The 144179-nt window shown below is 40.3% G+C and overlaps 1 protein-coding gene across 4 annotated transcripts; it reads left to right on the forward strand.

The window, feature by feature from the left end:
* The first annotated feature begins 18412 nt into the window (after positions 1-18412).
* Positions 18413-110795, forward strand: RAB28 (RAB28, member RAS oncogene family). 4 transcript variants are annotated; one of them, XM_048848853.2, is made up of 8 exons: positions 18413-18805; positions 27305-27401; positions 33310-33398; positions 43168-43297; positions 98304-98407; positions 101395-101472; positions 108275-108383; positions 109737-109765. In XM_048848853.2, exons 1-7 carry the CDS (start codon positions 18731-18733, stop codon positions 108368-108370), a joined length of 669 nt encoding a protein of 222 aa, XP_048704810.1. In that variant the 5' UTR covers positions 18413-18730; the 3' UTR covers positions 108371-108383; positions 109737-109765. The 4 variants fall into 4 exon arrangements, with proteins under 4 accessions (XP_048704810.1, XP_048704809.1, XP_048704813.1 ...); XM_048848852.2 differs by having other exon boundaries at positions 18414-18805; positions 108275-108375; positions 109737-110795; XM_048848856.2 differs by lacking the exon at positions 108275-108383 and having other exon boundaries at positions 18416-18805; positions 109489-109765.
* The last annotated feature ends 33384 nt before the right edge of the window (positions 110796-144179 follow it).

A 144179-nucleotide genomic window follows, 5' to 3' on the forward strand; every position in this document is an offset into this window, starting at 1 on the left:
CTTGTACTGAACTTCACGAAACAAGTAATAAAATTCAAATGTGGTGTTTAAGAAATTGTAAAGATTTTTTCTATGTCTTTTAAGGGGATTTGGCCCTCAGTTAATATACTTATTGCTCCCCTATTCTGCTCATGAAGATAGGTGACTTACAGATATGAAGAAAGTAAGAGTAAAGACTCCTCCTTCAAACAATTATGGAAGAGTAGGGTGAGGATTCAGCCACAGAATTTTCTTACACTTCCTCTGTTGGTGGGAGGAGACTGTGGGGCAGATGACTTTGGAAGACACATACCCTCTCTAGCCCTGGAGGTCTGCACAGAAACAAGAGTTGTCCTGTAGGGAACACTGCTTCTCTGTTAGCCCACCCTTCTTCTGCAGAAGCCATTCTGCGAATGACTAGGTGTCTCCTGCACCTGCTCAGAGGGAAGCAATGGACCACAGAACTGGACTACCTCCAAGCTACATTTCCATGTAGGTAGCAAGGATAGTGTCATGGAAAGTACCTCTGCCCCTGTGCTGCCTGCTCCCAGTCCTGTTCCTCAATGTTGAACTGAAACAACTTCCGGTACCTTGTCAAGTTGGCACTGTTTTTCTGAGCTTACCATCTTGTGCTCTAGAATTTAAGCTGCTATTTAAAAACTGAAAATCTCTAGCCCTCTGTGTTCCAGAGAAAAAATTCAAATGTGTAACTGATGTGAGTCTGCAGATAGCCCAAAACAATCGCTGTGAGAGAGGTATTAAGTCATTCATTTCAAGGGGTGTTTATTTTGAAGTATAATGATGAAAACTTAAATGTCAACTTTAATGGTCTCGTTGCAACATATGGTATGATGACATTCATCCTGGCTTAGAAGGCCTATTCAATGTCCGCTATACAACTTACAGGAAGCTCTGATATAGACACGGCCAAGTTAAGTCTTTAGCATTAGGGAACCTGTCAAATGGGCCAGCAACACAGTGAAATGGAATTAGACTTTTGGTTGCGGGGAAAAATTAAAGACCATAGTATAATAACAGTAAGAGCCTCCAGGTCATTGTGAAGGATTCACTAATGTATTCCTAAGTAGTCTGAAGCATGGAGACACAACACATCCAGGTAGAACAGGCATATTTATATGCTGTAACCATCATTCATGACTCATGAGCCAATCATATGTAATATCTAGTCTCCTTTGTGTAATGAATTTTAAAATGGTTCATACTAATCTATTGCCATTAAGTCTGTGCTGAATTTGGAGATGCAATATTTAGCACTGAGGAACTTGAGAAAACACATAGTGTCCTTGCATAGACGGCTGCTGCGGTTCATATGAGATGTAGTGAGTTGTGCCTTCAGAAAAGGAAAGAGCTCGGAAAGCTCTGCATACAAAGACCTTTCAAACAGTGTGAGCATTTTTCTGGAGAATTGCATTGAAACACTGTCCCTGTGGTACAGGTGATTCTAACACAGGTTTGAGAGTTCTGTGGTTTTGGACCTCATTGTGTTGGTTTGGTAGGTTACAACAAGGTTTTGTAAAACACTTTATGACATGGTTGGACCCATTCTCCACTGATTTCTGAAGCTTTCTGAGCAGCACCTTTTTCACAAGAGCTATGGTTAAATTGAGTTATTCAGGAAGAAGCTAACATGGTTTGAAAACTCTTTGTTGGCAGGGACAAGGCCATGTTCACAGTTTAAAAAAATTCCCAACCTGGCTACTACCAGCGGGACTCCCTTGCCCATATCAAAGTGGGAGTGCGAGTATTGTCTGGTTAAATGGCATTTTGCCCTAACTGGAGCAACTTGGACAACACAGGTTAAAATGCCAGCAGCCAACATTGCTCCCACCAGTCAAGTTGCACTAATGAGACATGTTAAGAAAAACAGTCCTGTCTACACTAGAAAAGCATTTTGGGATGTATAAGTAGGGGCATAGCGAGCAGATCGAGGGACGTGATCGTTCTCCTCTATTCGACATTGGTGAGGCCTCATCTGGAGTACTGTGTCCAGTTTTGGGCCCCACACTACAAGAAGGATGTGGATAAATTGGAGAGAGTCCAGCGAAGGGCAACAAAAATGATTAGGGGTCTGGAACACATGACTTATGAGGAGAGGCTGAGGGAACTGGGATTGTTTAGCCTGCAGAAGAGAAGAATGAGGGGGGATTTGATAGCTGCTTTCAACTACCTGAAAGGGGGTTCCAAAGAGGATGGCTCTAGACTGTTCTCAGTGGTAGCAGATGACAGAACGAGGAGTAATGGTCTCAAGTTGCAGTGGGGGAGGTTTAGAATGGATATTAGGAAAAACTTTTTCACTAGGAGGGTGGTGAAACACTGGAATGCGTTACCTAGGGAGGTGGTAGAATCTCCTTCCTTAGAGGTTTTTAAGGTCAGGCTTGACAAAGCCCTGGCTGGGATGATTTAACTGGGAATTGGTCCTGCTTCGAGCAGGGGGTTGGACTAGATGACCTCCTGAGGTCCCTTCCAACCCTGATATTCTATGATTCTATGAAAGGCCTGAGTATCGAAACATGCTATCCCTGACTCCCATCTTGCTCTTCTCTCAAACTGGTGCTCAAAATGAGTGTTCACTAGTTGGATCAGGACAGGTTGAACTTGACACATATAACAAAGCTAAACTCCTGTCTACTCTAGAATGACAACCATTTTCAACACCCACCTTGGGTGAAGTGAGGGAGCAGCAGTGTTTAATATCAAGTATCAAACACTGCAGCTTCTTTCCTGTAGAGCCTCAATGTATTGGGAACTGCAGAAAGTCTACTAAACCATTACTTTATCTTTAAATAATTTCACTTTCTCTCAAATGCAAGGCCTAGTGGTGTGTAAAGAATGGCGAACCAATGTTTATTTTACATTTCCTGTTGGGTTTTGTGGGGGTGGTTGGGGTGGGGCTGTTACAACCTCAAGGTTACTTAAACAATGTTTTGTTTTTAATTAAAATAAGTATAGACTGTAATTCATTGTATTCTTTTTGGAGTAGTATAAGACTTTGTAATTAGAGTAAGTGATGACAAATTTCTGGTAGGGATTCCAAAACATAGGAGATTGTTAGTGAAAACAAGAGGAAAGTGTTGCAAATAGTGTTAATTAAAAAAGTCCATGTGTAGTCCCTTCGAGGGCATGTGAATAAATAATATCTAATAGAGTTTCTATAGGCGTCTCCATTTATACTGAAAATGAGGAAGTCCTTATAATACATAACTATTAGGAAGCCTTTATGAAAGGTATTTCTCACATTTCATCCTGGAAACCATTAAATAATCTGTTTTTATTATACAGAGCCAAACAGTTGGTTTAATGTTTTGTTTTAGAAAAGACCACAAAATCATAGGGATATTAGCCATCTCATAATTTTTAGGGGTGTCTTAAAACCATGTACTTTTATTCCTGGCTTGAGAGTTTCCTAAAGTTACAATCTTTGATCCTTGTTCTCCAGAAAACATTACCCAGGATGCACATAAAACAGGCATTAAAGGGGTTTCCTACCCTATGTTTCTTCATTAACCATCTACCTTACCACCCACCAATGCTGTGGATTTAAGAGAGTCTACATAATTGAGTCCATAAATTAACAAAAACCCAGACAGCTGCCGAAATGAAGCAATAGATGGGACATTGGCCCTAATGTTCTCGTATTAGCACATTAAACAAGCAAAAGGGGAGCTCTTAATTACGCCTTACTTTATGGGAACATGATAAATTCCTTTTGCTGACCTTACTGCAAAGTCAATGGATTTTTGTGTGCCAGTGTTGAATTAATAGAGATAACAAAAGTGCTTGGGTTGAAGGATTATTTTGAGTATCTGAGAAACATTGTAAGTAGGTAGTAATGAACCTCAAACACAACCCAAACTGCTGTTCACCATTCTAAACTACCAGTTATTTAACATTTCAAACTGACAGCTTGTAAATGTACATTTTATTAAATGCACAGCAATAAAAATTTGTAGGTTTCTGTCACTTTGAATTTTAGTGGCTCAAAATGAGGCCTCTAGCCTTTTAAATTGTAGTTTATATAAGCACAGCTCTGAACCATTCACCATTCTTAAACTGGTGCTTTTTAGAGCTTCATTATTTACATTTCTCACATAATATCCACCCAGGTTTGCATGTCTCATGTCACTGATGGGCTGACTGGCTTGTGTTTTCAGTTGCTTTTATATTGTAGACTATACATAATTTTTCTTACAACGTTTTAGGAAGTCAAAAAATAAAATAAAGCAAGCAGTGATGTCACACAGTCCAGCCTACGCTGCCCTGGAGCCAAATGTGGCTCTGTTGATCTCAGTGGAACTCCTTTCTTTGAGTAAGGTGAACAGGATTTGGCCCAAGGACCAATTGACTGAGCTGGATATTGATGTTGAAAGTTGCAGGCTGAGTGAAAATGTTGGCACATGGCAGTTAATACCACAATACAGCAGGAAATGTTTTGGAAAAGTTCTTGTGGAACGAAATGACAACAGGTCTCTGCTCACATCTGAATGTGAGCAATCGGGCTTGATGCAATGGCAGTTTTGCCTGAGTGAGGATTGCAGGAAATGGCCCAAAGGGTGCATACACATTTTTTGCCAGATGTTTTAAATCGGAGTTTAGTTCCCACTTTGGAACATAAGAAGTGACCAGATTTTCAAAACTGCACAGTATCCAGTACATCCTACGATTGTCAATGGGAGCTGCCGGGCATTGAAGATAAATGAAAATATAGCCGCTTCCCTTAGGTGCCTACATGGGAGCTGTGCTCTTTTGAAAATCTGTCCCTTAGATACTAAATTCAGATATGACTATAGTGACTCCCTGTTCTTTTAGCCTATAAACCATTGAATACATATAATTTCTCTACCACATAATAAATACCATGTTCATAAAAATGCAAAGGGGCTGATCTTTTGGACATGAGAATTTTTGCAAAAATGCTGTTAACTGTATCGTGTTTATATGCATATACATACACGCACTATTATTTTAACTTACTGAAAAAAACCCCAGTCCTTTAGCTGTGATGTAAAACCTAGGTCATGCCCATGCATGGACACTAATAAGCCTATGGAAGTTTTTGCCAGAGCACTGGTGTTACCCTGGTGTTCTGGATCAATTCCAATTTGGGTAGCTACATTTCTGTCTTAGTTCTCCTTGTAGTTCTAATTGGCAGTTGAATCCTTTGCCACTTTCTGTCCTCAACTATTATGTAGCATTTCCATAGTTTTTTTCTATTGAAAAGTTGCTACATTTCAGAGGTGGGTGAAATAGAAGCACTCCAACTTCTGGAAGCGTGATGATGTCAACAGGCTTCAGAGTACTGGCCGAAATCCCATCATGTACTTGGCTTATGCTTGGCAGATTTTTTTTTTAAATAATGTTGATGGATAATATCAATCTTTATTTTAAAGCATTTACAAATATTTTTATTGCTCTTAAATTTTCAAAGTTGTGGGAAATTATGGGGGAACCAGACAATTATTTAATGACTGTAGATGTTGAGATTCTAAAAGTTAGAGCTTTATAAAGTGTTAAAGTACAAATTGTTAGCATCTCATGTCAAAATATACAAAGTAAGTGTCCTTAAATCAACAAATCATACCTGTTTTTACTCCTCATTTGCTACTCCACTTGTAACAAGCCTATTTCAAAATTCTAAATAAGTGGATTTGGACTCTAATAAATTCTCAAGCAGCGTTTTTCTTACTTTGCCTACCTGTAAACTTTGATTATAGTTGGAAATACTTTTTTGTTGGTTTGCATGCATATAGTGAAGCTGGTTTTTACTGACATTTAGTGATAAAAATCGAACGCTTCCAAGTCTAACTATGCTGTACATGTGTGTATTTAAAGGGACGCTGTCAAATTGAAAATTATATTTACATTTTGCAAAAATGTGTACTCTTGGTGATTACAAGTAATCAGAGGCTCCAGAGTCAGAATAGCTAGTTCTGTGCTTGCATCTCAGTTCCCATGCTCAACCCGATAGAGGTGTATTCCACCAGTTTAATGGCAGATGAAAGTACTTTAGTGTTGACACTGGTCAATGAGTTACACATGCTATTTATTTTTAATATATTACTGGACCTAATCTGAACTCCTCCAATAGTTTTTATTAAGCCCGTATCTAGGTCAATGGGACTTTTGCCTGAATTTGGACTGAGTAAAAACTTCAGGGATTTGGCCCATTATTCAACATCCAGAGAGTGTGATGAGTGCTTTGATTTATTAGATATTGTATTAACATAAATGATCTATTTCGTCACAACATTTTTTTTATGTAACCTCAAAATTGCAATTGTCAACTCCATTTTCACTGGTAAAATCAAGGGTGTTAGTAACAATGGCCTGATTCTCCCTTTACTTTCCCTGGTGTAATTTCACTGATTTCAGTGGAGGTCATCCTCCTTTATGGAAGTATATGATGATCAAAGTTATAGAGATGCATTTTAAAGTAACAGAGGCTGTTTTAAAATTTTAGGATGTGTTGTTCCTAACAGTATCTTCTTTCTTCTCTCTCTTTATTCTGTACATCCATCAGGCTGCTAACTCTCCTTGATAGCTTAGATGCACATTAGGTCTGCATACATAGCCCGTTGAAGACAACCCAATCTCTATCAAAAATGCCTGAAATTTTGGCAGTTCTAAATTACCCCCAAATAGATCCAAAACTTCCCTGGGAAAATTAGGGTTCTTTATACACAAAATAGCACCCAAATAAAACGCTTAGTAGGAGTTATGCTATTAAATCTTTTTAATTCAATTGTGTTTTGACAATGAAAGTTCATAACACTTTGACTCAGACATCTAATTTTGCAAATCATATTTGCTTAGGAAGTAACGACACATAATCCCTATTTTAGTTTCTTTTATATAGCAGGGACAAAGAATTGGAAATGTGCCTGAAATTCTAGCCCTCTTCCATCCAACCCAAGAAACGATACCCATTGCACGGTGAGCTTTAACAATATTAGTAAGAATTGTTCTGAAAATGCTATCAAATGCAATGCGCTTGTTAGAAACACTGGGCAATGACAAAATAACCATCCAACGTAACGTTTCAAAGTGGAATATGGCAAGTTACACACCTGCATCTAGTTATTGAATGTCTCTCCTATCACTGATCATCTCCTGACAATGCACACTGCCTTCTCTGGTACTTCTGTCATCTCTGTCTATGCGCTGGCATTTTAAGGTGAAGCGGCCCAGCTGATATGGAGTTTCTTGGGATGGTGGAAGAAACACTGGGCCTGATCCTCCATCCCCCTACACCAGCTCACAGTGCGTAGTAAAGGGTTCTAAATTAGAATGGATTTCACATCCATTTCAAATTTACCTTGCAGTAGGGTAAATGACCACACAAGAGAATCAGATCCATGGTGTCCATATTCAATGCAGTTTTTCCTCTTAGTGATTGACAGGAAATGCTGCATCCAATGGAGTTGTTTCAACTTGTTGTGCATCAGTTAGACAAACAGATGGAGCAATGAAGCCTCAGCAGTGCTTGGGAGGAGAGGGGCATTACCGTCTCACCTTTGGGGACCTGAGGATAGAGATTTAAGGAGCTGTGACCCTGGTAGCAGATATTTTCCATAAGCTATGGGGTTCAACCCCAGCATACAACACTACATGGATTTGCTTCAGGAAAGCAGCTGCTTGGCCAAAGGTTCATTTATCCAGTGGATCATGACTCAGAACATAGGCTATTTAAACAAAAGTGAGGTGCCTGGGGAGCTAATTAGTAAGGAATGGCCCTTCAGTATTGACTTTAACAACACTCGGCAAATACATGATTTTACTGGGCTCAAGTCAGGACTGAACTCAACAGCATGGTAGCATACTCTGCAGCAGAGATGGATTAGCTATATATTGGGAGAGTGCAAGGTAGTGGTTGACACTATAGCTGGTGGTGAGCGCTCCCACATGGGAGATGCAGGGTCTAGTTCCCCTACTACTATGTCTCTTTAATTCTATATCCACAGTGAAACAGTTTCAACAGAAGAGATTAATGGATCCCACATCAGAATACCCCAGCAATCAATGGCTAGAGCACTTTCCTGAGACCACTGTTCAAATCCTTTTGCCCCATCAGGCAGAGGGGGGAACTGAATCTGGGTCTCCCACATGCCAGGTGAATACTCTGCCCACTGGGCTAAAAATTATAAGGTGGGTAGTGGCACCGCCTCCATCCGGATTTTGAATGGGAATCCGTCTGGTAGGCAGCTTGAGCACACCTACCAGCTCAGCCCCCATGGGTGAAATAGGTGCTACTTTATCCCTTCACAATTTGTGGATCGCACCGGGGCTTAGGTGGTAGACAGGTCCTGGGATGCCTAGAGTGAGGCAGCAGCATGCATGTTCAGAGGCAGAAACTTAGGGGCTGAGGGAACTTTTACAGTGGAAATTTAGGTACCAAGTGAGGTCAGGCAACCTACAGGGTTAGGTGGCAGTTGAGCAGCGGTGTTGTGGATCATAATGGCTCCTAATATTGGGACTTAGGTGCCTAAGTACCTTTGTGAATCTGGGCCTTTCTCTTTGTAAAAGAGGGATAACAGTACTATGATTTCTTTCACAGGGTGCTAGGTGAGTCAGTTAGCTCATACTTGTGCAGTGCTTTGGATATGGAAATTATGAAGAATTACCGTTGCTGCTGTGACAAATATAGCAATTTCCTGCCATAGCCTTAGGAGAGTTATTAAATTAAGTATCTTTGGGGTCCATTGTATTAAATTAATGGTTTATGTATCTTGGCATGGGGTTAGACTAGATGACCTCTGTGGTCCCTTCTAACCCTATGAGTCTATGTATTTTTGTGGGTCAGGATTGCATGTAACCCCTCGGGGTCTGTGTGCGACAAATGAGAGACTTAGGAGTTCAAAGTGCTATCTTGAACAATGTGCCAGGCAAAAGTATACTTTTGGAACAAGAAGTTTTAAGTGGTTTTTCTGAGGGAAATCTACTGGGAGGTGAATGCAAATCTAGCCTTTTGAAGCTATGCCCTGAGGGGTGGGTCATTGTCTGCTGATCAGCTGTTACATGAGGCCGAGATCAAAGGACCAAATCATATAAAGGAAAGACTGAACGATCTATCCTTGTTCTGGTTCTGAATCCGAGACAATTATGAACTTGTAACCATTGGGAAAACCTAGTTGTGGATTTTGAAGCAGTGACATCTACCAGAGACCAAGATTGGAGTTTGGGTGACCTCTGCTAAGCTTTTTAGCATGTGAGAAGGTTCTTTTATTGTTTCTAATGTATTCTCTGTAATACTTTCACCTTAATAATAAATGTGCTCGCTTATAAAGAGCTGTGTGGTAACACAACCGTGGGCAATTACTCCGTTCATAACTTCTGAAGAGAAATCAAAGTATAGATGCTGTCCTTTTAGGTGATCTGGCATGCTGGGGATATCACAGTGTAGGCAGGCAACTATGCAGCCTGGGGGTGAAAAACAGTCATGAGGGAGAGAGATGTGGGTCTCTGTCCAAAAGAGGTAATGGCTGGGAGCCAGAGGCCTAAAAGTGGGTGCCCTTCGTAGACCACAGAAGGGGAACACAGATGCAGTTGCCCTGAACTGTGACAGCTGCAAAAGGTGATCATAGAAAACATGACTAACCTATGACCCATTATCATGACAGCTGAGTAAATAATATGTAATGAATAATTCATTCAACTGCTTATGCTGCTTTTCCTTTTAGTGAAATGTTCACAAACGGATCACTATTTTTTCAGATTGATTTATTATTGGTAGAAGACATTGGGCTTGTTTATCTATCTACACTACTGTAGAGCAGGTGTCCAGTGTGGGTTGTTGATGGTATCTCAGATTAGAATGACTATTTCAGTCCTAACTCTTGGCCCTGTGTTATCTAGTTAGCAACCTGCTGTGTTTTGCTGGGTGCATGGAAGATTTCAGTGTCTTGTACAGAAAAAAGCCACCTTCTATCTTAACCGTTATGAAAATGGTCTTTACATCTGTAACAAGTAGTTCTTCTCTATCATTTCTACTCATTTGTCAATCTGGTCAATTTTATTGGTTACAGTATTCAATTTAACATCAAAGGAATCAAATTACCCCCAAAAAATGTGCACAGACGTAAAACTGATTTAGTAGAGACATTAGAGATGGCAACTGATGAAGTGGAAACAGATTTTTATATATGCAAGCCTTTAATGTAATGAGAGTTAAGGGAGAAAAGGGATTAGACCATCACAAAACCATAAGTGGATCTGTGGACTAAGAGAGCTTTTCTAACAGAACTGTATTCCTATTTTTCTGTTTGGGCTTTGATTTTTTTCCCCAAAGGTGAGAATACCATTGGTGAAACAGGTGTAGTGAATGTTCTGGCTGCCAGAGGAAGAATGGATATGGTTCCCAATGGCGCTTGTCAACACTGCATTGAATGCCCACTTGTGGCCTCAGTGTCTTCCATGGGCTTTAAATCAGTGTGTAGCTGCAGAGTGAAAGAGATCATTAGGGAGCAGCAGGATTCTGGTTGAAATGGTGAGTGTACTAGCTCTGCAGAAGAAACTAGGGAAAATAGCTCAGGACTGAAATACTGATCCCCTGAATCAGTCCCTCTTTGTTTACTTCGAATGATGAGCCAATCATGACTATTTAGCACTTTCTCTAATAGTAGTTGACTTATCCCACACATGGAGGGTGTATCACTCTGCTTTGATGACCATCTTGTTGCTGTGAGGTTTGGGGAAGGGCATCTAAAATGACTCATTCTTGTTACAACCACTCCACATAAAGGATGTGCTCATACCTGTTTATATCTGTATTTGCACACTGAAAATGCTTCCTTTGTAGACTGCATATTCACACACAAACCTTGATTTGCTTGTGACCACCTAGTTGTGTGTTTTCACATGCAAAGTGCATGCATTTACTCCTGAAGAAATGCACATCTAAATAGATAGCAAGGATTGAAAATGAGACCTAAATTGAGCAAGCCACAATCATTTAGTGTAGCTTATTTAGCACATGGGAGACTAGATATTTTAGAGGATTGGTATTAGCTCTTCCTCCCCCGGACCCGCAGTTAAAATCCAGACAAGTCAATAGTCACTGGCGGTCATTACCATTTAAAGTAGGGATCTCAAACTCGAATCACCAGGAGGGCCACATGAGGACTAGTACATTGGTCAGAGGGCTGCATCACATGGTTTTCCACTCTGTTGTTCACTTTCTTAGAGCAAGAGTATTCATACCTTAAATATACTCAAACTAAAAGAACTCATAAAGAAAACAAATGAACTACAAAGGAAAATTGTACATGTCAGATCTATCTATTGTGGTATTAAGAGTTATGTCATTTTTTGGTGTGTATTTTCAATACTGGCATTGACCCTTTCCCCCGGTCTGTTCCTCCATCCAGGTCTACATATTCACCTGCTCCCACTCATTGTCTCCTACTGTCACACACACACACTGTCCCAAGAATATTCATCATAGCTTTCTCTGAATTTCTTTTATTGTATTACAATACTCTTCCCCCCACCCCCATGGCTTTTCCTTTTTTTGCATCTTTCCCTCTTCCTCTGCTTCTTTGGTTGCCTCCCCCACCCAGCTTCTACCCTTCCTCTCTCTCACTCCTCTCCTTGTTTCCCCTTTCTGTTACCCTTCTCTCAGGCATGGCAGAATACCTTCTCCCCTTCCAACTGGTCCGTTCCATTCCATTCCGAACCTCCCCCCCCTTGCTGCTCCACTGCTTTTTCCCTACTCCTGATTTAAGCAAAGCACCTAAATGAAAATAACCAGCTGTTAGCAGGTTAGTGGGAGCACTTCAGTGTTGGTTAATTTAACTCCACCTATTCCATAGTGGAGGAACAGACCAGAGAGCAGGGAGTGAAATTACCCAGCTGCGGAGGGCTTCCACCAATTTCACAGCTGCTTATCTTAAATTAGCTGCTCTGGTGTGCACATGAGCAGACAAAAGGAGGCGCAGTGTGCAGAGAAGACAGTCATACCATGTACCATCAAAGTCTTCCATATAATGTTTCTTTATTATGCTTGTGGTAGTAAACATTATGGTTAAGACTGAGAAGTATTTCCATTCCAGCCCCCTGTATTTGTTCAGATGCTTTCTGAAATCTCTTTTCTAGGGGCTCAAACCTTCTGTTCTCCAAAGGTGAACTTTTTGAGAAACACTGAGCAACAAAAGCGAAGCTGGTTTTCAGTTAATTAGAAGACGGGGAAAGAGACACCTGTCTAGTTTAATCGCTGTGCACATGTGTGTTGAACACAACATAACTGTCCATGTGACGTTCACACTTGGTAGGACAGTAGTCCTCAAGGAGGAAAAAACATTAAACTAATCATTTTGTGGAAAAGCATTTCAAAAGTAATAAAGGTTTGGAAAACTGTGTTGGGCATGAACAGTATAAGCAGCTTTGCTACATTAGGCCCATACTATTCTTTAATAACAGTTCTGGTATAAGAAAAAATCACTTACCATATGGATATGTAAACTTATTCTGGGAAGTATATTTTTCTTCTTCTGATCACTAATCCAGAACCAGTGTTCAGAAAAGTTTACTGGTCCCAAGAACATTTGCATTGGTCTGCCAGAGTGTTTCTCTGTCCTGTGAGTCATGAAACACTTGCCTTATAGTGTGAGTGTCAACTACCTTAGTACATTCATTTTTCAATGTTATTTAGCATTAATCATACAAAACTTCAATAAAGTCACAAAGCATAATAGAAAGTTCATGTTTGTCTCAGTTCTTTTTCTTTCCTTCTTTGAGTCCTATTCAGATACTGACCTCTCAGAAGTTGGATAGGTTAATCAGAGTCACCACAGCCCAATTAAGTTAAAGGTGACCTACACAGGAAAATAGTAGGGGTATGCCATGTTTTACTTCTTTCTAATGTATGAGAAATAAATTCAGATTTTTCTCTGCTTGTCTTTTTACACTGGAAATTCAGGTCTTGTCTATCCTTGGATTATTGGAGAACTAGTTACTATTAGCTCTGATTCTGCAAACACTGGAGTACATTAATAACTTTATCAACATGAGTAGTCCCCTTGAACTCACTGGGGTTATATTGTGTGTGTATATGGAGGATTGAAGCTTTTATGACCCCACAGTTACCAAGGAAGTGAAGCCTGATTGAAAGAAGAAATGATTTTTATTCAGACTTTTTAAATTTTGGTTATAAAAAAGACACTGTCAACCTGTCATCTCATCAGTTAAAAAATACAATAGTTTAGTTTCAGTTACTACACCTGCTCTTGAGTCCCTCTGCCAATTTTTGTTTTACAACTATATTGTCCTATTTTTGAAAAAAAAAAACGTTTCTCATCTTTGTTGCTGTGCGAAACACCCAAACAAACAAGGGAAACCAGCTATGGCACAAAGAAAAGGAGTACTTGTGGCACCTTAGAGATAAAAGAAGGATTCTAGGTGGACTCCTCCTGAAGGTCGAGACAGCAGACTGGACTTCTACATAGAGTGCTTCCGCCGACGTGCACGGGCTGAAATTGTGGAAAAGCAGCATCACTTGCCCCACAACCTCAGCCGTGCAGAACACAATGCCATCCACAGCCTCAGAAACAACTCTGATATCATAATCAAAAAGGCTGACAAAGGAGGTGCTGTTGTCATCATGAATAGGTCGGAATATGAACAAGAGGCTGCTCGGCAGCTCTCCAACACCACTTTCTACAAGCCATTACCTTCTGATCCCACTGAGAGTTACCAAAAGAAACTACAGCATTTGCTCAAGAAACTCCCTGAAAAAGCACAAGATCAAATCCGCACAGACACACCCCTGGAACCCCGACCTGGGATATTCTATCTACTACCCAAGATCCATAAACCTGGAAATCCTGGGCGCCCCAGCATCTCAGGCATTGGCACCCTGACAGCAGGATTGTCTGGCTATGTAGACTCCCTCCTCAGGCCCTATGCTACCAGCATTCCCAGCTACCTTCGAGACACCACTGACTTCCTGAGGAAACTACAATCCACCGCAAAAAGAAAAGGAGTACTTGTGGCACCTTAGAGACTAACCAATTTATTTGAGCATAAGCTTTCGTGAGCTACAGCTCACTTCATCGGATGCATACTGTGGAAACTGCAGAAGACATAGATGATTGAAAGACATAGATGTCTTCTGCAGTTTCCACAGTATGCATCCGATGAAGTGAGCTGTAGCTCACGAAAGCTTATGCTCATATAAATTGGTTAGTCTCTAAGGTGCCACAAGTACTCCTTTTCTTTTTGAGAATACAGACTAACACGGCTGTTACTCTGAAACCTACAATCCATCGGTGATCTTCCTGATAACACCATCCTAGACACTATGGATGTAGAAGCCCTCTACACCAACATTCCACACAAAGATGGACTATAAGCCGTCAAGAACACTATCCCCGATAATGTCACGGCTAACCTGGTGGCTGAACTTTGTGACTTTGTCCTTACCCATAACTATTTTACATTTGGGGACAATGTATACCTTCAAATCAGCGGCACTGCTATGGATACCCGCATGGCCCCACAGTATGCCAACATTTTTATGGCTGACTTAGAACAATGCTTCCTCAGCTCTCGTCGCCTAACGCCCCTACTCTACTTGCGCTATATTGATGACATCTTTATCATCTGGACCCATGGAAAAGAAGCCCTTGAGGAATTCCACCATGATTTCAACAATTTCCATCCCACCATCAACCTCAGCCTGGTCCAGTCCACACAAGAGATCCACTTCCTGGACACTACAGTGCTAATAAACGATGGTCACGTAAACACCACCCTATACCGGAAACCTACTGACCGCTATTCCTACCTACATGCCTCCAGCTTTCACCCTGACCACACCACACGATCCATTGTCTACAGCCAAGCTCTGCAATACAACCACATTTGCTCCAACCCCTTAGACAAACACCTACAAGATCTCTATCAATCATTCTTACAACTACAATACCCACCTGCGGAAGTGAAGAAACAGATTGATAGAGCAAGAAGAGTTCCCAGAAGTCATTTACTACAGGACAGGCCTAACAAAGAAAATAACAGAACGCCACTAGCGATCACCTTCAGCCCCCAACTAAAACCCCTCCAACGCATTATCAAGGATCTACAACTTATCCTGAAGGATGACCCAACATTCTCACAAATCTTGGGAGACGGGCCAGTCCTTGCCTACAGACAGCCCCCCAACCTGAAGCGAATACTCACCAGCAACCACATACCACACAACAGAACCACTAACCCGGGAACCTATCCTTGCAACAGAGCCCATTGCCAACTGTGTCCACATATCTATTCAGGGGACACCATCATAGGGCCTAATCACATCAGCCACACTATCAGAGGCTCATTCACCTGCACATCTACCAATGTGATATATGCCATCATGTGCCAGCAATGCCCCTCTACCATGTACATTGGCCAAACTGAACAGTCTCTACGTAAAAGAATAAATGGACACAAATCAGATGTCAAGAATTATAACATTCATAAACCAGTCGGAGAACACTTCAATCTCTCTGGTCACACGATTACAGACATGAAAGTTGCGATATTACAACAGAAAAACTTCAAAACCAGACTCCAGCGAGAGACTGCTGAATTGGAATTAATTTGCAAATTGGATATAATTAACTTAGGTTACTTTTTATAATAACTCAACCATTCCCAGTCTCTATTCAAGCCTATTTCCCCTTGTTTATTCTTTCACCCCCTCCCCTGCACTGTTCCTCAGACGTTCTTGTTAAACCCTGGATTTGTGCTGGAAATGGCCCACCTTGATTATCATACACATTGTAAGGAGAGTGATCATTTTAGATAAGCTATTACCAGCAGGAGAGTAGAGTGGGGGGAGAGAAAACATTTTGTAGTGATAAACACCCATTTTTTCATGGTTTGTGTGTATAAAAACATCTTCTGTATTTTCCATAGTATGCATCTGATGAAGGGAGCTGTAGCTCACGAAAGCTTATGCTCAAATAAATTGGTTAGTCTCTAAGGTGTCACAAGTACTAGTTTTCAAGATAGTGGCTGTAGAAATCAGTCTAGAATTGAAGTTGAGAGAAAGAAGCAAGAATGTAATTGGAATTATGAGATGTTAAGGTCTGGTACGTTGTAAATTGCCAAAGTTGAAAAGACTGACATATCATTACTTCATATGGCATTATAAGGATAAACACATGGAAGATTATGAATCACTTTGTGATCTGTTGATGAAGAGCACTATATAAGACCTCAGTATTAACATCAGGAAACTGAGATTCCCAGTCTTCCTGTGGGGGTTAGCATTAGTTTATCTCCCGGATAGTTTTCAGGGTATTGTACTATGAAGTGACCATGTAGACTAGGCAAAAATACAGGCCAGGCCATGGACACTTGCCAGCTAGTCAGCATCCCAAGTATTCTTGCCACTGAATCTTCGTTACTAGTAATAACATACAAGAACCCAGATTAGCTCTCAGAACCCAGGCTGAGTCTGCAGGAGCTGCAGTAAGAAAAAAACCCTCATGTAAACTGAGCAAATTTTTACTGGAAATCATTGTGAGATGGAAAATGGGACCCTTAGATGCCATTTTAACCATCAGTTTTCAGAAAGGAATGCTTTAAAGAAGTGCACAAATATGCTTCTTACAATGCACACAACGGGAATGCCTCCTTTTTGAACTCCAAATATGCAAGCTATATGCCAGCTATGCAAACTCACAGAGGTCTAGAGACAGGAAATATCCTTTATTCAGTTTGTACATTGCCTAAAATAGTGGCTCTCTGGGCACTACCACAGTCTATAGAAAAAGATTCCAGGACTGTAACTCTGAAGCCTAGAATGTCTGTTGAGTCAGTGTGAAGCAATATCACCATGTTAAATAATCACTAGGATTCACAGTCTGTTAGCATCCAATTTTTCAGTTCTCAGCTGGTTTTTGCTTTTTTACACTTTGACTTACACTTCTATGACAGCACAGGTGTTTTCACCTAGCTCCATAATGAAAAGAATCAAGATGGATGTTTTGAGTATTTTCCTCATCCATGTTGTGTATGTATCATCATCAAAGATTCTCTAGTGAGAACTTAGTGAGCAATGCACACAGCTGCCAGAAAATGGGGGGAATGAGACAAAGGACCTTTGGCACCTTTCCCTTTTTAAAAACAGAGCCAGCCACCTCCCCCACTTCTGAGAACCTACTCAGCAATTGGCTATTATTATTATTATTATTATTGGTAATGGGCTATTACCAGCAGGAGAGTGAGTTTGTGTGTGTGTGGGGGGGAGGGTGGGAAAACCTGGATTTGTGCTGGAAATGGCCCAACTTGATGATCACTTTAGATAAGCTATTACCAGCAGGACAGTGGGGTGGGAGGAGGTATTGTTTCATGATCTCTGTGTGTATATAGTGTCTGCTGCAGTTTCCACGGTATGCATCGATGAAGTGAGCTGTAGCTCACGAAAGCTCATGCTCAAATAAATTGGTTAGTCTCTAAGGTGCCACAAGTCCTCCTTTTCTTTCTACTCAGGAAGTGTACCGTGGGGGGGGGGCTGACCACAGCTGGTGGAGTACTTGTAGAGCCCCTTCCCTGCTGGCATGACAGAGGGGTGGCTGGGCCAAACCTGAGGGAGAAGCATTGGGACCTGGCACACAGGGTCCCATGCCATTCAAATCTGGTTCTGGTTCTTCCCCCCCTTGGGCTCCTTCCTGCGGCCCTGCACACAAGAAGGGGTCCGATCCGGCTCAGGCTGTCAGCTGCGTTGTAGGGGAGCAGTGCCACCAACACGTTAGTCCTTGATGGCTACAGCCAGAAACACACCGCCTGAGCCCAGCCCCTGGAAGGGCTTCTTCCTTTGGGGGGGAGGGGGCTGCCTGCCTTCCCTGGGAGCGCTTCAGTGCCTGGGCCCGCGCCCCGAATCACTGGGGCAGGAAGGGGAGAAGCGATCTTACAGCCCCCGCTCCCCAGCCTGGGCAGCAGCACAGAACGGGGAGGGTGGCGCTGGCTTGATCTCCCCTGGGGGCGGCTCCAGCCCCGCTCTCATTTGCACCCCGCCCGACGGCAGCAGCCTGGGGACACGGTTCCCCTCCCCAGGCCAAGGCAGCTCCTTCCCCCGCTTCCTAGGGCCGAGCGACGCGGGGGGCGGTGAGGGGGGGGCCTCCACGCGGCCTGGGCAAAAGAACCCTCTGCTCGCCCCCTTCGCCCAGCGCTCGGAGACCGGAGTAAATGCCACGCCCCTGAGCGAGGGGGTGGGGCGAAAATTCCCATGCCCCGCCCCCCGCCGCCCCACCTCCTGAGCAGAGGGCAAATAATCCCCGTGCCTTGCCTGGGGGGCAAAGCAGAGGGCGGGAAATCCCCTAAGTCCCGCCCCCTTGGGGGAGGGAGAGGGAGGGGCCAGTTGTGGCGCTCCCCGCCCCGTGACCTTTCACTCCACGGCCCTTAGTTACCACGCCGGGCGTCACGAGGGGATTAAACCATTGAAGCGCTCAGAATTCCGGGCCAAGCCACTATCGCGCAGGGAGGGGGGAGAGGCTGTGAGGGTGCAGGGACGCGGGGGGCCCAGCGAGCTGATTCCCACGCCGGGGAGCGGCCGCTGGGGCCGCCGCCCCGTCTCTCTCGCCCTCCTCCGGTTCGGCCGCGCGGTGGTCTCGCCCAGGCTCGGCCTTAGTGATAGCGGCCGCATCCAGGGAAGATGGCGGCTTCGGCTTCTGTGCCGGTAGCGGCTTCGTGAGTGCGGCACCCGCTCCCCGCCCCGCCCCGCCCCGCCCCGCCGGGCGCAGGGACCATGTCGGACTCGGAGGAGGAGAGTCCGGACCGGCAGCTCAAGCTAGTGGTGTTGGGGGACGGCACCTCCGGCAAGGTCAGTGCCGGGGCCCGTCTGCCCCCGCTCCCCGCTGCCGGGGCTGCACCCCAGCCCTCCCCGGGATGTTCTCTGTCCCCTCCAGCCGCGGAGCGTCCCGGGGAGCAGGCCCCGGCCTCGCACCGGACCTGCCTTCTTCGCCCCCCAGCCGGCCCCACCCCGCGGCTAGCAGCGCGTGCGGCTCGCGTAGCTCAAAGAGCCAAGCCCCTGCCCCCGTCACGAGCGTCTCGTGTCTGTCGCGCCTGTCGTTGTCGCCATATCTGGCCAGTGACTGACAGGCGACCGGCCGCTGTCCCTAGCCCCGTCCCCGGGAGTCCAACTAGCTCGGGCGCGAGGCCCACAGCGCGGCGGTGGGGGTGGAACAATCGCGCCACGAGCGGCCTCTCCGGCCGGGTCTCCAGAGACCTCTTGGGGCAGCGAATGGCAGCGATGAGGGTTCCCCGCTGTCAGCGCAGCCCCCCGAGACAGGCCGTGGGAGGGGAGGCTACGGTGGCCAGCCCCATCTGTCTTGTGGGGCGCAAAGAGCAGTGGCGCTGAGCAGCCCCCTAGACCCTTCCGCCCCCTGGCAACCGGCACTCAAACTCTGGGCAAGGCTCCTGCGTCCTGCCACGCTCTGGTGCGGCAACCTAGGAATTCTAGACTGGCTGAACTTCAAGTATAAAAGTCCTTAATAAAGGTAAAAGTTGTTAATACAAGCACTACAGTCGCCTTTGTGGTGTTTATTTTGACATTAAAACCGATTTATCCTATATTGTTCCCGTATTTTCGGTATGTTGCACACTTTGTATTGGCAAGGCATAGTTGCATCACAGAGGTTGTGGGGGGGGGGGAAGCTGCAGCTTTTGGCATCTGGACAGGCACTGGGAAGGGATTTGGGGTTCTGGCAAGGCAGAGGGAGGGAATCTGGGGTTCGGGGACAAACATACTAGCTGGATGTTGCTGCTGAAATAATCAACAGTGCACTAGTTACTGTTCAAGTTGTGTTCTTAAGGTTTCAAAAACTACTAGACTACTCACACGAATAAGACAACTTTATATCTGTCAGAGCTATTATTTCAGGATATGGGAAGTCACCAGTGTGGTGTTTTAATTTTGGTTCACGTTTTCAAGGTTTTCTTTCTGTGAAGGTTAGGAACGTAATTAACAAATAACATGCTTACAGAATTGTGGACTACATGAGGTCCCTGACCAGCCTAGAGTCAAATAAGGCAAAGCACAAGTCACTATGCACCAAAGAAGACAATAAGACCTGATCTTTACTTGCAACAAAAAGTGATCATAGTGTATGTATTATTACACATATCTTGAATGTCTTTATAAGACATACCTGATAATCTCCCTCATGAATGTGAATTTCAGAAGTACAATTTCTCCTTTGTTACTGACTTCCCAGTAGGAAATTAAAAGTTCAGACACGGAAAAACTGGTTTACTTATGATTCAGGTGAAAAACCAAGACTTCGTATAATTTGCAGGTGTTGGAAAATCTGCTTGCCATTGATAAGTAGGAAAATTCTCTGTGGTGAAAAAGGCAAGTGGCTAAATGTAGACTTTACTCTTTTCTTTAAATGAAAGAGTATCTAGCTCTAATGGTTGTAAAGAAAACCTTTTATGCCATAAAAATAGTGTTATGTTTGAATCAGTGGACAAATAATTCCAAGTGACAATTTAAGGAGCGTATTATAAATGCTCAAGATTGCTCTAGTCTTTTGCTCTTAGCTTTCCCAGTATACAAATCAAACTAAGAAGTCGTTTTCACTACTGCTGTTTAGCACCTTATGGCAAGACCTCTTTCCATAACTGGAATTACAAGCATTGGTGCTTTTTTTTTTTTTTTTTTTTTTCCTGGTTGCATCCTGAATCCTCTGCTGCAGGAAGAGGAACTTGCAACTTTGGGCCTTGCAGAAAAATCTTGCAAAAGTAAAAGAGGTCTGATAGCCTGAATGAGGGGGATAAAAATACAGCCTTGGGGCCAGTTCAGGTGAATTTGGAGACCTCTTAAGACCAAACCATTTGAGTTCCTCTCTTGTATTGTCACTTGTTCCCCCTCGTTCTTAAAACGGTGTGGGTATAAGCATAAGTTTCTTTATCCCCCACCCAGCCTCCCTCTTGTATATGTTTCTCATCCAGCCTCCTTTGTGCACGTTCTCAGCCCCCATTCACTGTGCACATTCCTCTCTCTGCAGGAACTATGATCTTCAGTCAATGGAGAGGAATGGGAATAGTGGCAGAAGATATATTCCCTCATTCCCTCCTGAGATCCAGAACTTCATGTTTTCCTTTTCTTCCTCCGGGCCAGCATTGGCAACACTGGTCTCCTGCCTCTCAAGGAACAATGATTCAGCCAGCTTACAAGAAGGCAGCAAACTTGCATGTCTTCTGGTGTCATGCCTGGGAGATAGGGGGAAGGATTCAAATTCTGTGGAACTGCTGGCAGTAGTTTAAAAACAAAACTGCTCAGACAGCTCAGTGGCAGTTGCAGTCCAGGACAGTGTTTCCATTTCTCCTCCTCAGTCGTGCCCCGTTCATGAGGCAGGGAGCAATGCTTCACTCCCATTCACTTTTTGAGAAAATTTCATGACAGGTGTGTGGGGAAAAACACTCATGGAAACGACACTACGTGTATTTTTTTTGCTACAAAAATATACACAAGAGTATAGTGGGGGTTCTGAAAAATGAGACTTGGAGGGGAAGGTTGGAGAGAGAGAGCCCACCTAGCACTCAGTGCACAGCAGTGGCATTGCGACCTGTCAGATGATGTCACAGTGCTACTCAGGTTTGGCCCGTCAAACTCTCCATAGATTGAGATGGAGGGATAGATGGGCTAAACCTGAGTGGCGACATGGCAGGGTGGTAAGGGAAATGGGAACGATTCAGGGTAGCTGGGGAGTCTAAATCAGGTTGACTTGATGGGAAGGAGTGGAAGTGCTGCTCCTGGAGGAGAGACGTAAGGGTAACAGCATGATAGAAAGGGAGGAGTGACTGATAGAAGTACAAAGACACAGGCCAGAAGAAAAACAGTATAATAAAATGGAGAAAATAAACAAAAGATTAAAATTTTAAAAAATGCTAAGAAAATATTAAAAAGAAAAAAAATTGGGAAAACAATGCATGACCTGAGGGAAAAATGGTGATAAAAAGGGGTTGGAATGAGTTAGACAAAAATAAGGAAAACAGATTAAACCAGGTGAGGAAAAGAAATCTGAAACAGAAAAGGAGGATTGAGTTAAGCAAAAATACACAGCAGTATAAAAGAAATGACTTCCTTTTATAGGAAGGAAGAGGAGGGAAAGAGAAAAGGGAACAAAATTCAGGAACGAGAGCTTTTGTCAAAACCCTCCCCTCCAGAAACGAAACCAAACTTTTTTTAAAATTAGTGACATTAATATCGGTTGAAAAAATGGTGTCAGTCTCTGGATTCTGCTTCTACATCTTTCCACATGCTCATTGGTTTGCATGTTGAGAAACATGGCAGTAGTGAAACTAACAAAAATCACATTAGTTTTGCTCTGCTGCTGCTCGGGAAAGCTGTGTCTCTCTGTGGAACTAGGTTCCGGAGCTATTCATGGGTAAGGTGTTCTTGGAAAAATAAAGGTCATGGGAGTGGGTAGAGCAGCAGAAATGCACCATCCCCTTACCTACTGGGAGGTTAGAGGAAGAATAGAATAGCTGGGACCACCCCAAAAGTTAGGAGGCTTTCGGGCTGGAGATAAGGGGCAGTGCACATTCCTTCTCTCCCTTCCAGATGGGTGTGGGTCTTCAATTTATCAGATATCTACTCTCGAGGTTGATACAAAAGATGGAACTTAACTGTGTCCTGCCCCTGGTAGGAATCCTAAAACCCTCTTCCCGTACATCAGCTTTGAGGTGGGTTTCTCAACTGTGCATTGCTCCTGGATCTTTCTGATGTGTCTATTCTCCCCCCCTCCTCTTTTTTTTTTAAATTTTGAATTGACCTGGGGGTAGTGAGACTCTATTTTCACATTCTATAACCTCATTGATCAACATAATTTCAGACTTCATTATTGCTGATCTCTGAGGAAGTACTGTAAATATTGGTCTACTTATCATATAACTATTTTCAGCCATTAATGAACTGGAATTTCCTTCTCTAACTAAAAAGTATTTAGCATTTATAGCCTCACTACCCACCTAATACTTTGTACTTTTGTACTACCTTTCATTTGAAGATCTCAAAGTACTTTATAAACATTAATTAAATTTCACTCCACCACTATCATGTAGATTACTATCGTAGTCTCCATTTTGCAGATGGAGAAACTATTCAAAGAGCCATATTCAGACTTGCAAACCTAGATAGTGAAAATAAATAGGTTGTCTGTAAACATTTATCAGCCATTTTTTCTTTTATAGGACAGTTTTTCATTGTTGGGTCGCAGTGGAGTGGGAAGGCCAAAAAAACAAAATTATAAAATTATTTGCTTTGTAAACTAGGAATAAGCAAAAATTTAGATCACTGTGTTTTTATAAACTAGACCTAGACTTTCTTCAATGAAAAGTTATCCATATTTGAGTTACTCCATAACCCGTACAAAAATTAAAGCATTTTGTGCCCTACAGTGCTCTGTCATTTTGTGCATCTAACTAAGATTCTTACAGACTGGTGCTGGTACAGAATGTGGTCCAGTGGGCATTGCTACTATAAATAGAGACATGATAAACTGGAAGGGGTGAGGTGAGAGGGGATACAGATTAATTTTTGGGTAGTGATAGTGAATTCTCAATGGGTTTGGTAAAGTGGAAACCTTTGATGGAAGATCTTTATTGTTGGATCCAGAGGTAACAGCCAAAGTCCCATTAGCACTTCTGAAAAATTTACCTCCTAGGGAGGAAAAGGCAAGTAGGGCAGCCTTTGGGAAGTTCCTACTCCTGCTCTACAAATAACCACAACATGGCTGGTAGAAAAGCATAACTGACGCTGTCCAGTGGGAGCTGCGATCGGCCGAACCTGTGGACGCGGCAGGTAAACAAACCGGCCTGGCCCGCCAGGGGCTTTCCCTGAACAAGCGGCGTCCCAAGTTGGGGAAACACTGGCCTATACCATGACTTGCCATCTAACATTTGACAGATGGTAACTGTTTTTCAGACAGTCTGATTTGTTTGTTTGTTTGTCTGTAAATGAATGTTTGCAGTGGTGGTGTAGCCTTGTTTGTCCCAGGATATGAGAGAGACAAAGTAATTTCTTTTATTAGACCAAGTTCTGTTGTGAAAGAGACAAGCTTTTGAGCTGCACAGCTCTTTTTCACGACAATTTATGGACCATTTCCAGCACAGGTGATACAACTAGTTGGTGATTGATCTAAAAATATAAGCAAGCAGTCTTCTCCTGTCCTTCACCCCTTACATTAAACTGTATCCTTGTTTTGTAGGGAACTCCCCCCAAATCACTCATTCTTAAAACTGCTGCTTTGGCTTTTAAGCTCTTTGTTGTTCTTCTACTCTTATGATTTAATTATATGAATTGCTAATTCAACACTCCAAGAACTTTAGCTGAAAGGGGAGGGACTGGGCTGCTTAATAAATATCAGGCATATGCATTAAGACCCAGATTCAGTCAGCCATCCCGGTTCAGCAAAGTACTTATGCATATGCTTATATTTAGGCAAGTGCTTAAATGCTTTGCTGAATTGGGTCCTAAATAGAGAGTCTGTCAACACAACGGGCACTCTAGTTGGCAGTCATAGTAGAGAGGTCATGGAATGAGACCCAGTCTGTTACAAAATTGTTCTTCAGATTAATGAAACTTTTTGGGTGGGGAAAACCTTGTTAAAAACAGTCACAGAAAATGTTCTTTTGAGCTAGAATGGCTTTCATCAACCATTGGAATGGAAAATAATTTACCTTGACCACACAGGCCACGGCTGCTGCCAAATTGTTACCTAAAACCTTTCTCAAGAACCCCTCTAGAGAATAATTTTAGGATCGCAGGGAGCTTTTGCATTGTGGATGGACCTGAATGGGCATGGAGACAACTTTTCCATGTGTAGAGGACTTGAACTGCTGCTGTCAGTGTTCTTGTGGATAAATACTTGTTCTGTGAATGAATAGAGAACTCCAGTCTTCACGGCTGGCAATCCTACACCTTTCGTGAGCACTAACATTCATTAAAAAATTAAAAAAGGAGTTAGTCAATGACTTTCTGCTATAAATTCCTTTGCATTCAGGAGAGTGGAGGAAAACTATTTAAGAGAACTTTGCCATGCTGTTGATTACTGGTTGCTCTTATTGGTTGGCTGTTAATTGAATGTGTTGTTTATTTTTATTAACACCCCTAGAAACCTTTTGGGAATATCAAGTGTCACAGAGTGATAAAGTTAATATTTACTGTACCCTTAAAACAGGGGAGGGTTTGCTTATTTATCATGGATCTAAATTAGGATTTTATATATTCCAAAACCCTATGATATAGTCAGATTATATTTTGTTCTTCATCCCAGGTGCTAGTTATTATTCACTAATGAAAGGGGAAATTACAAGGGAAAAGTTCCTATTTTGTAATTAAACATTCAGTTTACAGGAAAAGAGGGCCTATATAGCATACTTTTGCACTTTATTTATACTTGCCTACATCTGAGGTGGTGATAGATTTTTTTTTTTTTAAATACTGTTTGTGAAATGATCAAATGCTCAGTGTTAGATTACAAAATCAATGTGAATGAGTTAGTGGTATTCCAGTCAAAATTTTTACTGAATTTTATTTTGAATATGTACTTTAAAATAATTGTCAGATAGTTTTGCGGCGACAGATGGATTCTCATCCTCTGTGATCCTCAACATTTTCACTTTCAAGTGTGGTACAAATGGCATGAATATGCTTATTTAATTATAGTTTGCTTGTTTTCTAATTCTAATTTTCTAATTCTCTATGAGCCTGAGTCCACTAGAGTAAATTAAAAGATTCTCATTAATTTAATTGGGTTTTGGATCAGGTCTAAAAATATCTTCTGAGTTCAAGACACCTATTAATCTCTGACAGTGGTGGGAATATGAATGATACAATCAAGCAACTATTAAGTTTTGTATTACTTCCTTCACAAATAACTTTCTGGATCCCTATTTCCCTATTCATGCTTGATTCCTTAATTGTGGAGTCCTTTGGTGGTGGTAATGTATAAATAACTTCTCATGAAAAAAAGGTACAAGCTGTTGTAGAACAAGAGCGAGCGTTACAGTGCCCCTCTTCCCCCCTCCTCCTTTTTTTAAATACATTAGTAGTGTAACATGTCTGGTTTTCAGTAACAGGACTATTTGTATTATTGTAATATATTGTATGTTAACTGGATATCCTCTACTACCCATTTTTAATAACACTTGATGTCGTTTAGTGGTTTATTTAAAGATTGGCTAGATTCCTATTTAGTCACTTTGGATGTCAGTCTCTGGCAGTGTAGGGGCTTTGTGAAGCTGTTTCCTGATATTTTTTTCCCTTACAAATAGAGGCAGAAATATGGCTAATTTCTGCAGTTTGTAGATGTTATGTTAACAAGAGACTGATAAATGCCTGGCAATGATTTGATATAGGATACATTCTTTAAGCAACATCACACTACGTTTTAAGGCATCACATTATTTTTTTTTCAACAGTTCTAGGAATGCATATAACTGGTGTTTTCTATTCTTTTGTATCCTTATTACATTATATCATGTATTGCCTTTGATGAATGGATTAGAACTGGTCATGAAGAAACAGAAAATACATACGTTGTTACTTTCTGCATATTAAAGTCATTAGAAGCATGCCCTTTTTGAGGTTCCTAGTAAAAGTTAAGAAATCTGTTATTTCAAAAGGCAGCTCTATGTATCCGTGTACATTCACGATGACATAACTTTGTGAAATTTAACACTAGGAAAACAATTTCCAACGTACTGTTTGACACAATATATGCAAAACTTCATGTGTGTAGTCTCAATAGGCATATAAATGTTTGCAGGATCAGGCACTAGGTTAGTCCCCAGGTAGGCCCTTATCTTGCAACATTTGTGCAGGAAGTGGATCCCTGCAACCATACAGACCTGCAGTGTGGATCTGTGTGTGAGCAGTTGCCCTGTGTTGAAGGTTTGTGATTAGTGCTGTGTACATGGTCCTGTGTTGTAGAAATCAGGACTTTCTTTTTAACAATTGTTAGCCCTATGGGGTAGAGACCATATCACCGTATGTTTGTATGGAGCAGAGTGCGCTATTTGGCACTCAATTAAAAATGTAACACAATTCTGCATTTTTAATATCAGAATATTTTTAAAATGCACAGGAAGCATGCTGAATGTTTTACTCTTTGTTTTTTTGCTGACATAACTTGCCATTTTCATCTACTTTTATTATTTTTTAAACTTGACAGAAAGCTTGTCTGTTATCGTAGAATATTGTTAGCTGGCGTTGGTTAAAAAGTTGCTTACCTTTGTTTTATAAGATTTAGGACTGGTTTAAATTGGGTTTGCAGCCTTTAAAATATCAAATAATTTGATATGGTTCTGTTTTTAGACATCTTTAGCCACACGTTTTGCCCAAGAAGCTTTTGGGAAACAGTACAGACAGACTGTAGGACTGGACTTCTTTTTGAAAAGAATAACATTACCAGGTAAGAGAATATAGAGTCTTAGATTGAAAGTGGTGGTAATAGTAAAACTCCAGCGACAAGGTCTTGAGAATGAAATACATAACATAAGCTAGTGCTTTTCATGCAGATGTTTTTAAATAGAACAATTAATTTGGCTATTGAGGGTAGTTTCTCTCGGATTTCTTATTATGTAGACACCAAGTGAAAAAGGATTGTGTACTGGCAGTTTATGTCTTTAAAGATTGTTATTTTCCTAGAACCATTATTAGCCACATTTTAAAAAATATTACTTTTTGGTATCCCTATTAAAATTAACCTCTTCAAGTGGATAGTAGTATAATACACAACATAAACCAAATATAATTATGTATTAACTGAAAATATCTTTGCATTTTGAAATAAATCTAGTTTTTTAGATAAAATACACTGAACTTGTATTTCGGTTGTGGGGGAGAAGTATAATGTACCTATGGAATCGCTGTGCTCTAATATGTGAATGCTGTTTTATGCAAGGCAGCATGAAATTGCTGGCATTTAATAGACCACTAAAATTTAACGTCCCTCGGCACTCATAAAAATACAGTTTGAGCATTCAAGATGTTTCAGTTCACGACGGCAAAGAAACTATTTAGATGCCAGTTGCACACACTGCATGGAAAATGCAAAAAATAATAAAAAAAGAATGGTTAGTGCTTAAAGTTTGTTTCTGAACAATTGGGGGTATAAAAAGAACCATTCATTCATTGTGGCTGTTCAATTTGTAAGCATGAAAGTATTCCATTAAAAGCAATTTACCCTGGTGAGCTTAATAAATGAAAGCTGGAAAAAGCACTTTTAAGTATTAAGTTGCAGTCAGGTATGATAAAGTTGATGCAAGTTCTGTCTTTATTTTGGTAAGATACAAGTAGCAAACTAGAAAAGAAATTTGCAATCTTCCATGAAAACATGCAGTGTTCTGAACTTCATTTTGTTAAAACTATATTGCCAATAATTTTTAAATGTTATGTTAATTTTCCCCCCAAGTGATATAGAATGCAGGAGTACGTAAAAGGATTCTGTTCTTCAAGATTATTTTATTAGTTATTCCACTGTACTCTTTTGTGTATGACTTGACGCAAATTCCAACTCTGTGTGCTTATTTCTGTATAAAATGGATAGAGTATTTTTTTATTGTCCTGCCTGCTCTTCTAGAAATACAACTATGCAGAATACTTACAGCAGCACTTGTAAATGGAATGTGTACACAAATCATACAGCATGTATGCTGAGAACTTGTACTTTTGCAAGTTTTTTTCCAATGGTTAAACATACAGAAGCTATTAGTACATTGTTGAGTTTCTAAATATTCCTTTTGGGTGGAAAATTTGGAGAAGTATAATACTTTTGTCCCCATTCATAATAGTTTTGTTCCAAATTATTATGTTTCAAAATAAGAGTGTAGGTGTAAATCACACCCAAACATATAGAATAGTGACTGCTCATGTATATTTTCTTATTTCTGTATTTGTAAAATAAATACATTTTATATCGGGAAAGATGCATTTTTCCCTTGGTTTCTCACTGTGTCCCTCTGTCTCATTTTTATGGAAAAGTCAGATTTTGGGGGGGAAAGGTTTTAAAGTTCAAAAAGTAACTATGGAATGCACTTCCTCAGTAAATGGATTCTTTTAATTTATTGATTGCAACTATTAGTTTTGCTTATTCAAAGTTATTAATATTTCTCTAAAGATGAATTCATAGAACTAGACAAAAGTATGCAAATATCAGTAGAAAAACATACACTAGTTTGCATCCTTTAGTAGGACAGCTGGTAGATAACTGACTTCGGAACAGCACTAATTTATGTGTTGATTTTAAATGTAAGCAGATTTTTCAAAATTGAAATGATAGTTTTAAAACCAAACAGAAATATGTATTATTCCATCCCCATAAAAACTATTTAAAAACAAATAGGAACTTAATATTAGTAGATAAAAATGAAATGTTGGTTTGGAATGTTGTGTTTATCCAGTATAGTCTTATACTTTTCAATTTTTTTAGTAACTGATATAATTTTACAGTAAGAAGTGGAATAACATTTTACCAGTTGATGATTCAAATAAAATAACAACTTAATACATGTTGCAAGTATTTTTGAGTAGTGTAATTGTGAACAATTTGATTTTTAGTGTTCTCCATGAAATTTTTTCCAGGTAATTATTTTCCAAATACCGATCCATTTCAGTGTATTTCATGATCCAATATTCTGTAAAGTCTGGATGCAATCACTCTACAGATTTTATGGCTTTAAATAGTCTATCTGTTAGCCAGAGGTTCTGCTGATAGAGCTTCTTAAGAGCCATAGTCAAAATACTTGCAGGGAGGTTGTGGGTACAGTTCACTAAACAGGGTTCTACTGTGAAAAGGATTTTTTAAGTCTTCAGTACAAGAAGTAGGCAGACTTGTGTTTTTAGTTTCATCTGGACTGTGCAGCGCTTTAAGTAAGGTTAACCAATGCACCAAGCATACTTTTACAAAGGTCACTGTTGAATCCTTTTAGTGGCTTCAGTTCAGACCAAAAGCAACCTGTATACCTATATGTTCTCATTTACTCATTTTTTGCATCCCAATGCATGCCATTTTCTACTAAGTGTGTGTAAAACAAATTAATAAACAAACAAACAAAAAACTCCACTTGAATTTTCTTGTTTGTCATCAATAGACTCTATGCAATTTTTCTGGAATTCTTTAGCTTTAATTGTTTACTGGTACATTCATTTTGGTGCTTGGAGAAAGCATACTATAGCTGTAAAAAAGCAAACTGTTGACATTTTTCTTCATGTATAGTTAACTTTTTTGTTATTGCCACTCATGAGTTAATATACACTTCCTTTAAATTGGTCAGTAGATAAATACATTTTATGCCAAAAGTAAAATTTAATGTTACCATATCTGATATTTGAATTTTAAATAGTCATATTGTTCAGATTTTTTCTACTGTCATAGCTATCCTAAAAAGTTGACCACAAAATAGATACTACACAACATGGAATAATCTTGCAAAAAACATATGAAGCAGTATAGGGTTAATACTAATTTATTACTCTAGATAATCAATATGAATTTCAGTAATTGCTCTAGTTTAATTTAAGCCAGGAGTCACCTTAACATGAATGAAACAATGAAGCTTTATTTAGACAAACAAGATTTTATTTTCTATAATATTAATAGAAGGGGAAAACTTCAAAGTTTTTAAGACTATAAGAGACCTCGATCATCTAGTCTGACCTCCTGTGTAACACAGGCCAGAGAAGATCACCCAGTTACCCCTGTATTGAGCCCAATAACTTGTGTTTGTCTCCAACATTGGATAGTAATCAATTTGGAAACATTTTAGCACACACAATTATGATTCTAAAATTTCCTTGTTTCAAAAGTTACACTATTTCTAATATATTTTTCCATATATCTAACATGAATTAAATGGTAAATTGGCAATAGAACGAATACAGTGAAGTTAAAAGAAAAGGAGTACTTGTGGCACCTTAGAGACTAAGCTTTCGTGAGCTACAGCTCACTTCATCAGATGCATACTGTGGAAAGTGTAGAAGATCTTTTTATACACACAAAGGATGAAAAAATACCTCCCACTTTGTGTGTATAAAAAGATCTTCTACACTTTCCACAGTATGCATCCGATGAAGTGAGCTGTAGCTCACGAAAGCTTATGCTCAGATAAATTGGTTAGTCTCTAAGGTGCCACAAGTACTCCTTTTCTTTTTGCGAATACAGACTAACATGGCTGTTACTCTGAAACCTGTTACAATGAAGTTAGATATAGGACACTACAGAATGAGTTGTTTGGTGGGCTTTTGGGTGTATTTAATTTGGTTACCCACTGAAGAAGCATAGTTGCTTCCTAGTGCTGATTCACCAGTTTGTTCATAACCACATATGTGTTATGAAAGACTTATTCCTGTGTTATCTGTAGTCACTATAGATTTATGTTCTAAGTTTTAAAAGCATCATTTAATGATTTGTCAATGCCTTATGAAAACAGATATGTTTCTTATTACAGGTGAAAGGTTACTTTTGAATATTGAACATAAATACACTGTTTCCATAAATATTCTTTGTTTTTAAGAAGGGGATTTCATAAATTTAAAAACAGATTAATAAGTAAAGCTTATTTTTAGTATTCTGAATCAATTGAATCTTTTAGTAAGTACATGAAATATTCACATCTGAGACATATGTACCAATTTTAAAAGATTTGGCTAAAAAGTCTGAACACTTAACCAAAGTAAAACAAAATGTGTTATAAAAATGTAATTGTTACATTTTGTAGCCCAAGCACAGTATATCCATGTATCTGTTTGTAACTTACTGTCTACGGTCACAAAGCAGTAGAATAAATTTTCATCAATAAGTGGGATATTTACTTGTGTAACTCATTTAATGCTAATAAAAGTTCTTCATGTAAATGCTCTGTTTCTTTATGGGTAAATAGATAACATTTTGCTCAAGAACATAAAGTTTGTATTATAATAATAAATATCCAATTTAAGGCTAAAACTCTCTCTGTAACCCATAGTATTTTGCTTTTTCTTCCCCATTACATACCACACTATTGGTATGAGTTAAGAAATGTTAGACTTAAATTTTATGACTTATGTGGAATGTGTCACTTTATTGCATTTTTGTCTAGAAATAAAAATTAATTGGAAGTTATAGTTTTTTATACTTACAAAGTATTATTAATGTATGCATTGTAGTTAGATTGGTGAAAATTTGTATTGAACTTTACTGTACTAGAGTCTGATGCTTCCTGACAATCAGTTTTGTACTGTAGAAGGTATCTGATCATAAAAGATGACAGTCAAGTTACAGGTTGGCATAGATCTGTGTGTATGTATGTAATTTGTGTGCTAGTTTGGATTGTTTGCTCATAAAATACATCTGTTTCATTACATCTAAAGATGGCTCAGTGGACCATTGAGTTCTTTGGATGCAATAGACTTTAACAACTATGTGAATTTGACAGGTTTGCATGGACTGAAGATGATTTTTTTTTTTTTTTTTTTTTTTACCTCTTAGCATATCATTCATTTTGGTATTTCTGTTTCTTGGGTTTTTTTAGGGGTTGTGTATAGAACAAACAAAAACCATTATCTACAGTATAGAATAATGGTCTTCAAAACTGAATTTAAAGCTACTTTGAGTTGTGTACCAAAAAGGGATGGTCTAGTCATTGGTTTAAAAAAAAATAACTTAGAGGCTGAGAATTTTTAAGCCAAATCAGGTTTATGGCTGAGTGCCTCTTTGGAGGGGGGAGGGCAGAGGAGGAAGGATTTTGTATCCTGAAAATAGGGTTGTGTTAGCATTTCCATTATAGTCACCTAGCTGTACAGTAATATTGAGAACAGCTCTACCAAAATAGAGTTACTCTGTGCATGCATCCTAGTTTTAAATGTTTAAGACAGTTGAACAGGCGCACGGGAGATAAAATATGTGGTTAGGTTGATATTACTAGAAATAAAGGACAATGCAACTATTGTGGTATAAAGATTTGTTTTATTAAGCTTCTTTTCAGATTGCTTCTCTGAAATACATTATTAAACTTTGACTTAGGAAAACTGTACCTTATACCATTCTAGTTCTTTTCCTCCATAGAACATTTACTTTGAGATGTGGTTCATATCTAGCTATATTTTTACTGGATCTTAATGAGTATAATTTAATAGGAATTAACTTTTTTCCCCAGTTGATTTGTTCATCTCCATATTTTGACCAAACATTTATTAGGTGTACAAGAAAATATTTGTAAAAAGTACAGATATGCTGGAATTGTATCAACTGCTTTAATGTTACATTTGGAATTTAGTTGCATCTAACTTCATCAAATCAGTGTCTTCAAAGAAATCAGCTTCTGCATATTTTTCTTTTTCAGGAAACTTGAATGTTACTCTTCAAGTGTGGGATATAGGGGGACAAACAATAGGAGGCAAGATGTTGGATAAATATATCTATGGAGCCCAGGTACAGTAAAAACAAAACAAAAGTTATCAACTTTGTTTTCATAATCATACTCTTTCAGGAAACATTTTTAGTCACAAAATTAAGCATCTGCTTAATTTAAAATTTATTTTAGCATTGATTTATGTGCAAGTTTTATTTTTGGATATAGTGACGTTTGCGCTGGCTTTAAAAAAAGCAGCAAAGGTGCTAGTTTGCAGATCCCTAACAACTCTCGAAAAACAGATGTATGTTTCCATGCATTGTGGCTTGGGTTGAGAAAAGCAATCACAGTAAACAGTAAAGGCTGTTTGGATATCCACATGGTATGGTAGATATACTGGCTGCTTTGAGAGCAGATGCCCCCTGAGGGGAAAAAGTAGAAGGAGGAAATTAAGAGCAATCCTACACCATTAAGCTCATACAAGCAAGTGGGGTTATAAGAGGGCAAACAAAAGGAGGCAACCAGGTAGCTAAATATTTTTTGCAGAACATGCATATAGTGAAAATTAATTTTTGCCCCAAAAGCTTATGAAACAACTTTAAGTGAATGCTAGGACTAAACAAAATATTGCAACAACATGTAGATTTATGAGATGCAGTTTTTAATGATGTGCACATAATAGGGCTGTCCAGCGATTAAAAAAATAATGGCGATTAATCACACTGTTAAACAATAATAGAATACCATTTTTTAAAATAGTTTTGGATATTTTTTACATTTTCAAATATATTGGTTTCAATTACAACAGAATACAAAGTGTACAGTGCTCGCTTTGTTTATTTTTGATTAAAAGTATTTGCACTGTAAAAAACAAAAGAAATAATATTTTTCAATTCACCTAATAAAGGTACTCTAGTGCAATCTCTTTATCTTAAAAGTTGAACTTACAAATGTAGAATTATGTACAGAAAATAACTGCATTCAAAAATAAAACAATGTAAAACTTTAACACCTACAAGTCCACTCAGTCCTCCTTCTTGTTCAGCCAATCGCTCAGACAAAAAAGTTTATTTACATTTGCTGGAGATAATGCTGCCCGCTTCATGTTTACAATATCATCTGAAAGTGAGAACAAGCATTTGCATGGCACTGTTGTAGCCAGCGTTTCAAGATATTTATGTGCCAGATGCACTAAAGATTCATATGTCTCTTCATGCTTCAACCACCATTCCAGAGGACATGTGTCCATGCTGATAATGAGTTCTGCTCGATAACCATCCAAAGCAGTATGGACTGATGCATGTTCATTTTCATCATCTGAGTCAGATGCCACCGGCAGAAAGATTGATTTTTCTTTTTTGGTGGTTCAGGTTCTTCAGTTTTCACTTTGGAATGTTGCTCTCTTTAAGACTTCTGAAAGCATGCTTTACACTTCGTCCCTCTCAGCTTTTGGAAGGCACTTCAGATTCTTAATTCTTGGGTTGAGTGATGTAGCTATCTTTAGAAATCTCACATTGGTACCTTCTTTGTGTGTTGTCAAACCTGCAGTGAAAGTGTTCTTAAAATGAACAACATGTGCTGGGTCATCATCCGAGACTGCAATAACATGAAATATATGGCAGAATGCAGGTAAAACAGAGTAGGAGACATACAATTCTCCCCCAAGGAGTTCAGTCACAAATTTAATTAATGCATTATTTTTTTAATGGACATCATCAGCGTGGAAGCATGTCCTCTGGAATGGTGGCTGAAGTATGAAGGGGCATACGACTGTTTAGCATAACAGGCACGTAAATACCTTGCAATGCCAGCTACAAAAGTGCCATGCGAACGCATGTTCTCACTTTCAGGTGACATTGTGAATAAGAAGCTGCCAGCATTATCTCCCATAAATGTAAACAAACTTGTTTGTCTTAGCAGTTGGCTGAACAAGAAGTAGGTCTGAGTGGACTTGTAGGTTCTAAAGTTTTACATTGTTTTGTTTTTGAGTGCAGTTATGTAACAAAAAAAATCTACGTTTGTAAGTTGCACTTACCCGATAAAGAGATTGATGCACTACAGTATTGTATGAGGTGAATTAAAAAATACTATTTCTTCTGTTTGCCATTTTTACAGTGCAAATATTTGTAATAAAAATAATAATATAAAGTGAGCACTGTGAACTTTGTATACTGCGTTGTAATTGAAATCAATATATTTAAACATGTAGAAAAACATTGAAAAATATTGAATTTCAATTGGTATTCTATTGTTTAACAGGGCGATGAAAACTGTGATTAATCATGATTAATTTTTTTGAGTTAATCATATGAGATAATGGTAATTAATCGATAGCCCTAGCACATAATTTTATTTTTGGCTTAGTAACATCAAACTAAGTACTACATTCTTTTATTTTTGGCAATAGTTGCAACAGGAACAATAGACAATGTATATGATAAAATGTATTGTTTTCTTGTATTTTTTCTTTTTACTTCTATTTTCTGGTCTCTACTTCTCACAATAAAGGGAAGAATATGGCTCTAGACTTGGACAAGAGTGGAGGCTTGGCATCACACTAATAAATATAGAACAAGGGCTGCTAATTAAAATGACTAAGATTTGCAAATTGATAGGGTAAAAAAATCTGACCTCCTTGTTGACTTAAAATTTAGTCAATTTCTAAAAAAGGCTAAGTAGTTTTAAGTATTACGCCTGAACCTGAGTCACCCTGGTAACGTCTGTGGTTTTACGGCCACACTTAACTTAATTTTTTTTTAAAAAGATTTTCTCTGTCCTGTGAAAGACCTATCAAGCAACAGGTGAAAGTGACTGCAGTGAAACAAGGAAACTAACTATTCACAGTGTTCCCAATAAACACACATACTTTTTCTTTTATTACTTTCACTGATGATTTAGGAGTTTCTTGTAGCAATAGTAGACCCAAAAAATTTAGACCAAAGTGTGATTTTTATAAAGCTGATTGTGTTCTTTTAAATCATAGTAATCTGTAATTTAGCAGCATTGGGTGATCTGGTAACATTTCCATTAAAATAACTAAGAACTGCAAAAGCTACTTTTATTTGATTGATAAACTACACTAGTTGCAACTTTCTAATAAATTAATGTCAGTTTCCGTCTCCGTCTCCAGGGCTGGTCTGAACACTTTCTTAGCATTAGCTTTCCAGCAGCCTCCATGAAGAACAGATGAAACAGCATGGATAGTTCTGGAAGAAGCTGTAGTCTGTTCTCTTCCAGGCTGAAAGTTGCTTCAATGTAGGGAATCTGAAGGTTTAGTGGAAACGAAAAAGGGGAGATCGAAATAGGGCACCATGTGGAATTTGAAGGGAAGAATCCTAGTCTACGTATATAACAAAATTCTTGGGAGCAGGCAATATAGTGAAGTATAAAGAAAGGGAGTAGATAGGCAGAACATATAGCTGCATCCACCTGCATTCCATAACACAGCAGGCAGTTGAAATTGCTGGTGTTACTCGCCTTGTCACCAACGACTATAAGAAGTCACCTTAATTCAGACCCAAAACTAATTGCTCTTTAGAGATAAAATCAGGTTGTTTAGAGGGATGAAATCGGAGAATCCATTTGCACTCTGACTTGATTTGTTTTTGCCTAAAGAGGTTTTTGTACTTTGATAACCTGCTACGAGATATGCTAAAGTCTAACTTTAAAAAGTGCAAATAGAAATACTGCATCCTGATCAGTTGCTCTGTTTGTTGAACCCGTGTGTATATCTTGGAATTAAGTAATGTGAAAATATAATGCATACTGAATATTAAGGTAAGGTTTCAGCCCTGGATCTTTTATTTCATAGATAAAATGATTCCATGATTGAATAATGTATTTGATCATTATAATAAGCCAAAGCTAGATATTTAATTAAGACAAAATATATGATGATATTCTTGAAGCAAAAAATTCATAAGGAATTATTACCTACTTACTTAGTGTCTTGAAATATGCCACTGCTCCAGTCTCCATTTACAAATTAACAAAAGTATTTAAATGCCTAAGAATGCAGATAGGTGTCTAATAGGATTTACAGAAGCATGTAAGCAGGTTAGACACCTAATTCCCATTGAAAGTCAATGGGATTTTGTCTCCAAAGTACCAAAATTATTTTTGAATAAGTGACTTAAGTGCCTAAATCATCAATGTGGTTTTCAAAATGTTACCATTAGTTCTTTTAATCTTTCCTCAAAAGTCAGTCCCTTCACATCCAATCACTTTTACGTGTGAGTTCATAAATCCCAGATCATTAGGCATCAGATTTATAAAGGTATTTAGGCACGTAAAGATGCAGATAGGTGCCTTATAAATCTCACTAGGTGCCTATATGCATCTTTACATGCCTAAATACCTTTTTTAAATCTGACCCTTAATGCCTTGTTAGCTGTGAAATGAATGTATGACCGAAGCAACCATATACTGTCTGCATAAATATCTATTCAGAATATTTCATTAAGGTTCTATTAAGTGTGCAAAAGGCAATAATTTCAGTTCTTAATGCAGATAACGTCATGTGTCATTTCCATAGAACTAATTATTAAGTACTGGTAGTTTTCTTGTTGCTTTGCCTGCAAAAAAGAAGACTTGCCTCCTGCCCCAAGGAACTTAACCATGTAAAGCTTTGATTCTGCAACTTCTTGTGTGTGAATGGACTGCTATGCCTGTGCAAGTCACATGGACTCCACGTGGATGCAGAGGTCTACTACCCATATGCATCATTTTCCTGGGTTGGGGCATATGGTAGATACAGATTCTGCACAAGTCATTGTAAACAATATATCCTGTACCTATATCCTCTTAGTCCATGATCTGGTCAGACGACATAATCAGACTGTTGGGTGTGCTTAGTATTTGGATGAGGGGTATTCAAAGAAACTCTAGGTGCTGCAGAAATTGGCATTAGTGGCTTCCTTCTTTCTCATTCAGAATAGAATCAACTCTCCAGGATGGAGCTTTGGGTTATGGTACTGTTAGAGATGCCATCTTGTGGCTGAGGCATAGAACAGAGCTCTGGGCTTCCTATGTCACATTTTGCAATCGGAGTGGTATTAACCTTGGTGTCTCAGTCTATTTCCAATGTATCTACCTAATTTTCCATATACTTTCAGCTGAAGAAGTTAGTAATTTACTTCCCCTCCTAAAACTGTTGTTGTTTTAGTGTTGCTAGCCCAGAATGATGTGGTTGCTGTATTCCACCCCAGAGCTGGCTAAATTTCGTGGTGGCTGAAATGATTCTAGCAGACAGTAAAGAGCTTTGGGATCTTTCTGAATGAAAGGTGCTAAGTAAATATTATTTAAACAGCCAGAGTAAGGCACCCTTTAAAAGCTAACTTAGATTTTTGTTTAATGTATTATTGTGATAATTATCAGTATAAGGAACTTTTATGTACCTATGTTAACAATGGGAAAACTTATTAAGAGATTTACAAAAGAAGATGCAAGTAGATTGGCTCCTTTTTGTACTTTTGTGAGCTATGTAGTTTGCATCTAGTCCCTAGTGAGAATGTGGCCACATCACAGATTTGCCAGTCTTGGCAACCTTTAGGTTCGTCTCTTCAGAGAAGCTGATGATTAATAGGCATAGACAGTGAACTACCTTACCTTTTAAGCATGGGTGCTCTCTGCATGTTTGTAGGGGGAAGATGCCACATGCTCCTCCTCATTTTCTATTTTCTACCAACCTCACTCCTATTCTCCTACCTAAAAAACCCCTACCCTTGTGCTCCATCTGTTCTGTGGCTAGAAGATTTCAGTGTCTATTACTTTTAATCTGAGGCTTTTCATGAGCATTCAATTTAATTTAATGATCTCAAATTAAAATTTAATCAGCTCTTTCGTAATCATATCTATCATTTGGATAGGGCTATAACTTGATAAGCATTGATAATAAAATTTAAACTATAAAATTATTGGATTAGCATTTTCTTTAATCTTTTTAATATACTACTGTTGTAAATATTTGAAACTTCTTAAATGTTTTTTCTAGTGTCAAATTATGTATAATTCCATTTAATACTGTTATGAAGCATTTAGAATTGCATTTTTATGCTGTAAATATGTTTTAGACCAACTCCCAACTCTGAGCTGTATAGCTGCAGACCCTATCCATATCTCTAGTGTAAAGTATCCTTCAGAGTTGGCATATGCTACTTCATAAATTAGCTTGTTAACAGAATAAGAGTAGTGCGGACCATACCTTCTCTAGAGACCAGCAAATCATTTCTGCAGTACACTCAGCTTCCAGTGGACTATTTTTGCAAATATGCTACAATTCAGAAACAAAAAACACTCACATGTACAGTAAGGTAGGCGTAATGTCTCCATTGCCAGAATGTTGTTATGCAAGCAGAGAATATGTGCTGGAGACTAGAGAATTAACATACTGTTCACGTCGTGGTATCCTGTCAGTTCTCAAACATTTTTCTTTCTCATGGTGGGGCAGTGTGCTACATCTGTGTTACCAGGCTAATTTTAATTGTTTTTCTTTCTCATTTTTTATCCTTTAAAAATGCCTCCTTTCTAAGTGTATTTCATGTGCATGTTGGGGAAATAGCAGTGATTGAATTTTATATCTGTTCTCTCTGTACTTAAAGTATTGTAAGTTTGGGGAGGATACACTGTATTTTTCCAGAGAAAATGAAGGTTGAATCTCTGCTTTCAGTAGAAAACCAAACTAAATCTTAGATATGAAGTTGTGACCAGCACCTCCATAATTGTAAAGTTCAGAATAAGTCAGTGGTAGAGTATTATACATTATCTTTTTGTTGGGGCAAAAAATAAGATTACAGATTAGTATTTAGTGTAAAGGCCATAAAATCAGTCTGTCCTTGTCTTCTATTGCATCCCTGCCAGCCCATGTCTCAAATAATAGAGTTACACTGATATAAAACCTGGGTAACACACTGATATCCGGTATTTGAAGACAGCATTGGGCCTGTTTCCACAATTTGTGGATATCCTGGGTTGCAGTCAAAGTAAGCCCCAAGAGATGAAAGGAGAGAGTAGTGAACACTGTCAATCCTATATCATTTCCATGAGTTCAGACATCAGCATTTGCTTCTGTTGTTTAATTATAAGAGGGTGCGGTTCCGGATATACTGAGAGTGATCTCCCAGTTCATGCATAAGGGGTAACCTGGAAAAAAGTCTAGACATTGGAGTGGGAGAAAGAGAAACAGCAGGGAGAAGTCGGTATTGTTAGAGGTGTGTGTGTGTGTGTGCGTGCACACGGGCCCGCAGGCAGGCCATGACAGAATTGTGCAGGACCTTAGGAGCAAGTACCAAGAGTTTAAACTTGTTGTGTGGGACAATCAGTGAGAGGATTCAAAGACAGGGAATGATTGAGGAAAGTACATAATTTTTTAAGGCAGTGTTGGAGATGGCCTGGAAGGTAATAGTAAGGACACTGTGGAGCTACAGCTGCTAGAACTCACTTCAAGAGTATCTTCCATGAAACCTCTGTTGTGGGATTCCTTTTCTCCTAAGGGGGAGCAGGGGCTATGCTTGGCTTTAAGTCCTGCAGCAGCACAGTGGTGCTCTGAAGAGATACTGGAGACAGCCAGCCCATCATGTTAGGTATAAATATTTTAAATACGTTACTCTGCATTAATTTTGTTTAACATGCTGCTATCGCCCAAGTGTCTTCTGAACTCTGGAGCTATCTGAGATAAGGACTGTCATGCTTTGCTACTAAATGGGGAAGGTGGCAGTACTGGAGCTGGAAGGAGCATGCCACATGCTCCTCCTCATTTTCTATTTTCTACCAACCTCACTCCTATTCTCCTACCTAAAAAACCCCTACCCTTGTGCTCCCCTTTTTCCATTCCCATTAGACATGGCACAACACTGTGTCTTGCTCACAACAAAGCTTCCACTAGTAAAACAAAAATTTGGATACAGTGCAGTTTTTTGGCATCCCAACTGTCAGGTAGCTATGATAAATTGTGTTAAGCTTTCTGCCCTCACTGGGGTGTTGCTTTATTGCCCAAATCAAGATGAATGAAGGTGGGGCTTTGCCAAGGGGGTCTATCTTTTCATTTCAAGACCTTACCATCCTCCTTTATTTTCTGCCACTCTGTTTTTATAACAGCCACAAATTGCTCAAAAATCCATTTGTGTAGAATAGCCACTTGGTTAGTAGGCAGTATGTATCTATTACATTCTCCTTGGTATTTGATGGCACATCTCCAGTTCACAATGATCTTTATTTTGAGTTTCCATGTGAACACTTTCAGTCCTCACAGTCAACTGTTACCTTGATTGACCTGTTCATGAGCATGCTTGCTTGAGGGCATGGCTTGTCCCAATCCCAGTCTCTTTGTACCCCTTCCCCCCAATTCCTACTGTATAACTGATGTTCAAAGTTAGGAAAGTAACTTTGCTATATAACTGCTACTTCCCTCCTGCATATTTCCAGGTCGAAATATTTCGGAAGGATGGGTAGAGTAGGAGTAAGGAGATCAGTAACTGGGAGAGATGGAGTCAAGGGGCAGGCGATGGAAGAGTTGGAAGGGAACGGTTGGTGCAAGACATTAGATTCAGTGAGTGAGATAAAAGAGGAAAGAGTGTTTCGTGGGGAAGAGGGTGAAAGGGAGATCATGCTAGTTCTTGTCCATCTCCTTGAAGAAGCTGATAATACTGTACGGAGAGGGAGGAATCAAAGGTGTCGTAGGTTATAAGCAGGGCTTCTGAAGGAATAGTAAAGCCGTTTTGCAAGGAAGTTGGTGGTACATAAGGAGAAAAGGATGGATTTGTAGTGGAGGAACGCTATGTGGTCTTTGTGATTTTTCTTTAGAGGTATATAGAACGATGGGAACAGGATCAGCAGAAGCAGATTCTGGATGTGAGCCTGGGCTATGGGATATTGAATTGGAGGGAACAGTGGGAGAGAAGGACAAAGGGGTGAATAATTGAGAAGAGAATGAAGGTGAGAGCTGACCATTGAATCCATGGAGGAAAAAAGATGAGAAGAGGTAGGCTAAAGCCTGCAGGGAAGTCAGGGATGTCAATGGACTTTCGCCACAAAATAATGGATTTTATGGGACACCTGATTAATATCTGTCTTTTGAATATTTCTCACTTAGGACATGACCTAAAGTCCATTTAAGTCAATGCTAGTCTCTCCATTGACCTATGCTGAGCTTTTGATCAGGCCCTTAGAGTTTTGTTAAAAGCCTGCCAATACTTGTCTTCTACAACAGTAAAGGACTGGAGCTGGCTTTTTGCCCCAGCTGGGAGAATAGAAGCAGCAGGCAGGCAATAAGAAATATGTGATTCACAATTAAAAAAAAAAAATCAAATCTGGAAACCTATGGTGAAAACTAGATAATTAGCAGCCCTTTTACAACTTAGTTTTTACAATCCTAGAATATCAGGGTTGGAAGGGACTTCAGGAGGCCATCTAGTCTAACCCACTGCTCCAAGCAGGACCAATCCCTAACTAAATCAATATTAACTTTCATTTTGAAAAGCTTTTGAGGTTTTTAAAAGAAATGTAAATGTTGGACAGTGACATTCTACTCTGAGTAATATACTGGTTGCTGTTTTTCTTTGCTAAATTTCCATTGTGTTTCTCTAGCTGTGATACAATTAATATATGAGTAATAAAGTCTGTGTACTGCTATGTGTCTTATCTCATAAAATATTTATTTAGTGGAGTTGCTTGAATCCTAACTGTTCAGTTTGGATTACAATAATAATAATAATAAAACAAAATTTACAATTAGTGGCATCTCAGCTTTTGAAGAATTTTAAAAAATAAACTTAATGTGAATTTAATAGTAACTTATTGCAATGAATAACTTTTGTCAATGTATAATGTTCCAAATATATCTTTTCTCCTCAGGGTATCCTTTTGGTATATGACATCACCAATTACCAGAGCTTTGAAAATTTAGAAGACTGGTATAATATGGTAAAGAAAGCAAATGAAGAATCAGAAATTCAGCCACTTGTGGCGTTGGTAGGCAATAAAAGTAAGTTATTAATGCATAAATACTAGTTAATTGAAGTACTTTGGCTGTTTGTTTAATATTGAGAAATACTATAAGACCGATCTTTAGTTACAAAGGAACAACATAATGGGTTTTATGTTTTAGGTCTTTCTAAATTCTATATTGTAACAGTGACTGTTTTTCTTTGCTAGGTGGAAATCAGTTAATAAAATAATCTGCTTCCATAATTTAAAAGCATGGAATTAAGCTTTAAGCATAAAAAGAGATTTTTTCCTGGAGCATTTTTATTTTCTTGCATACCGTCTATAATTTAGAGGTGGATTATTCTCCATAGTTCTGTTGGTATTTGTCATTCATTGTAAACCCTTTTTTGATCATCAGAACATAGTTTGATCCTTTTCTTACTCTTAATCATCAAAAACCCTTCTTAAGAAATTATTTCCCAATCATAAAAATACCAGCTGGATCCTAATTTTCTCCTGGTTTTAATCAGTCCTTCAGAAACTCCCTGATTAGAAATCACAGGGCTTCATCCCACTTCTCTTAATCTTTTTACCATTAACTTCAGTAGGAGCAGGATATGCCCAGTTTAAAAAAATAAAAAAAGCCATGCAATGAAAAAGTTCTAATAATCTTTAGTAACGGACATATATTTGTTTAAATAACACAAAGGGTAAAACACATTTTTGTGTCTTTCTCAAATAATTCATGTTCATGTCAAGACCAAACCTGATACATTTCATCCAGAAAGATAACTTTTTGAAACTGTTACAAGCAAATGAAAGTAAAGTTGAGATACGTTAATTCCTAGCCGTTAACTCTAGAGTTGCAACCGCAATGCTGAAACTATTTCTGATGTTCATTATGAAAGACTGCTTTTGTTTTTCTGGGAAGAACACAGAGCAACACTTAGTTACAATATATAAATAGCACTTCTGAAAGTATAACATAGACTCTGTTGTACCATAGCACACCAGAGCCAATAATACAGATTCTGTTGAAATCCAAATGAAAAATATTTTTCATTGATTTATATTCTACCTAGAAATTGGACTTCCCACCTGGAGTTGTGCAAAGCTTGTAAAGTATTTACAAGAGGATACACATAAGTAATGCTGTTTTGCTGGAATGACACCATCATAGACAGAAAATCAGACATTGATTTTCAATTTCGGTTAGAGGAGAGAACTGTATCTCTGTTATATAACTTGAGTCAAATTCTTTTCTTAATTATGTACATGAAACCTCATTAAACTAATGGAACTCACTGAATACAACTGAAAGTAGGATTTGGTTTTATGGGTCTGTATGAATTTTTGAATAGCAGACTGACATTGACCAAGAAAAGGGCCTGTAGCTCATAAATATATGAGCTGAAGGAGTGGGGTACCTCTTATCTGTTTTGGAGAGCCTCTAATTTATGTCTGTTCTGTGGCCAGCTGGATATGAACATAAAGCAAAATATAACTTTCTTGTGATCCTAAAGAATGTATAGTGCTGTTATGGAAATCTCTAGAAGTATGGCATCTCTCCAGAGGAAGGGAGCAAGGAATGCTACGTAGATTAGTAATTATTTTATATCCAAGTGCCTTATTGCTATTTAACCATAACCAGAATGAAGCATTTAGAAATTAATTACCTTTCCAAACTTTACAACAGGAAGATGAAATCAAAGAAGGATTCTATCTCAATATGTCCTGAGTACTTTATTGTATTCATGCTCCTGTTGTGATACAAGCAGGCAGATAATAAGATCAGTACTCACAGGAGAAGTATGGTTTTGATGCCTATGTATCACAGGGGTTAAAGTTAACACAACTGACAACTGCGTCTAAATAAATGCATTCCATTTAGAATGGCTCAGCTTCTGCAGTCAGTAGATGATGATAGGATAACGTGTTGGGAGCTGCGACCTATTTGGAACATACAGAGTCACAGATTTAAAGGCCCGAAGGGAGCATTATGATCATCTAGTCTAACCTCCTGCATAACACAGGGTAAATAATCTCATCCAATAATTTCTGTCTCAAAACCATAATTTATGTTTGAGCTACAGCATATCTTTTTAGAAAACTGCAAAAAGTGCTGAGTACCAAGCAGTTCCCATTCAAGTCAGTACTTTTGAAAATCAGGCCACTATTTAGGTGACTAAATATTGACTTAAGAGCCTAACTTTCAAAAATGCGTGGTTAAAGTCTTGGCATATGTTTAAAGGTGCTGGTGTCCCTTTTCAGTATCTTAATGTTACTTTGCTTTAAACTCCCATTTATCATACTATTCCACATATTGATACCACCTGTGAAGGAATAGGAACTTTTCTTGATGTCAGTTAGTCCTCTTGTGAAAGCGTTTAACTGAAGTGGGGAAATAATTCTCATTTAGATAATATTTTAAGAAGGGGGAAGAGATGATATCTTAAGTCTACATTTTCCTCCTTCACTTTGAACTACGTACACACATGCATTAAGGTAGTTGAAAATACCTTTTCCAAATAAATGCTGTTTTCAAATGGTGCAAGTTATCATCAAATATTGTAGAATGTTAATGTAGTTGTGTACTGCATCTTCTTATGATACTTGCTAGGCATAGAAGAAGACAGTTAGCATATTTGTTAGTAAAGAGTTTTTTTTTTTTTTTTTTTTTAAATTCTGCTTTCGCTGTACTACTAAATGGTTTGGAAGTGAACATGTTGGTAAAAGTCATCTTTTGGAATGACAAGGTGAGTGAGGTAATATCTTCTATTTGACCAACTTCTGTTGCTGAGAGAGACAAGCTTTTGAGTCACACAGAGCTCTTCTTCAGGTCTGGGAAAGGTACTCAGAACCTTACAGCTAAATGCAAGATGGAACAGATTGTTTAGCAAAAGTAGGTAGCACATATTCTAAGGGACCATTCAAGGTAGAGTGACCCATTAACATCTCTGCAGTTTTAGGACAAAACGGGGGGTTAGTGGATTACAGATTGTTGTAATAAACCATAAATCCAGCGTGTCTGTTCAGTCCATGATTTTTGGTATCTAGCAGAATTATGAATGTAAGTTCCATGCCTGTCTTTTGAAAGTGTTGTACACATTTCCTTTGAGGATGAGGACTGATGGTCAGATATAGAGTGATCGCTTTGTGAAGTGTTCACCCCAAAGGTGATGTAAGGTTAGGGTGACCATATTTCCCAAAGGGAAAAAGGGACACCACATGGGGCTAGCCTGAGCCTTTATCCCCCCATGCAGGGCTGGCCCAAGCTGCTCACCCACCCCTGCTCCTCCCTGCATGAGGCTCTCCCCATGCAAGGCTGGCTCCCCCACTCTCCACATGCAAGGCTGGGGCTGGCATCACTGTTCACCCAAACCCCGCCTGCCCCCTGCCAAAGCCCTGCCCCCTCTGTGTGAGGGTGCCATTGCCACTCCCCCCCCATATTCCTCCGCACCCCAGTTTTTTGACTTGATCAGTTGGCAAGTGTAAATTGGACAAACGCCCATTTTTAGCAAAAAAGTCGGGATGGTCAGGACAGGGCTTAAAAAAAGGGACTGTCTTGGCCAAAATAGGATGTATGGTCATCCTATTTAGGGTGTTTTTGTCTCTCACCATTTTCCTGTGTGAGTTCATTCAAGAGTGTGGTGATAATTGCTATTGGGGCATTTAGTGCACTATGCTCTCATATGAACTCTCACAGGAAAATGATAAAAGACAAAAGCACCCTTACAATATGTGCTAATTACTTATGCTAAACAAATCTATTCTATCTTGCATTTAGCTGTGAGGTTCTGAGTACCGTTCCCAGACCTGAAGGAGAGCTCTCTGTGACTCAAAAGCTTGTTTTTCTCTCTACAACAGAAGTTGGTCCAATAGAAGATATTCCCTCACTCATCTTGTCTCTCTAATATCCTGGAACAGACATGGCTACAACTATATCTTTTGGAATGGGCAGAAAAGGCAGATTAAACTTTTGTATCAATTGGCTTTCATCCCCAGTTCCTTATAACAAGGTCTATTAGTACTTTGTTATCCTTACTTCCAATGACTTTTATTACTTGTCTCAGATAGTTTTCACTCTCTTCTCTGTAGCAGCCAGTTGTAGTCTTGTTCTGTGTAAGTGGAGATCTCATCCAAAGTCATAATCATGACCACGGTGTATCAAGCTTGTGGGGTCCTTCATTGAGACAAGACATCAGAAACTAAACCGTAATGATTGCTAATTCCATGAATGATCAGAGTATCCATGGATATATAGCATCACCAGGGATCCTAGTTTTCCGTGATTAAAATCCCCCAAATTCTCTGATTAAAAAAACCCATAAAAATCTTATTTTTTTCCGCAATTAAAATGAGACGCTGAACTTTAGTTTCCCTAGCCACAGGTATCGGCTGAACACAGTGTTTTATTGATACACTGGAACCCCATTTATCCAACCTAATTGGAACCGGGGCCACATTGGTTAATCGAAAATTCAGATAATCCGGAGAGCTTCAGCCCCGTGCGGCGGGGCTCTTACTTTCAGCCGTGTGTGGTGGAGCTCGGGCTTCAGCTGACAGCCCACGCCCCGATTCGGGCTGTCAGCCCTAGCTTGGTTAATACGAAGAGCTGGGTGATGGAAACTCAGATAAACGGGGTTCTACTGTATATGTTTTTATTTTTTCACAAAATGTAAAAACTAAAGATTCTCTGTAAAAACGCAAATTCTGCATTTTTCCATGGCAAACGGATTTATTGGATTCCTAAGTATCACTTGTCACAAAATACAAATAAGGTGATTTTAATTTCAACTAATTTAAAATGTTTTTTACTTCTCTAAAGACCAAATTTTCAAGTGTGGATGTTTGAATTTTACCAACAAAACCTGCTTTTTTGTGTAAAATCCAGGTATGTTAACAGCATGATACTTAGAATCTTGATCTAGCAAAGCACTTAAACAAGTAGTCAGTGGAATTACTCCTGTTCATTAAATTAGGCACATATTTTCTGTTCGTTTCTTCTAGCCTTTTATGGCTTCTTCCAGCTACCTGTCTTAGAGCGGTGTTTTTTCTCATCTGCTTTTCAGTTAGCTTTTGGAGATTATTCCAATAATGTTTATTTCTGCATTTCTCCCTTGCAGTAGTGTAATTACGAAGACTTCCAGTGTTGCAAGTAGAAATCCTTTCTTGCCAGTACGCTGCATTAATGGGAGGGACACAAAGGTGGGGGGGCACGTGACTTCCCCACATGACCCTGCACGTGACTCCTCCTCGCCAGGGGCCCCCTTGCTCTCCCTGTCCCCTCCCCATGATCCACATCCATCCTACGTTATCTGTGGGGGGGGCTATCCCCGGAACTATCCCATGGCTATCCCAGGAACCACAGCGGCGAAAGGGGCAAAACGTGCAACTCCTCCGGCAGGGCTGCTGTACAGACCCCATGCAGGAGGACTCAGAAGATGCAGCTGCTTGGAAGGGCTGGGGGCGGGCTCCTCCTGTGTCTTTCCGGTATGCCATACCAGCTATAAATATCTTACTGGTATGGCGTACCGTACCATACCACCGTACTTGCATCACTGAAGGCTGCCATTAGACACTATTTCCACAGTGGTTATTCTGCATGTTTAATTGCAGTCCCATTAATTAGAAGTTTTCTTTGTGACTTCTAATGATGTTGTATTCAGCATTTGATCATTTGGACAGACAGCCTTAATTTGGCCTGCTTCGTACTTCTTAAGCACTTATGAACTGCATGCATCTGCAGTGTTGTGTTTCTGTAGTGACACATTTGATGATTTGGGTATGTTGACAAAGTTACAATATGCATCTCTCTCTCTCTCTCTCTCTCCCATTTTTTAAAAGAAAACTTAATTATTCGGCTGTTCTGCAGGGTAGAAAATGGGAAGAAACCCAGGGTTCCATCCACTGAATACTGATAAGGAAATCCATACTGAGGATTTACCTGGAGCTGTAAAGCGTTGCTTGTATCTGGCTTTCTTTTCAGAAGTAGTTATGAATGTGTATGTGGTGTGTTTGGTGTTTTTTTTATACAACAGTTGCAACAAGATTGTTTACTGAAGTTTTTCTTCCAAACACCTCTGGCATGTTTTGCAGATTGGCTTCACAAATGACATGCACTCCATTCAGCAGCATGTGTGTTAGGCTTTTTCTCCTGTGGCACTTATATATGCACATTTGTCTCTTGTGGACACGAACACCTTTGTGTAAGGAATATCTGACTCATTAGTATTTTCAGCATTTCTTAGGAAGCAGTTTTATCATATGTGGCTTCCATCATTACACATCCTCAATATTAACATCTTTGAAATCATAATATTAAGTAGTAGTTACTTTAACACAGAAAACTGCCAAAAACTGCTTAGGTAACTTTACTGTTTGTTTTACATCAGTAGCCTGCTAGTCAAAGACTTTAGGTAGACCTTCAGAACCCAGCCACTGAGATGTTGGTGTGAACGCCCTTTCCAGGTAGAAGTTTGTTTTGCCTCCAGGTGGGGATGCAGAATTGTGTTATTCAGAGCACTAAACACCATATTAATTATTGTTTTTATCAAATTTAAAAGAGCTACTTTTCCAGTTTGGCATAATCACAATACGATAACTTTCACAGTCTTGTGGTTTTTTCCCATGGAGCAGGTTGCAGAAGTATCTAACTTTCTCTTTTCAGTACAGTACAATATTATTAGTTGACAATCACATGAGCTTTTCTTTTATAACTATCTGGACTATCTCTGCTTTATACTGCAGGGTTCAAAATTAGGTAAAAAAGATTTCATTAAAAATTTGCTTTAGCCCCTTGATATGATATGTTCCCTGTATAGTTAGTTTCTTTAAAGTCTTTCAGGCTTGTCTTCAGAAGCAGATCCTCTAGGCAAGCAGGGTAACCTGACCTTGCTTAACTTCCAGAGGATTAAACCATCCAGAAGTAGGAGAAGCTGAAGAAACCCCAAAATTTAGGAGACAGTCCCTGCCTTCCTTGTCCCTCTCCCTCTGCTCACACCAACCTTACTTTGAGAGAACTATACTATTTGTTAATTTAGTACTGGCTTTCTTAGGTGTGTTGGGATGAGTTGAGGTCCCTTAAGTTTTTCGTGTTTTTTTCCTCCTCTTGCTTCTGGAGTATTTATCTCTTCTCTGTGCAGCAGGAAAGAAGGAATTTGCCCTGCAGATTAGATCATTAGGAGCAGGAGACAGAAAAAAACACAAAAACTTAGGGGAACCATCCTTCTATGAGAAAACAGTACTGTTCTCTTCAGGATATATGGTTTCTTTTCTCCTAGTCTTCTGTTATGGTGGGGTTTTCTTCCTTTCTCCTCTCTTCTTCCTTTACTTTCCCACATCATATCTCAGTGGTCTTGTTAGGCTCAGTTTGAAGGCATGTCTATCTACACTACAAACTTAAGTCAACCTATGTTAGGTTGACTTACAGCTACCTCAGTAATACTGCAGTAGTTCATGTCCACACTACCCTCCGTCTAGCGGTGGTGAGTGTCCCCACCAGGAGTGCTTCCACTGACTTGAGAGGCAGTGTGAGGAGACTGGAGACCGGCTGCTCCCCGGCTCACTGCTTGAAACACAGCAGCTGCCTGGGCTCCCAGTGCATAGTTCCATGCCTGGAGCCTGGGTGCAGGCAGGTTCCCAGCAAGGAGTGGGGAGCTGGGCACCTCAATGCAGCCAGGTATGGGAGCTCGGGAAGTAGCGTGGCTAGGAATGGGGAACCTGGACCCTGGGGGTAGCCTGGCTCCGAGTGGGGAGCCAGGGTAGTAGCCTGGGTCTGAGCGGGGAGCCCAGTGGGCAACTGGGCTCTAGCTGGAGCCCCCCACTCATCCCAGGGTGACAGCCCAATCTGTGAGCAGCTTTCTTGTCAATTTCACAGCTCCCGCATGAAGCCCTGAAATAGATAAGAATGACTGCCAAGAGCTGATGTAAGTAACCCACAGAGTCTAAAATGGACTCTGTGTCGCCCTAGCTATACCGACATAAGCCCTACGCCTCTCGTGGAGGTGGAGTTGTTATTATGTCGATGTAGTAAGGCACTTATATTGGTGGAAGCAAGGCTGTAGTGTGTACCCTGACATAATTAGGTTGATGTAAACTGCGCAAGTATAGATTGTAACCAAGGTCCAGCCAAATCTGCCTCCTTCATTTGCAGCCTATCATCAATTAAATCAGTTGCTTAATCACATCAGCACTTCTCAAGCTTTTATTTTTATTTATTCAGTAAGCAACTGATTAACATTTCACATTTATTTTCTGACAGCAAAATTAAATACTGAAACATTTGTTGTAAAATCTGTGATGACTGTGATAATACAGCTTTTCTAAAACAGGAATGTTAATAATAGAAGTAAAGAACTTGTTTGCTAAAGTCAATTACAATACTAAAGTTACATTGTATTAAATATTAATCAAGGCAGCATGGAATGATGAAATAAGCTCCAGTTCTCAGCAAGTAGTTCAAAACAAAAACCTGTGTGTGTTGACTTTATCCCTTTAGGATACGGTGTTCTACAAGTTTATTAAGTATTATCACAAGCTAAGACAAGTAAATTTTGTGCAGTAAGATCTTTGCTTTTTTTTAACTTTGTGTGTTCACTTTCTAACAATTCAGTAATTCACTGTAAGCTTTCTAGCCATTAGTGTGAGTTAGCATGGTTCTACTATATTTTATTTGATTTGTGGTTTTTTTTTTTACCATGACTAGTTCTTTTATATTTTCCGTATCTGATGTATTAACAGACTCCTCAAGTGTCAAACCAACATTCTCTGTGGATATATTGTAAACAAAAATTAACCCAGGTTGCATGAGAGCTACTCTCTTTTTGATTTATAGCTGCCTAGATAGTCTCAGGGCGGTGGTTATCTGTAAATTATATTGGGGGTAGAAATTATCAGGCACCAGTGTATGGTGGATGGATGAATGATTTCTACTCTTAGAGATATTAACCAGATCCTCTCCCCAATAAAGACTAATAACTCAGATTTTTAAACAGTCTTCATGACAGATGAGGGCATAGAGGAGAGTGCATCAACACTAATTAAGAATGTTGACTCTATGTTCGCCTTAGCAATGATTAATTGATCTTGGAGTGCTATCTCTGAGCAGGAAATGATGTGCTGTTATATTGTGAAGTTTAAAGGTTATATTTTAGTGTACCCTTTAACTTGCATTCACACAAAATACAATCTTATTACCTATCTTATCTGACCACAAAAAAGAAACATTTTCCAGTCTACGTATGAATGTTTGGCTTTAGAGTGCACTCATGTGAATCCTTTCTATATCAGGGCTTTCCTGGTCTGCTTTGAGTCCAGTTATTGCCTCCGTTACCCTTTCTTCCCCAGCTAATCAAACTTCAAAATATGAGTATTTTCTCAATAACCTTCCCTTTCTGAGAGGCTGGCTTGTTTAATATAAAGTTCAAAAGAACACAGTTCTTCCACCAACTCCTGCTCCCTGCAGGGTTGTGCTCTGCAGATCCTCTGCCTGGGAACTAAGGAGAGTGTCTGTGTAGAGCAGTTCACACAATCCTCCTGCTCATTTGAGTTTCTCCGGAATGAACTCTGCCTAGTCATATACCCCACAGCAGGCCTGTTCCTAGGCTGGTCTACAGTGACCAGATCTGCACTGACAAAGTTTTGTCAGCTTAGCTCTGTGGGTCTGGGGTGCCAAAAAATCACATACCCCAGACAGCCAGAACTATGCCAGCAAACCCTTCCAGTGTAGATGCAGCTATGGCAACAGAAGAGTGCTTCTGTTGGCGTAACTAATGTTTTTCGGGGAGGTAGTATAACTATACTGATAATAGGAGTGCTTGTGGCACCTTAGAGACTAACATTTATTTGGGCATAAGCTTTTGTGGGCTACAGCCCACTTCATCGGTTGAATAGAATGGAACATATAGTAAGAAGATCATAATATACACACGCACAGAACATGAAAAGGTGGAGTAAGAGGCTAATTAATTAAGATGAGCTGTTATCAGCAGGAGAAAAAAACCTTTTGTAGTGATAATCAAGATGGCCCGTTTAGACAGTTGATAAGAAGGTGTGAGGATACTTAACATGGGAAATAGATTCAATATCTGTAATGACTCAGCCACTCCCAGTCTCTGTACAAACCCAAGTTAATGGTATCTAGTTTGCATATTAATTCAAGCTCAGCAGTTTCTCACTGGAGTCTGTTTCTGAAGCTTTTCCGTTGCAAAATTCCCACCTTTAAGTCTGTTACTGAGTGGCCAGAGAGGTTGAAGTGTTCTCCTATCGGTTTTTGAATGTTACGATTCCTCATGTCAGATTTGTGTCCATTTATTGTTTTGCATAGAGACTGTCTGGTTTGGCCAATGTACATGGCAGAGGGGCATTGCTGGCACATGATGGCATATATCACATTGGTAGATGTGCGGGTTAATGAGCCCCTGATGGCGTGGCTAATGTGATTCGGTCCTATGATGGTGTCACTTGAATAAATATGTGGACAGAGTTGGCATCAGGCTTTGTTGCAAGGCAGGTTCCTGGGATAGTGTTTTTGTTGTGTGGTGTGTGGTTGCTGGAGAGTATTTGCTTCAGGTTGGGGTGCTGTCTGTAAGCGAGGACTGGTCTGTCTCCCAAGATCTGTGAGAGTGAGGGATCATTTTTCAGGATAGGTTGTAGATCTTTGACGCACTGGAGAGGTTTTAGTTGGGGTCTGAAGGTGACAGCTAGTGGCGTTCTGTTATTTTCTTTGTTGGGCCTGTCCTGTAGTAGGTGACTTCTGGGTACTCTTCTGGCTCTGTCAGTCTGTTTTTTCACTTCAGCAGGTGGGTATTGTAGTTTTAAGACTGCTTGATAGAGATCTTGTAGGTGTTTGTCTTTGTCTGAGGGATTGGAGCAAATGCGGTTGTATCTTAGAGCTTGGCTGTAGACAATGGATCGTGTGGTGTGTCCTGGATGAAAGCTGGAGGCATGTAGGTAAGTATAGCGGTCAGTAGGTTTCTAGTATAGGGTGGTGTTTTATGTGACCATTGCTTATTAGCACAGTAGTGTGCAGGAAATGGACCGCTTGTGTGGATTGGTCTAGGCTGAGGTTGATGGTGCTGAGGTTGTTGAATGATTTCAACAATTTCCATCCCACCATCAACCTCAGCCTAGACCAGTCCACACAAGCGGTCCATTAACTTGGGTTTGAATAGAGACTGGGAGTGGCTGGTTCATTACAGATATTGAATCTATTTTCCCATGTTAAGTATCCTCACACCTTCTTGTCAACTGTCTAAATGGGCCATCTTGATTATCACTACGAAAGTTTTCTTTTCTCCTGCTGATAATAGCTCATCTTAACTAATTAGCCTCTCACAGTTTGTGTGGCAACTTTCAACTTATCTGTATGTATATATTTTTCTTATTATTATATGTTCCATTCTATGCATCCAATGAAGTGGGCTGTAGCCCATGAAGGCTTATGCTCAAATAAATTTGTTAGTCTCTATTATTATTATTATTATCATCTAAGGTGCCACAAGTACTCCTGTCCTTTTTGCGGATACAGACTAACATGGCTGTTACTCTGAAACCTGTATACTGATAATAAAACTCCTTCTTGTTGGCATATGTTGCGTTTGCTCTGCTCGTATAACTATACCGGTATAGATATATCAGCAAACCATAGATAGTATAGATAAGCCCCTATTCATATGCTTCCATCATATGACCCCTGGACTGAGAGAGAAACTAGTCAAAGGTGAGGCTGAACCCATGACTCCCTTAAAGGTCCAGCTTACTCTGTGATATAGCCCATCTGACAAGTTGTTTGTGTAGATATAGAATGTTTTGTGTTAAATAATCATCCCTACACAGATTATTAAGAAAACCCCACATTCCCTGCATGTTTTGTTTTGGTGGTGAGTTTGGCCTTTAACATCTAAAGAATCATTCAAGACAATGAAAGAAAAAAATGTCCAATGTCCAAATGTCCAAAGCAACCTTTTATGCAAAGTTCTAAAATATTTGCAGCTCAATTCATGAATACATTCTTTATTAGGTTAAGGACATGGGAAAATTAAAACCATATTTTAAAAACAAACTTCTTTACTTATGTTACCAAAAATGCATCAGAAGGGACGCCTCAGTGGCATGGTCCTGACCCTAAGTTCTAGTTGGTGCAGCAAAGAGGGATAGATGTTGTGGCACTGCTGGCTGACTGCAGTGCCAAAGAGGTCATGGGACTACCTCAGTTAAATTGCCATTGCTGGCAGGACAGCTTTGGGAGTGCTATTTGCAATATGTTAGAGGTAATAGTTACCCCGGCTTGGATCAAGTGCAGTCTGAACTACAAGTTCATTCCTTCATTAGCTAGCCAAGCATGCAGCAGGTTGTGTAAGATAGAAGAAGTTGGGAGTATTGATGTATAGTTCTGTAATGTTTATGTAGATATACTCCATGAGCTGGGAAGTGGGAATATGACCGGGAGAGGACCCCCAGGGTGTATCAAAGAACCTGGATGTGGGTACCAAGAGGGTAGTTGGGTCCTGGACTTAATATCTACATGTTCATCTATGTGGACAAATGTACATGGTGGATCTGATCTCACGGGGGAGCCCAGGTTCTACTCATAGTCCCCATCCAGAGTCCTTCTTGACATTAGCTGGGAAGCCAGAATGGAGACTGTATCTGCTAGACCATCCAGTATGCTAAATAGGGATTTCACTTTCCTTTTAGTTTCTTCCAAGGTTGAAGATGATTCTAGGGCAGCTAGCTATGATGGGGCACGATGGCAGATCACAGCGTTTTGGCAATTCTTTGTCTGTGGAGGCCCCATGATTTGGCAGCAGCCATAGCAAGGAACAGAGCACATAGGGATGCATCCTGTCAGTACTGTAGCAAAAACGGCTGCGTCAGCTCATTGCTGTCTTTATGGGCATTGGCTGTGAAGTCCAAAGCCATTTCTGACAGGAGTAGGTAGGATAGGTCTATAGTAAGCCTGCTCTTTGGCTGGCTGGGGACTGCACTTCAAGCTTCAGCCACTGAGCTGAAGCTGACATATATATTTATAGCTATATAAATTAGTTGGACTCCAGAGATATAGGTATAATTCCATTCAGGACTGTGGACTTGCACTCACGCCAGGCTGAATCTGATTTATGGAATGTAATATTGCGTAGGCTACAAGTGGAAATTAGTGTCTTCTAAACCTATACCTATGTTGCCATCGGGGGGCCGGGGGCACCAGACCATTTTGGGAGCAAGAGAGAAGCAAGACAAGAGTAACAAAACTTTTGTAAGTCACCACTGAGATGCATTAACAGAGTTAAGTGAGGAAGCTTGCACACTGCCTGTCTGCACTAAACTCTAGCTAGTACATTGTTTTTCTCTTTCACTCAGAATTGAAGAGGAAAAGAGTAGGCAGTTAAGAGTGGAATTAAATGAGCCCCACTGGCAAATGACTACCATGTTACACTTTCTTTTGTTTATGAGGACAAAAACAACAGACTTGATTTATTTCCCCCCAGTTAAAAATCTTTAGGTGCTATTTTATTTGTGCACATATGTCCTGCCTCCAAAGAACAACAGAAATTAGACAGCCAGGTTCAAAGTCTAACAGAATACTGTTACTGTACCTGGGAGCTCAGAAAGCGCTGCAGTGAGTGCTACAAAAATACCAATAAATAAAAAATTACCATACAGTAAATAGTTATGCTTAAATTTAGAGAACATGCCATTAAAAATGACAAGTGGTAATAAATGATTTAAATACAAAGGTTAGAACAATACGCATATCCTCTTTTTATAATAATACACACATAAAATGTTGAGAAATCATGTACTGTTGCCACGGGTTCTGGCTGTCATTTCTTTAGCAATGTGGACACATGTCTAATAAAAAAAAAGATGCTGCATAAGCCATAGTTCAGGCTGAATGTGCTTCTGTTTTTGGTTTAGGTAGAAATGTTGTTTCTGGCTGCGTCCTTCATACTTAGGTCTTCTTACAACAAATGGAAAGCCCTTAATTGTACCTCAGGGAATAGTTAATGTACAGTGGACATATGGTGGACAAAAGCTGAGTCTAGTAAATGAAATAAAATTATAAACAGAAAATGTGTGAATGTCTGCACAGTCTGACAGCTATGGAAGATATTGTGCTGTCTGAGTAGCTTATTTAGAATTAATTTGCAATGCGTTTCTACTCGTAGGTTAGTGTAATCATGCCGTTTAAACTACATCAACATAACTTGTAGAAATTAATTTTGTATGTTTTATTTGATTAAAAGAAAACCGCTAAGCTTTTCAAAGGCACAGAGTATGCACATTCATTCTTTCTAAAGTTTGTCTTCTCTATCATGTGACATAAATACAGTGTGATTTCACCAATGGAAATTAGACTTCTTGCATTTATGAAAAAGTTACAGCATTTGATTGGGGGCATCAGCATTAACCCTGAACAGCTCTTGGTCTTTATGGATTCAAGCATTATATGTGGTTGCACTGCTCCAGCAAAAGGTTAAGTATTAATGGAAAATGTTCACAGCTCTTTTACTCAAAGAAAACATGTTACTTGTAAGTTTTCTTTTGATTTTACTTTTACAGTTACATTGAATGTCTTCATTCATTTAGCCATCCATAAAGCAAATATTGTTGCACATGCAGTGGATAATAAGTCTTTTTAGGACTACTTGTGTGGTATGTCACAGATCATTAACTGCAAGTAACCACCTGACTTGAGGGAAGTCTGGAAGCATCATTACAGTGAAATAAGCTTTTATTTCTGTATCACTGCAGCACATTGATTTGTAGGAATGTCTCCATTAGCTACTGTGGAAATATATTCTCATATATTATCAGTGAGGAAAGCTGATGATAGAGGATAACCAATGTTCAAGTGTGAAAAGGACATTAATATCAGACTTTTGGACAAAGTAGGAAAAAAGTGCTCTTATAGCACTCTTTTTTTAATTCAAGAACTAGATATCATTCAGTAAATAATTGTTTTTGTAATTATTTCTTAACCAGTGGTTAAAATCAAGACTGTAATAAAGAAGGAATGGTACAATGTTTATGCATACACTCTAACTTCATCTGATTTGTGTACACTAAATGATGGTTTACTATGCGGTGGTCAGATCGGGGGAGGATGGGGGGAAGATGGAGGAGGGAGAATTACCATCCTGTTCAGCAAGGAAAATGTAAACATCTCCCTGTTAGATTTGACTCGACTGAAAAAATTAAGAATTTTATTTGAGATGTTCTTTAAATTAATTTCATCCTAGCTTAAAAGCAATTGAATGTAATTGATAGAAGTTTGGAATTCTGAAACATGACTTTGGCTACTAAAATAGTTTAGTACTTCTGATCAGTGGAGATTTTGTGGCAGTTAAAACTAAGGTAGCAGGTTTTTGCGTGTTTTCTTGATGTACTTCACTACTGTTTTTCAAAGTAAAATATAATTTGCTGTCAGATTCTTGAGGCACACAAGACAGCAGAAGGGCAGCTAATCTTAAAAAAAATATTGGAATTTGTTTCTGTCAGCTGGAAAACATGAACTAAGATGTTCAGATTCAGGAAGGGGGGGGGAGAAAAGGTGGAAGGGGAATTAAAAAAGTTAAAAGGGTTGGTAATTAGAGTTTCCCTTGGACAGCCTCAATCTTGTGTGTTAGTTTTTTTGTTTTTGTTTTTTAAATTCAGAATTATATGAGACTGGTTACTTTTTTAAGAGAGAGTTACCATTGCAGCCTCTGTATCACCTAGTATGTATATCACTACTGAGGTATATTGTGATTTATTAGAAGAACTTTTATTTGCCCCAGTGTGATATTTGTCCCCAGTGTACACTACACATTTTTAAATAGTCTTATGATTTGAGGGAAAATCAACCCTTACAATAAACATTTTTCAGGATATGATTTGAACTCTTCAACATTTTGCTTGATTTTCCATTTTATTTATTTATTTATTTACTTATATATTCGTGTATATATATCATGATATATATATATATCAACAATTCATGTAACTATATATACATCTATATATACACACACACACATACATATACATATATGTGTGTGTATATATATATAGATGTGTATATATATAGTTACATGAATTGTTAAGGGGCAAATTACAGCTAAAATTTTATCATTTTCACTGTGCATGCACTGGTTTATTTTGTGCTTTCTGTTGCTAATAGCCAAATTGTGAAGGCAAATAGTAAATATATTTTTCTTTTCTCTTTTTTTCTCTTTCTTTTCTTTTCGAAAGTGATAGGCAGTTCTGTACAAAATGGACGAACATTATGGTCTCAATCTTGCAATTTGGATCTGCACGGAGTCCCATTGAAACCTGAGCAGATCCAATTGGGGAACAGGACCTAGAGTTGTAGAGTGAAGCTCTCAATTCAGGAAGTGCACCATCTTATCTTTGTTCCTTGTGCGTATGTCTTACGATCCGATCTTTGATCCCTCTCATTTCAATGTGCAGATTAGATGGTGTGTAGCTGGGGCTCTAATTGCAGGAAAGTGGGGAGGTTGTGGTGGTGGTGAGTACTGGTATAGTTCCAGGCTCCCCTCACAAACATAGCTCCATCCACCTGGTACACTAAGATGAGCTGTCTCTCTCAATAGATTGTACATAACTTCAAAATATGATCATGTGTGGTCTTCTAAACTTTGCTTGGCTCCTCCTCGGTGGATCTTGAATGTCCCCCTGGGCTTTATGAGCTTGGATCCCTTTGGGTGGGACTTTCATGCCTTACTGAGTTCTCCATGTGCTGTGGGGTGGGATTCCTCCTAGGTGAGGCTCGGATGCTAACAGAGAACTCCCCCTTCCTTCTGCCTTGTTTACTTCACAGGTCAGATTGAGGGAAAAAAAATTAAGTGGTGGTGTTTTTCCATGCACTATTCATTTGTTAAACAAACAAACAGAGATACTACAGTACTCTATAGATTTTGCTGATCTCTATAATATGATCATCCCTCTCCTTTTTTAACACCTCACTGAGATGACTGGGGCTGTTCATACCTCTCTGCTATTGTTCCAGGATTACAGGCAGATAATCTTGTACTAGTTATGGTTGCTTGATATTTTTCAAGGATATTTTCCAGTCATAAGGGCTAGAAACCGGTTTTTTTTAAATGAAGGAGCTGAGATTCTGTAGCTCATGATGCTAATCTCAAAAATAACTATCATTTCACCGAACCTCCACAAGACGGGCCAGTTTGATCTCTGGTGTGTAGTGAATGAGGCAAAGGTCTGACTCTAATTTAAAATAACCTACTAAAGCAGAAAAGAGGAACCCTTCACATTGTGAAATTCCTGTTTCTGGAAGTATTACAATATATATTATTTTACCAATTTGTTAATATATCCCCATTCATTTGGAAATATTACTTTAACATATTTTTGTCTTTTACTGCTTAATAAGTATACTTTGTCTCATTTATGGTAAAATTCCCATAGGATGTAAGTGATACAGAAGCTTTGTGCTGGCCCTCTGCACAAGAGAGAATTTCGCCCTTGCTACATACTATTCTGTCCATGAGCAGTTACCACCCTGCCTCATTCATTGTTTAGGGTCTCTGTGATACAGTAAACAGTCATATCTCATTCACTGCACACTTGTTGAGCCACCAATCTGAAGGACAAATTTTGATCTTGGTTATACAGGTGTTAAGTCTCTGGTTTTATTCCAAATTAAATTGAATTATGTCAGATTTACACTGATGTAATTGTGAACAGAATTTGGCCCAGAATGATCCTTTGGATTCTTGCCTCATGCATCTCAGAACCCTACCTCATTTGCTGGGCATCATGCAGTCTGTGCACTGAATGAGGCATAGCAAATTCAGTAATAGTGTGTGATATCAATAAATAGTCTTTTGTATTCTGTATATACAGAAGGGAGCAGAATTATTGTTAACATTGCTGCTTTTTGAGTTTTGGGTGCTTAACTCTTCAACCTAAACATTTGTATTTGTATTACATTAGCACTTGGAAGCACCAACCACGATCGCTGCCCTCTTCTGCTGGGTGCTATATAAACATGTAGTAACAGTCCTTCCCAGTTTGAAAGAGTTTATAATCTAAATAGACCAGACAGCTGAAGGTGAGAGGAGACAGAGTTGCAGTGAGATGAAATGATTTGTGGAAGACTTTCTTGTGGGAAAAATAGTATGTGACCGTGTAAATAAAGATTGTATCATAATACATATGCAGAAAGAGGCTGAATTAAGATTTCATGGGCAACCTTAATTCGGACAGTCTTAACTGTCACATTTCTTAACTTTTGAGTGCTTGATTTTGCACCCTTAACTTTCTTTTAGTATATCTATATTTTTTATGTAATAGATATAATTTCCCCATAGGTCAGATTGTTAGGGACCTTAGTTTTTTTTCCTTCCATGCAGCATGGAGTGTGAATTGCCTGCTAGGATTGGTTGAGGATATCCCACCTGATCATTGCATGGTCCTTGGACATTCGTGGCACCTCAGTCTCCCCTGTTCTCTGGCTGTGAACAGTTTAATCCCCTGAGGACTGAAATGCTTTAGTCTATCTCAAGTCATTGGGCTCAATGTAGGGGTACCTGGGTGAAATTTAATGACCTGTGATATACAGGAGGTCAGACTAGATGATGTAATGGTCCCTTCTGGCTTTAAACTGTATGAAATACATTTTAAGTCTGTTATATAGACATAGTGTAAAAAGTAAAACTCTTGTATATATTCTTTATCAAAAGAAAAGAGCAGAGACCATCAGTTATTAAACATCTATTTTTAAGAACTTGCAGAAGAGTGCTCTTTGAAATGTCCCCACTACTTCATCCTCACTAACTACTTGATTCTGACCAACAGGGAGGAATTGGAGTCAAAGGAATGTGGAGTGCAATTTGGGTGAAAGTGATCATGAAATGTTAGATTTTATGATTCTAAGGAAAGAAAGGAGACGAGAGCATCAGAATAAGGACAATGGACTTCAAAAAAAGCAGACTTTAACAAACTCAGAGAACTGGCAGGTAATGTCTCATGGGAAGAAAATCTAAGTGATAAAAGGAGATCAGCTGGCAGTTTCTCAAAGAGATGGTATTAAAGGCATAACAACAACTATCCCAGTGAGAAGGAGAGATAGGAAGAATAGTAAGAGGCCAGTATGGCTCCATGAGGAGCTCTTTAATGACCTGAAAATCAAAAACGAATCCTACAAAAAGTGGAAACCCAAACGAATTGCTAAGGAGGAGTACAAAAGAATAGCATAGAAAATTAGGGTTGGAAGAGACCTTAGGAGGTCATCTAGTCGAATCCCCTGCTCAAAGCAGGACCAACACCAACTAAATCATCCCAGCCAGGGATGAGCATGTAGGCACAAAATCAGAAAGACAAAGACACTAAATGAGTTATACCTAGGAGGGGGCATAAAAGGCATTAGAAGAGGTTCTTTAAAATACATCAAGAGAGAGATGAAGAAAAATGTAGACCTTCTGCTTATCAGGGAAAGAGAACTAATAACTGATGTCTTCAAGAAGGCTGAGGTGTTTAATGCCTATTTTGCTTCAGTCTTCACTGAAAAGCTTAATGGTTACCAGATACTCAACATCATTATTAAAAACAAAGGGGAAGGAACACAAGCCAAAATAGGGCATGAACAAGTTAAAGGATATATAGATAAGTTAGATGTATTCAGGTTATCAGGACCCGTTGAAATTCATCCTGAGGTACTTGAACTAGCTGAAGCAATCTTGGAACTATTTGCAATTATCTTGGAGTACTCCTGGAGGATGGGTGAGGTCCCAGAGGATTGGAGAAGGGCAAACATAGTTACTATCTTTTAAAATTGCAACAAAGAGGACCTGGGAATTATAGATCAATCAACGTAAATTAGATACCTGGAAAGATAGTGGAACAGATTATTGAGCAGTTTGTAAGCATCTGAAGCATAATAGGGTTATAAAGAACATAAGCACTGACTCTGTGGGTGCTCCGGGGATGGAGCACCCACAGGAAAAAAAAAAGTGAGTGCTCAGCACCCACCGGCAGCCCTGTGGGTCAGTTCCTTCCCCTCCCTCCCAGCATCTCCTGCCTGCCACAATCAGCTGTTCAGCAGCATGCAGAGGGGGTGGAACAGGGTGGGAAGAGGTGAGGGTGGGGCTTTGGGGGAAGGGTTGGAGTGGGGGTGGAGTCTGTGGCAGAGTTGGGGTTGAGCACCCCTTGGGAATGAGGAAGGAATAGCCAGCATGGATTAGTCAAGAGAAAATCATGCCAAACCAACATAATGTCTTTCTTTAACAGTATTACTAGCCTAATGTGGACAGAGGGAAGCAGTAGATATGATACATCTTGATTTTAATAAGGCTTTTGACACAATTCCCCATGACATTCTCATAAGCAAACTAGGGACATGTGGTCTAGATGAAATTACTCTAAGGTGGGTACACAGCTGGCTGAAAGACCACAGTGGATCACAAATTGAATAGCGGCAGTATGGTGCAGTTGTGAAAAAAAGTAATGTCATGCTGGGGTGTATTAACAGGAGTGTTGTCTTGCTGTACTTGGCACCGGTGAGGTCACAGCTGGAGTACTGTGTTCAGTTCTGGCCATCACACTTCAGGAAAGATGTGGATAAACTGGAGAGAGTCCAGAAGAGAGCAACAAAAATGATGAAAGGTTTAGAAAACCTGACTTTTGAGGAAAGATTAAAAAACTGAGCATGTTTAGACTGGAGGAAAGAAGACTGGAGGGGCACCTGATAAGTCTTCAAATATGTGAAGAACTGTTAAAAAGAGGATTGTGATCAGTTCTCTATGTCCCCTGAAGGTATGACAAGAAGTCTAATCACAGCAAAGGAGATTTAGGTTAGGTATTAGGAAAAAACTTTCTAACTATAAGGTAGTTAAGCTCTGGAATAGACTTCCAAGAGAGCTTGTTCCGTCCTCACTGGAGGTTTTTAAGAACAGGTTGGACAAAAACCTTGCAGCAATGGTCTGGGTTTACTTGGTCCTGTCTTAGCATAGGGAGCTGAACTTTGACTTTTTGAGGTCCCTTCCTGCCCTACATTTCTATGATTCTGTGATTCTTCCCTCTCTAATGCTACAATGTATGGGAGTTAGTCAAACTCTAAAGTACAGCTGGTTAGAAAATGTCTACCCCCCAACCCTTTCCACCCCACAGAAAATATTGACTTTTTGATAGAAAATCAAAAGCCAACTTATTTGGGTCATGAACTGAAGTACTTAGGATTCGGATATGCCACCACAATGTCTCATGGGAATTGTAATTCAAGTGCCTTGTACTCTCAGTCTTCTCCATAGGCTGGTCTCCCTGGTCAGACTACATCCCCCAAGATGTACCACAGTCTCCCCTCTTAGTTGGGGAGATGGTGCAACCTGAGAATTGCTGTCTGTGGTTCATTATGGGAGATGGAGTCCAGTGAGGGAGCCCAACCCATAGCTGAGAATGGGGATATGAGGCACTGTGATAGCATTTCCAAACCAAACGTTGGTTTTTGACCAAAAAATTTTCAGGCATTGTTTTTTGATGAAAAAAACAAATTTCTGTGGAAAGTAGCCTCTTCTTCCCCCTCCTAATTGTTTTAAGTAGAACTTCAGAGTTACAAACTGACTTCATTTGGAATTGGAAGTACTCAATCAGACAGTATCAGAGACCGAAAAAAAAGGCAAATACAGTACAGTACTGTATTAAACGTAAACTACTAAAAAAAAAAAAAAAGGGAAAGTTTAAAAAAAAATTTGACAAGGTAAGGAAACTGCTTCCATGCTTGTTTCATTTAAATTCAGATGGTTAAAAGCAGCGTTTTTCTTCTGCATAGTAAAGTTTCAAGGCTCTGTTAAGTCAATGGTCAGTTGTAAACTTTTGAAAGAATAATCATAACGTTTTGTTCAGAATTACGAATAACCTCAATTCTCGAGGTGTTCGTAACTCTGAGGTTCTACTGTAGTTGAAATTCATTTTCAGTTTCAGAGAGTTTTTTGACAGAAAGATTCTGATCCGCCCAACGCTAGAGTGTGTGACAGATATTGTAACCACATACAGTATCTTTGGGGAGCACATTGCAGTTTATATTTAAAGCTTGAAAACCTCAAAAAATTATATTGAAATGGACCAGATAATATGAGCTGTAGAATATTCATAGCCCTTTGTACCAATACAGGAGATGTGTGCTTGTGTGTGACAGTGTTAAATCATCTGTTGGACTGAATCAACATTAGAATGAGTAGGCAGTGTCCATGGTAGAGACATTTGACTTAAATCCATTGTTCCATTTAAAACATAGTACCATGGTTGCAGATATCAGAATCAAAATACCCTATACTTGCAGATAAAGATGGGGGTTAGGGAGAAGGAATCAGCACATCCATAGCTGCTGTATAATTCTGTGTTGTTAATAAAGGTACTGTCTCCAAGTTCTTAAGTATTGTCAATAATTTTACCATAGTACCATTTAGTAAATGTTCATGGTGCTGCAAAGAGATTTCTAGAAGCCCTACTTCTGGAGATGCAGGAGGGCATTCATTTAATATATCATTGCACACATGCAGCCCCATGCTGTCTAAGGGTATCTGGATTTTACTAGAACTTGTTCATTCTATCCCTAACTTTATTAGTTGTAACTTTTCTAAAGAAAAGAGAAAAATTTGAAATAACTCATTGCAATAATAAACCTTAACTTTTATGAGAGCCTATAACTTGAACTCCACCACATTCACCATTTTGAATAATTGTTCCTGATGGATGTCCATTGTGATGAACTGTGAGGAGAAAATTGAAGTTTGTTTTGTAAAGGAAATTAAATAAAGGAATAGTCTTTGTAAAGAGAACTTTGAATTGCCAGATAGTACTCCAATTACCAAATCATTAATTTTCTTATGTTGTCTTTCTGGTAAAAATCTATAAACTATAGCTTTAGAGAAGACTTCCAGTTTGAGAGCAGAGTCAGGCAAAACTGTTTTCAGAGGACTGAGTAGTTATTGGGGTAGTTGCATATTTCAAGTGGTTGATCACTAGGGCAATAATGTAGGTTTCTGAGCACAGCCATACTTTTTCCAGCTGCTTTATAGTGATATCTTGAAGCTTAAAATGTAATCTATATGGGTAAGCCACAAAAGCCACTCTATATTAAAGCAGACTCTGACAGTAAATCAGTTGAACAGCTGGCAACACTACTAACTCATAAACTTATTTATTAAAAAAAACTAAACAGGAGAATTATATTAAAAAGAGAGGAATATGTTCTACCAGACCAGTGGATATATCTTAAAACCTGGAAAGTGCTCTAGATTAAGGGCCCAATTTATGAACATCTGTTCTGGCATGTGATTCTCATGTTCTTTACAATAAAAGTGTGAAACATGTTTTCTCCCCATACTAATCATGCTTTTATGCAGTTCATAAAACTCCCTATTCAGCCCTATGCAACTGGGCCTCTTTGCTTTACACACTTGCTAGAGTAATTACTCTACTGAAGAGTAAGTACTATAGCAACTTCATAATCCCATGGTATACAGTTATCCTCACATGTTCCAAGAAGTCATATTGGCATACAAAGCAATAAATGAACATTAAATTTTCCTTCATGTGTTTAAATTTAAACGAAAGCACTGAAGTAATAATGGAAACAGGTCACTGGATAGCAAGGGGAACAGATAAATGTCTTTAAATAATCACAAAGTCCCTTAAAACAGAAAATATTTAGAAATAAGTTATATTTTCTTGGAATCATGGCATACTCTACCTTGGACAATTACTATTAACTCATTTTATATCTTATTCCTGTTGGTGAATTTTCACATCATGCTTGTTCAGGTTAATTTTTTTAACTTTTTATATTTTAATGATGTCCACACACCACCACCTTTTTTTTTTTTTTTTTAAACTGTTGGCACTCCGGTTGCATTCTGGTTTGGAGCAAACCCTTTGTCTTGGTGCATAAATGGAATGGAGCCTTTCAGGGCAGCCCAGTCATGTTCTACAACTCTGGAGGCCTACTTGTAATCTCATGCAGAGTGTCTTTTAGAAGCCATATGGTGTTAAGTGCCCACTTAATATTTCACTGTATCCAGAGGATGAGTAAGAGGCTATATCTTCTCTGAACGTTGGGGGATACCTGTGAGGTATTCAACATGCAAAGGTTTCAGAGTAACAGCCGTGTTAGTCTGTCTTTGCAAAAAGAAAAGGAGTACTTGTGGCACCTTAGAGACTAACCAATTTATTTGAGCATGAGCTTTCGTGAGCTACAGCTCACTTCATCGGATGCATACCGTGGAAACTGCAGAAGACATTATATACACACAGAGACCATGAAACAATACCTCCTCCCACCCCACTGTCCTGCTGGTAATAGCTTATCTAAAGTGATCATCAAGTTGTGCTGGAAATGTCCCAACTTGATGATCACTTTAGATAAGCTATTACCAGCAGGACAGTGGGGTGGGAGGAGGTATTGTTTCATGGTCTCTGTGTGTATATAATGTCTTCTGCAGTTTCCACGGTATGCATCCGATGAAGTGAGCTGTAGCTCACGAAAGCTCATGCTCAAATAAATTGGTTAGTCTCTAAGGTGCCCCAAGTACTCCTCTTCAACATGCAAAGGGCCTCCCTCACTCTGGAGAAATAATTAACACCTAGGAAGATGATTCCTAGCATGAAATCATGGCCCCCTTTAAGTCATATTGTCCCATTGACTTTAGTGGAGACACAATTTCACATGCAGATTTTTTTTTTAACAATTTATTTATTGAGAATGTTTGAACAGGTTTACAAATCCATGCCATGTGAATATCGGAGACAATACAATAATATTACAACATTGAGCTTTAGTTTAGAGAAACCATATATCAAATCTCTCTGTTTGACAGGGTGTTACTAGGTTACAGAGGGAACATCTTTACACTACCCATGACATGTCATTTTTAATGATTATGTTACATTGAGTGAAATCTGTGATTACACACACAAACCAGGCATATCTATCAAATGTGAATATTCAAAAACAATGGGACTAGTGAAGCGTTTGGGTTTTTTTTGGTTGGGTTTTTTTTGCAGGTGAATGTACTTTGAATAAATGGTGTAACTACATATCTAAGTATTTTCTTGTCTTCTGTCTATTTTTCTAGGTATGTAACTGGTGTATTAATTTTTCTATAACCACCCTTTTTTTTTAAACCATTCCTCTAGAATTTCACCCGTAGATTTTTAAGGCCAAAATAAACCACTGTGATCATTTAGTCTGACCTGTGCAATGCAGGTCATAGCAGTTCACTTTGTAATTCCTACTTCAAGGCCAGTAATTTAGGTTGAATTTAAAGCATTTCTTTTTTGAAAGACCTGCCAGTCTTGACCAAAGATTTCAAGTGATGAAGCATCCATCACATCCCTTACTCTCATTGTTATTTATTGTTTGTATTGTGTTAGCACTTAGGAGACCAAATTATAGGCCAGGAAGCCGTTGTGCTACGCACTGTGAACACATTAGTAAAAGACAAGTCCCTGTCCGGAAGAGTTTACAATCTAACTGTAACACATCACTTGGTAAATTATTCCAGTGGTTAGTTAATCTTACTGTTAAAAATATTTGCCTTATTTCCAGTTTGAATTTTGTTGTGTTTCAGCTTCTGGCCATTGGTTCTTATTATGGCTTTGCTAGATTAAAGAGTACTGTGCTATTAGATATCAGATGCAGAAAGGACAGCTCCCAGCTGACAATCTTCAGAGAGGAGATGTATTCTCTCTCTCTCTCTCTCTACCAAGCTATAGGAGAAGAAATGGGCGTGGGGAAGGATAGAATCCCACACTCTTCAAAAAATCCAATGATATCTTGGCTGTACACCGGCTTTTAAAGTTTTTTTTACCCCAGGTTTCTTTTGGCAATGCCATGTGGCTTCCTGTACTATAGGATCACCGTGCCTTCTTTGGGGTATCATAAGAAAAGTTAAGAATTCATGAATTCCTCTTTAGGGAGTATCTTGCATGAATGAATTCCCAGTCCACCTCCTCCTCACCTGCCACCCTTTTAAAAGTATCCTGTATAATAGCCACTCCTTCTGTATGGTCCCATTTACATTGAGCCCAACTGTCTTCAAGATGACTTAGCCAGCTGTTTAAGGTAGCTTACACAGTGTTAAGGAGCTTCCATGTCACTGACTGCCAGGTGTGGATAGGTTAGTTCTACCTTGAATGATACCTCTATAATTAACTTGTGTGCAAGACTACATAACAAATGTTAATTTATTTTATATGAAATAATGTTTTTACATAGTCACTCTAATTATCTGGTGGAATTTCACCTCCTACAGTGCGAAGTATTAGACTTATTTCAGACAGTAGTTGGCACAGTGTGAATTGTTCAAAGTATCATTTTAGCTGTCATTGGTGAACTACTGTGCAAATAGTTCTCAAAACACAGTATTTTATTCTCAGGAGCGTTGGAAGTGTGTTAAAGTCATATTTGCCTTTTTCAGTGTGACGTTTTTCTGTGATTAAATTGTTTTGTTAGGTCTGGTATACTGAGATGCTAAGATGTAATTTGTGTCCCTCTATATATAACTGGTTGCCCTTTGGTCTGAGTTTCCCTTGTAACAAAGCCGTGAATCACAGAAAGAGCTACTTTGATAGAAGATCAAAATACAGTTAACTAGCTGGAGGTTTATAGTGGAAAATATGTCAGTCTTATTATAGCAATAATATTTTAGGCGGTTTATTACTTTAACATAAAGTTTGTTTTAGTACTGAACATGACATCCCATAAACCATTGTATTCCACCCCAGTGGGGATTGGTATTTTCATATTTAAGAACATTTGTGAGTATCCAAGCTGATGGAGACCCTGGTTAGGGCCTCTTGGATCCCGGGTCCCAGTTAGGCAAGTAATCCTGCTTTCCCTCCTCATTCTGGGTCCCCTCTGTCCTAGTCCTTAGCCCCAACTTGCCCCTTCCCTTTCTCCATGTATGTGTGCATGTAATTACCCTATCCCCAAGAACTTTCCATCTGCCTCCTTGCACTAACCACTGACCTCCTCCAGCATGGAGCCCTCTTCTCTTACTACTTTTATTCTTCTCCTCTCTCCCACCCAGCCCCTTGTTGGACGTAGTATACAGGGAGTGCTTTTAATGCTGTTGACTTTGCTTTCCCTTCTCAGATCTTCAGGGAACACTGCTTTAGCAGACCAGTGTAGACTCCAGTATTTTGTTCTTATTTTTTTTTAAATATCCTAGTTGTGTTTTGAAAAGTGTGGGTTACTCTACAGGCACATATTTTATTATTTTTTTGAACAGTACAAATCTTATGAGGATTTTCAGCAGTTTCTTTGGCTGAATTAACTTGATAGATGAGCCATTATGGTTCTTTGGTTTAAATAATATGTGCACTAGGAAGGATTTCCTTTGGAGCTGTTATTCTGCTGGGTAAATAATCCTTGTGAATTAATGTAGAACCCCCTTCATAATCCTATCAAATTCAGCCTAATAAATGCTCTATTATGTTTTTTTAAATGCTTTAGTAGCAAAGACTCTTTAAGTACTCTGATGATATGTAGCACTACCATTGTGTGCTTTCATACTCAATTTATACCTATAAAAATAGGTGTAAAAATGTGAATTCTAATTCCACCTTCCTTTTTAGTTTAATTTCTCCTATCTTTAGCGCTATGTTTTGGCATTAATAAGTATTTAGGGTCCGATTTCAAAGCCACCTAGAAATGCAGATAGGCACCTAGTGAGCTTTTTCAGAAGCACCTAATCAGTAGAGCCCTACGTGGATACAACATTTGTATTTGTATCCAATCTCCAAACATGGTCCGTGGATTTAAGGCGGATATCTGCAGATTTGTAGGACTCTACTAATCAGGTCAGGTGCCTAACTGCTAGGGAGTTAAAAGCACTTAAGCAGGTAAAATGCTTTTTAAATCCCACTAAGCACCTATGTGCATCTTTAGGCATCTAAATACATTTGAAATCTGGTCATTGATGTGTTTGTTTTTTATATTAAGATTTTTTAAAATAATATTGGAATCTATGAAACAGGAATTCATTCTGATGGGATCTGACTGGAGAGCACTATGTCGGTAGATCAGATTATCACATTTGTCAAGATTTGGCCAAATCATAATGAATTTCACTTCCTTTTGAGAAAACATCTGAGATAAGTCACACAGGGTTAACTTTCCATTAACTAAAATTAAAATAGAATTGCACGGTGAAAACTTTGTTTTGTGGAGCTATTTTGTGTAATTACTCTACCTCGTTTCTTGTTCTGGACTTCTTTCCCTGGCATAAGCACAGCTGCATCACCCATTGCCATGGCCCTTTTAACCTCCCCTTTTAATTAAAAAAAAAAAACTTAAATCAAATGCTGTTTAAAGCTTTAGTTTTGGGAAAACAGAAGTTCAGATCTAGCCCAGGCGTGGGTGAACAGCTGTTAAAAGCCACAAGCAAAACAATACTTGTAAACGGGGAGAAAGTTTTAAAACTGTTTTAAAAGTGAAGTTGCCAGTTGGGCTGCATGTTTCAATAGCTCTTCACTTTCAGTCAACTGCTTTTAACTGTTGTTTTCTATTAAAAAAAGCTGTGTTTTATTGAAGTAGCAGCACAAGCTATTAGGCTGGTGGTAATAGGAGGCACCTTGCCATTTCTCTTTAACTTTTTATGAAATTTCTCTGAGTCTAGGGAAATTGCTTGTTAGAAATATACAAGACGTTGAGAGGATGTAGGTCCCCCAGTGCCTTTCCCTGGGATAGGCCCATACCCATCTGATCCTTGGGTGATCCTGATCATTTTTCTGGAGGAAGGTGATGCTCCCGAGGTCACAGAGGAAGCCTTAGGGAAGAAGGTAGCTTCCTCACACCTAATTTTTGACACATTTTACTTGTGTGCATGATTGAAACATCTAACACCACTTATTTCCCAAGATACTGCTGGTTTCTAACTAACTGTTTTTCTTGAATCCTGGTAAACCAGATTTGGCCAATAACTCTGAATGGGACTAGAAAGAGAATTTGAGATGCTAAATACTCCATATAGAGTGGAGCACTTCAGAATGATCCTTGTTCTGTCCAAATCCTGCCCATCTCTATGCTGACATAGGGCTAACTTGTGGTACAGCTTGCAGGCTGCCCTGGAGAGGAAGGAGGCTATAAAGCACTGTTTCTTCCCTGGAGAAGGTACATGTACTTTGGGTACCTATGCATGAGGGAGAGCAGCCTCTGTGCCCCACTGTACTTCTCCCAACATAAGTGGGGTGGGAAGGAGTGGGAAATGGATGGAGCCTCGGCCATGTCTCCCCATATCTATGCTGATGCACTGGGGAATGTACGCTGAGCCAGTTATAGATACTTTATTGTAGATTATACTTCCTCACTCCCCATTCCTCCAGAACAAGTGGGGAACCAGGAGACAAATTGTGTTTCTTGATTTGTTCCTGTTGGAGCACAACAATGCACCTGGCAAAGCTACAGTTTAGTCTTTCATTTTCTTGCATGGATGCAAGCACTTGAGCTAACTGTTTTCTTTTAATCCTTCATAGACAGGAGCGCAGTACAGATTGGATTTCTTGTGTTGACATTGAAAGAATCTGGCTTGGTATTTACCACCCAGTTATGCCGTTGAGTTCCCTGCACTTGTGTCTATGCCTTTATCAAATCTGGCTCCAGAGTCTCTGTTTGCCTCAGCATCACTGTTGTATGTGCAGTCTAACGTGGTACAGTCTGTTAGGAAATTTCACTGCATTTCTAATTTGCAGAACACTTTTCTCTGTTATACCACAGCCAGGTGGGCAAGATAAATTAAGGGGTAAGGTGAATTGTTCACAAGCAATAGAGTTTCTCATAGTCCTCTCTTCCCTGGTCTGTTTAAATAGCTTTCATGAAGATGTTAGGATTCCATTTAATCAGAAAGCCAGAATAAAAGCCTCTCAACCACTTCTAGTAAATAAATCTCATCCCTATCCCGACTCAGTCCATCAGAACCCGCTAACAAGCTCCACGCTGCACTCTCACATCTCTGAGGAGAAGAGTCAACTGTAATAGACACAAATACAGTTAAGTAATTTATTTTTGTTGTAATGACTTCATCTTGACATTTTTTAACTTGACTGTCCATGATGGGATTAGAATTTTGTGTATAATTTACATAATTAAACAAAGTCGGGAATTGAAAAAGTTAAGGTACTGATTAGCGTTAACTTGTCTACATTGCACATACTTTATATTCTTAAGTATATCTTTGAGAAACTAAATAGTAGTTGAAAATAAGTGCAATATGTATGAAGTAATTTTACTATTGAACTTTAACAGTTTGCCTTTCCTGACTTTGCCATGTTAGCTTTTTCATAGATTCTAATCTGATCATCTAGTCTGACAACCTGCATAACAGTGGCCAGGGACCTCACCCAGTAGTTTCTGTATCAAGTCCATAACTTCTGTTTGAGCATTAGCTTATCTTTTAGAAAGACATCCAGTCTTGTAAGCTGTCCCTATGGTTAATTCTCTTCAATATTACAGTTTTTCTTAACCTATTTCTAGTCTGAATATGTGTAGCTTTATCTTTCGACCATTTGATCTCATTATGCCCTTTTCCATTAGATTAAAGAGCTGTCTACCATCAGAAATCTCTTCCATATATTTATTTGTAGACTATGATCAAGTCACCTCTTAACTTTCTCTTGGATAAACTAAATAGATTGAAAATTAAATGTATTGAATTACCACTGTGTTTAGCATTTAACTTCCTTGTTTATATTATAATAAAGAAAACAATAAATGAAAAGAGGTACGAAAAACTTTCCCATTCAGGCTAGTATTTAAATTCTTCCAAATAGCTTTGAAGTGGACATCTCACAGAGGGGAACTAGGTAGAGGAAAAGCACGTTCCTCTGTTGTTGTTGTTAGGTTGGAGACATTTTTCGGCTAAGTTGAATTAGCAAAGGTACACACCGGGAAAGAAGAACAGAAGGGAAAAGTGTCCAGATTCTCACCTGGTATAAAATGACATGGCCTAAGTGAAGTCAGTAGAGCTATGCTGATTTACACTAGCTGAGGATCTGCCCCAAAAATCTTAATTAGTATCATTTCGATCTTGGATAAAGTTTTCAAAAGCACCTTAAGAAACTTTTGAAAATTTCACTTCTTACCGAGATTATATGAAAGAGGTTTGTTTAAAAAAAAAAAAGTTAGTTAACACATTTTAACAAGTATGTTTTAAGTCCCTAATGAAACAGAAAAAGTTTTATTTTAACATATGTTCCTTGTTGAGACGAACCTTTACGGTGGGATTTTTCAAAAGTGTCTCAGTGTTGGCCCAATTCTGCTCCCATTGAAATCAATGGGAGTTTTAGCATTAACTTAGTTGGGTCTAGATTTAGGTGGATGCTGAGAACTTCTGTAAATTCCACCTGCATAATCCTCCTGCAAATTGTCTCTGAGCAGCCTTTACGCCTATTCGGCTAGATTGCATCATAGTGCATGCATTGTAGGGCCACAGAGGAGCCATTAGGGGTCTACTGAAATCTTAAGAGAGGTCTCCTGAGCATATTTAGAAAGGGCTTGTCAGTCCCCTGTAAGTTTGATTTTTAATTCACTCCCCTTTCTCTTTTCAAGCATAGCAAAGGAACTGTTTCTTCTCATTAAAGATTACTTAACTGCAAAGTTTAGAATGTGTTTGTTCAGCTATTTTGAATTATGGCTGACAAAAGACACTGGAAAAACACACTTTCAGGATTTACATTCTCCTGTAGCACAAAAATGGCTGAAGGGATTTTTCTCAAACATAAAAAAAATCATGTTGGTGTTGAGATCAAGCATGTGAAAAGGAGGGAGTTGTTTGATTTAATTGGGGATCGGTCCTGCTTTGAGCAGGGGGTTGGACTAGATAACCTCCTGAGGTCCCTTCCAACCCTGATATTCTATGATTCAGAAGTCCAAACTTAGCCTTAACCTTAGTAGTTTTACATTTTCAAAGTTTTACAAACTAATCCTCACAACTACGAAATATACAGACTTGGTAAATGTTGATATATGTTGATGAAATCAGCGAAAAAATATTATCCATCCATGCTGGAAGAAAGACAGAAGGCCCTGGATGTGGTTTAATGAGGCCATAACTTTATTCACTTATAATATTTGGGAGTACCCAGTAACAAATTGTACAGTGCAGGAAGGACAGAGGGAAGTTTGTTCTACATCTGGATCAGAGGGGGAGCCCAAAGTCCCCTTCTTCAGCTCTGTTAAAGGAGGGTCAGGAAAAGAAGGGGGTTTGCTCCCCGCTGACAAAACATAGGAGCCTCTAATCTCCATTACTCAGCTCCCATAAGGATGCTTTTCTTCAAATCCTTTCCCAATCCATTCAATCTGATAATTGTATCCCTTCCATACTGAGTACTTGCACTGGACATCTGCCACAGGTTTTACATATTAAATTGTGACATTATAACCTGATCCTCCTGTTTTACCCCACCAGCTCCCAGACCAGCTTTGGGGGAAGCAAAAAAATCCATCCCACCTCAGCCAATCTAGCGGTGAGGGAAATATTTCTTCCCAGCCCCCCTCCCCCCCAAGGAAAAGGGGCAACTAGCATAAAGCTGAATGGAGTTTAAATATTCCCCCCCCCCCCGACCCACACTCTTCCGGACAGTAGGAAGGGCAATGCAGATGCCTTATCCTGACCTGGTCACAATTGCTTCCTGTCCATCCCTCTAAGTTTCACCCTTTCTCCTACCTGCTGTAAGGGAGCCTTTAAAGGGGGCAATGTCCCTCTTCTTCCAGCTAGCTGAACAAATAGCTACTCACATAGAGGTGGCCGGGGCACATTTCCATCTACAATAATGGAAATTTACAGATAGTCAAAGTAAGAAAAATGCAGCTTGAGAACTTCTTAGTTGAATTTAAGGATATTTATTTTGTATATTTTGACGTGATCCTGACATTTTGTGCATTAATGGTTAAAAAGCTTTAACTTTTTGAATCTCAGTGCCCATTGTCATTAAATAATGGTTTGATTTCCCCCATGATTTCATGCAACTTTGAAAATTTAAATAGATAAAAATAGAAAAAAATGCTTAAAATAAACATCTATTATCTGTCAAAATTAAAAAAGAAAAATAATAAATTGAATTATTCTTCAAGTGCTTGTTAATGTCCATTCCAATCAGGTGTGTGCACGTGCATGGTAGTGGGAAGATTTTTCCCATAGCAGCCTCTGTCGGATCAGCCTGGGCTCCCCCTGGAGTTGCACCGTCATGGCGCTCAATATAGAGCCCTGCCAACCCACCACTGCCTCAGTTCCTTCTTACCGCCAGTGATGGTTAGCTGGAACGTCCCATAGCCCTTGCTTAGCAAGTGCCTTTATCTCCATTTTGTATATAGTTTTTTCTTCAGTTAGTATTGTGTAGTAGTTATAATTAGCTAGAGATAGTTGCGGGTTCTCTCCTCCCCCCCCCCACTCCCTGGAACCAGGGTATTCTGCGGTCCCTGGGGTTTAAAACCTGTGATGTCTGCGTTAAGCGCATGCCAAAGAGTGACCCTCACGCTTCTTGTTTAAGGTGCCTAGGGGAAGGTCGGCAAAAGGACCCTGAGTTCCGTCCCAGAACTATTAAAGAAAGGGAACAGCGGCTTAAGGTTCTCCTAATGGAGGCAGCTCTTCGTCCCCACTCAGACCCCAGGTCGGGGGACCCCAAACCCAGCATGTCCTCATTGATGCGGAGTGCCCCGGCACCGTCATCCCAGGAACCGATGCCGAAATCGCCAGTGCCTCAGAAGAAGAAGCAACTGGAGAGAGACCGTTCTGCCCCCTCCCCCCACCCCGCTAAATCTAAGGAGCCAATGGCTGTGAGACCCCAGTCGGGCCACGGCACCAGGTCCCCGGGCAGGGCTGTGTCGACTCCTGCCCAGGCGAGGCAGTTGAGCGTGGGCCCACCGTGCTCACTGGACCCTACTGGCTAGTGTGGAAGTATAACATTGTATAAGTATAACATTGTATAAGGGGACATGCTGGATACATTGTATATGAGAGGGCATGCCAAAACATGTTACAAAGTATCGGAGGGAGCACACGGAGGGACAGTTAGCTTTTGAATGGAGGAGCAATTAAGATAGAGCCAGCATGTCTAAGAAGCAGGCATCAGAATGGAAGGTGTGAAGGGCAATTAGTTAAGTTAACTGGAAGCTGTTAAAGGAGATTGTTAAGGGTGGCAGGTAATTGAAGATATGTGACTGGTCTCAGGGATCTCGAAGGGTGGTGATTAAAATCTTTTTCTTCTTTTGTCTAACTTCTCTGTAACTTGTTCTCCAGCAAGCTGTATAAATTAAGAGACACAAGCCCCACTCGGGGGGCTCACTTCTAAATGTATTAGCAGAGCAGCTTTGCTAATAAAACAGAGTGGTCTGATAAATTGTGAGTCTGAGTCAAACTTTGGGTATGTCTACACTACGGAATAAGGTCGAATTTATAGAAGTCGGTTTTTTAGAAATCGGTTTTATAAATTCGAGTGTGTGTGTCCCCACAGTAAATGCTCTAAGTGCATTAAGTGCATTAACTCGGCGGAGCGCTTCCACAGTACCGAGGCAAGCGTCGACTTCCGGAGCGTTGCACTGTGGGTAGCTATCCCACAGTTCCCGCAGTCTCCGCTGCCCATTGGAATTCTGGGTTGAGATCCCAATGCCTGATGGGGCTAAAACATTGTCGCGGGTGGTTCTGGGTACATATCGTCAGCCTCCCGTTCCCTCCCTCCCCCCGTGAAAGCAAGGGCAGACAATCATTTCGCGCCTTTTTTCCTGAGTTACCTGTGCAGACGCCATACCACAGCAAGCATGGAGCCCGCTCAGGTAACCGTCACCCTATGTCTCCTGGGTGCTGGCAGACGCGGTACGGCTTTGCTGCACAGTAGCAGCAACCCCTTGCCTTCTGGCAGCAGACGGTGCAATACGATTGGTAGTCGTCCTCATCGTGTCCGAGGTGCTCCTGGCCGCGTCGGCTGGGAGCGCCTGGGCAGACATGGGCGCAGGGACTAAATTTGGAGTGACTTGACCAGGTCATTCTCTTTAGTCCTGCAGTCAGTCCTATTGAACCGTCTTATGGTGAGCAGGCAGGCGATACGGACTGCTAGCAGTCGTACTGTACCATCTTCTGCCAGGCAGGCAAGAGATGAGGATTGCTAGCAGTCGTATTGCACCATCTTCTGCCAGGCAGGCAAGAGATGGGGATGGCTAGCAGGCGTACTGTACCATCTTCTGCCAAGCAGCCATGAGATGTGGATGGCATGCAGTCCTTCTGCACCGTCTGCTGCCAGCCAAAGATGTAAAAGATAGATGGAGTGGGTCAAAACAAGAAATAGACCAGATTTGTTTTGTACTCATTTGCCTCCTCCCCTGTCTAGGGGACTCATTCCTCTAGGTCACACTGCAGTCACTCACAGAGAAGGTGCAGCGAGGTAAATCTAGCCATGTATCAATCAGAGGCCAGGCTAACCTCCTTGTTCCAATAACAACGATAACTTAGGTGCACCATTTCTTATTGGAACCCTCCGTGCAGTCCTGCCTGAAATACTCCTTGATGTACAGGCACCCCCTTTGTTGATTTTAGCTCCCTGAAGCCAACCCTGTAAGCCGTGTCGTCAGTCGCCCCTCCCTCCGTCAGAGCAACGGCAGACAATCGTTCCGCGCCTTTTTTCTGTGCGGACGCCATACCACGGCAAGCATGGAGCCCGCTCAGCTCACTTTGGCAATTAGGAGCACATTAACCACCACACGCATTATTCAGCAGTATATGCAGCACCAGAACATGGCAACGCGATACCGGGCGAGGAGGCGACGTCAGCGCGGTCCCGTGAGTGATCAGGACATGGACACAGATTTCTCTGAAAGCATGGGCCCTGACAATGCATGCATCATGGTGCTAATGGGGCAGGTTCATGCTGTGGAACGCCGATTCTGGGCTCGGGAAACAAGCACAGACTGGTGGGACCGCATAGTGTTGCAGGTCTGGGACGATTCCCAGTGGCTACGAAACTTTCGCATGCGTAAGGGCACTTTCATGGAACTTTGTGACTTGCTTTCCCCTGTCCTGAAGCGCATGAATACCAAGATGAGAGCAGCCCTCACAGTTGAGAAGCGAGTGGCGATAGCCCTGTGGAAGCTTGCAACGCCAGACAGCTACCGGTCAGTTGGGAATCAATTTGGAGTGGGCAAATCTACCGTGGGGGCTGCTGTGATGCAAGTAGCCCACGCAATCAAAGATCTGCTGATATCAAGGGTAGTGACCCTGGGAAATGTGCAGGTCATAGTGGATGGCTTTGCTGCAATGGGATTCCCTAACTGTGGTGGGGCTATAGATGGAACCCATATCCCTATCTTGGCACCGGAGCACCAAGCCGCCGAGTACATAAACCGCAAGGGGTACTTTTCAATAGTGCTGCAAGCTCTGGTGGATCACAAGGGACGTTTCACCAACATCAACGTGGGATGGCCGGGAAAGGTGCATGATGCTCGCATCTTCAGGAACTCTGGTCTGTTTCAAAAGCTGCAGGAAGGGACTTTATTCCCAGACCAGAAAATAACTGTTGGGGATGTTGAAATGCCTATATGTATCCTTGGGGACCCAGCCTACCCCTTAATGCCATGGCTCATGAAGCCGTACACAGGCAGCCTGGACAGTGGTCAGGAGCTGTTCAACTACAGGCTGAGCAAGTGCAGAATGGTGGTAGAATGTGCATTTGGACGTTTAAAGGCGCGCTGGCGCAGTTTATTGACTCGCTTAGACCTCAGCGAAACCAATATTCCCACTGTTATTACTGCTTGCTGTGTGCTCCACAATATCTGTGAGAGTAAGGGGGAGACGTTTATGGCGGGGTGGGAGGTTGAGGCAAATCGCCTGGCTGCTGGTTACGCGCAGCCAGACACCAGGGTGGTTAGAAGAGCACAGGAGGGCGCGGTACGCATCAGAGAAGCTTTGAAAAACAGTTTCATGACTGGCCAGGCTACGGTGTAAAAGTTCTGTTTGTTTCTCCTTGATGAACCCCCCCGCCCCTTGGTTCACTCTACTTCCCTGTAAGCTAACCACCCTCCCCTCCTCCCTTTAATCATTGCTTGCAGAGCCAATAAAGTCATTGCTGCTTCACAGTCATGCATTCGTTATTCATTCATCACACAAATAGGGGGATGACTACCAAGGTATCCCAGGAGGGGTGGTGGAGGAGGGAAGGAAAATGCCACACAGCACTTTAAGCACAGCACTTTAAAAGTTTACAACTTTAAAATTTATTGAATGACAGCCTTCTTTTTTTTGGGCAATCCTCTGTGGGGGAGTGGCTGGTTGGCCGGAGGCCTCCCCACCGTGTTCTTGGGCGTCTGGGTGTGGAGGCTATGGAACTTGGGGAGGAGGGCGGTTGGTTACAGAGGGGCTGCAGTGGCAGTCTGTGCTCCAGCTGCCTTTGCTGCAGCTCAACCATACACTGGAGCATACTGGTTTGGTCCTGCAGCAGCCTCAGCATTGAATCCTGCCTCCTCTCATCACGCTGCCGCCACCTTTGAGCTTCAGCCCTGTCTTCAGCCCGCCACTTACTCTCTTCAGCCCGCCACTTACTCTCTTCAGCCCTCCACCTCTCCTCCCGGTCATTTTGTGCTTTCCTGCACTCTGACATTATTTGCCTCCACGCATTCGTCTGTGCTCTGTCAGTGTGGGAGGACAGCATGAGCTCGGAGAACATTTCATCGCGAGTGCGTTTTTTTTTCTTTCTAAGCTTCACTAGCCTCTGGGAAGGAGAAGATCCTGTGATCATTGAAACACATGCAGCTGGTGGAGAAAAAAAAAGGGACAGCGGTATTTAAAAAGACACATTTTATAAAACAGTGGCTACACTCTTTCAGGGTAAACCTTGAAAGTTAACATTACATACATAGCACATGTGCTTTCGTTACAAGGTCGCATTTTGCCTCCTCCCACCGCGTGAACGGATTTTGGTTGAATGCCAGCAAACATACACTGCAATGCTTTGTTCTACAGTGATTCCCCAGTACGTGTTGCTGGCCTGGAGTGGTAAAGTGTCCTACCATGAAGGACGAAATAAGGCTGCCCTCCCCAGAAACCTTTTGCAAAGGCAGAACCGCAAATGCCAGGGCAAAGTAATCCTTTCACATGCTTGCTTTTAAACCATGTATAGCATTTTAAAAGGTACACTCACCAGAGGTCCCTTCTCCGCCTGCTGAGTCCAGGAGGCAGCCTTGGGTGGGTTCGGGGGGTACTGGCTCCAGGTCTAGGGTGAGAAACAGTTCCTGGCTGTCGGGAAAACCGGTTTCTCCGCTTGCTTGCTGTGAGCTATCTACAACCTCCTCCTCATCATCTTCTTCGTCCCCAAAACCTACTTCTGTATTGCCTCCATCTCCATTGAAGGAGTCAAACAACACGGCTGGGGTAGTGGTGGCTGAACCCCCTAAAATGGCATGCAGCTCATCATAGAAGCGGCATGTTTGGGGCTCTGACCCAGAGCGGCCGTTCGCCTCTCTGGTTTTCTGGTAGGCTTGCCTCAGCTCCTTCAGTTTCACGCGGCACTGCTTCGGGTCCCTGTTATGGCCTCTGTCCTTCATGCCCTGGGAGATTTTCAGAAAGGTTTTGGCATTTCGAAAACTGGAACGGAGTTCTGATAGCACGGATTCCTCTCCCCAAACAGCGATCAGATCCCGTACCTCCCGTTCAGTCCATGCTGGAGCTCTTTTGCGATTCTGGGACTCCATCATGGTCACCTCTGCTGATGAGCTCTGCATGGTCACCTGCAGCTTGCCACGCTGGCCAAACAGGAAATGAGATTCAAAAGTTCGCGGTTCTTTTCCTGTCTACCTGGCCAGTGCATCTGAGTTGAGAGCGCTGTCCAGAGCGGTCAGAATGGAGCACTCTGGGATAGCTCCCGGAGGCCAATACCATCGAATTGTGTCCACAGTACCCCAAATTCGAGCCGGCAACGTCGATTTAAGCGCTAATCCACTTGTCAGGGGTGGAGTAAGGAAATCGATTTTAAGAGCCCTTTAAGTCGAAATAAAGGGCTTCATTGTGTGGACGGGTGCAGGTTTAAATCGATTTAACGCTGCTAAATTCGATCTAAAGTCCTAGTGTAGACCAGGGCTTAGACACTAGCAACTGCTGCTCCCCTTGACACAGGAGGCCTTTGAGGCAGCTCGAGACTTGCTGTGCTTCACAGCTCCATTCTTGCCCCCCTAGGACAGAGGCGGCTCTGGCCCTGTCTGCACCACCACGGCCCCAGGTGCAATCAAGAGGGAAGCCAGCGATGATGTCCCGGCGCTCTCCTTCTCCACGGCACCCTCCGGCTCTGACCTCTTTGGAAAGAGAACCCAGTCGGTGCCCCAAAGCACGACTCCTCTGTGGTCTTCCTTTTTGGAGACCTCGGAGTCGGAATCAGACTCCAACCGCTCCAATAAGAGCAGGAGAAGGAGGTCCAGGTCACGGCAGGAGAGACGGGCTTACCTGGCGCTGTGGCTGCCGCAGTAGCAGAACCCTCCTGAGTGGCCCTTCTGGACTCCCTGGTCCTTTCACCAGAGCCCGGGAAGGAGCCAAGGGTCCCGCTCACTGTTGACTTCAGTGGTTTCGGCCACTTTTATTCCACTGGCTGCACGACCAGCCACTAAACTATTGCCACTGACGTCGACACTATCGACTGCGGCACCATCACCGGTATCGACTTCGGCGGCAGCACTGTTGCTGGCATCGGCTTTGACAGCAGCTCCTGCACCACCAGTGGCACCGACGGTGGCACTGACAGTGGCTCCGACACCGACAGCACCGCAGCGGCGATGCTGACGCCGGTACCGAGTTCAGTGCTGACAGCCCCGCACTAGCCATGGCACCGTCCGTGTTGGCACCTGCACAGGATCCCTGAGAGTCACGGGAGCCCTTGGGAGCCAATGGCAGGGAGCAGCCACTGTTCTTTGGGACTTCCTCCTCGTTGTCGCCGGACAAGGCGCTGGCTGGCACCACCATAGCCCCGGCGTTTAAAGACAGTCGGGTGTTGCAGTAGTTGTTGTGCCAAGTTTCCCAGGGTCTGGGCATCAAGGCAGAGGAGGTAGCAGAGGACTCTGATCTCAGAGTGGATATCCTCACACCCTTTGGACCTTCCCGTATTGCCCTACCACTCATAAAACTATTGCAGACACCACCAAAGCCCTGTGGCAGACCTCAGCCTCATTGCCACACACTGCCAAGTGCAATGATGGGCAATATTTTGTACTCTCTAATTGTTATGAACATCTTTATTCCCACCCGCAACCTGATTCCCTTGTTGTCGACGCTGCTAATCAGCGTGAGTGGCAAGGTTTCCAAGGCCCCTCCCCCAGAAACAGGGAGGCTAAAAAACTCAACCTTTTTGGGAGGAAGGTCTTTTCCACGGGTGCAGCTTCGAATTTCCAACCAATCGGCCATTTTTGCAGCAATGGCAAAATTTGTGTAGCTGCTCCCTCTAGACTCCCGTGCCGAGTTTTCAGGCTGGTTGAGGAGGGCAAGCTAATCTCCCGAGCTTCCCTGCAGGCTGCGCTGGACAGTGCTGCTACAGCCACGAGAGTCATGGCTACAGGGGTGGCCATGAGAAGGGGCTCCAGGTCTCTGGTTTCCCGTACAAGGTCCAGCAGATAATACAGGACCTCCCCTTTGAGGGTGTGACTGTTTTCGGAGAAGACAGATAAAAGGCTACATAGCCTGAAGTACTCTAGAGCCACCCTCAAATCCTTTGGCCTACATACTCCCGCCATGCAATGGAAACATTTCAGGCCTCAACCTCCTCCACGGTTCTACAAACAGAACCGACAGGATGGCTCCCGGTGGAGGAATAGGAACGACAGAAAAAGGCTGCACCTGTCCTCAGGCCAGGGCTTCAGCCAACCCAAGCCACCTTCCAGCCCCAAACTGGCCTTTTGAAGGTGTGGTCGAGGATGACGCACCAGAAGAAGAACTGGATCTACCCTGCCTTATCTTTTTCTCCTGACTGTCCCTTTTCTACCGTGCATGGTCCCATTTCACTTTGGACCGCTGGGTGCTCCGCATGGTAGAAAGGGGATACTCCATCCAATTCTGTGCCCTCCTTCCCTTCCGCCCCGCTTCCCCATCCCTCTTCGGGGACCCCTTTCACGAGCAACTCCTTATACAGAAGGTGCACTTGCTCCTTTCGCGAGGGGCAGTGGAAGAGGCTTCTCAGGAGCAGAAGGGCTAGGGTTTCTATTCTCAGTATTTCCTAATACCAAAATCCAAAGGCGGGCTCAGGCCCATACTAGACCTGTGAGAACTCAACACATTCATGAAGAAGCTCAAGTTCCACACGGTCTCTTTGGCCTCCATCATCCCGTCATTGGATCCAGGAGACTGGTATGCCACCCTCAATTTTAAGGACGCATACTTTCACATAGCAATAACTCTATCCCACAGAAAATACCTCAGGTTTGTAGTGAACAACCACTACCAGTTCAGTCCTCCTGTTCGGCCTGTCAGCAGCGCCTCGTGTTTTTATCAAGTGCATGGCAGTCATGCGCACTCCGTCAGGGCTCAGGCCTCTTCAGCCGCTTTCCTGGCACATATTCCCACCCAGGAAATCTGCAGAGCAGCAACGTGGTGCTCCATACACACTTTCACCACGCACTATGCAATCGCCCAGCAGGCCAGAGACGATGCGGCCTTCGGAAGAACAGTGCTCCAATCAGTGGACGCCTCCTGAACTTGGGCTTGTGAGTCATCTGATTGGAATGGACGTGAACAAGCACTCGAAGAAAAAACAGTTACTCATCTTCTGTAACTGTTATTCTGCGAGATGTGGTGTCCATGTCCATTCCAATATACACCCCCGCATCCCTCTGTTGGAGTAGCCGGCAAGAAGGAACTGAGGAGGTGGCGGGTTGGCAGGGCTTTATATTGAGTACCATGAAGAGGTGACTCCCGGTGGCATTCAGACCAACCTGACAGAGGTTGCTATGGGAAAAATCTTCTGGCTACCATGCACATGCGTGCGCGCACACCTGATTGGAATGGACATGAACAACACCTCTCAAAGAACAACAGTTACAAGAAGGTGAGTAACTTTTTCTGCCAGGCCTATATATCTATATCTAGATAACACTTTGAAGATCTTTGATTTGTATCCTTCCACACTTCATATATCACTTGCCTTCTAAGGTTGGGAGAGAGTCCTAGTGTAACTCTCATGTAGCAACTTTCCAGATGGTCAAGATTTTTTTGGACTATTGATAAATTTGTCAATAATGTAAAAGTATTTCTATTCATGTGAGCTTTATTCAGGCATTTTAACTTAGGCTGAAGACTAGAAGCAGTTAATCTGCTGAGAACAAACAAGTACACAAAAGGTACCAGGTTTAGATTTAATACAACTCTTAAAATTGCCAATTTACTGAATTTTCAAATTACAGAGTTAGCATCCTGAAGGAGAATTGACCAAAGGAATTAAAATATCCAGAAGAAACAAACTGCACATCACTTGAAGGCAAGAAAAACTCAGCATATACATAGTAGTCCAAATTCAGCCCTTCATAGTGGTTTCACACACATAATTGAGGGCAGAATTTGGCCATGTGTGTATCTACCAGATGAGTGTTAGAAACATGTAGACTGTACATTTAGTATATTCACGGTAGTCTAGCTGAATGTGCTTGTATTCCAGTACATTCTTTCTCTACAGTCCATCAAAATTTGTTGTAATTTTTACTGAGAAGTCCTGGTTTTGTATTTTTTTAAAAAAAAACTATCATTTCATAACAACTCGAATTGGTGATAATTAGTTACAGAAGCTTTAAGATATCAGAAAAACTAGGTTAAAGTAGGATTTGATGTACAAGGAACAATTAAACAGCTATAGCTCAGTTACTCTCTGAGTAATTATTCTCAGATACATGCCAATCTTGCCTCTAAACTAAAAAACTTTGGAAGAGGAATTGATGTTTCCAGTTACTTAATATTGGAGGCAAATTATAATAAGAAAAATAAAACCTTGCCCTCATCTTTGAGCATACATGGCTTCTTTTTATACCCTAGATGATAATTTTGTGTTCATTTATAGTTTTGTTTGTTGTTGTTGTGGGAGAGCTCCTAGAGAGGTGCATTGGAGAAGTAAAAGTGTCTCCAACTCTTCGTTACAGCTGTTGGAAGCGACAATGGAATGAACCATGAAAGGCTATGGAGCCAAGTTGGCTCTCTCAGGAGCAAATAATTCAGAGAATTGGCAAAAAATGACACTCCAGAAAATAGCCATTTTTTTTTTACTTGGCTCTTTGGACTCAGATCAACAGAAGGATACCTGTAGAAGCACTCTCTGAGTTGTAGACGGACGCAACAGCTGCCACTAAGAAGACTGGACTCAGAGTCTGTGAGGGAACTGCTTCTCTGCACTTCTATTCCTGACCTGCTATGTTACTTTGGGAAAGTCATGTCAGTTCTCCGCACCTCAGTTTCCCCATCTCCATAATATGGCTAATTATACTTACCTTTCTTTGTAGATTGGTTTGAATCCATGGAATATGTTACTCTGAGATTTGCTCTTAATACATTCATTTCAAGTGGGCATATATTAATAAATAAATAAATTGATATGTAAAGATAAAATTTCTCTACCACATTAAGTCCTATTTTACGTTACTTTTGTGCACAGATGCCCACAAGACACTTGGTATGATGTTTGTATTTCATTATAGCAACAGTTACAGCAGCTGCAGCCCTTTCAAAGGAGACGCTTTTCTATTTGGGGTATGCCTATATTTACAGGCCAGTATCTAAACCTTAGTCCAGAAATAATTAAATCTTTTAAGTTGGTAAAGATAAATAATTCTTCATGTTAATTTAATAGTGAGATAATTCCAAGAGTCTGAATAAAGTCACTCTGGAACTCTGAGGCTGAAATCCTGTGTTGAAGTTAGTGGGAGTTTTACCATTGACTGCGGGGATTTTGGAGAAGCAGGATTTCACCTCTAGACACTTATGAGTTGAAATTAGTGCTTTTGTTATTGTAAAGACAATTTCCTTTAAGTTTTCTGTAAAATCCTGAGATCCTGTGAAGTTATTAAATTCTAATGATCTTTATATAGCTAATATACAGACAGTTATTTCTAGATTAACTAAAAATTCATGAATTTTACTAAGAAATATTCATTAGTAGGACATGCTGCTTACTAGCATTTAACTTGTAATGAATATACCTATTCGTTGGGCAAGTAAATTCAATTATATTGTTTTAGATGCATCCAAATTGGGGAAAATGTAGAGTGATATGTTGAAAGAGAAGCTGATCCATCCGTGGCTCATAGATATATTGGACTAGCACCATCTTCTGATTGTTTAGTACATTACATCTTTCATGCCTTTGACTAAAGCAGAAAGAACTCTACAGGAAAATATTCATTCAGTTTGGGTTTCATTAACCTTAGTACCTTAATGTACTTTTCTTCTTGTGAGCTACACTGTTTATAAAATAGCTAAATAGTGAACATACATTATTAGCTTTTGCATTGGTTTTATTGTAACTGTAAATTCTGTATTTCATTATATTGTTTAATTTATGCAGTATAGAGTAGCCTCTAATGTCAGTTCTTACAAAGGAACATTGCTTTTTGCACCAAATAATGTCTTTATTAATTGTTTATCAGTATGTCATTAGTAGATTAACCAAACCAAATTAATTTAAACTCATCCATTGTGTCTGTGATATTTGAAATATATTTTCATTGTAGATTAAAGAGACAATTCTGATATCTTTTCTGCCGGCCAGCTGTGTTTCAAGGCACATGGTGATAGTATAAAATAGGGAGCAAGACCAGTAAAGTTGTGGGAACAGCTACTAAGTCTCTTCATTCTAGAGGAAAATACTTTTTCTTGAATTTATATTTACTGGAATAGAGCATTTATTGACCAAATAGGTTAATTTTAATTAAATTGAAAGAATGAAGTGCAATCATCATGGAATTAAACATCAATTAAAAAGGTTTTGAAACCAGCATTTCTGTAAAGTTAAATCCCTCCCCCCCCCACATCCCTCAAAGAGTGAGTAAGAAAATGTGGATATGAAATAGTGTAATAAGTGTTTTGGAGACTGAAACAAATGCTCTTGTATAGTTCATTTACTTAAAAAAATGTTTTTTGTGTGACTGTTGTGCTTGTAAAAGGTTGACAGTCCTCAAATTGAACTCTTCTATTTATTCACTGAAAAGTCACTTGGAGAGGAAATATTGTGCAAATAAAAAGTCAGAGAGCCACAAAATAATCACCACCATTGCCCTTACACTGTAATGTGATGCTTGTTACTTGTGTGCAGTGATTGCCATTTGTCTGATATAGTTAGTACACTATGGTATCTGAGATGTTGCTACATTTCCCAATATTTGGTCTAGTGTGTCTATGATAGATTAGATTGTATCTAAATGGAGGATTGGAGCCCAAATTTTATAGGATGTGTTGATGGGTATGTTGGATTTGCTGTTTTGTTTTGTTTTTTGTTTCATTTAAATATGGCATAGAAAATTGTTTTACTGACCTTGACATTTATACTGTGGTAATCACTGTGGCATCTTGAGTGATTGATATGATACAAATCCAGCAAAAAAAAAAGGTTAATCTTGGGTTTTCTCCCTTCATCACCAGCACAGGTCATGTTTTCTTTCTTTCTTCCCTCCCCGCATATAGTAGGTACTCCATTAGAGGTCCTATGACAATAAAAGGAATTAGACATAACCTGCAAGTAAAAAAACTTAGTTATACATATACTGATGCTTGAGACAGAAGTAGCAGTTTTAACTTAAGCAACTTACTTCCATTGGTCAAGTGTCTTCATCACAAAATAACAATAATCAATATTTACTGATTGGCACCATGGTTGGGAATCTGAACCAAGGTGCCAAGGAGTCTGTGGCAGGAAGGATAGTATGATGGACGGAGCAACAGACTTGGACTCAGGAGAACAGAATTCAGTTCTTGCCTCAATGAGAGACTTTCTGTGTGACCGTGAACAAGTTACTTCATTGAACCTATACCTCATTTTCTAATCTGTGAAATGAGGCTATCACTTCCTTACCTTACAGGGATATTGTGAGGAAAAAATCTGTTAATAATTGTGAAGCACTCAGATGCTCTGGTGATGAGGGCAATGTAAGTACCTGGATATCTAGGTAGATTGTAATGGAGATTGAACAATCCTCTCCACCACGCAGTGGTAGTCTCTACTTGAGATTAAGCTAAAGCGTACAAAGGCGACACTGCTGAATGAGATTGTTCACACAACAGTTTTATATGCTTTAACTTCATATCTTTAATTAATTTGTCTGAACTTTCTTGAGTGTCCCTGCATTAATAAGCTCTTAGTCACTCTAGGAATTGAGGGGCTCAATGGCTGGAGATGGGACAAACCAAAATCAGCAGAAATCTTTGTTTCAGCTCTTGCCTCCTTCTCCCTCACTCCCTCAGAAAAGTGAGGGATAGACCATTGTTCCTGTGATGTGTTTTAAATTAAAATATATTGCAATTTAACTCAATTGATCTGTCTAATTAATACTGTCTTCTGTTTTGAACATCATCCTTGTTTCTTAAAGTATTTGTGGTAGGATTAAGAACTAAAGATGTGTCTGACATGAAGGCAAAGCAAAACACAAAAGGGATCAAGTTCAAATTATCTGTATTGACTTAGTCTGTTCAGTCAATGACTCTATGGTGCCTGTAAAGTTTTCTGCCAAGAATGTATCAAAAGTGAAATAAGAGGAAAATGTCCAGTTGAAAAAAATATCTTTCATCTACACTATGTAATGTTCTTTCAGTGCTTCTAAGTAAATTGTTGTATAAACTTGTATCTTGTTTTTAGTTTTGAAAACAAATTTAAGCATATTCTTTCACCCCTTTTAGAATAACTTTCGTTTGCATTTTATCCCCTTAAAAATGCTAAGATTTGCAAGCAATATCAACCTATTTCCTTAAAATAAATATTTCCCGAGGTACCAAACATTTGACACACTTGTTGGCATGCCCATACTAAAGCCCGCTCGCAGATATGCTCCAGAGATTAACACAGTTGGCTTGTTGCTTCTCATTGGAATCTGCTTACTATTTGAATGAAGCCAATTTTAAATTCTGGAAGCACTGTATTTTTCAGTATTGTCTTGTTGCTAACGGTTTGCAAGAACTAATATATTTGTTGAAGCCTTAACGACAACATAAGACAGGCATTTTTTAATATATAATCTGTTTAAATATGACTTGAAAGTCCTTATTAAATCTGATTATTTTTCTTTCAGAAGATTAATCTCTAGATTAAAACCATTACAATGAACATAAAAAATACAATAAAGGAAAACTTGCCCCATTATGTTTAGCTTTTGCTAGTTCATGTTGTAGAAACACCCATTGCATGATGACCTAATACGTACGTGTACGTATGTTGCCGAGCTGATTTACTGTGTGCTTTGTTCTAGAAAGCTCCACCACAGATCCGACACCTTTGTGCACATTACTCGTTTTAGCAGCAAGAGTAATCTTCATAGTTTTTATATGCATATGCTGGTGCCATGGTCAGGAAGTGTATGTACAGAAGGAAGTCTGTGCACAAAACCATGCAGATCTCACCTCTGCTCTCTTAATACCCTTTTGAAGCTCCTGTTGTAAAGCTTTTCTGGTTTTAGAGGGGCCAGGACTGTGATGAAAAATTTCCACCTTACATTCCCTCTAGTAGACATGAATTTTCTTGTGCCTATATCTAGCATTCTGCCCGAATTTGGTCCTCTGTTTAAAAAGAGTTAAGATTATAAAATGAGCTGTTTTTCTTGAATTGTTCTGAAATGCATATTTTCGATACCTGTGGTTTCCTACCGAGGATGAAGCTTTAAAAATATATTGTGTAGGTTACTGAGTTTTTGAGCTATCAATTTCCGGTTTTCTGTAAAAGTAATTTCTAGATATTTTCATGGTTTTGTGGGAGAAAGAGGAAAAGTAATAGCTTTCTAAAATGCTAAAATATGGCACTAACTATTATTACTCTGCCTTAACAATTCTTCTAATACGGTATCTGATTTGTTACTATGTCCTCATAAAGAAGCATCAGCATTAGAGTGTATATGACAGCAAGAAAGTAAACACATGCTTGCAATCAAATTAATGTATTTCATCTGTCTTCAACTAATAACAATCTGTCATGCTATCTATCTGAGCAGGGGCATAAACAGTTTATTTTGTGTTTGGAATAACTTCCTGGAGGTAGTTAATGTGACATGTAGTTTGTCTGAAATGAGTATAACCAGATCAACACTCTAGATGTTTTCTTGATAACCTAAAAAATTACTGAGAAAATCTGTACTGGAACTATATTTATATTTCACTTTCAGCTTCCTTAAGTCAGACGGGTGGTATACGTTTCACCAGGACTTCACTGAAAGTGTGTTCTTTTCTTGGCATCTGATACAGCTTTAGTGTGAGAAAAGGATTACAGGCATTAATAGAAATTTAAGTATAAAAGGTTGCAGTTCCCATTCTGACACTAAGATTCCATTGTTTACCTTGTAAAGGAGAGTGCATTATACTGATGCTAATTTACAAGTGTCAAGTCAAACCTAGTTTTTTAAAAGCAGTTTCTCTCTCTCTAGGTGATACACAGTGTATAACCGTAATGAGAAGAAATGATTGAATACTGAAATAATGCAGCTCGGTGACTGATTAATGCATATGACTCCTGCATATGTCGTGTTTACCCTTTTATCTAAATATCGTAGCTAAGTTTTGTTTTTTTAAATGAAAACTTATCTTTAACCAGAAAATAACAATGTACTCAGCCCGAAAATCTTACAAAATATAACTCCTCTATTTGGCGCATCCAAATAGTTGTTAAATTTAAGGGCTAATTAGTAGCTCCCAGGCTTAGCTGGGGAGCAATGGGACACAGAGTAATAGACTCAGGCAGAAGAGAGCTATAACTTTGGGATGCTGGGAAATACAAGGGGAGGAACCAGATAGGGCTAGTGCCTAGGAGGGACTGTATCTGACCAGGACTTTGGGCCCTGCCAGTCAGCAACCTGGTAGGACAGTGCTAGAGAGCATGCCACTAAACCTATTAAACAAGTGTAGTAAATCCTGTTGCCCAGCATATATCTCCTAATACCCCAGTGGCATCATGCCTTAAGGCATGATATATTAAAGCACTTCTGCTATGGTGGTGCCCCTCCTTTTCCCTAGTGCATCAATACCTAAGCACAACAAAACTTGAGGTGAAGTTAAAATGACTGTAGTGTTTGAACTACATTGTTTCCCCATACAAACCAGTATGAAGACAATTCACTTAATCAGTTTATTGCATGATTGAGTTAAGATGCTTGAGTTAAAAATGTCTAGTGAAAAAGGCCATCTGACACTATAGTAAGGAAATAAGATGAAAAAGAGGAAATGTTATATACTGGCCATTTATATAATGACCCAGGAGTATTTTAGAAGAGAAAATATGTACATAATATTAAGCACATGTAAATAAAATTAATAAATTATTAGCACATTTTACTTGTCACGTCTGTGTGGGCTAATTGTGATAGCTCATTGTTTATACTTTGTGTAATTTTATAACTTGTATGAACAGCTGCAAATACTTTTCAGAAAGATTTATATTTCATTTTCCACAACATACTCTATAAAAGAATATACTTATAAATAGGGCTATAGATTAATAAGAATGTGTATTCATAACTTAAATTACCCTTAATTATAGTTAAATATGAAATTGTGAAATTGTCCATTTTTAATGATAAAATCAGATGGTTGTAAATGCATGCACATATATAGTGCATACTTATATGCCAATAATGTAACATTGATTTGTGAAAGTTTAAGCATAAATATGAGAACTGTCTATTAATGATGGATGCCCTCGCAATACAGTTAGCACAACTGTATATTTTTAAATTAAAGGGGTATCCGATTTAGACTGGGGAAACCCTTGTGAAATTACCTTTGCAAATCAAATGTGTTAATGTACATGACTTAAAAAAAAATGGGTAGCTTAGCAATTAGTGGTAGATACAATACCTTGACATAAGCATAGTTCAGGTTCTCTATATGGGAGTGGTGCCATATAGGTTAGATGAATAGACTGGAGATCCATGAGAAACCCCTGCAAACCATTAAACACACACAGACACAGGTCTTGCCTAATATGCATAGTGGCTGCTCCTCTCCACTGCTCCCAGCACAAGCATCATGGCTGTTTCCTGGGCTGCCTTCAGATTGCCTTGTGAGCTGTACGCTCCTGTTCCCTCCACTGTTGTGTGGCATTCATGCAGAACTGTAACCCTGCCCTGCCCCTAATCCAGCAAACTCTTATTCCTTGTGGAGTTCTGGGTGGTAATGATGCAGAATGCTGGCAGCCACTTGGTGAGTGGAGATTACTACTATATGTAGCTACTTTCCCGGCTGTGTGGGCCTTTGAACCGTATTTCTGCATAATTGCTTCTCTCTCTGTGGCACAGAGCCATTTGAAAGTATGTGTAATTATTTGTTTTTGTAACTTTTTTGAGTTGTTACTGTTATTCTCAGAACTTGTCATTTATCAGCCATGAGATGACTGACTGACTGTTTTTGAAATATCTTTACCATAACACATAGCATTTTACTGATTGCCCAATAAAATATCTTTTGGCACTTATTGGCCTGTCACGGTAGTTACTAGTTTTATTACAGCTCTATATAGTAAGTTACATTAAACATGTTTTATTACCAAGCCTTATTTTGAGACAATAAACATGTCCCTATTGGGACTTGGTGTCAGGTTTTTATTTGTTGAAATCAACTTCTGCTAAGCTAGTAAAATTAGTCCCTGTTTCATTTTATTGAAATCAGTGGGCTAGAGCTAATTAAACTGTTCTGATTATTAGAGTTTTGCATGTTTACAGTGGATTGGAATGTAAATGAAAGACAGTTGGTAAGTGGTCTGATGCAAGCTTTTTTATTTTGGTATATTTGGGTTGCCCTCTAAATGGTGCAAATGAAATGAGTTTAAATAGTACTTTAAATTCCATAAAGACAGATGCAATCTTGTTGATTTTCATACCAGTTCTCCAATTTGTCTAGGGTATTTTGAATTCCAAACCTGTCCTCCAAAGTGCTTGCAACCCCTCCCAGCTTTTGTGTCATCTTCAGATTTTGTAAGAGTACTCTCCAGTCCACTATCCAAGTCATGAATAAACATATTGATGAGTACCAGCACACATCTTATAGTAATTTCATTTAGACCACATTTCCCTAGTTTGGTTATGAGAATATCATAGTGGACAGTGTCAAAAGCCTTACTAAAATAAAGATATAATATGTCTGCTGTTTTCCTGCCCATCCAGTAGGCTATCCTGTGCCTGATATTGACTAGAAAACTGTCCATATCATGAGAGAACAGGTTATTTCTACTTACAGAATCACTGACTGCCATAATACATTCTTAAATAACTTGGTTGTGGAATCAAATCACTTGTAGAGAGAATGTAATTTTGGTTGTTGTTGTAACAGTCTTACTACTTCAGTACATTCCAAACTGGTAGGTATAGAATGAGACAGTAAATGAGCAAATAGTTAGTTATGGGTAAACCTCCATGAACAATGTGGAATGTATCACAGATTGAAACTGTCCTTGGTAGTTACTGCAAACTCTTCTCTGGCTTCAGGGATCCATTTCCCACCCCCCTCCTCTCACCGCGGAGACATGGCCACCATCTAATCTTGTCTTTTAACTTGTCACTGAATGTGTTCCAGTTAGGTGTTATCTTCTTCCTGCTCCAATAATTTCATTTCAGTGACTTTGGATACACTTACTCTGTGTTTTAGCTACCTGGATTAAATGTATGGATTAGCCAACCTTTACGGCTATGGATGATAGTGTCATGCTACCCACTAGGCTCATAAAATGGAGAAAAAGAAATTCAGTACATTAGAGGGAGAAACAAAGACTTTGAGAATCAACTTGACAGGGATAATCTGAGCTTCATTGGAATTCTGGAGGGCTCAGAAAGATTTGAACCTGTGGCCTTTTTTGAATCTTGTATATCCCAAAATGGATCTGAATATACTCAATGGTAATATTGTCATTGATAGATCGCACTGTGAACACCACTGAAGTTGCCTCTTCCAAGACCAAGCGAAAATACAACTAGCAGCTAGAAAGATGAGGGAGAGTAAGATTGACAATAGCATGGTTTGGGTTTTCCATGATTCATGGTTGGCATAATAGTTTTGTGCAAACATAATTACATTTCAGACACTTGGCTATGTACCAAAGATACTAAATTCACTATTGGGTATACGTCTGCTTTGAAAATATTGGGACCCTCCATTGCACCTTCACTTCTGTATCTGCAGAAGAAGCAGGCCAGTATCTTATTCAAAGGAAGATGAGTAATAATAGTTCTAGTTACTGCCTTTTGTTTTTGTTTTCAACATGTTATGTTAAACTAAGTCAGTTACATTGCTTACTGGTTGCTAGGGACCTCCTGTTATGGATCTCACTGTAGGCACTGCTTTCCCATTTGTTATCTCTGTTACAAGCATACCCCTTTCCTTCTTCTTTCCCATGTTCTTCCTCTGTTAGCGTTCCTCTTTCTCATTTGTCTAATCTGAGATGTAGTTTATATATTGTTCTATTTTTTTGTTCTGGACACAAAACCACATGGTATCTAAACCTTCATATAATGCCACCTACAGTACCATTCTTATACTGAAGTACAGCTGTATGCAGATAGTATGTTACATCCTTGCCCTAAAATCTGCATTGGCTTTCACGTACTTTCAGCATGGATTTTAAGGTGGTGGTGAAGTGGGACTGCTTAAAGTTAGGCCTGTGCTTAAGAACCATGCTGGATAAAGGTCTTCGACCCCTTTAGGTAAACTAAGTAAAAACCAATATAGAAGTACATTGCTGAACTGAGGCCTAAATGACTTGAGCTCGGCTACCTGAAGGAACTTCTCTCTGGTGGATACCCTGGCAGTTGCAATAAGTGGAGCTGCTTGAACTGAGATCTCCTGGTTTAAAAGGGAGAAAGGGCTGCTGCAGGGCAATTTTTGTGAGGGTGCTGCCACTTACTTTGGAATTTCTTCCCTTAGACCAACAGATCCTGAGTTTGTCAAAGCATGCTGTGGCACTTCTTTATTCTGTAATATTTTTGGCGGGAGAGAGAGGTTGTCACTCCTCTGGGAGTCACTGGTAGAGTTAAATGGCATCGGTGGCAGAGTCATAATGTATTAAGCAAATTTATCTTGCGTGTTCAGTATTTGTACAGGTGCATAGAGTTTGGATATGCACTTTTAATAATGCATTTAAAGAAATATAATAAAATAAAATTGGAGGCTGGACTGTGGCCTCTCTAAAAATTTGGCCCATTAAGGTTGAATTAAAAAAAACAAAACCTTTTCCCCCACCCCAAAATAGTTCTCCAGCAGGTGTGGTGGTGTAGTTCCCTCCCACACAGCTATGTTACATCTAAAATGTGAAGACTAAAAATAGGGAAAGAAAATATTCTTTATTTTCCATCTAAAAGATTTCTTGGCACAAGCCATCTCTTGTAGTAGATTTTCTTTTCAAGAGAAAAAAAAAGCAGTTGCTATATTAGCTGTGCAAGGTTTTTTTGTTTTTTTTTTTAAAATTGGTTACTGACTTCATTTGGGACTTATCTTAACGGTATTTGTTCTTTCTGTTTTTTTGTTAAATAAGTATTCTAGCTTCAATATTATGATAAACCAGTACTATAAACATTCTTGTTAATAGCTTAGTATTTTAGTCCTCCACAAATTAATGCCTGTGGTAGATGGATGATTTTAGGTCTGTTCTTGTAAACAAGGCCTCAGTGATGTGTAAGGAAAAGCAACATGTGGCAAAAAGCTCCATATTAACCAAGGTAAGCAGCATAAATGGGGTATAGGAATCTCCTGTAAGATCAAAAATCTTGTAGAGAAAAAAATCTCTAGAGCCTACAAATTAAAGACCTCCAATATCATTTTTAAATAAAGCCTTTTATGTAGTATGAGAACATTTTTTTCAGTTGATAGTCAAATGACACTATTATGCAGACTTACTAGATTTGCAAATTTACAAGTTTTTACAAGTCAGTTGGGTCCCTTCCTCAGGAAATCAGTTTAAGTTTTTTTTTCCTGTATTGACTCAAAGAGCCTAGTTGTCCTTAAATCCTTGTGAATATATTTGCCTTATAATTTGACGGCATTGAGTCAACACCCTTATAGGGACTGTAATGCAATAAAAAGAGAAACTGTTCAATATAGCTTCCAGTTACCCTAGGATCAGATTTGGAGAAATTGGAATGTACACAATAAAACCTGTACAAGACTTGAGTTCCATGTTGTATTTTAAGCACCCAATGTGTTTCAATGAAACATATTGTTTAAAAGCTTTGCTCTACTTCCAATGGGTATATAATGGGAAAAATGAAAATAATGCATACCACTCTTAAAATATGCATTTTATGTTGTTTAATACAGCTTTCTGAAGTATATCTTTGTGGAATTGAAAACTCCACTTACAAATAAATGAATGTCAATATTTATTCAGTGTGATTTTAGTGGATTTTAATGTAACGGATATTTTTGCTGCACTGCTTTGTATTAACATTCTTTATAACTCATTTACATTTTTAACTTGGAAGCAAACTATATGGAAGCAGACATGTATCTGTAAGCTTTACCTTTATTTTGCAACGGTATTTGAATAACATTAGAATTTTTGTAGTGTATCACGTTTGCATGCAGAACATTTGGGGCGTAGTTTTACCCTCAGACTTGTGTACATGGCTCCTAATAGAGACAATGGGAGCTGCTTGTATGTGCCTGAGCATGGAGTTTGGGTTTTATTTTTAAATGAGTTTATTGCATTTCACAGTTCAATTTTTATTGTAATTTATTTTTTCATGTACCCACAGAAATTTCAAGTAATGGATTATTTTTCCTTTAGCAAATAATTTATAAAAACAAAAGGTTGTTGTTTGTATGAGGGAAAGATTGTGTCTGTTGTAAGCATTTTCAAGGAATAATTGCTGAGACAGGTATCTAAATAAATGGGCTCCATTATAGTAATTTTTCCTTTGAACCTTTTTATAGTTGATTTGGAGCATATGCGAACAGTGAAAACTGACAAACACCAACGATTTTGCCAGGAAAATGGTTTCAGTAGCCATTTTGTGTCAGCCAAGACAGGCGATTCTGTAAGTAAGACCAATCAAATAATTTTTTTTTTTTAAAAAACTATAACTCTGGAATGTGATGTGGTCATTTCACTGCACTCCAACAGTCAAGCTATCCAGAACTTCAGTCACTGCAGAGTGCACCTGCTTCGCTAGCGGAATAGATCATCGGTATATATGTTATAATTATGCTTTGTTAATTATAGTGACGTCTCATCTGCTTTGAAATTCCACATATTGGCTCTAATCTATAAATGGTTTGAGGTTTGGCTACCTTGCACACTGCCTCTTTGTTTCTCTATGCATAGCATGACAGCTGTGATGAGCTAAATCTCTCTTTGCTGCCATTCCGGTCTCTAGGAGTATTGTCTTGAGGTCTGGAGACAGTATTTTCAGTAGAGGGTCCCCAGCCAATGGATACACTCCCTCTGGTGGTTCATTGAAGCTTAATTTACTTATCTTCAGAACACAGTTAAAAATGCATTTTTGGTTAATTATTTGACTGTGAACCATAATCAGCTAGTACGTTTGGTTAGATGAGACAGGAAGAACTTTTGTGCTAACTATAACAGGCAATTTAAATAAACATGGTGTTGTATTTAACTTTTGTTACACATCTTGATGTTATGGAAATGGGCATGAAAAGCCATAAAAACAATCTCACTGTCTCCTTAGTGGAAGCCATCATATTTAATAAATGATTTACTACCCTGGCTACATAATTGAATAATAAAAAAAAACCACTTTTTAATGTACAAAACAAATTATGTTTTCAAAATGGAGTATTCAAATATTGTGGTTTAAGATCCTTATTCAAAGAACATAAAATTATAATAAAATTCTAAAATTAATCTTATAGGTTTGTGATAACAGTCATCACGTAATAACCTCTAACATTTCTGTTATGAACACAGATTATCAGGGGTTTCTAAATTGGCCATAAAATTTTGTATAAAAGTCTGTGCTCCAATCAGGTTGTCAGATTTAGTTAATTTTTTTAAGTGTAACTTTTTGTTTTCGAACAAACAAAACTAAACATTTTGCAATTTTAATGTCATACTCACTATAGTAGGCGCATTCTATAATATGTTTTTTCAAATAGGCAACATCTCCTTTTCAAACTGATTTGATACATTGTCAGTAATGAGCAAATTAACAGTTCTTTTTTTTGTAATTGATATAGTTAATGTTGAAATCTGTGAAAGAGCCTTTCTAGTTTTCTTTTTCACTGATCCCCAAATTACGGAAGTGTTTCATAGAATTTTTTTGAGTTTTTTAACTTGCTGGCCAGAAACATACAGATACTTGAACATAAAAGAATACATTACACAGAAGTATCTACTTCTCGTGAGCAGCTACTTATACTGTTAAAGTGAAAACTTCAACTACATTCTTAAATCTTCCGGGTGAGTGTATTCAGTAGAGAGTTCAGTATTACTCATTTTAATTCCAGTGTAGATATGGACTAGCGGAAATATATTAACTAATTCTTTTGCTACTGACAGGTTTCAGAGTAACAGCCGTGTTAGTCTGTATTCGCAAAAAGAAAAGGAGTACTTGTGGCACCTTAGAGACTAACCACTTTATTTGAGCATAAGCTCGTGAGCTACAGCTCACTTCATCGGATGCATACTGTGGAAAGTATGCATCCGATGAAGTGAGCTGTAGCTCACGAAAGCTTATGCTCAAATAAAGTGGTTAGTCTCTAAGGTGCCACAAGTACTCCTTTTCTTTTGCTACTGTCCCACAGTAGAACAGAGGACTTTCCAAATCTCCTAGAATCCAATCCTCTGCGAGCTGTGCTGAGAACTGGCACACCCCCTTTCCTGGGGAGGCCTGAGATAAACAAGATGAGCACAGACCAACCTTGGGTTTTTAGGACCCTAAAAACCCAATCAGATTCTTAAAAAACAGAACTTTATTAGACGAACAAAAAAAGATAAAAGAAACACTGTGTAAGATTAGAATGGAAGATAATTTCACAGGCAGTCAGATTCAAAACACAGAGAATCCCTCTAGGCAAAACCTTAAGTTACAAAAAGACACACAAAAAGGAATACACATTCCCTCCAGCACAGCAAATTTCACAATCCAAAAACAAAAGAAAATCTAATGCATTTTCTAGCTAGATTACTTACTAACTCTATAGGAGTTGGATTGCTTGCTTTCTTAATCTGTCCCTGGCAGAGGCATCACACAAACAGACAGACAAAGCCTTCCTCCCCCCACCCCCACCCCCACCCCAATTTGAAAGTGTCTTGTCCCCTCATTGGTCATTTTGGTCAGGTGTCAGCCAGGTTACTTGAGCTTCAAGGACAAAAGATGTAATCTTGTAGCATAGGCACAGCCCAAATGTCTGTCTAGGGAAAGTTTCACTTTTTAAAAGGGGTTTTATGCAATGTGTCCATCTTGTTTTATTGTCCAAGTATAGGATTCAGTGCCAGGCTGCCACATATTTTAAATGCAGCATGTTGTTAATGAGATAATGCTATTTCTTAAAAGCCATTATGGATTTAAGACACTATGCTGCAAACACTTACACATGTGTCTAACTTTAAGTGGGGAACTAATCACATGCAGAATAGGGGCCCCGGTGGTGTATGTGCTAAACCCAATTGTTCTGAGGTACAGAAACCCACATTTCTGCTGCACAATACACGAGTAAAATATTTTTCAAGCAAACATTAATGAATGCCCTTATTCATATTTTGCAACACTAATCATCATATTTGAAAGGGGTTTTGTATAAGCACTTGTTTAAACTTACGTCTCTGGAGACAAAGTAGAAGTGCTGCCTAACAATCCAGCATGCTGTTCATTCCCTTATATCATTGCTGAATTATTTTAAACAGCATTGAATTTACCAGATGAAGTTATTTTCAGATCTGTTTTGCACAGGTCATATTTTTGCATATCTCATTGTTTACAGTTCAGGAAAGGTTTGATATATTTAAAAGTAACTTGAGGATGTCTGTTTTTAATCATTTAAGCTCTATTTTTTTATGTAGGTCTTCCTGTGTTTTCAGAGAATTACTGCTGACATCCTTGGCATCAAATTAAACAAAGCAGAAATGGAACAATCACAGGTGATTGTCCTGCATACCTTGCTTTTATTAGATATTTTGTTGGTGTTTAAAAAAAATCTGAATACAAATGAATAATAAATTCTCCTTCAAGGTAAGCTGCATCCCATTTGTGCTTGACTCAGTTGTATGCTTCTATTACAGCCTTCCGTATATATTCATTCCTTATATGTGTAGCTTAAAAACATTTTAAACTTTGCAAAATTTGTGTCCTACTAAATTAGAAAAAAAAATTCAAAAGCTTTTTCCAGTTAAAAAATAACATAGCTATATTAAATACATCCAAGTGTGTGTTTATATACCTATATATAGTTTTATTGTATCTTCAAGTTATGGTGCCTGACACACTCATTGCATTTACAGTGTGCTCAGTACTTTACATGGTACAAATGTATACTTCCAGTCCTCAAAAACACAAGTCAGAACACACTGAGAAATCCAAAATCAGGAACAAACTTGGAGGGTTTAATTAGATAAAGATATACGTATATAGTTATAGATATACAGAAACAGAGACATTGTCAAATGTACATATGCTTTCATTAAACACTAGGTATGATTTTATGGCACTTACGTCCTTATTTGTAGTTCCGTACATTTTTAAATAGAATTTATTTTAGAGAGTTATAGGTTAAAAAAAAAAAGGAATTGTAGGTATAAATCTAAATGGATATAAATGTTGCACATTTACATAACTGTAAACAATATCTTGTCAAAGTGGAAAAAGATGTTGCATGTGGTTCTCACAGTCAAGAAAAAAACCCCATCCATATAGTACAGTATGTTAAGGCCAGATTTTGGTTCATTCTTTGTACCCACACAACGAGGTGCCTCTATGTTGACTGCCCATCCCAAAGAGCGTAAAGCAACCTCTTCAAAGTAACTACTCCCCACCCTACACCAGTGGGTGGATGGGGAGTGGTTGGAGTTTTGGCTCTAGAGTCTCTCATGCCAATTCATTAGGCAACTCAGTTGTACTGGCATCCTAGGTAGCGTTGCCACCTGTCCAGGTTTTCCCCGGATCATCCCTTTTTTGAGGTAGCTTCATAAAGGTGCTCAGTCTACACTGCCAGCTGTCCCATTTTATGTGCTTAGGATCATTCCAGGTGTCCTGGTCTTCTGTACCTCAGAGGTTTGAACCCTAACCCCAGGGGACATGTGCTGTGCTAGGTATAGCATAGTTTTACTGGCTTCAGTAAATCATCATATTTCCATTAATGCGACACTGATTTATATCAGATGAGAATCAAGCCCATCATGTTCAAATGGCTGTGAAAAAATTGCTGCTTATTCCTTTATGAAGGGTTTGTGACATTGATTTTTAATTAGCTTCCTGGAAGTACCAATCCCAAAAAATCTTAGTTTAACACTGAAATATCTTTAAATGATCTCATTGCATTCAGCTTCTCTGTGTGTTAGGTATCTCAGTGCTGTGTTTTGTGGCTAATCCTATTAATTAGTTACCGGTGTATCGGACACTACAGGAGAATCTTGGTGGCAAAAAAGACCATCAAGAACTAACACTGCGTGTGTTTCACATCAGACAATTTGATCTTAGTGACATTCTCCAATCACATGTGGGGGATTGTCTTCTGTTTCCTCTAGTTTCAATAGGGACTGAGGGTGAGAAAATAGATCCCAGCAACAGTTGTAAACTTGGTTTTCTAAGGAAGCCCTTGCCCACACTCCTAAATTGATAGCTAGGGATGTGACTGTGGTGACTTCTGTATGAGCACATAGTTCAGCTGCTGCAGGCCCCTTTTGGACTATGACTGTATTTGAAAAATATGATGATCATTTTGTGTCATTCAGTGTTTGTCACATGTATAATAGTATTAATTGAGAAAAATATATTTTTCTCAATTTTTTTGTCCCCAGAGTAGGAAAAGCAGTTAGTTCACATTAATGAAAGAAAACTGTTTAGGAGAAAAACTTCAAAAAGAATGTCAATCCTCTCATTAAAAACATTCCTATTTTTTTCTAAATTCCATTTTTTTAAAAATAATTTCCCTTTCAGGTTGACTGTGTGCACAAACATCCAACCCAAAAGGATTTTACACACACAAGTTTCATAAACCCCTGAAAATAAGGATTAAAATACAGAATCTAACTTTTATTGTATCATGATGTTATGAGATTATAATACATATATTTTTAATTTACTTATTATACTCAAAGCAATCTCTTCTGGCAGTTCAAGGGGCTGCATTTTGGCCACTGTTGACTTAGTAGTTATTTAAAAAAGTCAAAAAAATTCAGTAAAATATGTTTATTAAAATGTTACCCTTTTATGGACAGCCTGCTCTCTAGTTTGCTTAAATATACAATACATCTATTTTCTAATCATATAATAAGAAAATAAGTCTTTCCCCAAGGCAATATTTACAATCTGTGTTGAAATATATAGCTAGAATTATTTTAACAATAGAAGACCAAAATATATTGTGCAGTACACACCTAACAAGTAAAGCAAAACAGCTATGAAAAACTTTTGTTTGTATGCTACACAAAAATAAAAAAGATCAGAACAATGTCCTTTTGTCTTTATATATAATATGTAGCATGAGAGAGAAAGAAAGGTGCCTGCTATTTGCTTTTCTTAGTTGCATAATGATTTATGTATAAATTCATTAAATTGGAAATCAGTTGTTCTTTAACTGTACAACATTGAAACACCGTTCTTATCTCAGATCTGCACACAGCAGTGCCAAAAGCAGCAATATATTCATGCTTTTTTGATAGTCTAGGTGTGAATTCACTTTGCATAGAACTAGGAAATAGATGGTAAAGTACTGCAAATTAAAAAGAGGATATGAGAAATGAGCCAAATATTATATCAAGTTTTGTAGATTTCTAAAATAAGCGCATCAGATATTCTAAAGATCTGTACGTAATGCAAAACCAAGAATGCATAGTTCGCTATATTGGACCTATATCAACCGTAAGGCCTTTTCCCACCTCAGTATTACATTTATGGTTCGTAATTCTTCTGGCCAATTTATTGGAACTTATAGTTTCAGCCAAAGATGGTTTGTAATATAAATTTCAGCTACTTTTCTTATCTATTATATTCGAAAAATAAATGGCTAAGCAGTCAGTCTTGGATTGGTCAGGCTGAATGGGAGTAAATGGCAGAAGTAACAGCCTACATGAGGCTCCTAACTATAAGTTAAACAGTGACCATGGTCCACATACTACCTTCCAGTATGAACCCAAGGTAGAGAGGAGGCAAAGCCCTGAAGTAGATAGAGCAGCAGCTCCACTGTATTGTCCCATGATTTCAAGACACTACAAACTCTGTGGTGTTCTGACTTGGGGAGAGGAGTTGAGGGGGTAAAAGCTCTAGAGCACTTGCTGGGCCTGGCAAGGCTTCCACCTATATTGGGTCAACAGAAATTCCTGCTAATAATATAACTCCCATTGATGTTTGTTTTCTTAGATGAGCATCAGTGGGGCCCACATGGAGAAAGTAAGGGAGGAGCCTGGGGAGCTGTGTTGAGGCTAGTGCCTCCCACTGGTATCTTGAAATCTGTGGGTCTAGGAGACAAAATGCTCTGGTCGCTACACAGGATTGGAATGGGGAAGGGACAAGTCTTAACCTTGTGTTCTCAAAAGAATTGGAAGGAAATTTTGTAAGAGGAAAATTGTAGATTTCCTAGTCCCTGTACTGGAAAGCTCTTATGGGGTAGTACGTGGCTTCATATTTTCTAGAAGCATGGAATTGGGCTCTTGCCAGGGAGGAAGGATGATCTGGATGCTAAAGCACTGGAATGGGATTCAGGAGCTAGAGGTTCTTTTCGTGCTCTACCACAGATTTCCTGTGTGACCTTGGGCAAATCCCTGAATCTCCTGTATGTCATATCTCCATCTGTAAAATGAGTATGAAACGTCCGTATTTCACAAAAGCATTGTGAGAATATATTCATTAAAGTTTCTGAAGCACTCAGATTCAAGGAGCATCTGGTGAAAGTTAAGTTGCCTTTATAGCAACACAGATAATACAGTTATTTGAATTTTTAAACAAAGATCAGAACTGGGTTCTATTTTTAAAAATGTGCATTGTTTTAAATACTGCAACGATACCTTTGGAATTAGTCCATTGAGTGGAATACCTACTTAGGTACATTGCTAAAAAAGCAATAGAGTGGAACTGCTGCTTTACTATCCTTCTAACTCTCACAGAAATGGAGATTATTTTTTTTAATGTAATAGGTCCACTTTTTGTTGTAACTGCATTTATCGAGCCCAACATTGAACTCAGACAACCACCAAAAGTGAAGAATCTGTGTGTCTGAGGAACACACACCAAAACAGAATCACGAGGTCTGAAAAGTTGTCTGATTGCTTAACACTCTAAGTGTACACCTTACAAAAATAACATTGCTGACTTCCATGATTTTATGCACGAGAATCTCTGCTTTCATTAAAAAAAAAAAGTTTCTTACCCTTATGATTATGGAAAAAAACCTCAAAATGTGACTCCAGTGCATCCAGAAGGTAAATAAAAGCAACTCCAAATGTATTGTTGTTTTTTTTTAAATCATAGTTTCTAAGCCAATATCATGATTTTGCAGGGCTTGACACACAAGTTTTGAAGGCTTGGGTTAGACATATAAAACACTTGTGCCATGATGGAGGGAGCTCTTGGTCCCATTAAAGTCAACAGCAAAACCTTTGTTGACTTTACCTGGTACAAGACAGTCTTTTAGAATATGGTGCCTCCTAATCAAACCCATAGTCAGTCAAAGGCCAGATAAAACAAAAGTAGATAAGACTGGAACTTGGAGCATGTTTTCAAAGTCAAAGAGTTCCAAAACAAAAAATTTACACATTACATCTTATTTTCAGCCCTCAAATTCCTAACTCTTTTAAAACACAAGGGGCTGTTGAAACTTAAGGAAATGGCTCCTTTACTGCTTAAATGTTTTTCTTTCAATATCTTTTACTTCCAGTCATAGTATAGAAACTGCATGCGGTACAACTTTGTTTCTGGGCATTGGCAAGAATTAACATTTTTCTAAGTGATATAGAAGGTTTTTCTCTTTAACTAAATGCCCATTTAACGTGATCGTGCTAGTGTGCCAGGCCACTATAATACAGTGTTTGGCATTAAGCAAGGTCTGGAATTCTGAGCACCTGCGCCAAACAAACTTGTGGATCTGATTGTTGATAGAAACTGGAGCCTTGGCTAATACTTCCAATCTAATATAGAGATGTCCCAAAACGCGTAATGTGTGTGTAATGGGTAGGAAGCTAGCAGGAAAAAGTGTTGCATGCTGTTTCTTCTCTTCTTATTTAGCTGAAATTCCTTTAGAAAATCCAAGTCATTTATGTTAGTCAGTCTCCTGCCACAAAGTGACTTAAACACGGGTCACTAACCTAGCTATGTTTACATGATGGGATTTAAACCAACATTGGGGGGAACAATTAATTGCTTACTGATTGCAAGGACCCTTTTTCTTCAGTCTAGCGTAGAACTTGGTATGAAGAAATTAGGTCCTGCAAGGTCAGATAACACTGTTTAATGCTGAACCCCCTACTAGCGCCTTACACGGGATTAGGCAACCCTTCCCTTGATAACATCAGGCCAGAAGTCTAGTAAATCATGACTCTTGTCCACCTGATAAGATATGAAGTTGATCAATTAAAACTTAAGCAGAGTACTTCAGCAGTTAATAAATCTAAACACTCTACCGTCTAGTTCAATTACTATTGCTTGTTTTACATATATGCTTTATTTACAGAGGTTATCTTCAGCAAACAATGTTTATATATTCATGTCCATATTAATTGATGTTTCCTTTAGAAATATAAAATTGTTTTCCCCCATTTGTGCTTCACTTGTAACAAACATATATATTTTAATTATGTAAGAATTGAAATATTAAACCAGTAGACTCAGTCCATATAGTTGCTGTCGTAGGTTCCCCCTGCTATTTTGCATTACTGTTTGATTTGTGTCTTTGTATTTTTCTCCTGTAAGCATAAATATTTTTTATTCTGAAGACTTTTCAATTAAGTTTTTTATAAAGGTTAAGAGAGGTTTGGGCAGAGGATTGATTGTTTTTACTAAAAGCAAATATTTGGCAAAGAGCATTGAAGGAATTTTTTTTATTAAGCCTGAGTGAAATCTTCATTTGGAGTCATTAGAATTCAACCATAAAATGCAGATGCGCACATCCCCTCTACTTTTCCTTTTGCAAGTTGTATGTCCCAGTCACTTCACTGAAGGATTGCTTCAGCAAAACTTGCAAGTGATTAAGAACAGTTGGCAAGTAAAACATGTACTAACTGAAAGCATTTGGATATGAGGTTTTATGTTTATCATTTTGGAATTGCACTACAATTCTGAAGTGGGAATGATGCATGCATATCTTTAATATAATTGTGAATAGAAGTGGATCTATGTAGCATTTACATTGATTAGAGGCAAAGAATCTGTCCTCTTCCCCCCTCCCCCCCTTTTTTTTCAAATCCCTTTTCATGTCTGAGCTGCAAAACATTTTTATTGGTTGCTTAAACTGATTATTTTGTGTTGGTTGTGGGAGAGGGCATGATTGATGATGAATCTGAGAAGCTACTCCAACTCCCGCTATAAAACTTTCTGCTAGGCATATCTGTCTCTTATTCAGCACAGGGCCTGGAAAGAAATGCATTTTTGTTTCGGTTAATTGTTTTTGCTTTTGTGCTGTCATTTGTGTCATTCATTCCTTCTTTTCAGCTATTGATCTGTCTCTCCATTTTCTTTTTTGTTTTTCATTCTCCTCCTTGCTATTTGCCCATTATATTGACATGTGGTTGACAGCATGTTGTCAGGGCAGAACTAGTGAAGTATCCCGAAGAAGATAACCAACACTACAGCACTGCCAACTGTCAGAGTAAAATCTGTTCAGTGCAATAGTTCAGGTATCATGGTAAAAATCAATGTTGTTTTTATTACTTTGCTTTTCCATGAAGTAGTAAGTATGACAATGAATACCACTCTGAAATGTTCTGTGCTGTATATCTATTAATAGTGAAGCAATGTTGTGTATCTCTTCACAACATTTACACAGATTAAATTAAATTTCAAATACTGATTAATTCCTCGCAGCTCTGTAATAATATCATGTATTAATATTTTTGGGACAATTTTCAAAGCTGCGTACTCAATTTGACGCACAGCAATTCAAAATGGACACCAGATTCCTTATTTGAGCACTACACGTGGAATTGGGTCCTCTAGATTTGTTGTCCAGATTTGAAAACTGGGTACGCTGATTTCATGTTTATGTCCTAACTGGTTACATGTCACCAATAGTAATCCAAAAATGTATCTTATGGGCCAGTTAAAATGGGATGAAGTTCAAAAGTTAAAGTTTTAGGTAGTTCATTAGTGGTTTGGTAGAAGTTATTACTAATGGCAAACATGTTGATAGCAGACTGAAACTGATTTTGTACAGATATAATCTTGGATAAAATGCTCTTGTGGTTTGAATCTTTAATGTACAAATACAGAATGAGATCCGCATAGAAATTCTTTGTAAAGTACAAGGGTTGCACAACATACAGAATGCACCAAAGAACCCCCATCAAAAGTTTATTAAGTTCTTAATGAATAGATTCACTAATAGATGTGTGGAGTACATAATATGGGAGATACCTAGCTTTTATATTTGTTTTGCTCCTTAAATTTTCTGCCTATTACAACTTTGCTGAAATGTCATTTTGTTAACTCAGAATCTTGTTTTGGTTTTTAATTTCCTATGCGGGCAGAAAGAGTGAAAAATTTCCATTTCATTCTAACAATATATACCAAATTTCCAGTTAAACAATAGACTGTTATTAAAAATACCACATACAGTATTCTTATTAAACAGATACTGTTTTATTATCCACCATCAACACTTAATACAAAAAGCTTGTCTCATTAAAGAAAATACTGTTTAATGATTTTAAAGTGAGTTATGTTAATACGTACATCAGTCTTACAAAATTGTCTTGAAAACTTAGTAACCAAGGCACTCTTTTTCCATCTAGTGCCAAGAATCAATATTTAGAATGAGAATGAACACCTAGACAAGTCTTACCGCATAATTTCCAGAAAAAGAATACTACAGTGTATGTCTGTTCGTACTGATTCTTTATTAGCACAAACATATTTCATAGTAACACATCTGTGTTCTAGGGTTCATTAAAATAATTGCCGTATTAAATGTTTTTAGTAGCACTTTGAACAATGTCTGCTTCTGATATCTTGATAATCGCTGTGTTTTCTTTTATGACAGAGGGTGGTGAAGGCAGATATTGTAAACTACAGTCAAGAGCCTGTGGCAAGAACTGTTAACCCTCCTAGAAGCTCAATGTGTGCAATTCAGTGAACATATTTTTCTTTGTATTGATACCGTTGGCAGCCTTTCTTCCCTTGAACAGGCCTAGAGGTTGCCAGGAACTTTGTTTGAACAGTGACCATCACTGTAGTGCAGTTAGAGGTTTCGAAAACTTGCTACGCCATTGTGTGTTGAAAAGCAGCAGGCATCTTGTTTTATTGGCCTAGATTCAAACAGTGGACCACACACTTTGAAAAATTAAGATATATATTTTTCTGAATTATATTCCCATAAAGCAGTGTAACTGTGTATACATATGCCCTACTATCTTTCTGACTGATGTTGAGGTAAAATTGGATTAGAATTCCTGTATTCAAAATAGTTTTAAAGGCATTACTGCTGTAAGGTATTTTGCCAAGGCATTTTGTCTTTTTTTTCCTGTGATCTAAACTGACACTCAGCAAAATGTAACTTGGAGAAGCTATTGTCATATTATCATTTGAACCAGTAATATATTTTCTGTAGGAATAATTTGGAAGATACTCCATTGTTATATAGTGCAAAAATGTATAAACTGTATCTAATGAGGAACAGTCCTTGAAATAAAGCTACAATAAGAACATACTTTTTTTTTTTGAAAGGACCCAAATTGTCCCCATTGCTACTTGCAAGATGCCAGTAATGAACATTAGTGTACCATTTCAATGTCCTTTTTTTTTGTTTGATGCAGTGCATGTATGTGTTCATGAATTTGGATGAACCTCAGTCAGCAGTTTGGTCTGTTTATGATGAGCGATGTATTCAGCACGCATTAGAAACTGTTGATGAATCAATTAGGATCAGTCATTTTTAGTTCGTTCATAACCCCCCAGGGATGTTATGCACCTTGGCAGGATGGGCTGGATTGGGTTTGGCCTGGCACTTGTTTCTTTCCCTATGACCCAATCTCAACAGCAATTCTTGCCAATACAGTTCAGAGTAAAAGCCACAAATAAAAAGTTAAGTCACTCAGTCTTATCCTCTCTGTGACCAACAAATTTCTTCTCTGCTCCACTGAATATTACTTATTTCTGGAGAGTCTCTTTCCGACATAGTGTACTCTGGGGCACATCTGAATGGGAAGCCCAAGAAGGAGGTGAGATTTAAGACAGACTGCTTGGTTTCAGCAGAGAGGAGTCTTTCTTAGCCTTCTAAAGGTGGGAAAAGCCAGTAGAAATCCTGTTTACTGTCACAGGGAGAACATGATGAGAGAGGAGGTGGGCAGGTAATTGGAGAGGAAATGAGGCAAGTAATGGGAGTGGACAATCCCAGTGCTTTGCAACCAGTGTGTGAAAGACGAGATTCCAAAAGAGAGTTACAAATGATATGAATGTGGTGTCTGGTGTGTCTGTTGTTTTGGCTTTTTTGGGGGGGCTCACTGTATTATTTTGAAACTGATCAATATGCAGCGTGAATGGTAGTTTTAACTGGATGGTAGAAAACTAAAAAGGGCTGTGGTTTATTATTTCTGAGTGCTCACAAGTGTGCTAGGCACTTCACAGGAACAAGCTGAGGCCAGTCCCTGCCTTAAAGAGTACACAACCAAACAGGCAGATTTTCAGCATAAGCACGCTCTATTTCGGGTCAAATTGAATAGAGATTGTTTGTTTTCTGGGTTGGAGAGGGGCAGGTTGGGAAGCTCAGTCCTGTTTCCCCCAACAAATGTACATTTGAGGTTGTACCATCATAGTATGATGTGGATGCTGAAAGGAGCTTTTGTTGAATTATCCTCTTTTACAAAAATATTAGGTTTGTTTTAAATCATGGTCTAATCTAGTTATTAACCCCTTAACTGCTGGGTTTCCATATCACTTGCTGCTCAATTAAGGAAGGATGAAGAATGGGCATATGGCTGAAGCACAAGACTGGGAACCAGGAGATCTGGGTTTAATTCAGTCTACCACAAACCTTCTGTGTGGATTTGGACAAGTTTTTGATGTTTTGTTTGTTGAATTAATGTATCATTTTGTGCTGCTGTTTCCTATCTGTAAAGTGGGATTAATATTTCAAAGTGGCTTCTTCATATTCCCACCTTTGGGATGCCCCTCTCTGAATGGTTTCAAAGCTTTCTGGAAAGTTTTGAAACTGCAATGGACAATGGGTGCGCTATGACCCTCCTCAGTTGCAATAACAATTATTCATTAGCCACATTTATTAAAAGGGCTGTGTGGCCACAACTGGCTCAGTCCCTTGTACTAAATTTGAGTTCTTAGAACTCCCAGGAAGACATGAGGGTGGATGGGGATTGTTAATATGCAGGGGCAACACACTCAGAGAACTACAATTTCTGGTGGTTAGTTATCTTTTTCTCCCCCTGTACTTATAAATCTAATGGGATGCTGAGGGTAAGTTCCTATTTTTCTGCACTAGGCCTTACAAGACACTGAAGTTGGTACAGCCACCTATTGACTTAGTTGGATTTGTCATAAAAGGGTGATTATTTTTCTATACATTTAATATTTTCATGGCTTGTAATAGCAATAATGACCTCCAAACTGGGCCTTTCTTGTCTAGTTAGGGGCACAAGGGTGAATTTCTGGCCACACTGAATTCACCTCCAGTTGCTCATATAAATACAAAGAAATGTCTAGCCGTTTTATGGCATTTAACTAGCAAACATATATATATGTTAATTCTTCTTCCCCCTTCCTCCAAATTGTATGTAATACACTTTGCATAACTCTTAGTATTCTTGCTCCCTTCTGTATAAATTAGATCAAAAATAAAAATTAACCCTTCTAACTGCTGCACCTGGAAAAAATCCTCTCCTCACTTGTTCCTCTTTTCCCTTTCTTTCTCTCTGTCCTGTCCCTCATGCCCTGCTGCCAAACAATTAAAATAACAAAGCAAACCTTTACCGGCCCTTTTCACCAGTGAAAGGGACATTGCCAGTTGTGTTCAAGTTACTTCTTAGCATATGTGCAACGTGCCTCAGGTGGCACATGACCAGGATTCATCACCGAATTTGGTGCACTTGTTGGATCATTAGCTTCCCTGGCCCAGGGATGTAGAAGTTAGTTATTAATTAAAAACCCAAATGCTTTAGTTTTTACATTTAGAAAAAATCTGTTTCATCATTTACCATAGCATTAGTGTTTTCATAGAACAAGTTCTTTTGCTGCTGGATACAGCTGCTCTCCCACAGTAATCTTGTGTTCTGCATTTTTCTGTGGGTCTCTTAGTCCTCCTTTCTGCCCCTCTCCTCTTTTTTGTACTTTCTTCCTGTTGATCTTTTTCTCCTTCATTCTGTTTTCTCTTCCATTTATGTTTTTTAGTCTTTATTTTCTCCATACATCCTTTTTTTATATTTCTAAAATGTGCTTATTTATGCATCTTAGGGTCCATGTATATTATTTACTTACCCTGTGCATCTCTTGTGTTTTTCCATGTCCCCTTCCCTTCCTTATGTTGCTCCTCTTAACCTCCTCATATTTGTCTTTATTGTGTATTGACTCCCACATTCTCCTACCTCTGTCCAGCCTAGCAACCCCATCTAGCTCCATTACCTGTCTACTTTTTAATCCTTACAAATGAGCTTTGCTCTTTTCACTCAGCCCCTGGGGCCCCACCCTGAGCCTTCAGATTCCAGCTGCAGTCCTAAATCCTTAGCTGTAACCTCTTTTGAAGTACTACAGCAGCTGGTGTTAAAGATTCTGGGGTGCATTTGGGATCTTTATAGCCTGGGTTCCACAAGCCTGAGCAGAGAGGCCAGAGATAATTCTTGAGAATTAAAGGACACACAGAGGGGAATCAGAGGTGGATGCTGTGCTATATAGAAGTCAAAGGATATCTGGAGTCTGTGGGGATATATAGAAACAAATTGTTTAGCAGAGATTATGTGGTGGGAGAAGCAGATGGTTATTGATTGTATCATAGGTGTCTGCATGCAAGTGCATATCATTTACTGTCATTCAGCATGACATGACTTCCATGCAGTTCAGGGTAAGTGATGGATCCCTGGGCCTTCTTTCTAAACCAAGGCCCCAATTCAGAAAAATACAAAAGTACATAAATATCTTCCACTGACATCAGTGGTAGTTTAGCATGTGCTTTCCTGAATAGCAGCATATCCCTAATCAGAGCTTGACGAAGGGGAAAAAACATGCTCTATGCTGGTGCTGGGATCTGTCTGCTCAGAACTTGGCACAGGATAGGGTCCTCTGTTGTCAACTGATTATTTTGATAATAGCTCTGTAGCTTGATCGCTAAAGAGGTCTGCTCATTGTTCTATTTAAATCAGCCTCTCATGATGTCAGAGAAATCAGTAAACTTACATGTCTATCTGTTTTATATTCAAAAAGCCAGTGTTTCTTTTAAAAATACGTGAGTAATTTAAAATTTACAGCTTTTTTTGTTTTGTAATAAAGTTTTGTTGGGGCCAATTCCGCCTTTTTCACGAACATACTGTTAATACCTTGTTTCTCATGATCATCTGATCTTCAAGTGCTTGGACATGTCCATTCCATGTTAAGTATGCATGTGCCATGTGCACAGTCACTGAACATTTCTCCCCTCAGTGGAAATGCCGTTTCAGCTCTAGCGCCCTCTGGTGCCACACGCCCATGCGCCGATATAAGTGGTTTGGCTGAACCTGTACCCTCTTAGTTCCTCCTTACTGCCTGTGATGGTCGCTGGAACTGCTCCTCCTGCTTTGGCAAACTCTTCTCAGTGGTCTTAGTTTACTATTTTTCCCTTTGTTTCTTTCATCCCAGTTCTTTATTTCTTGTTTGGACTGTTGTCAATTTGTTATACATAGTTAGTTGGCATTTTTCACTGTGGTTAGTGGAGTTTTTGTCCGGTGCTGGGGCATGCCTCGGTGTCTGGGTCTCAATCTTTGTGCCTCTTGTGGCAAGCCTATGCCTGTGAGCAACCCACACTCCATTTATCTGAAGTACCTGGGAGAGACTTATATCAGAGATTGCTGCCAGGTATAACGGGACTTCAAGTCCCGTACTAAGAAGGACCTGGAGGCAAGGTTGAAATCTCTCCTGATGGTGCCGAGCCAGTTGGACTTGGCACTGAGTACCTCGGCATTGGTGAGGAGTGTTCCTCCTGCCATGAGAGTCTCTCAGCACTGTTCCCCTTCACCGGTGCCAAGGAAAAGAAACATAAGAAACAGCTGGCTGAGAGGGGGCATTCCCAACTCTAAAGAAAGCCAAGCACGGGGAGCACAGTGGTGTGCGACCTGAGTCTGGCTACTCCTCTGCCCCTGGTCCGAGGGCAGTACCATTGACTCCAACCTGTACATGCTCCATTGAGTCCGGTCCTGGACCAGCCATTGGCACCAGAGGGACAATGCTGCACCAGTTGGATCGCGGTACCATCTATCTCTAAGGCATTTGTTGTGGTTAGGGAGTTGCTGGCGCTTTTAGTACCACTGTCACCAGCAGTACAAGAGTCGGCGTCGTCCATGCCGGTGACCAGAAGGGAGAATGTTGCCCCAAGCTCCTGTTCAGTACCGACCCCTCAGTACTGTCTAGAGGGACGCTGGCCCTGCTGGCCTTGATGCAGGTCTTCCCACCTTGGCACTTTTCCCCAGCAGTGACGGGTACTGCTCCTTCCTGGTCCCCAGAGGAAGGCTCATTGTTGGACTTGGAACTGGAGTTGTATCCCCAACCGAGAAACCATTGCCAGTACCCTCCCACCCTGGTCAGCCCTATTTGGTTTTGGATCCGGATGCAGGGTAGTCCTGAATGCTTGGCACAGTGGGCATTGGCCTGTGCAGATGCAGTGGCCATTTTGGAACCCATAAGGTTTTTCCCCAATGCCAGGGCCCCCTTACAGGTGCTCATATTCAGGGCCTCAGAAAGGAGAGCACCTCCATCCCTTTGACAATCACCTGACCTGGAATCTGGTACTGAGCCCAGTACAGACCCTCAGGACCTAGACCTGCGGGAATCCAGTCAGTGCAGAAGGGGAAGAGGAGGACCTCTTGCTGATGCAGGCATCTTTCTCCTCCCTGGATGAGGTAGTGTCAGGGGCATGCACATCACCTCCCTACAATGACTTCAGAGCTCATCAGGAGCTGTTGAAAAGAGTGGCCTCGAACCTCAGGCTGGAAGTGGAGGTAGTCAGAGTCCTCCCATAACCTGGCTGATATTTTGACCACAGTGGCCCTGTCAAAGGTGGCTCTCCATCTCAATTAGGCCATCTTGGGACTAGTTAAAGCCCTGTGGGTACTTTGTTCCCGCTCAAGGATGGTAGTACAAGTACTTATACCCTCCTCTGGAGTCCCTGGTGGTCTCGGTGGCCAATGAGGGACAGGCAAGGGCATCAAGGAGTGACCCCCAAGGTGAAAGACACTGAGACTAGATCTTTTTGATAGAAAGGTTTATTCTCCAAGCAGCAGGCATTGATGAGGAGGTATGACTTCAATGTCTGGGAATGGATGTTGAAATTCAAGGACTTACTTTCTCAGGAGTCCAGGCAGGAGTTCTCCACTCTGGTGGACGAAGGGAAGTCTGCAGCCAGGGCTTCCCTTCAGGCCGCCCTGGATGCTGAAGGCTCAGTGGCCAGATCCATGGCTTCTGATCATACGCTGGTGCTCTTAGCTCCAGTCCTTGGGACTGCCAACGGAAGTCCAGCAGTCCATCCAGGACATTCCATTTGAAGGCGCTTCACCCTTCTCCAGAGCAAGCGGATTCAAAGCTCCATGCCCTGAAAGACTTAGAATCATAGAATATCAGGGTTGGAAGGGACCCCAGAAGGTCATCTAGTCCAACCCCCTGCTCAAAGCAGGACCAATTCCCAGTTAAATCATCCCAGCCAGGGCTTTGTCAAGCCTGACCTTAAAAACCTCTAAGGAAGGAGATTCTACCACCTCCCTAGGTAACGCATTCCAGTGTTTCACCACCCTCTTAGTGAAAAAGTTTTTCCTAATATCCAATCTAAACCTCCCCCACTGCAACTTGAGACCATTACTCCTCGTTCTGTCATCTGCTACCATTGAGAACAGTCTAGAGCCATCCTCTTTGGAACCCCCTTTCAGGTAGTTGAAAGCAGCTATCAAATCCCCCCTCATTCTTCTCTTCTACAGGCTAAACAATCCCAGCTCCCTCAGCCTCTCCTCATAACTCATGTGTTCCAGTCCCCTAATCATTTTTGTTGCCCTTCGCTGGACTCTCTCCAATTTATCCACATCCTTCTTGAAGTGTGGGGCCCAAAACTGGACACAGTACTCCAGATGAGGCCTCACCAATGTCGAATAGAGGGGAACGATCACGTTCACTTCAGAGCCACCCTCAAGTCTCTGGGTCTCTATGCCCTGGCACCTTTGAGGAAGCACTTCAGGCCTCAGCACTCCACCCATTTCTCAGCTCCACCGCCCCCTCAGGACCTGCTAAAGAAACTAAGCAGAGGGTTTAGACACAGCCAAATGCCCTCGTCTGCCTCAACATCCCAGCCTGGCCCACTCAGATACCCGGGGGCAGCCAAACAGAACTTTTGATGGGATGCCCTTGGGCATTTTACCAGTTCCCATGCCACCTGATCCTGTCCCCCCTTTTGTTTTTGGACCGCCTATCCCACTTCAGCTCGGCATGGTCTCTTATCACCATGGACCACTGGGTGCTGAACACTGTGGAAAGAGTTTATATGCTCCAGTTTATTTCCACTCTGCCACACACACACACACACACACACACACACACCCTCTTCCCATCCCTCTTCAAGGACCCTTCTCATGAGTAATTTCTGGTCCAGGAGGTGCAAGCCCTCCTCCAAGTGGGAGCCATGGAGGGGGTTCCTGAGACTTAGGAGGGAAGGGGTTTTACTTCCAATATTTCCTAATGCCAAAGGCCAAGGGAAGGTGGGGTCTGCCCATTTTAGACCTGCGCTGTCTCAACAGCTACCTCAAAAAGCTGAAGTTCCACATGGGCTCCCTGGCCTCCATCATCCCCTCCCTGGACCCGGGGGACTGGCAAGCCACCCTCAGTTGAGAGACACTTATTTCCATGTCTCAGTTTTCCAAGGCCACAGGAGGTTCCTCAGGTTCATTGTAAGCCAGACTCACCACCAATTCATGGTTCTCCCATTTGGCCTTTCAGCGGCCCGAAGGGTTCTCATGAAATGCACGGTGGGAGTGGCAGCCTTCCTCAGAAGAAGAGGGGTACAAGTCTAGCCATACCTTGATGATTGGCAGGTCAAGGACTGGTCCCAGGCCCAAATGGACACCAGTATCCACCTCATACAGTTGACCTTTCAGGCACTGGGCCTGCTTACAAATGAGCAGAAGTCTACCCGCATTCCCATGTAGAGAATAGAGTTTGTCAGAGCGGTGCTTGTTTCTTCCCAGGCCAGAGCTTTCCTCCCAGAAGTCAGTTTCCAGACAATGCGGTCATTGATAGTGCAAGTCAAGGCCCATCCAATCATGACAGCTCATTTCTGCCTCAGACTGTAAGGCCACATGACCATGTGCAGTTACGTACTGCAGCATGTGAGGCTACACCGCAGACCACTTCAGGCTTGGCTGGCCTCGGTGTACTCACTTGAGCTATTATCACCTGGACTTGGTGCTTGTAGTTCCTGCCCTTGGTCTTTGCCTTCCTTGACTTATGGCGGAGCCCTCTGTTTGGTCTGCTCAGGCCTCCCCTTCACCAGGCCACAGCCTTTGTCCCTAGTTTCAGATGAGTCAGATCTAGGATGGAGGGCTCACCTTGGGCACCTCAGGATGCAAGGCCTGTGGTTCCCCAGAGGAGCTCTCCCTACATATAAATGTCAGGGAGCTAAGAGCGGTCCACCTGGCCTGTCAGGTGTGTTTACCCCCTATTGTGAACAAGAACGTGCTAGTGCTCATGGACAATATGGCAGCCATGTTTTACTTCAACAGGCAGGGAGGGGCTTGCTCTTTCCCCCTGTGCCAAGAAACTATCCACCTGTGGGAATTCTGCATAACGCAATTGATCCATCTTGAGCCTCTCACCTTCCAGAAGCCCAGAACAAGCTGGCAAATCACCTCAGCAGGTATTTCTCCAGTCAGCACTGGTCCGTTTGCTCCGACGTAACAAGGGTAGTTTTCCAATGGTGGGGGACTTCCCAGGTAGATCTGTTTGTGACCAGGCAGAGCAGGAAATGTCACCAATTATGCTCCCTGCAAGGCCACAGTCCGGGCTCACTCACAGATGCTTTCCTGCTCCCTTGGACGAGGCACCTGTTCTATGCCTTCCCCTGCCATTCCTCTCGTGCAAAAGGTCCCGCTGAAGATCAAGCGGGAGAGAGCAGGAGTCATTCCCATAGCCCCAGCCTGATCCTGCCAGCACTGGTTTGCTATGCTGCTAGGCCTTTCGGTAGCAACTCTGATGCCACTCCCTCTCATTCCAACCTGATATCGCAGGACCATAGTCAAATGCTCCACCCCAATCTCATCTGTCAGCTTGGAAACTCCAATCCTGAGGAGTTGACCTGTTTGGAGCAAGTTCACCAGGTTCTGCTAAGTTGTAGGAAGCCCTCTACCAGAGCTACATACCTTGCCAAGAGTAAGCGTTTTTCCATTTGGTCTTCCCAGCAAAGCCTCTCACCCATCTGGTCATCTCTACAGACCATTCTGGAGTATTTGCTACATCTGAAACAGCAGGGTCTGGCAATTTCAGTTGTTAAAGTCCACCTGGCAGTGATTTTGGCATTCCCAATGGATAACTGATCAATTTTCTTGCATGAGATGACCATTTGTTTTCTCAAGGGCCTAGAAAGATTATACCCACAGATTTGGGAGCCCATTCCCTCATGGGACTTTAAACCTGGTCTTGTCAAAACTCAGAGGCCCCCCCATTTGAGCCACTGGCCACATGCTTCTTGTCATACCTTTCCTGGAAGGTGGCCTTTCTAGTGGCTATCACTTCAGCCAGAAGGGTCTCAGAGATCAGGGCACTTACGTCAGAATCCCCATACACGGTCTTCTTTAAGGACAAGGTACAGCTTCACCCCGCATTCCTCCCAAAAGTGGTTTAGCAATTTCACAGTAATCAGTCTATTTTCCTGCCAGTTTCCTCCCCAAAACCACACGCAAGCAGGGAGGAGCAATGTTTCCACACACTGGACGTTAGAAGCATCCTAGCTTTCTATATTGAGAGGACAAGACTGTTCCGTAGATTCAAGCAGCTCTTTGTGGTGGTAGCAGAGAGATTGAGGGGCCTTCCTAATTCAGCTCAGAGGATTTCATCCTGGATCACATAGTGCATCCACACATGCTATGAACAGGCAGGGGTCCCGTCACCGGCTATAGTGATAGACCATTTAACGAGGGTGAAAGCTTCCTCAGCGCATTCCTGGCCCAGATCCCAATCCAGTACATCTGCAGAGCAGTGTCTTGGTCATCAGTATGTACATTTTCATCCCACTACATCATCACACAGCAAGCTAAAGATAACTCCAGGTTTGGTCGAGCTGTGTTGCAGTCAGCATGTCCATGAACTCTGATTCAAGCTCCGGTGGTACTGCCTGGGAGACACCTAATATGGAAGGGACATGTGCAAGCACTCGAAGAAGAAAAAAAGGTTACTAAACTTTTTGTAACTGTTGTACTTCAAGATGTGTTGCATATGTCCATTCCACGACCCACCCTCCTACCCCTCTGTCAAAGTTGGCCGGCAAGAAGGAACTGAGATGGTGCGGAGTTGGCTGAACACCTTATACTGGCACATGAGCACATGGCACCAGAGGGTGCTAAAGCTGACCAAATGGATACCGCTGAGGGAAAAAATTTCCAGCAACTGTGCACATGGCGTGCGCACACCTAATATGGAATGGTGCGCACACCTAATCTTCTTTCTAAATATACTGTTCTTTGACAGTCAGAAAAAGTTATAAAAACATGAGCTTTTAAAGTGAAGTATCTTAATGTATGTTAATAATGTTTAAGGAAATCACAAGGTCTTTAAAAGAATTAATTTTAGTGAATTTGCTTTTTTTAAGGTGCTTTTGGAAATCCCACTCAGTGCCTAAATACTTCTAAAAATCTATACCTGAGGACCTTAATTAGTGATAATTGTAGGAAATGGAAATCTTTCTCTTGACTTCAATGGGTGTTGGATCAAGCCCCCCAAAATTAATTTGGACTGTCTAAATGTGAACAAGTTCACCAGGTTTTGCTCCATTATCTTCCTCAGCAATTCAGTCCTGTATTCATTTTTATCACTTACTAAGGATTTGACAATCTTATGTTGGCTCTGTTTAGTCAGCATTCTTTTTATTAATAATCATGTCAAGTATAAATTAATGGAAAGCAGATTTTTCTTTATAAACTCTTTATAGGCCTGATCTCGCCCCATTGTAATCAATGGGAGTTTTGTTGCTGATTTAACTGAACAATGGGGTCAAGCCTTAAGTGAGAGAGAATTGGACACACCTCACACACCTTTGTAGTTTAATGTTAAAAATTATGTCCAGAATGTTGGATTTTTTTGTATTAAAGAGATTGTATAAACTTTGTCAAATTTATATCATATATTAACTTTTTATATAGCAAGTTAAACAGCACAACGTATTGGGACTGTACCAATTAGCGGGGAACATATAATTTCCTGTACTCTAAAATACAGTTAACCACTGATGCTGGGCTTAAGGTTTGATCTGTTAAGGTACTGAGTACTTTGTTTTCATTGGCTCCAGTCTGGCAAGAAGAAGGAAGATTGCGAGGAACTTCAGAGGGACTTAACAAAGCTAGGTGTTTGGGCAGCACAATGGCACATGAAATTCAGTCTCAACAAATGCAAGATAATGCACTGAAAAAATTAATTTGAGCTACTCATACAGATTGCTGGAGTCTAAATTAGCTGTAATGGGGGGGAAAAGTATGTTTCTCTGTGACGAGCCACTTTTATTGGCCACTGTCAGAAACATGACAAGGAAGAGGATGGACCCCTGGTCTGATCCAGTATGGCAAATTTATATGTGCATTTAAAAAATAAACATAAAAACCTTAACTCCCATCTCCCTGTTCTGCCAGAATAAATTCTGTGTTGGAATTGGAAAGAAGACAAATGAGAGATGCATTATCCCTTATAATGGTAAGTTGATGTGAATGGAACAAAGCCAATAAACCAAAAATCTCAAGATATGTAGCCAGAATTGTACATCATTGTTTGTTTTGGCATCAACATAAGATAAAATTGCTGTGCCTTAAGATAATGACCCCTTTTTACTAATTAATAGGACTTTTCAGCTAGAGTACTTCATATTTAAAATGCTTACCTTCATTGTCTCATAATATTTTATGAATTTCTATGATAAACTTGTAAATGCTAGGTTTGTGTACTGAAGTTGTAATACAAATTATATGCAGATTATATGCAAATTGTTTACAGTTGCTATGATTAGATATTTTCTGTTTTTTCAGATCTGTAGTAGCATCATTTCCCAACAAGAGGGATTATTTTCTAGTGCTATTCTTGCATTCAGAATGGCCTCAGTCCAGCAACCCTTATGTCGCTTGAACAAGTCAGCTGTGGTGCTATCTATATTGTGTGAAACACAACAAATGATCAGATGGTTAAAGTATCAAAACTTGGAATGTTGCTAAAGAAGCAAATCTAAAGTTTTCCCATGTTTGTAAGAGAGAAATCAGATAACTAGGAGGAGATTAAAACACCAGTCTAGCTATTTACCTCTAGGAAGCAAGGCTTTTACTCTGGCTTCGGCTACTATGAATAGAATGCGATTAGAATTTAGTGTAGTTAGGTTTTGTTTGTACAATACATGGGATGTATATAAAACCCTTTTTGTAACCACTTTCCCACATACCTTGGGTATCCCAGTTTAACTTGCAAATTTGGAAGTTTGATCTTCCCCAGATAAAAGATAGTGAAGCTCCTGAGTTCCATGGGCTGCTTTCTATTTTCAGCTTCCCATAGAGAGCAGACTGTTCAGCCAATTTAAACTTATTTTTCTACCCCACTTCATCTTCGTTCATTTTGGCACTGAGTGAATTTTTAAACTGGAAGGTTTCCAGCTAGCTAATTGGCTGCCTGCCTTGTTTTGTGTGGGGGTGATGTCAAGTGCTGAAATAACCAATTGACTGAAAGCAATCTCATTTCAGAGGCCTGCCAGAACCAAAGCTAAGAAGGTACCAATTCAGGTTTGTTTTGTATTTAACCACTACACAGAGTCCCCTATCCTGGTGCACAAACCTCTGAGAAGAATATAGAGTTGAGGTCAAGAGCTGGTGTTTGCTCAGATACCACATTTAGAGCACTGAATTCTGGAGGAAATAGCTAGGAATCCAGATTTTTTTTTAATTTTACTTTTAAAATTCCTCCTCCCCCCCCAAAGACAAATAACTGTTTTTATAAACATATCAATAGCAAATATTTTAAGTCCCCCTTTAAAAATATTCTTAGTAATTATACATTTATTAGAGAAAATGTTTTTTTCTTTTTAAAATAAGCTACATTTTGCTCTCAAATCTACAATATCTCGATGCAGAGATCTTTACCTTCAGGTTTTTACCAGTCATAGCCCACCTGATGTTTTTTCTCTCTCCTATTTTCCCTGTGATTCCAATCAATAATGGAAACTATCTGTGTGTGTGAAAACTGACTGTAGCACATTTGTGCCATAAAACCTTGATGCTGTGAACTGCTCCAGGTAGGCAAATCCTTCTGTCTGCAGAGAACTTTATTGTGGTCCATGGCTGAGGTCCAACCATGTGGAGTAGTTTACAGGATCATGGCCCACATATTTAATCCTCTTTTGAGTTCTAGCAAGCTTCCACGAGCAAAGTAAACAGAAACAATGAATCAAATTTCAAAGACTCACAGCTAGCTCTGAAAAGCAAACATTGCATTGGATTGGAAAGGTGTGAGTATTTTAGTCCATCCCTGTTCAGCAAAGAACTTTTACTCAAAGTCCTGAACATGTTTATGTTTAAATTCTGTCAAAGTCCATAAGACTTACCTGTGAAATGTTAAGCACATGTTCGCCTGCTTTGCTGACTCAGAAATCTTGGCCCCATTGAAATCAATGGGAGCTTTGCCATTGACTTTAGTGAAGCTAGGATTTCACTTAGAAACTTAGGCCCAGATCCTCAAAGGTATTTAGGCACTTGAAGCCTTATTGATTTCAATGGGAGCTAGGCACCTAAATGCCTTTGAAGATTTAGGCCTTAGTGCTGTATCTTAAAATTGCTTCCCATGACTTAGGACAGAACTTAAAACCACACCCACAGTTAAAAAAAAAAAAGTCAAAAGATGGATTGATAAATGGGAAATGCTTTCCCCCCTCGTAGCTTAAACTAATCCTGAATAATAGAGAAATTTCTAATAGTGAAGTACACTTCAGCTTCACTTGTATGGTCATAAAGTTTGCTTATTATCTGGGTGGGGATCACTCCTTTTGGAACAAATGTTGTTCAGATCCTTAATGAAGCAGAAACACAGAGAGGAATGTGTGGAGCTAGTTGGTATATTCCAAGTTGGTTAAGAACTGAATACCAGACTGATAGAGCAAAACATATCAAAATCTCATTTGTATTGTCTGGATCAGAGCCCTGACATGGAGGATAAACAAGAACTGGTTCATCTTGCTGGGATTTGGGGAGGTATTTGATCGCCATCTAGGAAAAAACGAAGTGTGATTTCTGGATATATTCCAGTGTTTGTTAAAGAACGGTGAGGCAATGTTTAACTGCTTAATGGAAACTTTAGAGAAATGTTGACATCCCACTCATCAATCCAATAGCTTTTTTATCTCCCCACTGTCTTGGAAAGAGAGCAAAGTGTAAACCAACGTTTGGCACAAATGGGTTGCCTGTGCCATTTAGCAGCAATTCGCATGTAATCGGTAACAATTGTACAGACAACCCATTTATAACCATGAGTGAGCTCCCAATCCAGCATAAACTAGTGAAAAGCTAAGCACATCCCCTCAGAATCACTCACTGACGTAAGGAAGGAAAATGGAAGCCTTTTGGCTTGACCTCTTTCCTAGCTTTGCCACCCACAAATTCATAGATACAGGTCATATCAGGCAGTTCAGACTTTCTGAAATTGAAAGTCAACAATTTGACTGTGTAGCATTTACCATTTTAAATCCATTTTAAAGAACACTAGGATGTTGCTCAGATTGTTTTTCTCAGTGTAGTTTCTAATAATTCTCCTATTTTAAAACTCTTTGGTTTCTACCCCCACCTTGGGAAGGTCAAATTTAGATCTGTCTCAATACAATTATCAGAATAGAGACCAGTTAGATAGCTTTCTCATCTCTGAGCCAGGAGGAAATGAACCAGGCCCATATTAGGGGTTGGGATTATACCCAGAGCTGACACTGAAGTGCAGCAGGGGATACTCCAGTAGTGAGCCACATTCTGAACTCACACAGTTGTAACTCTGGAGAAACTCACTTGACTGCAGAGCAATAACTTTGTTTTATACGGCTGTAACTGAGAGCAAATTCTGTCCCAGTGTCATTTGAATGAGACATGACACTGGGTCCCTTTTGGCCAGGCAGTGGTGCTGGAACAATTTTTATAGTGCGGGTGATGAGAGCCATTGAACCAAACTGTAAACCCAGTATATAATCGAAACCACTTCTAGTCAGGGGGTGCTGCAGCATTCCCCTGCACCCATAGTTTCAGCACCTGTGTGTCCAGGTATAAAATTGCCATATTTGCTTGTGAAGACAGGTCATATTCTATGCGCTATTCAGGGTCCATGAAGGCCCATATCTCCATACAGCCAGCCTCCAACAGCCCTGGTATAAGGGACAGGAAGGTGACCGGACCAGAGTATACTGCACTCTGGAAATCCTCAGCTGGCAGCTAGTCCATAGAGGACCTTTACCAAACAGAGGAGTTTAGAGCAGCCCCACACATAGCTGTAAACTTCACCAGGATTGTGGTAAGTATAACACCTCCAAGAGAGTCGGGGAGCCATAACCAGCTCTTCCATGGGGTGAGCAGAGAAGTTGGGCCAGCATCCCTATCTTTCAGTCCATTTGTTAATGGGCAACAGAAAGGTAGTGACTGCCGCAGCCCCGTCAGGATATGTCTATACTGCAATTAGAACCATGCAGCTGGCCCATGACAGCTGATTTGGGCTTTCAGGGCTCAGGATAAGGGGCTGTTTAATTGTGGTGTAGACATTTGGACACGGGCTGTTCCCCGAACTCTGGGACCCTCCCACCCTTCATCGTCCTAGAGGCCAGGCTCCAGCCCTAGTCCAACCATCTACATGGCAATTAAACAGCCCTTTAGCTCTAGCCCCGCGAGCTGGAGTCACCTGCCACGGGCCAGTTGCGATTGTCTACTTGAAGTGTAGACATACCCTCAGCCACCTGCAGTCCTTGCTCTATGTAACTGAACCGTTTTTATTGATCACTAACAAAATTTTACATTCATTTATCTACTGTATGGTGAAAATTCTACTTTATTAAAGCAGTGTAAATCTAAAGTGATGCCAGTGTGGTCAGTGGAGTTGCACTACTTTTACATCAGTTATTTAATCTAATGTGCTCAGTTTATGCCAGTTCTATGAGAGAGCTGGAAGCGAGAAGCCATATGTTCTTGATAAAGTGAATTCAATATTGGAGTCTAGGCAACAGGAGAAATCATCGTTAGAAGAAACTGGTTTATACAATCCCCTTTAAAGTTTTCCTTTAAATGAACAGCTCTTATCAACCATTTTACTTCTAAGTCCACAAGACAAGAACAACGTGACCTTTTGTGGGATGAGTTTAAAGGGAGCTGTTGGAACGTTCCTGACAAGAATTGTATAGGTAATAAGCACAACTCCCATGCAGTTCATTATAATAAATCTCATGCAGTCTGCTTTTGTTGCTAACTCTGACATGAACCAGAAAGAGACAGTATTGTATATTATATTTAACATAATGCAGCAATTTGCAAAGAGGAATGCTATGCTCCATCAAAACATTGAATATTATGGACCCCCCCCCAAAGAAAAAAAACCCAAACAACTGAGCTCCTTAGCAACACCATCACCCTAAAGAAAAGGCAACACTTCCAAATGAAAATACAGGTTTTGTTTGGCTAATTATGCAGATAGGTTTGTGAATCTGCACAGTGCATGAAATAAACCATAGCCCTGGTCCTGGGATAGCCCTTCACATCACAGAATCCCCATCTGACCATGCTGGGTATGAATGATCAGGATCAGCTACTGGGGGATGGGCAATTGATTCAATGGTCCAAACCCCTTTAGGGATGAGGGGCGGGGACAGTCGCTGCCCAGGGTACACATCATTCCCATGCAACCCCGGCATTGTTTTCTGTCAGAAGACCCATTATTCAGTGAACATTTAACTTGCAATGCAGGATGTACAGCTTTAGTAAACTACAGTTCACATTTTCAAATCATGCACATAGCAGTTTCATCTATATAGGTAGGGCCCTACCAAATTCACAGGCATGAAAAACATGTCACGGACTGTGAAATCTGGTCTCTTGTGTGCTTTTACCCTATACTATACAGATTTCATGGGGGAGACCAGCATTTCTCAAATTGGGGGTCCTTACTCAACAGGGAGTTGCAGGGGGGGTCACCAGGTTATTTTAGGGGAGACACAGTAATGCCACCCTTACTTCTGTGCTGCCTTCAGAGCTAAGCAGCCGGAGAGCGGCAGCTATTGGCCGGGCGCCCAGCTCTGAAGGCAGCGCACCACTAAGAGCCGTGCAGAAGTAAGGGTGGCAATACCATGCCATGCCTTTCTTATTTCTGCACTGCTGCCTTCAGAGCTTGGCCACCGGAGAGTGGTGGCCGCTGACTGCGGGCCCAGCTCTGCAGGCAGCAGCGCAGAAGTAAGGGTAGCACTACCGTACCAGGCCATCCTTCCTTCTGCACCGCTGCTGGTGGTGGCTCTGCCTTCAGAGCGGGGCTCCCGGCCAGCAGTGCTGCTCTCCAGCTGCCCAGCTCTGAAGGCAGTGCCGCCACCAGCAGCAGAGCAGAAGTAAGGGTCGCAGTCGCAACTCCCCCCTACAAAAACCTGGTGACCCCCCACAACTCCTTTTTGGGTCAGGACCCCTACAATTATACTACCATGAAATTTCAGATTTTAATAGCTAAAATCATTAAATTTATTATATTTAAAATCCTATGACAGTGGAATTTACCAAAATGGCCCGTGAATTTGGTAGGATCCTATATATAGGGCTGGAATAGCAGATATGCGGCCAAGTTGTGTCAATAGATAAGAATTTTAATTCTAGAGAGGGAGCTGGTGGCACAGAACAAAACCTGATTTAATATGCTTTCAGATGCTGGTCTTAATAAGTTATTTAACTACCGTGTACAGTTTGGATCTGCTGGCGAGTGGTACTGGGAACCAGCATAAGATGCATCACAATATTTAACACGAGTAATAAATAAAAAGTAACAGATAAACCATATTCCACCATGAGTGAGCAAGTTCAGGCAAAATGTTTATGCCTATGAAATGGTAGAAATATGCTTGACTGTGGTAACCTCAGCTTGAATGAAGCCCCCAAATCACTAACTGCTTTAACCATAGCCCAAATTCCTCTCTGTCAAATTCAACACACGGAAACTAACCTCTCAGTGGTCTGCAGAGGGCTAGGAACAACCTCTTAGAAGCACCAGTGTGTTTGCTGGATTTAAACAAAACCACTAGATGCCATCTAAGTTTGGATCTCTCACAGGGAACTGAATTGCAAAGAAATCAGAAAGTAAAAGGAGAGTTACTGAATATTAATTGACGTGCTGATGCCATGTTTTGCGGATTGTACATTGTATTTCTCGTAGAAAGATTTCCAGCACTGGGGCCCCTTTACCAGAGCTGGAGCAGAGCCAAGAGCCTTGTAAATGTTTACCATTAAAGCTTGGCTCATGAGTAGAACAGGGTTTTAACCAGACCACTGCAACCGACCCACCTCCAGCTTTGAGGAAACTTGAGTCCAGATCCTTCCCTCAGCGTCTCTGCACAGGCCCTTCTCACCTTATAAAACCATAGCCATTTTGATTAGCCCCACACATGGAGTGGCTTGACTGACTTTGGCAAACTACCGGTAAAGTGCAAAGTATCTGTTCACTGAAAATAGATTTTCTAACTCTCTTTTTTAAAACGAATGAAAGTACTAACCAGTCTTACTACTGCTAACCATCTGAAATCAGGGTGTAATACCCATGTTTTAAAGATTATGTAGAATTGTACTGGGCAGATCGGTATTTCAAATATAAAGAGTGAAGTATTATTGTGATAGGTTCAGAGTAAACGTGTTAGAGTCAGGAGAGGGGAAAATTGGTCTTTTGGAGACTAGGACTCAGGAGAGGTGATTTCAGCTACTAGCTCTGCCACAGACTTCCTGTGTTGTTTTAAACAAGTCACTAACCTTGTCTGTGTGTCAGGACCCCATCTGCAAGAAGGATTGTAATACAGCACTTCCTTACCTGCCTGGGCCTGGGTCAGAAGTAGTCTATTCTGATTTGCGTAGCACTTAGATCAGTGGTTCTCAAACTCTTGTACTGGTGACCCCTTTCACAGAGCAAGCCTTTAAGTACGACCCCCCCCATACATTAAAAACACTTTTTAATATATTTAACACCATTATAAATGCTGGAGGCAAAGCCGGGTTTGGGGTGGAGGCTGACAGCTCGTGACCCCCCCCCCCATGTAATAACCTCACAACTCCTTCAGGGGTCCTGACCCCCAGTTTGAGAACCCCCAACTTAGATACGGTGGCAGTGGGAGCCATGGACACACCTCGGTAGGTACATTTTAATTTTGCTGAGACACAGACTGGTAGATTAAAATAAAATGAAGTTACTTAGGACCATTATTTTTTAATTATTTCTGTTGCACTTCCCAGATGTCTTCCATACATCTTTGTGGTCTGGACCATGTCACTTCAGAGCGATGACTGAGTGGCTTTGCAAAGCAGCATGGGGAGGGTTGCACAGCATCTGGATGAACTTGGCCCAGATCCTCAAAGGTCATCAAACTTCCAATGAAATCACTGAGTTAGGTGCCTAAATACCTTGGAGGCTCTAGTCCACTGTGCCTGGCTATAGCCAATGATACACTGTTAGTCCTGTACTTTCCTCACCACACTACACAAAACCAGATTTGATCATTCTGGCCAAAATAAAGGTTTTTTTTGGTCTTCAAACTGGAGTCATTAGAGCTTTTGAGCTCTGAGGTCTTGAATTTCTTTCTAGGTACCGCATTGCCGCTATCATCTTTCTGGCAAATACAGGATGCCACTCACTCCCTTTGGAGCCTAGCAGCCCTACTCCTCAGTCAGCCACAGGAGCTGTGGTCAAGTAGCACTCCAGCCTTTTCTTGCTCATAAACACAGGGGCTTGAGTACAAATTTCTACTCGGGTCCAAAGCCTCTGCCAACCAAGGGCAAAACCAGAGGTTGGAACTCTGGTCTTTCCCAGGCCAACTCATCTCTGGGAATTACAAAAACCTATTGCATACAAAGTCACTTCAGTACATGACTGAGCCTGATGTTCTTTTCCTTGCTCGGATTACATTTGGAAAATTGTATTACTCACAAAAATAAGCATTCATGGTATTGGGAATGGTAGAGAGACTGAGTGGGTCCTTTCACCCGCACTGTTTTGGCAATATCTCAATTGCTAACAGTCCTAATATTTCAATACTATTGAATGCATGTATCTGTCATGCAGCTTCAAGCCAGGCATACCTGCTGTGAATGGTTCCAAGGTCTGCACAGCTGATAAAATGCCTCTGGGACCCGTTATAATGCACTCAATATCTTCAGTTATTGGTAAGTACTCTCGGTTTTTATCATGCTGATGTAACTCCCTGTAGGCTGTATTGAGACCTATTATGACTTAAACACAGTAGGAACCCCGATCAATATATATTCTGGCATTTTTTTTAATTTTAGTTTTACTTATAATATAGCTCCAAAAAGCACGGTAAACATAAAGGAGAGCAAAATTCTGGCCCAAAGAGTTTGCATCCTATTGGTAAATAGGGCCACAATGGAGAGCTACAAGAGGAAGAAGATAAATGAGAGGATGGATACACCAAGGTTACAAAAAATAGGTTACACAGTTATTTAGTTATTATGTACAGTTTGTTACCATATATATTCCCCAACTCCCTTACCTAATCAAATTCCCCTGTAGGACAAAGTGCCTGCTTTCTATCTTCCCATACATGCAATCCCACACCCCATCCCTGTTCCCTCATTCATCCTGAACATCCAGCCTCACCGTTATCCTAACTCCAGATGGTGACCCCGGCAAGTCATCCTGTGAACACTCCATACCCTCCCCCTGAGGATCAGCACAGGTCCCCTTCCCTTCACATCGCTCAATGTCAGCAGCTCCCAGCTTTATGGGAGGCATTCCGATTCTGTCCTGTCAGCCCCTCACGGAAAAGTTGCCATAATGCACAAACAGTTAGCAATGTGTTCCAGGCAACAGCTGGCTTTTTCTCTTTTTGCTCCATTTGACAACGATGGTGCATTGGAGGAAGGAAGTGCAGTTTAATGCCAATGCACTTCCTCTGAGCTGAATTAGAACTTGTCACATGCACTTCCTCTCACCTACCAGGAAGGCTCTTCTCTGAGAAAATGTGCACCTGACACAAATGGGTGTGAATTTATTGAAGCCAATGAAGTTACACTTACATATACCCAGCTCTGATGTTGGTCCAGGATATAGAAATTAGAACCCCATTCAGTGCCTATTAAGAGGCACTGAGCTGATATTATGCTTTATACTAAAAATAATGCACATTTATGGTCTGTTGTGCCATTTGTCAGGGCTAGTCCAAGCACATGTGGGTCCTTCCTTGTGAACAGATGGTGTGGGGTTATTTTCAGAGATTGGGAGCAGGGGGGGAGCACGGTTCTCCATTAAATGGAAGGACAGTATAACCTGTAATGTGACCCACCCAAGGTGAAGGCTGAGGGAGGCATTCTGATTTCTCATGGATCTCAGGGTATTAACATCACAGAACTTAAATTCACCAGGAAGGAGTTTGTGCTCCATAGCATATGGCACTGGGGCATGTATAGTAGCCGGTGAGCTGACGTTCCCACCTCTCCCTAGTGGGTAGGAAGAGGTGGGTCCTTGTGAGTTGCAGATTTGACAGCATCATCTGACCCAGCACTGCAGAGATGCCAAGGCACTTTACAAACTATCAATAAACTGCAGGAATCTCTTCACTCCACTGAAATGCTGTCCCTTCTGAAGTTGAGGGCACCAACCAGGCAGACAACCAGTGACTAATGTAAGTGTTGTCACATATTGTGTAATACTAATCTTTATCCACAAAGAGAGTCAGCACGACCAGTTGATAGGAGTGTTGGGTTCTATTTCAAGCTCTGCTACTGACCTTTTTGTGACCTTGGGCAAGTCACTTCAGCTCTGTGTGTCTGTTTCCCCTCCCATCCATGGTCTGTCTTCTCTGTTTAGATTGTAAGCTCTTTGGGACATGATTGTCTCTTGCTCTGTTGATACACTGCCTAGGACAACAGGGCCCACATCTTGGTTGGAGGCTTTAGTCACTACTGTAATACAAATAAAGATAATAATAAAAATGCTTCATTACTGGGTCCATTATCTGGCTACTTGTCACAGCTGATTAATCATTCATTTGGAAATGGAATTTTATTCACCATTGACTTCCAAGCATGCAATAAAAAGACCCCTGATGATTGCTCAGAGCATAGTGTAGTTTGCTGTTCTCCTCTGCAGTAACAGCAGATCTGTTTTACAATAATTTAACACCACTGAAACAACTGCATTTTACAGTGGCAAAAATGTGGAGCTGGTAAGACCGTCAAAACAGTCTCAAATTATTAATAACAACACGTATTTGAAGGACTAAGGACTTCTCCATGTAGCTGTACAGCACTTAATCTGCTACTTAATTTAATAGAGTTGGGAGATGGAATTAATAAAAAGCTGGACTTCTGCCCTCTATTACTGATTCGTTGCCATTTACATGAGCAAAACCATTGACCTTTTAATTTGTAAGAGAGTTTTATATATGAAGACACTTCAAAATATTTTGGACATTACTTTTTATCCAGACCAGCTGAATAAATGTTGTGAAAAGGCACTCGGATTTGATGTTCTTAGATGAAGTAAACCCAGGCCTGTTATTTTGTTGTCTGTGTACTACAAAAGGAAATGGTCACTTTTTTGGATAATATAATTTCTTAGGACATTTAACTGCCTAAAGTGAATGGGTTATCTGCCTTGCCAGGTGCTGGGCACTTCTTGAGGGGGCAGAGTGCCCTCTGCTGCTGCTGTGGTCTATGAGAACTGAGGTTGCTCACAGTATCTTGGAGGATCTGCTATGAATAATGTTGGATGTCCTTTTAGCAAAGGAAGAAAATTGATGGAGAAAAATAAATAATACTTTGATCTGTGAAACCTACACTTTTTCCTACACATGCTTCACACCTTTAGTGGTTTTCTATGTCATCTGAAATTGGGAAAGCTGACTTTAAAACACTGAAATCCAGTACTTCTATGTAGTCTTAATATCTTTTGAAAGGAGGGGAGACCATGTCAAACTTCAATGAAACTACTTAGGTCCCAATATCACACACACATGCTTAACTTTACTACTGTGAACAGGTCCACTGAAATTGATCTTGAACACAATTACACAAAAGCTTAACTTTACTCATTGGAGTTGTCCCAATGGTTACGTCTACACAGCCTGTGGCAGCAAGATTCCCACCCGGGTCGACAGACTTGGGCTCGCCAGGCTCACACGACCATGATAAAAATAACTGTGTAGACAGAGCTCTGATGTTGCAGGTGGGACTGGAGGTTGTGCTCCGAAGCTCCAGCCTAAGCCGCAACATCTACACAGCTATTGTTAGTGCAGCAACACTGGTCTGAAGCTGTCCATTGGGGCTAGGAGGCTTGCTGCTGGGGCTAGAGAGACATACCCAGTGAAGACAATGGGCCAAATTGTATTAAAAGAAAGCTAACCCAGATGTGTAAGCTTTGGCCATCTATGTGATTCAAGGTATGAAGAACACAGGTGACAGGATTTTAAATGGGTGGTATATACTTCAAATAAGCTTACATACTGTCGGGATTGTCTAAGGTGACCTGAAATTCCTGAATACACAGTAATGCGTAGACTTAGGCAGTAACAGAGTTATTCTCTATTAATGCCTCTTAATCAATATGAAATCTGAATTTTGATTGTGAGTAACAAAAGACTGTTATCAAATCACAGTTCATGTGCATATTTGATATATAACTTTGTAATAGTATGAATAAAGCCATTTGCTGCCCTTGATCCAGGCACAAAACTCCAGCTCTTCTATAGTGCTTTTCATCAGTAGATTTCAAAGGAGTTAAGTATAATTTTTCCCATTTTACAGATAGGGAAACCGAGGCATAGAGCAGGCAATGACTTCCCCATGGTCATGCAGCAGGCCAGAGGCTGAGTGATGAATGGAACTCAGGGCCCCTGAGTCCCAGTCTAGTTCTTGATTCACTAGGTAATATAGCTTTTGATAGCACCACTAGCTGCTACTCTTATTATATCATTTTAATCTTATGAAAAATTGTTATCCTGCAAATGCAGGTTATAGCAGAAATAATGGTAGCATGAAATAATTATTAGATAAAATACACGGAAGCCACCTCTTTCACTACAAGTGCTTTCCTTTGTAATTGTCCGCGCCTTACTAGTAGTCCATACTGCTGGATTGACCTTTGATAGGATTTTGTTCCCCCAGAATGTTTTACTGGGGATTGCCCTTTTAAGCTTTGCTCAGTGAAGCAGCCATTTTGCAACCCTAAAGTAGCCATTTTGCAGCTGACTGTTGCTTGCTACAGCTTCCTATCTTCCAGCAGGTAAGTACTTCTAAACCTTGATTTGTTTTCTTCCAGTTTTCAATTTCTTGGTCCTTAGAGGATAGCATGTTCTTACATAATATTATAGGCAGAGGTTGTAATATTTCCTATTCTTAAGGTCGCCTGACACTTTCCATTATAAGACCATGTTTTCAGTTCCTTGTAACTTAGCAAAGTTTAACCATTTGGGCTAAATATTTCTATGCTAAATAGTTACCTCAGGCTGATTTTCTTGGGAAAGTTGCAGCAAAAAATTGTTCAGCCATTTCCAAGAATAAGATTAGGTAAAAATATGGTTTTTGCCCTTTTCATGGTTTGGACTGAGAGCTAACTGGTTTGTGTGGGAGAGAGGGAGCAACTGAGATCAGCCAGAGTGTTGGGAGGGGGTGAACTGGGACTGGCAATAGTCTGATAATTCAACTAGACCAGGAGCAAAGAGGGTGCAAATACTCTTATAGGGTGTTGTGAAAATATATTAATTAGCGTTTATCATGCACACAGATACTATAGTGATGAGTACCATAGAAAAACTCACAAGGAAATTAATAATTTATTTACTAATGGTGTTTTTATATGCTACAGTCTAGAAGAGAGCCTCAGCTATGATATGGCCCACTAACATGGCTTCAGACACATTAGGCTGCCTCTTTACATGGCTTTTCAATCATGCTGAGCTACCTTGATTGAATTAACACAACTCAAACGTATCTTTTTGCCTGTTAAGACATATCTCATGAGCTCATTATGCAGTGTTCATGAACAGTTTTTTTTCTGGATGTGTCCATCTTCCCTAACTGTTCAACCAGTAATTTGTGCATACTCATTTTAGCCTATTGCCTGCCACAAATCAGTTGCCGCAAATGTCTATTTGTTAGGCAGGCTAACTGATTGGTCACCTGAGTTGCAGGTTGTTCTTTTTGTTCCCTAGTTGGAAGATTTAAACTTTAAACATAGGCAGTCCCATTCTCTGCTTGCAGATTGTCTGAGAACATGTCGAACAGTTCAAATCTACTTTGTGCCATCATAGGAGTTCTTTACTAGGGACATGTAGAACACTCTGGCTGTGAGTATTCTTACAAACATATTTCGCATTGCTCTGCACAAACCTTGCAAATAAAATTTTGCTAACACAAATGGTGGGGCAATAATGCCTTGACCCTGCAAACACTTACACATATGCTTACTTTAAACCTGTGGGTAGTCCCATGGACTTCATATGAGCAATGGTAAGCTCATGTGTATGTGCCTGCAGGATCAAGGCCTAAAGAAACAAATGGTGGTGAATACCAGTGAAATGAATCGGCAGAAGAAATAATTGGCAAGAGAATCTTTGCAAATACATTTTGCTATAGTTGCCCAGCACTATTAAATAAAAGGACTGGAAAAATTAACCACTCTGATTATCTGACAAGCATGTGAAACTACCCATAGTCAGCAATATTTAAGCTTAGAATTTGTTAGTCATAGCAGCATCATTAAAGGGAAAAAAATTAGAATACCATAATGAAAAGCCAAAAATAACTGCAGAAAAAATCCCTAATACTCCATCATCTCTCCCAGGCCTCGTTGCCCCTTTCCACCTGGTATTAATCTAATTTTTATTTTATTTTAAATAATCTTTGGTACACCATTGGCATTATGACCTTGTAGTGCAAGTTCTCCTTTCTACACTGGCAGCCCCTTTGAAGCAGGCATACAGCTCAGAAGGGAATAAAGTATTTTTTTCTTTTTTTAAAATCACAGCTAAGTTTAAATGTCTTTAAATATTGGCTTCAATAACCTAATGAAGTCTTAATATGCTTTGGAGCAGCTCTATTCCCTCCTGACCCTCATGTCAGCTTTAAGGGCGATGCTGCTGACTCAGAGAGAGATGGAAACGTACAAATTAAGAAGGGAAATATTGAAATGAATTGCCCCCCCCCCCCCAGTTCCACACTCAGCAGACTGGATTGCATTGCAGCGAGCCTGCTCTCACTGAAGCCAAAGGCAAAACTCCTATCGACTTGTATGGGAACAGAACCATGCCCAGAAAGAAACAAGATCTCACATCCAGTGACTAAATTTTCCTGTAAGGCTTGCTTCCCAACTGGTCTCTTTTGCTGATGGTGGTTTAGGAAGGAGTATGAGATGCTGTCACTCAGATATAGCTCATCTGAAATTAAAACCATATTGCTACATTAGCACAGTCGAAAGCTAAAAATCAGCAGAGAAATTTATTTTTCGTAGATTCTAATGCCGGAAGGGATGACTGTGATCATTTAGTCTGACCTTCAGTATAACCCAGGCCCTAGGACTTCCCCGCATTAATTCCTGCTTGTTTAAAAGATAACAAAATGCAATTTTCTGAGAACAATTAGGCGCTTAAAATTTTCTTGTATTAATTCTGCAATGAGATATTTTAACCTTCTACCTAATAAAATACTAGGTGCCAAATCCATCCTGGACCCAGAGACCACAGTGCAGCTGTTGCAGCTCCCTGATTTGGAGGCTGGGTCTCCACTGCTCCAGCCCCAGCACCGATTAGAACAGCCTGAAGGCTGATGTAAAATATACCGACAGGCTATGGTCTCAAAGGGCCACCTGACTTCTGTAACACTCCAGCTACACCCGCTACCTATGCTAACATGCCCCTGTGCTGGCGTCTGCAGGCACAGGAGCTGGCTACTGGGGCCATATGCCCACTTGGGTCTCCCCCACATCAGGAGAATTTCCAGCTGGGGAGACCTGGTAGCTCTCAACTGGGCCTAGATTAAATTAATAGAATGGATTTCACATCTTGTCACTTAGAACACCACTAGAAAATTAACTTGACGACACAGGGCAAAGGGGTGGGTTTACAAAGAGATTCTTTTTTTAAACTGGAATTTACAAAACGTGCTATGTACTTCTGCTCCACCTACATAGCCTTTCCTTTGCTTCTCTCAACCATTCATCTACCCTCCACTGATATTTTGTCTATCTGACTGCTTATACCACACCCATCACTGGCATCTGAGCTTTTATGAAATCCGTACCTGTTTACTAATGTGAGCTCTGAGCGCAAGATCCTTGTATCTCTATCTTTTTCTTATTCTGTAGAGATTTTTTTGGCATATATTTTGGTTACTGAGGAGAGGTTGAGTTGAAGAAGTGGGTTTCCATTTTCTTCTGAAGGCTTTCAGATCTGTGTCCATTTGAATCTAAACCAAGAGCTCTTTAGACGAGGAACCATGTCCTTTTGTCAACAAAGCACAAAACACCTTTTTGTGCTGTATCAACTGCAGTAATAGTAAGGACAGTCGATTAATTGCAGTTAACTCACGCAATTAACTCAAAAAAATTAATCGCGATTAATCGCACTGTTAAAAATAGAATACCAATTAAAATTTATTAAATATTTTTGGATGTTTTTCTACATTTTCAAATATATTGATTTCTATTACAACATAGAATACAAAGTGTACAGTGCTTGCTTGATATGATTATTTTTGATTACAAATATTTCCACTGTAAAAATAACAAAAGAAATAATATTTTTAAATTCACTTCATACAAGTATGGTAGTGCAATCTCTTTTTATCGTGAAAGTGCAACTTACAAATGTAGATTTTTTTTGTTACATAAATGCATTCAAAAACAAAACAATGTAAAACAGTAGAGCCTACAAGTCCATGACATTCTACTTCTTGTTCAGTCAATCGCTAAGAAAACAACTTTGTTCAAATTTACGGGAGATAATGCTGCCTGCTTCTTATTTACAATGTCATCTGAAAGTGAGAACAGGCGTTCACATAGCACTTTTGTAGCCAGGCATTCGCATGTACAGTTTTGCAAGGTATTTACTTGCCAGATATGCTAAACATTTGTATGCCCCTTCATGCTTTGGCCACCATTTCAGAGGACATGCTTCCATACTTATGATGCTCATTAAAAAAATATTGCATTAATTAAATTTGTGACTCTGCTCCTTGGGGGTAGAATTGTATGTCTCCTGCTTTGTGTTTTACCTTCATCCTGCCATATATTTCATGTGATAGCAGTCTTGGATGATGACCCAGCACATATTGGTTTTAAGAACTTTCACAGCAGATTTGAGAAAACGCAAAGAAGGTATCAATGTGAGATTTCTAAAAATAGGTACAGTGCTTGACCCAAGGTTTGAGAATCTGAAATGCTATCCAAAATCTGATCAGGAGGGAGCATGCTTTCAGAGCAGCACTCTGATGCAGAAACTACAGAACCCAAAGAAAAAAGAAAATCAACCTTCTGCTGGTGGCGTCTGACTCAGATGATGAAAATGAACATGCGTTGGTCCACTCTGCTTTGGATCGTTATCGAGCAGAACCCATCATCAGCATGGATGCATGTCCTCTCAAATGGTGGTTGAAGCATCAAGGGACAAATGAATCTTTAGCGTGTCTCGCACATAAATATCTTGCAACGCCGGCTACAACAGTGCCATGCGAACACCTGATCTCACTTTTAGGTAACATTGTAATCAAGAAGCAGGCAGCATTATCTTCTGCAAATTGTAGCCAAACTTGTTTGTCTGAGCGATTGACTGAAGTAAGAGTGAGTGGACTTTTAGCCTCTAAAGTTTTGCATTGTTTTATTCTTGAATGAAGGGTTTTTTATATAATTCTATATTTGTAAGTTCAACTTTCATGTTAAAGAGATTGGAGTACAAATACTTGTTTTAGGTGAATTGAAGAATACTATTTCTTTTGTTTTTTACAGTGCAAATATTTGTAATAAAAATAAATATAAAGCACTGTACACTTTGTATCCTGTGTTGTAACTGAAATCAATATATTTGAATATGTAGAAAACATCCACAAATATTTAAATAAATGGTATTCTATTATTGTTTAACAGCGCGATTAATCGTGATTAATTTTTTTAATCTCTTGACAGCCCAAGTAATAGTGGGTCCACACAGTAGTTCTTGTTATCACTCTGAATCTCTTGAGAATTCAGTGGTAATGGAAATTATATCATCAGGAAATCAGTTAAAAAAACAATGCAGTGATGTTGTATGTTAACTGCTGTCTGCCTTTTGGGAGACTCCACACATATCTGCATTAACATTAATGAGCACAAAGGTGTAATATAGCAGCAGAATTGTTCTCCACGTGAAGAAAATAAAATGATTGAATAGAGTTACTGTTTTAACCTGTGACAGAGTGCTGGCTGTAGCACTGTGCTCACTGAGGTTGCTGGAGCACAGAGCGGTCTGTAGGTTGAACTGGAAGCAATTAAGCAGTTTCTGTTGGGGGGTGATTGCTGATGGTTGGTTGGTCATTGCTGGGCTAATGAGACAACTGGCTCAGTACCTGGGAGGAACAGGAAACAGCGGAGCTCAGAGTGGTGAGAGGAGGGAGGAGAGAAGCCTGTGTGTAAGGGCTGGTGTGCACCGAACACTTACATTGGCATAGCCAGGTCTCTCCCGCGTGTGAAAAATCCACACCCCGGAGAGATGTTGCTAGGCCGGCCTAACCCCTGGTGTTGACAGCGCTAGGTCGCTGGAAGAATTCTTCTGTCAGCCTAGCTACTGCTTCCTGGGGATGTAGATTAACTACAGCGATGGGAGAACCCCTGTCACTGCTGTGAGTAGCTATGCTGAAGTGCTGCAGCAGTTCAGCTGCAGCGCTTTAAGTGTGGACATACCCTAAGTCTTCTCCTGCTGTACACATGTGTCGTGTCATGTTCTGTTTTGCTTGGGAACTAAAGAATTAATGTACAGATGGTGAAAGAGAAACAGCCTGGGTGTGTGTGTCACTGAGAGACCATGAAAACAGGCTAGACCGCGCTGCCCCCTGGCTAGCTGAAGAAGCAGCACCCTGTGGTGCCATCTTTTCTTTGTCATGGATAAGAACTGTGTACCGTTAACGCTCCCGATACAGTAGGTAGGTTTCTAAGAAACAGGTACTATTACAATCATAGGATTTGTAATTCCTTTGCCTGACTTTGTGAAACAATATTAACTTCTCAGGCTACTGCCTAAAATAAAACATGTCATGGTTGGTTTATAGCCTTTGGTCAAATACTCGCATTGAGTTTGATCCATCTGCTAGATTGTACAAAGTTGTGGGAAAGATTAATTGGCATGGAAGTTATATCTTGTCAAGGTCTTTCCCAGTCTAACTGTCAAATAGATAATTACACTGATTAAAATTGCCAAAGAAAAGGAATACTAACCAGATGTAAGATTAAATCAATTGTACTGTTATAACAATTAAAAGCTTCAGTTGAGGTACTTCTTAAGGAAAGGCTGAATTTATTATCTAGGATAAAGAGGGGATGCAACAATTACATTGCACACGATATTTTACAGGAATCAACTGATCTTTTTTGGAAATGTAATAATTATCCTGAAAAGTTTGTTTTTCTATAAGTTTCTTCTAGTTTCTATCGAAATGGAAAGGTTTAACTAGAAGCATGCCAGATTTCTGTCATATTGGTTCCTACAGGTGTGACGCATCAATCCAAGTTGTCTCAGCATTGAAGACTGTGGCACAGACAGTTATACCCAACGGCATCATGTTAGCTACCTAAGTCAGATTTATTGACTGATTCAGTATTTATCTATTAAGATTATAAAAAGAAACAAGAATAGGCCCTGTGTAGTTTAAGTGAAACATCTTTAAATAGCACATATAAATTCCTTGGCTGATAGCTGAATATGAAACTTTGGAATTGCCCTACTGGGTTCATCTAATCAGGTATCAGTGGCCACAACCAGATCCTCCAGAGGAGGGTATAAGAACCTTTCGGTAGGCCAGTGTAGGGTAAAATATTCCCCAAATAGTTCTCATTCTGGTCTCTAACAGAGATTGGCTCAAGCCCTGAAGCACACGGTTTCATATCCTTGCCCAGTTAAATTTATACTACAGTAGTAGTTTTTATGAGATACAGATTATTCTGTAGACTAGGGGTTCCCTACCTTTTTCTTTCTGAGGCCCTCCCAACATGCTATAAAAACTCCACGGCCCACCTGTACCACAACAATTGTTTTTCTCCATATAAAAGCTATGGCTGGCATTAAGGGGTAGGAAGCAGGGCAGTTGCCCCTGGGGCTCACACCACAAGGGGCACCATGAAACTAAATTGCTCAGGCTTCAGCCCCAGGTGCTGAAGCTCAGGGCTGCAGTCCTGCATGGTGGGGCTTCAGCTTTCTGCCCTGGGCCCTAGTGAGTCTAATGCCAGCCATGCTTGGCGGACCCCCAGAAACCAGCTTGCGGCCCTCCAGGAGGCCACAGCCTTCTAGGAGGCCCTGGACCGCTGGTTGAGAACCACTGCTGTAGACTATAATGGCTCCAAATGAGCCTCTGTGGTGATGGACTGAGTCATGGAATTCCAAGTTAATTTTAAACCGTTCATCTTGGGAGTTTAATTTTAGCAGTTACAGGTTCTAGGGAAATAGATTGTACAAGAGCAGGAGTTGTGAGTTCAAGAGCAAGGAGAGAGAGTAACATGCAGTCAGTAAGGGCCAGATCCACACAGGTATTCTGGCACCTAAGTCCACTGTTGAGCTGCCCCTGACATTCTCAAAACTACCACTCTGCTGCCACCTAACCTGGTAGGCATCTATGTTTCTGCCGATAGGTAGCTTTGTAAATGCCTAAGTGCTGACATCACCCCACAACTAAGAATCTGCTCAGAGCCCTCGCTGAAGCAGGAAACTAGGCATTCTCCTGCCCGTCTCACCAGCGGGGTCCCATGCTCCCGGTGTGTTGTGAGCATCCTAAGACGTGATATTTGTCACAACAGCCAACCAGGGATGAACAATCTGAGAGTGGGTGTGACCTGACCTAGCTGTTCAGGCACTTAGCTGGGATGTGGGAACCCAAGTTCAGATCGCTGTTCTATCTGATTTGGAACAAAGACTTGAACCCAGGTCATCCACAGCCCAGATGAGTGTCCTGCTGGCAGACTACTTGCAGCTCCCTGCTTCGGTGTCTGGCTTCTGAGTAAGCCTTCCTTAGGCACTTACCTCTTCCTGTACAATGCCTGGGGAACCTGGATGCCTACCTTGGGGCTGAGGATTCAATCAGGTGGCAGGGCACCTAGGGCTTAGGTGCTGAAATCCCTAAATACTTTTGTTGATCTGGCCCTGGGAGCCAGCTCCTTCCTCAGTTAAATCAATCTGAGTTTGCTTTTGATTTCAATGTGAGAAGAAGCCACCTTACACCTTACAACCACTGGTGATAACAAGGCTCAGTGACAGGAGTCAGTAGCTCCACCAATGGAGGAAATCAATATTGACAAGTATGACAGCTATTAATGAATTATACCTCTTAGCTACACTCCCTGCAGGAGCAGGAGGGCCTGGAGACCTATGTTTTAGAATTAGAGCAGTTAATCTGGACTGTGATACCCAATCTACTTCAGTGTGAGCATCATCTTTATTTTTGTGCATGTCACAGGATGGCTGGCTCTTTAAGGGGAGTTGGTTCCAGTCTGACCTGGGACGTAGTTGATCCATCACATCTGGGACTGATCAGATGGAGATTAGGGGATTATAAAAGACAGCCAGTGGCGCAGTTATGGGTAGAGAACTGCAGGGAAATTGAGCAACAGAAAGCAGGTGATACAAGTGGCTGAGTGGGAATGTAGGGGCTAGATAGACCCCTGCAGAAGACTGTGGGTTTGTGGGGGAAAAGATGACTCATGTGCTGAATTTGTGTTATTTGGAGAAAATGAATTTGAAGCCCTGAGGAAAAAGGGCCTGACCAAGACTCTGGAGGTGGTGTGTAGCTTTCCTTGGGTAGAGAGACAGGCCAGCAGACTGCAATGTACTAAGCAGATGTAAATCTGGTCTTACAGTGAGCATCTATTTTCAACTTTAACATAACTGAACTAAAATCTCAGTCTGCTGGGTGCCAGAAAGGCCAGACAACACAAGTGTTGTAAGAATCGGATAGTTACCTGCTAATTGCACAACCTTCAATTCTGCAAATGCTTACGCATGAATTTAACGCTACTAATGTGAGTAGTTCCATTGATTTCAGTGATACTACTTCTGGTAGTAAAGTTTAGCATGTGCTTAAGTGTTTCCAGGATTGGGGCCATATTTATTAGTTAACCAACTGTGGTCTTATAGTTTAGATAAGATACAGGAAATGAAGATAAATTGACTCTATAATAATCCCTCTCTCTTCAAGGATTGTGTTTATCACAAAAACTAAATGCTCCAAAAACTCATTTAAATATTTACCTACAAAATCCTTGATTCACCATCAATGCAATTCAGTTGAGCCCCAATCTTTCTGTGTTTCCATGGCCCATCTTTAAAATGGGGATAACATTGCCGTACCTCACAGATGTGTGGTGAGGAGAAATTCATAAATACTTGGGAGGTACTAATGTCCAGAGTCTCAAAAATATTGCTTCCATCTAAATCAATGGGAGTGAGGCACCTAAATCTCCTTGAGGCTCTAGGCCATTACTGTGGTAATGGAGTGGACTCATAGAAGTACCTAGATAAAAGGGAGAAGTGCAGTAGCAGCAACTTCACGGTGTTCTTCACTTTGGATATGTGCACAACTTGATGGCTGAGTCAAAAGTAATTGGTTTATTAATTCTTATTGAGCTATTTCTTGTGATC

Source organism: Caretta caretta, chromosome 4 (genome assembly GCF_965140235.1).
Source record: "Caretta caretta isolate rCarCar2 chromosome 4, rCarCar1.hap1, whole genome shotgun sequence".
In the NCBI taxonomy this organism is placed as follows: domain Eukaryota; kingdom Metazoa; phylum Chordata; order Testudines; family Cheloniidae; genus Caretta; species Caretta caretta.

Excerpts from the sequence above, each read along its gene's own strand:
- RAB28 (XM_048848853.2), top strand. The coding sequence starts at position 18,731 with ATGTCGGACTCGGAGGAGGAGAGTCCGGACCGGCAGCTCAAGCTAGTG. Across the intron at positions 27,402-33,309 it reads GAAAAGAATAACATTACCAG|GAAACTTGAATGTTACTCTT; the intron begins GTAAGAGAATAT and ends TTTCTTTTTCAG. Across the intron at positions 98,408-101,394 it reads CAGCCAAGACAGGCGATTCT|GTCTTCCTGTGTTTTCAGAG; the intron begins GTAAGTAAGACC and ends TTTTTTATGTAG.